The 121,896-nt window shown below is 44.3% G+C and overlaps 3 protein-coding genes across 6 annotated transcripts; 2 read left to right on the top strand and 1 right to left on the bottom strand.

Annotated features, from left to right (window-relative positions):
- Positions 1 to 766: 766 nt before the first annotated feature.
- On the top strand, positions 767 to 60,348 carry ATG10 (autophagy related 10). Of its 3 annotated transcripts, none has more exons than XM_038124274.1 (9): positions 767 to 824; positions 2,859 to 2,984; positions 7,127 to 7,246; positions 38,492 to 38,618; positions 45,019 to 45,116; positions 58,066 to 58,163; positions 58,444 to 58,557; positions 58,681 to 58,811; positions 58,925 to 60,348. In XM_038124274.1, exons 2-9 carry the CDS (start codon positions 2,871 to 2,873, stop codon positions 58,930 to 58,932), a joined length of 810 nt encoding a protein of 269 aa, XP_037980202.1. In that variant the 5' UTR covers positions 767 to 824; positions 2,859 to 2,870; the 3' UTR covers positions 58,933 to 60,348. The 3 variants fall into 3 exon arrangements, with proteins under 3 accessions (XP_037980202.1, XP_037980204.1, XP_037980203.1); XM_038124275.1 differs by lacking the exon at positions 767 to 824 and adding an exon at positions 839 to 2,470; XM_038124276.1 differs by lacking the exon at positions 58,681 to 58,811.
- A 3,392-nt stretch (positions 60,349 to 63,740) lies between these two features.
- Positions 63,741 to 65,578, bottom strand: RPS23 (ribosomal protein S23). The gene is made up of 4 exons (XM_038125735.1): positions 65,426 to 65,578; positions 65,016 to 65,175; positions 64,096 to 64,216; positions 63,741 to 63,937 (listed from the first exon to the last, which is right to left on the bottom strand). Exons 1-4 carry the CDS (start codon positions 65,427 to 65,429, stop codon positions 63,791 to 63,793), a joined length of 432 nt encoding a protein of 143 aa, XP_037981663.1. The 5' UTR covers positions 65,430 to 65,578; the 3' UTR covers positions 63,741 to 63,790.
- Positions 65,579 to 76,884: 11,306 nt separating this feature from the next.
- Positions 76,885 to 91,612, top strand: ATP6AP1L (ATPase H+ transporting accessory protein 1 like). Of its 2 annotated transcripts, none has more exons than XM_038125555.1 (7): positions 76,885 to 77,204; positions 82,208 to 82,248; positions 83,077 to 83,138; positions 84,650 to 84,897; positions 87,377 to 87,427; positions 88,267 to 88,510; positions 90,960 to 91,612. In XM_038125555.1, the coding sequence occupies exons 1-7, from the start codon at positions 76,900 to 76,902 to the stop codon at positions 91,260 to 91,262; spliced, it is 1,254 nt and encodes a 417-aa protein (XP_037981483.1). In that variant the 5' UTR covers positions 76,885 to 76,899; the 3' UTR covers positions 91,263 to 91,612. The 2 variants fall into 2 exon arrangements, with proteins under 2 accessions (XP_037981483.1, XP_037981484.1); XM_038125556.1 differs by having other exon boundaries at positions 76,934 to 77,088.
- The last annotated feature ends 30,284 nt before the right edge of the window (positions 91,613 to 121,896 follow it).

Raw genomic sequence — 121,896 nt, 5'->3', positions numbered from 1 at the left:
CCTCATCGCCCTCAGGACCTTCACACCCCACTGGCACTTCTGCCCCGTCCCTCCCTTGTGGCTTTCAGCCCCTCATTCCTCATTCCCACTGTCCCTCCAGCCCCTCATCCCCTCCAGCCCCGCTCTGCCACCCTCACCATCTCTGCCACCCTCACCCCCCAGACCACACCCCGCTTGTCCCCCTCAACCCTGCAGCCCCCTCAGCCTTCATCCCCTAGCACCCCTCATTCCCTCACCCTGCCTCCTTCCCTTCGTTCATCTCATTCCCTTTATCCCCTCGTATCCCTTACTGCCCTCATCGCTTTCGTTCCCTGCATCCCACCATTCCCTCGTCTTTATCACCCCCCTCGCTCCTTCATTCCCTGATCCCTCTCATCCTCCCCAATTCCTCACTCCTTCATCCCATTCCCTCACTCCTTCATTCCCTCACCCCTCTCATCCCCCCACCCCCTCACTCCTTCATTCCCTCATGCCTTCATCCTTCTCATGCCCCCCATTCCCTTACTCTTCCATTCCCTCACTCTTCCATTCCCTCATTCCCCTATTCCCTTTCACCCCCCTCCCTCCTTCATCCCTCTCATCCCCCCATTCCCTCACTCCTTCATTCCCTCCATTCCCCCTCATCCCCTCAGTGCCCCATTCCCGCCCCCACCGATCCGCGCGCATGCGCAGCCGGGACCCCTCCCCGGCCCCCCCCCCGCCCTGAGCGGCGGAGCCGCGCATGCGCAGCGGGGGCGGGGCCGGCGTGCGCCGGGAGCGGCGGGAGGAGGAGGAGGAGAAGGAGGAAAAAGAGGAGGAAAAGGAAAAAGGAGGAGGAGCGCACGGTACGTGAGGGGCGGTGAGCGGGGCTGGTCCCTCCCGCTCTCCCCGACCCTGTCCGCCGGGGCCGGGAAGACGGTGGAAAGGAGGAAAAGGAAAAGTCTGTGCGGGGCTCGCCTGGCCTCCCGGCAGCCGGCCGGGCCCGTGTCCGAGCGGGTCGGCTCGGGGCTCCTTCACGGGGTCTGGAGAAGGGAACGCTGAGAGGGGATCCCATCCGTCCATGCCAACATCTCCAGGGGCTGCCGGAGCACGGGCCGGGCTCTGCTCGGTGCTGCCGGGGCCAGCGGCAGCAGCGGCGGCCGGCAAATAAAGGGCAGCGAGTGGCAGGCCGGCAGGAGGGAGAGCTTGTGTCCATGGAGGGGCAGAGCCCTGCAACAGCTGCCCAGGGAGGGCCTGGAGTGTCCCTGTCTGGAGCCATGCCAGCCCCAGCTGGACACCTTCCTGTGCCCCGACCAGGGCACCCTGCCTGGGCAGGGCTGGGCTGGGGGAGCTCCAGAGGAGCCTTCCAGCCCCGGGGGTGTGGGATTCGGTGATTCCTCACAGCTGCCGTTTTCCAGAAGCACGCAGCTCTGTTTCAACCCTGTGAGGGAACTGTGCTCTCCTCACGTTTTTCAGTGGGGGTGGTTTGCATCCCTTCGTCAGGGCTGGGGCACTTGGGGAATTGCAGAAACATCTGCCCTGTTTCCTGCTTTTCCCCTTTCCTGCCATCCAAGGGGCACAGAGCCTTGGGTTAACTGCTGTTGAGAGTAATGCGTTTCAAGTGCTAAAATACAATTTTTGTCGTGGGCAGACAGGATGATGGTATGACTCAGGGTCAGATACGGAAAAATAATGAGCATTGTGTGACGTGCTGTGTCACTTGTATTTTTTGTTAAGGAGAGGTGTGATCTGGTTGTAATAGTTACAGGTTATTGTTGCGATCGCCACTGGCAGGACAAGGGGAATGGCTTTAAACTGAAAGAGTAGATTTGGATTCGATAATGGGAAGAAATCCTTCCCTGGCAGGGGGGGCAGGCCCTGGCACAGGGTGCCCAGAGCAGCCCTTGGATCCCAAGGCCAGGCTGGATGCTGGGGCTTGGAGCAGCCTGGGACAGTGGAAAGTGTCCCTGCCATGGAACAAGATGAGTTTTATGGTTCCTTCCATCCAAACCATTCTGTGATTCAGTGGTTTGTTTGTGGTGCTGCAGTGCTGCCTGATGTCCACAAACACATTAAACCAGCTCTGTGTGTGGCACATCCTCATTGAAATGGGCAAGGGGAGATGGGGAGGGCAGGTAAAAGTGACCAAATCATCTGAGACGAATTTTAGCTTCAAAACCCTGTGAGAAAACCCTTTGAGGGACAGGGAAGGTTTTGAAGCCATATTTTTGGGCTGCACTGCACTATTAAGGAAACACATGTTAAAAGTGCAGCTCTGGGCTGCCCAGTACAGGGAAGACACCACAATACTGGAACCAGTCCAGCAAAGAGCCCCAAAGATGATTGAGGGTGTTTGGTGAGGCAAGGCTGAAAGAGCTGGGATGAATCAGCCTGGAGAAGAGAAGGGTCAGTGGGATCTTCTGAATGTCCCTAAATTCGTGCTGGGAGGGAATGAAGATGGAGCCAGACTTCCTTCAGTCGAGGCTACACAAGAGGCAGCAAGCACAAACTGGTAGGTAAATGCTTCCAGTTAAACAGAAGAAGAAATATTCCCTGCTGTGGTGCTTGAGCACTGAAACAGGTTCCCTAGAGAGGCTGTGGTGTCTGCATCCTTGGAGATAGCCACAACCCAAATGGAAACAAACCCGAGCTACCTGCTGCAGCTGACACTGCTGAGAGCGGGGGGAATGGACCAAAGGTCTCCAAAGGTCTCTTCCAGCCTCAGCTGTTCTGCAGATCCATGATTCCCTGATGGAATTGAAGAAAAGTCTTTGTGTTATTTAAAGCAATAGGGTTTTTTCCCCTGTGCTTTGTTATTTTGCTGTTCAGTTGCTGGGATTTAGTGAAATTTCTTGGTGTTTTTCTCGTGTGCCAGCACTAACCTTCGGTTTGCTCTGCAGGTGTCCTGCAGCATGGCAGGTGAAGAAGTTTTCTTTTTGGAGGAGAAAAGATTCAAGCAGTACTGTGAAGACTTCGTTAAGCACTCGCAGCAGATAGGAGATGGCTGGGAGTGGAGAACTAGCAAGGTAAAACAGTCAGAGTGTTGACTTCTAGAAGCTCTTGGTGGGCTTTCTGAGCTGTTGACAGCCACCACAAACTGAAACATCCTTTACCTGCACAGATGTTGAGGTGAGGGCTTAGGCCAGTGCAGGTATTGGACAGGGCTGTGGATCTCTGAATCCTAGCCAGTCTGCCAAAACTCTTTTTCAGCTCTGGGCTGGACTAGACAATGAGTGTGGTGTCACTGTGAAATTCAATCCCTCCTACTCTGGGCAGCTGTGTGTGGTTTTATATCCAAGGTTCACTTTAACCCTTTAGGCTGAAATAGCACTTTGTTCTAGATCCTTGGCTTGGTATTTTCATTGCAGTACCTGTCAGTTGCATACAGCAACCAGAAACATCTGCCACTGTTAATGATCGATTCTCATTATTTGCTGCCTCTCCATAACTTTCAAACCTCTACAATAAAAACTACATATTGTTTCTAGGTCATTAATCAAAATTTTAAATAGCACAGGGCTAAGACTAGTCCCACAGGACCCCATTAGAATCACTTCTTTTATGATGATTTACCCATTTTTAAGTTACACTTTGAGATCTGTGAATTAATACATTTCCATCCTATAGCATGTGTAAGATTAGTGTGGGATTGTTTTAATTTTTTTTTAATTTCCACTTGTGGAATCCACGGATAGCTTAGGGAATTCTGAGCATGTATTGTTCCAACTTGTATGTTTGTCTTCTGAAATTACACTGACAAATTCTGTTTTCTGTAAGAAAAATGCTTTTGCTATACATATTTTTTTCATTTACTGAGTTCTATATGACTTTTGTTACATTACTCAGGATAATGTCCAGCTAATATGCGTATAGGTACACAAATTATCCAGTATATGTATTATAGTATATAAATGTATATTGATACAGTATATAAAAAATTATTGTTACAGTTTATGAAGATGTATTAATACATTCTGGCTTTCTCCAGATCTCCAGCATGTAGCTTTTCATGTTCTCTTTTTTTCTGTATTCTTTCTGTCTTTCTATTGTAGAAAATCTGCTATCCTAGCTTTTTCTTTTTTGTTGAGTTTAATGGCTTCAGTGGTTTCCCATGTTTTCATGAATTGTTTTTTGCAGAAAATTCATGCTTTTTTTTCTATGTGTGCCATCGTTTTTACATGTGTAGTTGTACATTAATATTTGTAACTCTTTCATCACAGGCAATCAGAATTTCAGTAAGAAGGAGCACCTTGGGCTTAAATTTGTTCTATTTAGCAGTTTTTATAAGAGTGCAAATATTAGCCAAGTGTTACAATGCACCCTTTCTTACAGAAAACCATTTGAAACTTTAGATTTCAGTTCAAGGCTATATTTGTGGGGATTTATTCAACAAAGAAAGATGCTCTGAGCCTCTACTGGGAATTTAATACATGGGTCAAAGTCTGAACTTTCTGTGAAATAAGAAGCTTTGCTGGAAATAGCAGAATGAGATAGATTTTTGTTCTCATATAAAAAAATTCTAAGAGGGTTGTTTTCTTTTTTTAATGGGCCAAGTTGGCGACTCTGTGATTTCAGCGTGTGATAAAAACCTGGCCATGGAGACCATCCATTTTACAGTGTGGAGTCTGAGAAGAAAGCTTTCCCTCAACAAGATGTCTCATTGTCTTTTTTTCTTTTTTTTTTTTTTTTTTTTTTTTTTAACCAGTATATGTGCTGTGGGTAGTTTGGGGCACTCTTAATTTTGCTGATGTAATGCACTTGGATCCCATTCCTCATTCCTGACTCACGTGAATAGACCCATTGATGGCAGTGAGACCACACAAGTGAGCCAGGCTGGTAGAACTGTGTTCCCGTGTTTTCTGTGCAGATTAAATTTAGATGATGAAATACTCATTGTTCTCGTGGAGCTGGCTCTTGGTGCATAAGCTCACATGGCCCAGGCAGAACCCTGTATTTATAGCTGTAAGTGAAATGTTCCAAATGATGTTATTTTTATTATGTGTTTTCTTGGTTTGGTTTTCTTTTTTTTTCCTCCCCACCGGAAGAAAGCTGTAAAAAAGCCAAGAGCACCTCTCCTGCAGGAGCTGGTGGAGCTGAACTCGGGTGCTGCTGTTAAGGATGAATGGTTAAATCTTGCTGTGGAGGTCGAGATTTGGCTGAAGCAAACGAGGCCCTGTTTGCTCTCTGCTTTATGTTTTATATTTAGTGAGGTTAATCCAGGTAAGCATACCAAAAGCTGCCTTAGTTCCCTTTGGCTCTTGGTACAGCTGCAGTAGGAAGGGACTCCCTCAGCACATTAGTGGGATCATGGTTCTGGCTACAGCTGTGATTTATGGGGGTATAGAAGAGTACAAAACACCGCGGCGTGCAGCAGGAGGGATGCTGCTCCTTCCTGCCTGCTCTGACACAGCTACAGAGACTGCAGGCTCCAGGTCTCCATCCATCCATGTTTTCTCGTGGCACTCACAGAATGCAAGGGCTGTCAAGTTCGGCTGCGCTCTCTCGGGGGGAAGAACCGCTTCAGGGGGGAGGAGGAGGAGGAGGCTCAGCCCAGCCCTGCTCTGGCGCAGCTCGCTGTGCCGTGGGGCATTTCTCCTCTGCTCTGTGGGTGGCTGCAGCCCTTCCTCTGCTGCTCTCACTGGGACAAATACCTGTGCAGTGTCTTTCCTCCTGCTGGCACTGTTGGGAAGCTCCAGGAGGAGACGCTGGAGAGGAACGAGGAGATGCTTGAGAGGGTGTTGAGAGCGGAAGAAGTGGATTTTCTATCACCATTTTAGGCTTAGTTTTTCTTTCACCATTCTCTGTGCACTGGGTTCTCCCCGCACGGGCTGCACTTGGCCCTGCAGCCAGGACTTGCAGGAAAGTTTGGTGGCTTCATGCTCTTAACGAGATCTGTTGAGAAAATAAGGCGTACAGTAGGAGAATTGAGCAATGTAATGGGCTGCACTGTTATTAATGGTTAAAAATCAGTGGAAAAAGTACACTTGGAGTGTATTATCCTTTCTTTAATGCATGAAACTTGATGAGAACAAAGTAAACAAGTAGCTCATAGTAGATTTTGGAGGTATGTTTAATGTACGGTGTCTTTGGGAAGAGAGAACTAGTGTCAGTATAAAACATGTGATGGTTTAAAGGTAAAAATAAATGGCATAAGCTGTGTCAGCAATGACAAATTAACCAAAGAGTTAAATCATAGTTAAATTTGCAGTCTTGTCAAGAAATTTAGTGCTATGTTAATGAATTTTGTAGTGAGGCTGTTTTGAATGGAATCCTTTTTCATCAGATGTTGTGCATATGCTGTTTGTCTAAAATAAAATGTAATGAAACAGCTAATAAACTCCCAATTTATTTGTTTCCTCTGAGAAGTAAATCCTCGACGTGCAACTACTGTTCTTTGTGTTCTGTACTTGCTTTCTTCCTTTCAGAGTGTACCTGTTATTAAACATTTTCTCTCCTCTTGCTCCCAATTAGGAAAAATAAAATGTGCAGGTAGACAGGCCAGTAATGCAGGAAAACTCCTAAACCTTTCTTCTGCCACTCTGGGATTGTACAAGGGCACTTAACAGCTGTGGGCTGTGTGGCCTGGGAAGCAAAATGATAAAATGGGAACTGGGAGAAGGCACAGCTTCATCTGTTTTTTCTTACGTTTCACCTCAGAGGTGTTCAAGAGAAGGAAACAAGTTGTGACTCTGCATACATAAATTCTGAAGTGGTTTTGTTTTGTTTTGTTTTCAGAACTTTGTCAAGTTAGAGGGGGAAACAGAGCAAAACCAAACCAACCTCGCAAGAGTTGGGAAGTTAATCCTGGCATGAATGCATTGAAATAAGTGAAAATGGTTAATAGCTCCTCATCTCTTCATCACCTTGGTGCACTGCCTTCCCGTTCTTTGGCACTTACCCCGATCCCCAGGGTGCTGTTGTCTTATTCCATTAATAGCTGTATTAAACTTTGTTTTTGCTGTTGGGGTCTTTGACTTCCTTCAACACCAAGAACTGGTGTAAACCATCCGTGAGAAGGTGCTGAGGAGCACTGCAGTCATCGGTGCCTATAAAAAGACTTGGAGCCTGTGCCTAAATACCATGCTCTGTTTATTTTCTAGAACAGTGGAGGCATTTACCATTTTGGTTACAGAAAATGTCTTTTTTCTTTCTCTGTTTCTGAACGCAGGACCTTGGCGATGGTTATCTTAGTAAGACACATTTCCAAGTAAGAAACAGACACATCCCACCAGACCTCAAGGAGAAAAACAATGATAACACTGAACAAATGTTATTTGCACATGTAGAAGTAAGTACAGATTTTTGAACTTACTTTATAAAATAAGTAATAAAAATAAAAACCACTGTGCTAGGAAGTCCTTCCAGCAAGACTTCAGATCTGAGGTTACCAGTTTCTTTTAATTAGTTGTCACAGTTGTCATACAGTTATAGGAAAACTAATTAATACACCTCATTGAGCTGTATTGGTGATGAAAATTGGGAATAAATGAAAAACATTCCAGCATCCTTTATCTAGGTGTTCTTGGCATTTTTATTCACTAACATTAAAGAAACTTTTTTTGTATGTGTGTGTTTGGAAAAAGGTTAATCATCAAGATTTGTTTATCTTAGAGGTAAATGTTAGTTAAAAGAATAAAGGAAACTTTGAGGTTAACACTCACTTGAAGTGATATTTATTGAATAAGACTTTTATACTCAGTGGCTACTTTTCTACTGTGGAACTGACTTAAAGACTGAGCAATTTTTGGAAACTGGTGGTGGGCAATGAGATGTTCCTGAAGGAGAATAAATGTCTTTCTTCCAGAAAATGAAAACTGTTCCTTGTACTCTGGTTGGACTGATCTGAGTAATTATTTGCTTGCTTGAGTCTTCATTAGCGCTCCAGATTATTGATTAATCAGGATATAAATGACAGGGATTCCCTCCCTTCTTATGTTGTTACCATAAAAAAGAAAATAAATCTTGGGTTATGACAGACTGAAAGCCATGCATTGTGTATGCTGTAAGCTGTTGAATAGGTGGATGTGGTAAACTTTCCAGTCACCTTTTTCTGCAATTCCTTTCCTTTTTTCATCAGCACTCTGATTGCATTTTTTTTTTTTCCCCCACTGAGACTGTGGTACATTTAAGGCATTTCTGGTCTGAAATGAGTATTCTTTTGGCCTGGTTTCTGAAGGAAATGGCACTTAAAACAATTGTGCCATTAGTCTGTGATACAGTCATTCCTACTGATTTTTGAGCTCACTCACAGGTTTCAGCTGCATTTTAAAGAGGGATAGATATCCAAGTCACTTAACAAACAGCTGAGGCATTTTCCAAGTTTTTCTTTAAATTGTATTCTACTATTGTGTAAAAAAAAGTGGGTATCAATGCCTCAGAGGTTGTTGTTTAATTGTCATTAACAACAGTGTTTGTATAATTCAGTCCTCACTTATAACAACAGATCACTGTTTATATTGTTTATATTGAAGATTGCTTTTGATTATTGTGACCTTTTTTTTTCCCCTTAAATAATCAAGTCTTCGTTACAGAGTGCATTTTAAAAGAACACCTGTGAAAAGCTACTGAGTCCTCCTTCTGGTGTCAGTTGCAGAAAATATCATAAAACAAAAGAGACTTCAGAGTTCTCTAACACACCGTAATGTTAAATACACTGAAATATTATAGCAAATAATGCACTGAAATAAGATTCCAGGCCAAGTTTTATGATTTATCAAGACACTGAAGTGAGCAGTCCTTGAGAGATTTGGGAAGATTTCTTTGTTTTGAGCCACAGTAATGTGCAGGTTGGAAGGACCCTCTTGGAGAAGGAGCCTTTGTACCTGTCGTGTAGGAGCAGTAAAGTTGAAGAGTGAAACAAGAGGAAGGTCTCAGAAAATTATGGAGGTTGTAAGACCATAAGAAAAATAATTTAATTTCTTCTCCAAAATATTCAATGCCTAATGGAGATGATGTAAAATTTACATTCTGCATTGAGCTGAAGGGTAACCAGACTGTTAAAGTTATTTAATCTATCAAACAGGAAAATGGAATTTGCTTTGGATGTGTAGAGTAAAGCTGTGTGTTTAACACTAAGAAATATGAAAATGGTGACTGTAGAGGGGTTACATTTCTTAGGCAAAGTAGTTCCTGTGTAAGATGCATGTTCTTTTTCACAGATACTGAGTGCTAGAGACCAATTCCACTCTTAATAACAATCTGTTATTTAAATAGGTGTTAGGTTTTGGGTTTTTTTTAGTTTTAATATATGTTGTACCCATAAATCACATGGTGTGATGGCATTACTGCAGTCTGTTTGAGTAAGTTATTGCAATACATTCTGATGAAAAGCAAAAGTTGTGATCTTGGTGGAAATTGGAAGGGTTTCTTCTGGCTATATGCATTGAATATTTACCTTTTTTTTTAGAAAATTAATAAATTTAATTTTAATGTATTTGGAGCTCAAAAAAAGCTCTAAATAGGAAATAAAATTTATTTTGTAAAAAAAAAAAACCAAAAAACCAAAAAACCAGCCATTGACTGATAGTTGCATATTTCAGAATTTTCAGTTGCAGAATTACTGTGATGATCTTCATTTTTCTGTATTGTATCTCTGTTATTTGTATCTTATTGGAATATTTCCATCTGACTAATCTGATCTCCTCCAAGGTGTGGTAGATATGATGCATGTGCATATAATAATATAATTAACCAGGAACAGTAAGAAAGGAAAAATACAGAAATTAAGATCTGAGTAATCAACATTCATTGTTTGCAGCAATCAGTGTTGACACAAATAAAAAAACAATGTGCTGTGGGATATGCCAGGGCATAAGAGGCCAGATTTTCCTCCCCTCATCTTGGAAATCCAGTTCAAAGGTTAGAAATAGAACGTCGGTTTTGGCAGACAAAGTGAAAATTTGGAGGAAAATCAGAAGTCAGATTTTTGAAGTGAAGTTATGGGGAAGTTATTCATAGTGAGGATGTAGCTCCTGTGTAAGGGATTGATCCCAAGAGACATCAGGGAGGAGGTGATGTAGAATAAATGACAAATATATCCTATTGTAGTGGGGTACAGTTGGATGTTAAAGCTGCAGAGGGGCAAAATTATCAGTGTTCTGCTCATTTTTGGTCTGTGAAGAGACACTGGAACCTAATGATATGATAAAGAAAATACACAAATAGCCTGAAGTAACTTTGTTCAAATAGAAAATCAATTATCAGTTATCACAGTTTCAAAAATGTGCTAATCTTATGGGATCTACTGGAAACCTGTCCATTTTACTCGGAGTTTGTTTCACCTCATTGATTAGCTGTTTAATGTTTCCAGCCTTCCATCCCGTTGATTGGTGCCTAAATATCAGGAGCCTTCCTGGTGAAGGAGTGATGAATAACTTTGTATTCTGGTCTTTTCCTCAGAGCAGTCTGTATTATGTGCTGGTTCCTTTTATACAAGTCGTGTTTTCATCTGAAAACCAAGAATAAAATTCTATGTGGGTTTCTTTCTGCTTATTTTAGATATCTGCAATATAGAGCTTGTCACTTAAATCTTTGTTTCAGCCTGAGGAGGTAAAAAAGCATTTTTGGGTATAAATCAGTTGACCTATTTTAGGGTCTCCTCTAAGAGAGGATGAGTCTGAAAGGTGTGTGTTTTTCCTCAGGGGTGATCAAGGTAAAGCTACGTGGCTGTAGATGCCTGCATGTTGTCATGTGAGCCCCCTACAACAAAAGGTGGCTCTGGGCTCCTTCCAGCACTGGGAATTCGTGCTGGTGTCTTCACTGGAGCTGAGATTTCACTTTGATGGTGGAGCTCATACTTAGCTGAGGATTGCATTTTGTAAAGTAGCAACTCAAAGACGGTTTAAGGAAGTTTGTCTTTTTATACTTGGCAGTGTCTCAGTTGTCAAGCTGTTTATCTTAATGAGGAGCCTGGGGATCCTGTCTTAGGCAGACCCTATTTTTTCATTGTTCCATCCTGTTGGAAAAGGATTCACACTGCTCTTCTGGTATGCCATCCTCTGTTTTTTGTGGTTTCAGTTTAATCAAGATGTTTATTTCAACATTCTGATTGGTAAACAGAAACTACTAATGGCATTGTGACTGATGATAAACTTCAGGCCAAGTTGGTGGAGGATGCTCTTCTGACCAGCGAGATGAGATTCAGTCCCTTGGATATGAGCTGAAGAGTCATAAACCTTTTAGAGCCTCTTCCAAAAGAATAAAAATAGCCTGAGATGCAAAGCAAGGGACAGATAGGAACACATGGGCGCCATTTGAAAATTTTTAAGTTGCCATTTTGTTCTGGTTAAATTTTTATTGAATCAGTTGTTGTCTTTCTGAGCTGTTCTGACTTTATGCCAGCTGAGTGTCATGTGTACTTTTCCACAGACAGCATAAATCTTGTGTAACCACCATAAAGCGTTCTGGCTAATTCAACAACAATCTTCAGTATGTATTCTTTCTTGATCCAAATCAAATCTGTCCTCCCAGGACATCTGTCAGGGTCTTTATCAGTGAACATGGGACTGTGTCTTCTTTTCTAGCGAGGACAGAACAGTTACATACATTATTGCATGAATTGTTGATAAGGTGAAAAATAATGTACAAGATTCAAAGTGAAGGTAGTTCTCCTGCCTCAGAGAGCTTATACTCCAAACGAGTAAAATGAGAAAATCTGGATTCACTTTATGCATTCTCTTTGTTTGTTATTCAAATAGCCCAAGGGAAGCAATAACTTGGAGTAATAATTCTCAGTGTGTGGTTTGTCTCAGCTCCTCTGGGTATTGCAGAAGAAGTGAGTCAGCGTGGAACCATTCCTGGGGCTGGAGCCACTGACACTTTATAAAGGAGTGGGCAGGTTGGGAATGCTGAAGGTCTGTTCATACCTGATACTGCCTTTGGAAAAAGAGCACTGAGCCCCTGCAAAAACTGATGAAGTTGTGCATTTGCTGCATTGTGGGCTCCACCTTTGCTGGCAGCTGTTCATGAGTGTTGGTGAGGATCTCCTGATGGGGGATGTGGCAATGAGTCTGACATCTTTCTTAAAGGTTTTAATTCCATAATTTGCTGTTCAGCTGTGCTTTTTTAAGTTTGTAGAAAATAGAAAACTACAGTTTTTAGCAATTATTGATAATTTGTTCTCTAAACAAATCCAGTATTTTTACAATTAGGAATAGCTCCTTTTTGTTTTTTCTGTGCAAAAAATAAATAAGATGAACGCAGTGTAAACATTTGCATAACCACAGTATTTGTTGGATGTTTAAGTGAAAACCCAGCAAAACAGTGCTTTAGGAGAAAAAATGTAAATACATTTAATAGAATCCAGCATTCACTGCAGGAAATAATGGAAGTACCTTAGTAAAGAGGAAGAAAATCAAGTATCGCATACCCACACCCTCAGTTTGTACTAAATGTGTTGGACTCAAGAGCAGTGAAGTTCTCGTGTACCAGCACTGTTTTCAAATGTCACAGAAATGAAACCCAAATGGAGACCTGTGAGAAGTAAATCAAGAAACCACTTATGCAGAAGAGTTCCAAAGCGTATTGCAAATACGCAGTGAAGATCCTCGTGATTTTGCTTAAAAATCTATTAATCTGAAAGTGGAATTAGCCTTTATTAAACCACAGAAAAATATTCCAGTGTGGATTTTATTAACTGTTGTCTGCATGGGAAGGCTTGGCAAAGTAAAGGCATTGTTTAGAAATATCAGGTCTGGAAGGAACTTTGGTGGAGGCGTTGCACCCCTTCCGGGAGCTGGAGAGCCCTCAGAAAAAGCAGAATTCCTCAGACAGAAGCCACCTGAGTCCCAGTCCTGCTTTGGGGCTCCTTCTGTGCTGGGATGCCTGAGTCTTCAAGGAGGAAGTTTAAATGCTTCTGCTCCTGTAGAGTTCTGGAGGCACGGGAGGGTTTTGTCTCCCACACACAGACCTTTGTGCATCATTTTCTGCATGTCACGTTGGAATCCTGGCACATCTTGCTAGCAGTAGTTACATTTAGTTTCCAACAGCTTTGATGACATGCTGTTGGCTTGACTGTCGTTGAGGGTGGTGGGACCCTGATCTGAATTCTCTATTTTGCACATTCTCTGATTGCTGTTCTCTTTTACCCACTAATAACTTTCCACAAATCCTAGGAAATATATCAAAAGCAAGCATATAAGCTAATTACGATGCTTTTGGGAGAGCTGAAGGAGGACTTTGTGTGACCCCCAAAAGTGATTCATTTTCTGTTTAGATGTTAGCATGGAGTGATTTCAACTTTTTATCTGCCATCTTGGTATTCAGAGCTGTCAGTTAATATTAGAAAAAAAATGCTACATCAGACACAGGAAAAGATGCTCTAATTAAGGTTTGGTAACTGAATGTGACAGTTGAGTTGGAGTCAGCCTGGTTGAAGGCATGATGTCATTCCAGCACAATGTCTTTCTTCTGCAGTAAATAAACCTTCATTTCCTGTGGAGCACGCTCTGAGGCTGGGGGGAGTGAAGGTGATTTTCCCAGAATCTGAACTTTGAGAGAGTAGCAATGCCAGAGACAAAACTGTTTATCAGCTCACCCTTTTGTCGTGGTAATCCTGTGTTTTAGGTATCAAGAAGGGGTATTGTTGTTTTGTTTCCATTTAGTGCATTTTCTCATGATGTCTGGAAAGGTGCTTTGAAAAACCCTTACAGTGCTCTTAGATCAAAATCAGAGCGAAGTATTTACACTTTTAAAATTCTTCAAGTTAAAATTTAATTAAATAATTGCAGTTTGATTTAATGTCATAAATGTACATTTTGCTGGGGTTTCTTTGTACAGTAAGTCATTACTATGAGGTTGTAAAAAATAGTTTTTAAAAATTGTGCCAGAGCAGACTTGAACTGTGGTTGTCTTCACACAGTAAATTGTGTTAATTTACCTTAGAACTGTGTGTAATTTCACATACAGCAGCAATATCAGAGATGTGTGGGCCACACAGTCAGAGTCACCTACATGAACTGTGTGCTTCCCCTCTCAACTTGCTGGGTTAATATGATTTTTTACAAGTCTTGGTGACTCTTCCATCAAATGTTTTGATGCTTGGCATGCCTTGGTAGCTGGGCAAAACATCAAGAGATCCCAGCTTCTGCAGTTTTATCAGTGGAAAGGCTTGTGAGGAATTAAAATCTGTTTTTCTGTTTCCAATTTAAAAAATATTACTGCTGTGGTCTTAATAGGAGAGACAGTTTTGAAAAAAAGACATTTTTCCTTTTTTGTATTATTCACCTCCTCTCTCTCCCTCTTTTTTTCTCCTGAAAAAATATTCAAAATGCCATGAATGGAGGAGATACTGAACTGGTGGCCATATCAACAGTGCTTGTGTTGGCACATTTGGCCACACTTTGGCTTCCTTTTATTTCATGCATTGAACTAATGTGTGTTGTAACACGGCACCACTGTGACATTTCCTAAGCAATGCTGTGTGTCTCGGGATAACGGGAATGAAGGCTTTGGGGGGGAATCTAAATTCCCCAACTTTTATGCAGTTTTGATATCAAGACACTTCAGTCTGCAGTGGACACGATTCATGTTGGTCATAGTTGCTCAGAGTTGTTTAATCACTGAAATACACACATTGCAGAAGGATTTGTTCTCCAAGCACATGCATTGGGATGTGATGTTAAATATCACTGAAAGATTAATGTTAACATTCTCTCATTCCTGAAAGGAAATTACCAGTGTGTTTGTAGCAACCTGACCATGCCAGGTGTAGGTAAATTTTCTAGATGAATACACATTTTCAAATACTTAGTGACATTAATTAATAAATGAGCAACACGACACTGTAGTGTTTATCAGTACTGTTTTACCACAATAGAAACAAAATCACAATCTGGTCAATTGTTAGCATTTCACTTTTAATGGTGAACCTCAAAACACTTCATGTTTCCAGCCTTGCATATATACCTGCTTTTGTTTCTCTTAAATTAAGTTGTACTAGTTCAATGTTACGCTCTAATTTTCTGGGGGTGATGATGCTCATCTGTATTGGAACAATGCTTTTATTTTGGCCAAGTGCCTGTGTTTTTAGCAGTGTCATGTGATTATCTTTCAGTGTGTTTGGACTGCTCGCCTGCAGCACACAGGTCGTGTTGGCTCAGAGTGAACATTGCAGATTCAGGGCCTCAGAGTGGCTTCCTGAGAACCAGGCTGAAAGACCAAACTTCCATATGTTGCTGCTTTGTGGAAAATTCATGGTTATTTTCCTTTTAGCTGTGAGGTCCAACTGTGAGTTCTGTTTCCTTCCCAACACCATCTCACTCTCATTGTCTCTCAGCTCTCAAGATACATGAAAAAATGCTTTTCTCCCCTTTGTTACAAAGAATGGTTGTGATTTTCTGCTCTTGAAAAATATGCAGTCTCATACTTCCTTTTCCCCCCTGCATGATAAGATTTCTTTACCATAAATATTTTTGTTAGCCTGATTGATTAAGAAGCAGTGACTGCGGGTTTGTATCAATATTGTAAATAAAGCAATTCAGCTTTTTTCTTGAGGTCAGAACGTGGTGTTTCTCGAGAACATTATAGACTTACCTTGTGTAATCAATGTGTGATTTTTGAGGTCAGGTCCTTTCTAGATATAACTAAAGAGCATTGAAGTTCACTGAAACTTAGGAACTTGTGCAGGAAAATGTGTTCTAGAGTTACAAATTATTTTTCATGAATCATAAAAATATCTTATTTTTCCCCATATAGACCAACACACAGAGAGAAGACACTTCTTTTTTTTCCTTGTAGGAGTCAAGACTTAATATATATACTTTAAAAACATGTCTATATATAAAGTGTGTATATAACATAAGACTTTTTTCATGCTGCACGGATACTCAACATAATACTGCCAATGCAGAGTGCTAAAATTTGGTACTAACATGATTATGAATGCTCCAATTTCAAAATTTCTATTCTAGTATATGGCAGAAATTAATTTGGTTCTGTCAACTTCCATGATACAGGTGTTTTCTTGAATGAGCAAGACAATAGATCTTTAATACAGAGCAGGTTTTTTTTTTTTTTTCCACTTGAATTAGGTTTGTTGATGTTGTGTAATCTTTCTGCCCTGGTTTGCCAGGGACTAGTTCAGGCAGCACTTGGACATGCTCACTGACTTTTTAAATGAGACACTCCCCCTGAGTGCAAGATACTGAGAGCGCATGGGACATTAATGCTTGGGAATGGAAAATACTCTTCTTGGCCTGGATGGATGTAACTGGGAGTATTTTGCTTAATGGGTGGCTTTCTCTCGATGATCTGTGGTGGTAGCAATGAAAATGAGTTATTTGCGTTGACTCAAACGTTTCTTACCACCATTTGTCTCCGAATCCTGAGGAAGATATAATGCCGTACACTAAATAAGATTTAAGTTTGCTGTTTGAAGAGGAAAACAATAAAGTGTAAGAACTCATTGAGATCATGAGATAGACATTTTTCTGGGATTAGTGATCAGTGAAGTTGTGGAAAGGCAGACGTGTCTAGTACGGGAGAGAGAAAGCTGAGAGACAAAAGGCTTGTGCTGTAGGTCATTCTTTATAACATAAGCTTTGTGTCCATCCAGTGATTTTTGTAATATGATCATTAGTGTTTCCATCTGTATTTTGTGTTTTTTCCCTATTTGTTAGCTTGCCAATAAAATTTCTTTCCCAGACAGCTGAACCTAGCTTGCAGACTGACAGGGCACCAAAAAAAACCCCCACCTTCAAAGGAAAGCACATGAAAAAGCTCAGAAATCACCCGAAAGCGTTAACGGCTCCTTTGGCTGTTACACGATGGGATGCAGGAATTGCAGTAATGTTCTCTTCCATCTGGTGCCTGCAAACTTGCTGTTTTCAGAGGCATTCACTGCTGTAGCAAACTGTTCACTTATTCATTCTTGTGTAGTTGCCCGTTATTCTTTGGAAAAGACTTGGGTTGAAAGCAGCTCGGTTCTTTGTTGCAGAAGTGCTCAGTGTCAAACATATTACAAGGAGATGTCAGTCCAAATGCAAATACCATCAGCTCTCAAAGCCTCTCCGCATGTTGTGTATATTTGGAATGTGCTGTGAAGGTGTAGTCCCAGGAGCGAGGATCTTGACTGACAATACTCAAAGGAAAATCATGCAATATCTGTGCCAAAACGTCTATCTCGGGCTGAAATTTCAATTTCCGCTTTAAATTTCCTGGCTTGTGTTAGCTAACATTACAGCCTTGGTTTCCCTTCTTTTCCGGGGATCTTGGGGGTTGTTTTCTTTGTTGCATCTGGACTGGTTAATTTTCAGGCAGGTGAGATAGCAACTGAGTGGAGGGTGGCACTCTGAGAGGGAGGAATGGTTTAAGGCACTAAAGAGAGTGAAGGCACATTTCTCATTGCCAGACCACGAGGTAAAGGAGTTAATATATAATTTCTGAGCACAAACCACTCAGAAAGGTCCAACTCTTGGTCATCCCTGAACATCTAAAGTCACTGTGTTCATACAGCAGTAGTCTTTGGTGATGTGTTTGTAGCAAGATGGGTTAGCCATCCCCTAACATACCTGTCATACATGATCCTATCCCAGAATTTAAATCAGTCTCTTCAGTCCTGCAGTGTTGAGCAGGTAGATTAACTTATTAATAGTTTTCCTGAAGGTATTACAGGAATTCCCAGCATTCTGCCCATTTCAGTTGAATGTCATGTAATGATGTACATTTATGTAAATCTTATGTTGATTTCATAAATTGTGAGCAGTTTTGGGGTGTGTTAAGATGACCTTGGAAATTTATTTCAGTATATGTCAATTTTCAGGTGCTGCACAATGTGCCTTTGTCTTTTTCAGCTTTTTTTATTTTCTGGAAGGGTTTGGTGCTGGCTTATTGTGTGTGGGTTCTGGCTCTGCTGTATTTCCACGTGCTGCAGGTGCAGTGTCTGAAATACCAGCCACCAGGTCTGCTCTTGAGGGCCTCAGGGCTTTTAGGATGAAAGCTTAGCTCTCATAGGCAGGTATGTGGGAGCCAGTGGTTGTGCCTGGATTTGACTCAATTCCTTTGGAAATGCTCTGGGGATTAAGATTCTGTTTGTCACCACAGTGTACTCTTGAGGTTGTTTTGTGCTGTTGAGTATCTCTAAATTAAGATATTATCTGCTTGAGTTCAGGCAGCAGCAGTGCAGATGTGAGTAGATGGTCATGGTGACCTTCAAAACCAGTTATTTCTTCACCAGCTGACTTGGAACTTTAGCCCTGAGTATGATTTAATGATGATTATGATTTAATGATTTAAGTGATTAGCTTAAGCAAACTGAATTCCATCTTCCAGCTTCGTCAGTACTTCAGTTAGTGCTTGTGAAACCTTTGTTTTCCCTCCTGTGCAGTCAGTGAAACCCATACTTTGGGATGTTGGTAGGTAATACTGATCTTTCTGGGAGGGAGGTGTGTCAGAAGAATTGAACATTGTTATCTGGGCCATACAGTTTCCAGCAGCTGTGGAAGCTGAGCTGTGTCTGAGCTGAGCTGGACCTTGGCAGCGCTGGGTCCTTTGCCTGTCTTCAGCAGAAGCTTCTGAGCACAAATGCTTGGGAAAGTCAAGCCACACAGGCAAAGAGAGCAAAGCCAATCCGAATGAGAATCTCTGATTTTGAAGGTGTTGTCCAAGATTTAGAAGCTAAGGCAAAGTTTAGCTGCACAGGTTTACAAGAAAGAGCACAAGAGCTAGAAAAACTTCCTTGATGAAATCCTGAAACCTAGTAGGATGCGTGGAATATATTTAAACATCTCCTTTGCAGGATTCCTGTCTTTCATCAGAGTCACAGCATGTGTTCTAATACATGTAAATGTATATTTAATTAGTCCAGTGTTTAAGATGCTGAAAAGTAGTTAAAAATTGAAGAGAATATTAAATCAAAATTTTGATCCCATGGTCTGGTATAAGCTAGAAGTATTTAGTACTCAGAAAAAAAATATTACCACTGCTGTTATTACTACTGTCTGTTTAAATACAAATGTAAATGGCAGACTCTCATGGGTTTGTAATTTTTAAAATATTTCTAATTGCTGCCCATTGTTAGATGCTTAAATTCCATATTCTCCAGGTTTTGTCCTGTATTTTAGAAGGATAGAAACACATTTGCTGTTTTTAATATCAGATACAGTTTTTGTGTAAACCATAACTGCACTAATTTGAATTCTGAGAAAAATGTTAAACGTTGGAAACATGAGACTGCAAAAGGTCTGCTACACCATGGTTAGCAAGGTATAACACTTTCCTTTGGATTGTGTTAGAAAACCTGTTTTGATCTGTTTTTCTGTGATGTGTGTTTCACTCTCTGCCCTTGCCCCTTCTCAGAAATTCTTCTTTCTGTGGAGCGATGCTAACCCCATTTGAGCAAAGTAAAGGTTTTTAAAGATAATTAAGCTTCTGCAAGTTTTATGGAAGTAAGTGGCTGAGTGGAGGACAGGCCATGAAAGTTCTCTGCCTGAGGTGATTTACTGTGTGCCGGGGAATCCACACGACAAAGGCCTTTGTAAATGTCCCAGCTGGGGCAAGAGCCCTCTCCTTCCCTGGGCCTAACACTTGATGCCGATCTGAAGGATAGAAATATCAGCCACACTAAACATTTCAAAGTAATTCCAGGTAATTCTGGGCTTACAGTACTTAGCAAGCAACTTGATAAGCAATTTCAAAATATTTTGTCATCTGAATTTGAGGCAATACAAAATAATAAATATGAATTGATTAAAGAACTATGTTCTTGCATTAAAAAATAGTGCTTTTTTGCTATTGATTTTTCTGCCCTCTTTCCTCAAGAGCCTGTGCTTTGGGAAGACAGAGAGTGCATTTGATGGGATGTGAGTAAAGGCACCCTTGTGTTCCTGGCACAATATGCAAAGTACATGGATATTAAAAAAATGCATTCTGTGGGGGACCCAGCTTAACTGTAGCTGATACAACATTTGTCCCTGTGAATGGCAGGTTTGGATGCCTATGAACAGTGAGAATACCTTGTCAAGATATTTTTTTCTCCACTGTTAACCAGATTTGTGGTATTGGACTTAATTTCCTGTGCCAGGCTTTTTACCTCCTTTACCTACTCTACTGATTTTCTTTGTCTCTGCATGGAAAGTGCTGCCACAGTAGGGTCTCATTATAGAATTTTATTTGAAACCCATCTCTAGAAATACCTCTAAAAATAACTAGACTTTAATGTCCTTTTTAAAAAAACTTCTTTCTGAAAACTGCTGAGATAATACTGTGACAGAAATCTTGGTAAAAAAAGAAGAAATAGAAAAATGACTTGAGTGGGGTGGTTGGTGATGTTTCTCAGTTAGGGTACTTCATTACTTTAAAATGTAATCCCTGTTCTGGCACACTTAGTTTTCTGGAAGGTGTTCTCACACTGTTTCAATCTGCTGGTACTTTCAGATTTTGTCCATTGGTATTTTAAACTGTTCCTGAGAATTCACTTTTAGCAGTTGTTTTTCAAGGGCAGCTCCTGATCACAGACCTTGTTACCATGTGTAAACAGCTGTAGCAGGTGTTCCATCATCTCTTTTTCCAGTCATGTCTGGGAATCTTGTTGTGATGAGCTGTTCCCTTACACGAGTGAGGCCCTTCATAAAGGACAGCCCACCTCAAAGATGTAAATAACGTGTAATTAAAAAGCATAATCAGTTTTCTTTAGTGATTGAAGAACGTTTAGTGGCCATGCGTGAGTAATACAACAAAGTGCTTAAGCAAACAAAATCGGAGTCAAATGCTTCAAAGTTTTAAAAATAATTATTATTAAGAACTGAACACTTTGAGCTGAACTTATTAATAATTCGTAGTTGTAGAGGGAGGGAGTGAATGGATGAATAGAAAGAAGTGTGGAGAGTAGGAGGGAAGTGAGCTGATGCAATACTGTGATAAGGAAGGGGATCAGCCCATTCTAGTATTTTACAGACTTTTTTTTTAGTTGTTTCATATGCCAGAAATGAAATTGGAAATAGTTTAATTTTCAGCAGCAGGAGAGCACAAGCATGAGTTTTTTCTGCTTTTTTTTTTTTCATTTTCCCTGTGTGTTTTTTGAATTGTCTTTTACTTAAATTTTCCCCTACCAGTATAAAAAAACTAGATATTAAAAAATTCTTTTCTCTGTAGAGTAGATACAGCTGTTTTCAGTTAGTCCTGAAGTGAAATATTCATTCTTAAATAATAAGAAAAAATACAGAAAGCTTCTTCAACACTTCTCTCAAAAAACAGGTTAGGGATACTACTTGTGGGACTGTAAGTCAGTTTGAGAGGATGTACAACTTTTTAGTTTAAAAGAACACTTGAAACAAGGTTTGAGTAGGTCACTAATTGGATTTTAAGTCAGACTTGTAGAATTATTTTTCTCCATTAATCTATTGCGAGTGGCTTGTTGATAACTGTGGCATTATTGAATTTAATTCCTATTCTCGTTATTATTTCTAAACATTGTAAGAGTCTTTGGTATGTAACAGCTGATGGATTTCTGTCAGAGTTGTGTTTCTTAATGAGCAAAACCTGAAACTCCTTCTGACTTGGTTTCAGCATGTGGTAAGAATTACAGAGCAGCTAGCCTGAGAAAACAGGCTCAAAAGGACATACCATTAATTGATTCTGTTTAAAATAAACAGATGGACAACTTGGGTGTTTATGTCTCTTAATTTCCAAAGGGCAAATTTTAAATTCTGGAAGTGGTTTAACGGTTTTGACTGAAGCATGCTTCACCTTTCCTCAATCAAATGTGTAGGATGCTCTGAGAAGCAGCTGTTGTACCAAGATCATTAGGAAAAAATCCCCAACACTTAGGAATGGCACAAAAAGATAGTTTTGGCTTTTTAGATTCAAGAGTTTTCAGAAAGAGAACTGCTTTATATATGGAAAATAGGTCTGAAAAGATGCTGAGACAAATACCAGAAGGTTATTTAACTCTGCATATAGCAGTAGTAAAGAAAGAGAAACAAGCCCAGGGAAAAGATGGCAGACAAAATTATATTTTACTCTGTTCACCAGGTAAATGGAAATAAATTCCTATTTCCAGTAAAGATTACATCAAACGAGGCAGGATGTCTGGTGAGGATGAGTGTGATGAGTAACTGCTGTAGATAGTAGATGCTTCAGTCAAGGGGGAAACAATTTTTGAAAGGAGATCATGCAGAAGAAAAGAGGAGATAACTTCTACCCTAGAATTTCTGTCAGGTGTCAGAAATCTGTTGGGTTTTGGATTTTTTTCTGATTTCAAAAGGCAAAAAGGTATATATTCATTAGTCTGGCATCAGTGGTATTCAAAGTTTTCAAAGAAATCCTTAAAGAAGATTTAAGTAAAGGTTGAATATGGAAATAGGATGGAATGCAATATGATGTCAAGAAGGTAGTGGATGTATTGAACCATTATCTGTGATCTGGCAAAATAACTGAGTGACTGGACAAAGACAATTCAGTGCTTCTGATTCTTGAGGAGTTTAGTAAAACTTTTTATCAAGGGACCACAGGAAGGCAAAGCTGTGTGATAATACCACAAAAATTCACCATCAGACAAATCTCATGTTTTAAGTTGTAATGTTGTAGTTGTAATTAAGTTGTACAATTTAAGTTGTAAAGTCAGAGAGGGTTAATGAAATTTGCTGATGGGAGAATATCTGGATGCATTGTCAACACAGCAGAAGGTGAGAAATTCCTGTGGAGAGAGCCAGAGGAGCTCGAGGACTGGCACAACAGAGCCAGGATGAGATTTAGTGGTGCAAAGTATAAGGTCATGTACTTGGGGAGTAGGGGTAAGGTAATGCTGCTTCAGAAGCTTGAGGCTCATTAGTTGGAAATGACTGAGGAGGAGAAATAAATGGGTGTTTTAGTTGATCATAGGATTACTGGAAACTGCTCATGGGCATGAGTGAAATAAAGACAGGTTTAGGTTCTGCCTGGCTGTTGCTCTCTGATGGAATTGGTATTTAAACAAGGATGTTGAGGTCTTGTCTGTCATGCTGGATGTTTAATTACAGCTACTCCCACTGAAACAAAAAAATAAAGAGAATTAAAATATAATGGATTTTTTATGTTGATTGGGAAAAGAGAAAAGACTGGAAGAATTCTTGTTTAGTGATAAAAAAGAAAGCCTGACAGGAAACATGGTTTATCTCTGTTCTGGGCAAAAAAGGTTTGAAATGCCAAGGAATGAAAAAAAGCTCTTTAAACTAAACTATCGTGTTGGCATGAGAATTTACAGTTATAAACTGAACTTGGATAAACATGCAGTAGAACCAGGGAAGTGGGATGCTGAAATAGCTTTCCAAAAGGAGCAATAGTGTCCTGAAGTCAGTTAGTTTGCAGATAAAAGCATATAAATCTAGAAAAAGGCATTCTGTGATGTTTGATACCTGTGGTAACGAGATGCTGAACTTCATCACCTAGGAGGTTCCTTAGCCTCCAGTTTCATAGATCATTGCTCATTTGTGTAATCTGTGGCTGCAGTGCAGGATGCACATTCAGAGTTAATGCCTTTGTTTATATGTAAAATCAGATTCTGCAGGCTGCTTGGAGAGCAAGGAAATCAAAGCAGAGATTGCACAAGAGCGAATATTTTCTCTGTGTGAAACAGGACCCTCATCTTTACATAGCTCTGTGAGAGAGATTTTTACTTTTGGCCTAGATAAAGGGTCCTGAAAGCCTGGGATCTGATTTTGAGAGTGTGTGATCCTCAAAATCCCTCAGATTTTATTCTTTTAAAAAGCTGTCTCCCAAGTTCTGTTTTCATGTGAAGTTCAGCTAGGAGTTTCTTCTTTTATGTCCTGATGGATTAAAGAAGGAGAATGCTGCAAGGTTAGTCAATTATTTCACCTTTGTAGCCAAGCTTTGTCTTGGAGCAGAGAAACACTCTGGTCTTTAAAAATGCAATTTTTAATGACACACGATTTTAGACTATTCATAGCTTTAGATTTTTACCTTTTTCTTGGTAATATGCTCTTTCTCCCAGCTCTGTTACTGAGAACATAGTATTTTCCTTTCCTGGGTGGAATTTGGTTTCATTTTTCAGTCATTTGGTGTTCAAAAGGAGCAGAAGTGACAGACAGTCTTCTCCAAGCAGGATGTGTAACAGGAAAGCAGCAGGGATGTAGAACTTGAGATAAGTTTGGGATTTTCTGGAGCTCTGCAGGAGTCCTGGAGGGGTCCAGGTGGTAGGAAAATACCCTGGCAGAGTCTGTACAGAGTGCCTTGGTTGAGGTTTATACTGAAAAAAAAAAAGAAGCTAACCCTGATGACAGAATTATAATTTTATGTGATAAAATCTAATATTAATATGCTCTTTTTAGGTTGGTTTTGTCTGAGTGACTCAGACAGTTCCCAGTTGTGATTGGCAGCCAATAGCAATGATATGAACATTGTCATGTTTCCTCATGGAAATGACAGGGCTCGGAGCAGACAGCATAATTGTTTGCTTTTCTGCACAGGTTCAGGTGGGATTGCACTGCTTTTGTTCAAAGGAACAAGCTCATGGGACTAAAGAAGTTATTGTGTAAAATATCAGAGACAAAAGACTTAGGTGGAGGGAAATTTAAATATAAAATAAAATGGACATTAGGTTGTGCTAAACACTGGCGACTCAACAGATTCTAACCTTACCCTTTAAAACCAAGTTAAAATCTGTAATAACTTTTTTTCACTTCCCAACATGGCGTATGCTTTTTCTTCAGGCTTATCCCCATAACTAAGAATTCAATATTCCTTTTTTTTTTTTTTTTTTTTTTTTTTGCTATTTTAGATTAGCAAAGTTACATGTTTTTATCTAGCATCTGATTTTTCCCTTTGCCCATTCCAAATTTGGCTTGTTTCTATGTCTGTTACTTAATATCTGCAGTATCAACAAGTCCTTTAATGCCTGTGTGATTAAGAGATAAACAAAAAAAAAAATTATTTATTTTGAAAGCACCTAATCTCAAAGGGATGAAAGACACAGAAGTTCTGTTGAACCATGGCAAAATGAAGCAAAGCAAATACATCATAGCTGATCAGTTTTGGAAAGCTGTGTAACACACTCATCATCCTTCATAATTTTAAGGAAATATATCTATTTTAAATTTTTGTTGTAGAATTCACGTTTGTTTTTTCTTTCCTGTGTTTGTCTTTCCTCCAAAGATTATATAAAGCGTTGTTATTTTCTTGTGCAGAGGAAAATGTGGGAAAAGAATATGTTCAGATGTGCTTTAAGTATGCTTTTGGCACCTGTTTATGTGATTAATGCTTTTTTTAAAATTTTCAAAAGTACTAATCCTCCTGGTGTTGAAATTACATTTTCAAGTTAAAGACACAAACAAACCTTGCATTTACTGTTGCTTCTCTAGTGTCCTGGGTTTACACTGGAAGTTACTGGCATGGTAATATTATTAACTCTACAGACACAGTTTTAGTGTTTTCCTGGGTTAATTCAGATAAAAGTCTTGCACCACCTGAAGAAATGAATAAATTTTGGTGTTTGCAGCTTTGGATATTACTGCATTCTGTTCCTCAAGGTTGCTGGAAATGGAATTCTTTCTGATGTGAGGGTCTCCGTGCCTTGGAAATATGTCTTAATAGTTCACTGAACTATTGGCAGTGATTTTGTTTTTAAATAAGTGTTTAGCACAGAGAGTCATTGCTCTTCAAAAAGTGATTTGTTAGATTGTTTCAAAGCACGGTTTTTACAGTTGGTGAAGCTGTGAAGGTGGCAGAGTGTGTTCCAAGATTGTCTGAGGCATAATAATGTTGTCCTGATCTCCACAGGTTCTCCTCACCTGTGGTGAAGCATCCAGCATGTTTTTTACCATTTTCAATTGTAAAATTAAACTAAAAGGACTTTTGAAATACATAAGTATTTTACCACTGAATGATTACAGCCTTGGTAATATTTGATTTAAATTTTGGAATGTTTGGATTTGAAAACAAATATATCTAAAGTATTTGTTGAGTACTTTACTGCCATCACTCGTTTTAAAGATTGCTAATGTTCCTGAACAGAACCAATTTTGAAGTTATTTTACTAAAATAGTGAGCTGTAAAGTCACTAATTGGGGGTAGTTTTTTTTTTTTTTATAGGTGTTTCGGTTTTTTTTGTATGTGGTTTTTTTTGGATGTTTGGAAATACTCAGCATTTTGGCAGTAGAGATCAGGATAACTAAATTATACTCTCTGTTCTGTTGTGATTTTGAAATGTACGTTTGATCAAAGCTTTTCACTTTTTTGTCTCTGCTTTCACAGTGTAGCTCTTGCTTGTAGGGGGTAGAAGCAAACAGAAAGAAATAACTTTGTAAAAGTAATCTTGATATAGAATATTCAGTGAGCTTTGTATTGTCACTTTGTATTGGAAAACCTTCTTAAAATAGCCAATGAAACCATTAAGGGAAGAACTTTACCTTGAATTAGTCCATCACTGCATTGCAATATTTACTTTCCTTTCAGCTGTTCCTGTCTTAAACAACCAAAAAGTCTATTTAGGAATTTGCCTTTCCTGTTGTATCTTCGTCTTCTTGGGTTTGTTGCTGAAAATTTTGCCTAACTTTTAAGGGTGGAGCTGTAGGGTCAGCAAACATGGTGCAGCTTAAAAGTCATATCACTAAAGACTGTTTTTAAGGACAAAAAAACCTCAGGACAGAGCTGTTTGATATTTATGATACAGATAAGTCAACTATACTTGAAAGTTGGAACGAGCTTTGGGTCACATCAGAACTGTGTATAATCAGTATTTAGTGTAGTGGTCTGCATTCCTCTGCCACCCTAAAATTGGTTGATAATAAAAACAAGAAAACTGGGGTTAAATTTCTGTCCAGCTTAATGTTACATGTTTTAATGTACTGACATGAAATAAGTGGATTTTCTGTGACTATGAAGTAGCTTTGTTTTTCTCTTTTTTCAGAGTTATGACTGCAGTTTTAATGAACATTCACTTTTCTTTTGCTTAGTGCTGTGTGGATACTGCAGTACAGGTGGAGGTGTCAAGAGAATTTTTGAGTGGAAAATCCATTTTCTACAAACTCAGGTTTTTTTCAGGAACTTAGTTTTCTAATTAGACAAATGAAGTAGTTCATCTAGGATCAGATTAATCCTACTGAAAATGTGACAAGGTTTTAAACTTTTCTGAAAGTTTGGGGTTTTTTTTTAGCAAGTTTAATAATCTGCTGCATTGCCCAGCAGAGCTGTATTTTTAAAATCTTTTCCCACTAATGCCCTAATGCACACTGCCAGGATTACCAAACTGAATGTCCAGCTGATTCCGAGTGAGCCGGTTCAGATTTGTATGGCACACTTTAGTCTGGAAATTCTGACATTTTCTATTTTAATATTTACCATCTCAGACCAGAAGGTTTTTGTCCTGTGAAAAGTGCTCATATTTAACTTCTGTATTGATTAAAGAAAAAAGACAAATGTTAAAGTCCCGGATTTTGTCGTGGAGTGGAAACGGCAGCATTTGGGCGAATCTCAGCACTTCTGGTGCTCTGCTCGGGTGTAAATCACAGCTGAGGCAATGAGCTCTGTGGAGTGCGTGTGGGATCCCTGGTGGCAGCAGGGAATGAGGGGCATTTGTCTTGTGATTTGTTGGCCCTGTCGATACTCGTGTGACAGGGGAGAGCAGAGCTGAGATCAGCTCGTGGGCAGGCTCAGCGTGGCAGTGCTGTGTTATAAACTCCATTTCCTGCCACGGTTTCCATCTCCTGCTCTATTGACTGTGCTGCCCAGCTTTGTGTCATCAGCAGAATTTGTCAACAATCTCCTGCTTTTGTGCTCAGGTTGTGGGGGAATATTGTAACTAAGATTACTTTACAGCCCAGCTGTAGAGGTGCTTTGTTGGTCGACTGTCTCCTGGTCAATAATTCTCTTTTTAGCTTTTCACGTTATTCTCTCCCCTTTTCCACTTTCTTGTGTATTACATTTTGAACATAATCCCCATCTTCTCCACTTTAAAGAACTGCTTCCCATTTGGCCTGATATCAAATATTTTACTGGATCCAGCCAGATTGAATCTCATGCATTTCCTTGTCCACTAATTCAGTTATCTTATCAGGGGAAGGTATCAGGTTCCTTTGGCTTGCTCTTTCTTTGACAAACCAATGTTAAGTTTTAATCCAATTTCTACATAGCTCTGTATGATGAATTATTCTTTCCTTCAGAAATTGTTCTAATCCCTTTTGCCATTTGTAAGTACCACTTGAATTTTGGCAATTCTTACTTTCTTCTTTAAACTTAGGCTTCAAGAAGTAGGGTTTTTTTGCTTGCTGTACCTCTTTTTTGTTCTCTGTAGGGGTTTTCTTTTCACTCTTGGTATCATTTGTGGGTTAATTATTCACTCAGATGTGCAGTTTTATCCTGTATATTGTTTTCAATGTGTAAATTTTAGGAAGATTTTGTATCTCTGATTTAAATAAATTTAAGCCTCTTCTGAATTCCAGTCCTTACCCATTTAAATTTTTCTGCTTTAACTCATGATCTCTTTTATTTCTCAAATATTTAAAAGAATCTAAACATAGATTTAGAAAACTTAATCATGGGCAGTTTCTGAACAGATGCTGAGTTCAGGAGGCCCCATGAAATGCCTGTTCTGTGGTTCTCTGGTCACCTGGACATGGGAGGCCAGATCACATTTCCTTGTCCACCATACAAAGATCTGTTACAATATCCTGACTGCCTCTTCTTGAACTTGTAAAATTCCTGTCTGATCCTAGAAAGCAGAGCACGCTCTTGATTTTCCATTCAAGACATTAAAATTTCAGTAATCTCTGCCAGTCTGATGGCAGACAAGATTCCCACCTGACTTGGTGTCTTGCAGTTGGTTGTTTTTGAGAAATTGAGCAAGACCCAGCAGTCAAATAAACTAAATATCATGTATGCACCTATCTTCATGTATTTTTACTTGTATGTTATTGTAATCTTTGAGTCAGATTTATTTTATGTAAGCAGCTATCCTATAATCATCTTAGAACTTTGGTAATTCAAATAAAACTATTTTTGTTTGTTAATTCAGGAAATTTAGGTGAAGAAATTATACCAACATTGCATCCAAAACCACTAGAAAGATAATTTCCTGCAGTCTGTGTTTGCTTGTTTTTGTGTGGGTTTTTTTGTTTTGTTTTGTTTATTTGTAAAAAATTTTTTTTAAAAAATATTTTATTTCTATTTTGCTGTTTCTTCATCTGTGCTTTTATTCTCTCTTTGGGTTAAAGGCAAATCTCTCGCAACACTTTTTCTAGTTTAAAACTCTTAACTGTACCAGGATCCTGTAAATACGAGTGGCCATGGTATCTTTGTGTTGAGAGAGGTCAGTTTTGTGTGAATGCCTATCAGCAGCTGGACTTGATGGTTTTAGAGGTCTTTGCCATCTTAAAAAAATTCCATGATTCTGCAAAATCCAAAGCTTCTTTCCTCTGGGGAAGAAGTCTGCTGTAAAAAAGAGCTCTGCATACCTGCACTCTGTGCATGGGTGTGTAGACATTTGTAAAAACAAGCAAATTGATATGAAAAGGCATCCTTAGCCTTTTTCCTGTAAATTGGGTGGAGTCCTCTGGAATTCTCTTTGTGAAAGACCCTGGGAGCTGGTTTCTGCAATTCCTGATCCACTCACCTGTTACATCCAGACTCAGCTGAGTCAGAAACTTCTGTTACCGGAATCATGATGGAATAGGGACTCCAGCAGTATTGTTTGAAATATCATATGGACACCAGGCCTTTTTTCCTAAAATTATTTGTTCAGGGATTGCAGTTGAGTTGCAGAAACCTATAAAATGGAAGTTAGGAAAAAAATCCATTAACTTGTCTTTGATTTTGGTGCAACACTACCATTTGTAGCCTCTGCTTTATGAATTAAGCAGTCGTATGGGATGTTAAAAAATATATTAACATATTTTTAATTGCTTTTTCTTCCCCAAATTCCCTGGTTTTGCACTTGGCTGAAGTTTAATATTTAGGGAAGCATGGTCCTGGTTGTCTCCAGTTGATTCCTTTACATTACCAGAGACAATTTAAGTAGTAAATATCTTGCTGTGGGACCCTGTTTAGGGTACAAGCAGCAGCACGCAGTACAATTAAAGGTTCTTGCAGCAAATGTTTAGGAAAATACTTTCCAAGAGATCTGCACATGATTAGAATTACTGAGTGCTCTCCTCTCTGGCTTCCTGTTTTGGAATTGAATGCCTTCAGGACACTTGGAATATCTCAGTTTTGAGAAGCAAGAGCAATTTAACCAAGTCTGTACTTCATTGTCTTAGCTGTGATTTCAGTTAGTTGTAAATAGGGATAAATATATGGAATAGCCCCTGAGATACCTTAATCAAGTGGAAGGAATAAATTTTAGAGCAGCTTTTGAGGGAAATGAGAGCAGATAAAATGTCCCAACAGTCAGAGCCACGTTCTGGCTCTTTCTCTGCACATGTGTACAATTAGTGGCTCTTTCCTTGCTTCTTGTTTCCCATCCTGTGGGATAATGAGTTTGAACATTTTTTGGAACAACTTGCTAATTGCTTGAAGTATTTTATGTAGGTTATTTATAAAGTTTGAAGGGAAAATTTGATATGGCTATTGAACAGTTGTATACGGAACAGTTTCTTGAAGCCCCTCCACCTAGTTATGAGCAATTCAACTACAAGAATAATTCCTTGACATGAGATTAATTTATTTGGCAATTCAGCCATTATGCTGATTTATTTTGTAAGAATCCATGAGGTTGGCCAAGTGCAGTTGTGTACATCTGTACCATTTCTTGGTGTTTTTAACCCTTCTGCCTCAGTGGTGTTGTCTGGCCATTGTGTTTGTGGGTGCTGTTCACCCCACGTTTCCCACCACATACAGCAGTGGAAATACTTGGGTGTTCTTAGTTCTGTACTGGGCTTTCTTGTCAAATAAAACACAGTTTGAATGGAGACTGTTAGAAGAGCCATTCCAGACAAAAACATTGTCAATAATTCATGCAGATTTTCTGCTTGGCTTTAAAGAATTGTAAAGCAAATTCGAAGTGGTTAAGTTTGCATCAAGACTTATTATGTACCACATTTCTGGAAATTGAAAAGACCATGTAACACTCCGTGGCAGTTTTCATTTGAGATCACACTAATAAAGGAAGTATTTCCAGACACTGTGAGTGTCTCCAGTATACATTTGGTGTGTTTGTGATCAGTGACATTTGATAACTTCGTGTTCGGTACTATTTAGAATATTCTTACAGAGTATTTTGTTTGAAAATTAACTTAGGGGCTTTTGACCTGCCCCAGTCTGAGTTCAGAGTTTTGTATTTCCTTTGTAGCAGTGATTACAGAGTTGAAGGTAAATGCATCTTTATTGTATCATCTATGAATACAATGAATAGCTTTTCAGAGCGGGCAAAAGCTGAACGTACTTGACTTGGTAGGGTCTGCCCCTATTCCATTTAAAAATGTAGTTATTATACTTGGATATTTCCAAATGCAAACAATCAGTGGATCCTCAAGTGCTATCATTTTTTGTCTAAGTGTACGAACAAATTCAGATTTTCTTTTGGAGATTTTAGGGGTAACTTCACAACAATTTTGAGTAATTTCATAATTATTTTTAGTTATAGTTAAAATTTTTGAATTCAGGCTACTTTAAATGTGAAATGGATCATTATAATTTAGTATCATCTTCGTGTTTTCTTAATAAGAGAATAACACATGTGCTTTAGCCCTAACATACAGGTAATAGGATTGGATCTCTCACATCCAAATAAGCCAGTTGTAAGTAAGCCACATTCTTTATGATTATTGTTTCTAATGGTTATGCTGATCTAATACAATCTATGGCCAAGCTTAGGTTAGCATCTCAAGTAACTTTCAAGATGCATCATTTTGTCAGATATTAACTTAATCAGGTGCCATTTCCTTTTTCAAGTGGTCAGCATCCAGTTGTTTTATTTCTTGCAGTAAGTCTGTGCCCTGGTGTCACAGCTGTTCCCTTGGAGTGTCCTGGGTGGGCACCAGTGCAGCCACTTCTAATTGCAACCCTTAATTTCAAATGTCTTGTTTTTACAGTGCCAGATTTTGTGATAATTTGAGCATTTCTGTCTGTAACTTTTTCACCAGAATTACTGTTAAACACTGTCTGTCAGTCTTGGCATCGTTTTCATACAGTTTCCCATCTGAGAAATTAATGAGGATTTGAGTTTGTCTTCTAAAAAGTAAAGGTTTGTAGGCATTTGCTGTCAGTCTCCCTGTTGAATTAAGCGTGGCCAAAACTGGGTTGCTGCTGTGATTCACAAAGCAGAAATAATAATCCTTGTTCTAAAAAAATAAAGCTGACCTGAAATACAGCTGAACTGCTGCTGTTGTCTTCTAGTGTAGCCGTTTTTGTTTTTTTCCTTTTTTTGCCTGTTGTAAAGCACAGAGCCCAGTCCTGGAAGCACTTCAGTTCCGAAGAAGCAATAATCTTGTGGAATAGTCCTTAACCTCAAAGCAGAAGCTTACTCCAATTTGTGCAAATGGAAGATAATGACTAAAATGATGGGAAAATCCTTCAAAAGCAGGCTCAGGAGGAACCTTGTGGCTCTGCACAGGTCCTGCCAGGAGGGGACACCCGGGGGGTCGGGCTGTGCTGCCAGGAACAGGGACAGGAGCAGAGGGAACGGCCTGAGCTGGGCCAGGGCAGGCTCAGGGTGGGCACAGCAGGAATTTCCCCATGGAAAGGGGGCTCAGGAACTGCCCAGGGGGGTTTGGAGTGCCCAGCCCTGCAGGTGTCACCTGGAGGTGGCACTCAGAGCTCTGGGCTGGGGACAAGGTGGGCATTGGGCACGGCTGGGACTCAAAGATCTGAGAGGGATTTTCCAACCTCAGTGATCCTGGGATGGTGTGTTGTTCCTGGAAGGCAGGTGGCAAAAATGAGTGGGTACAGGCACTACCATCTCCCACTGCTCCTCATCCCACCATATTTCCATGGGAAAGTAAACTGCTGTGAATTCCTCAGTCTGAGGAATAATGTTGGCATAGAACGTTGGTGGGGGCAGTGGAGATGGTTCCAGGTTGGGCTGCTCTGATCCTCTGTAAGGTCTGTGTCCATAGCTTCAGGGAGACCTTCCTTTCAGGAATTACAGGTGCTTTGGGTTGGTCCCTCTTCCCTCTGCAGATGAGCTGTGTCCCTCTGTCTCCTTGGATTTCTTTGCCTCATTTCCCAGGTTTCCTGTCATTCCCACCAGGAGATTTCCTAACACACCATGCCTCTGTTCGAGCCCTGTGCAGACAGCCTTGTACTGCCTGCATTAAAACAAGAGAAAATGTTTCTTCTGCGGGAGGAGAAAAGCCACCAAATTCTGCATTTGGTATGTGACAGCTCAGGAAGAATGAGGAGTGATTTTGTAACAGCTCCCCACCTTTATATGAAGACAAAATTCACAACTGTGCCGTTTTCACGGTCCGTTGCTTCTTTTGCTTGAAAAGGCTTTGCTTTCACTTCTGATAGTGGTTTCGAAGCAATCAAAAGACAAATCTAATTTCCAGCTGTTGGAAATGATTGTTCATGCATGAGGAACTGCTGCAGTTTTATGTGCCATGTCTTTTTGGGATGGAAGTCTTGGTTTTGGTGTTTTGGTTTGCTGTGAATAACAGAAGGCTTGGGGTTAGGGTGAGGGGGGGAACTTTTTTTGGGAAATAGTTACTTTGAAAATGACTGGATGCTTTCATAGTGTCATGACCAGGGTGCTGAGTTCAGTCAGAAGATTTCCCTTTGGAAAATTACATGTTTCAGGGATCTACTACCTGTTCACCTTGACTCCACTGGTGACAAAGTGGCTTTTCAGGGCAGCTGTGTCTTGCAAAAGAAGGCTCCTTGCACACAGTATTTTGGGCATCACCAAATGATTTAAGAGCCACTTTCTTTCTCTGTTATTGAGTATTTAACCAGATCCTTCACTTGGATGACTAAATTGTAAGAAGTCTTAGACAGTGGGGAGGATTTTGTAGCTGCACACAGGAAATAAATCCGTAAGATAACTTTGTTATGCTTCAGACCACTTCTGCTTTCCTTGTGTTTTCCTCATCTGTCACTAGTGATGTCAGCACTAGAAAGCACCTGGAGGTGGTTGGATTCCCCAGGTGTTCTTCACTTAAGAGAGCAGTTTATCAATTCTCATAAAAATGGTGCAGCTGGTGGTAAAGGGTTTTGTACAACATCCGTATTACACTGAAATTCTTCAGGGAGATGTCTGCATTTTTACAGGCTGTGGTAGAGCGGGCTACTTTTGATTAGAGCCTGTAAATTTGAGCACAGTGTGAGCATTTAGTAGTGATAAAAATAAATGCACTCAGTGTCCCCCTGCCCAGGCAGGGTCACCTCGCTGACCCCGCGCTGTGTGGGCAGTGACCAGTGGTGGCAAAGGCACCACAAGGTCTGGAGGTCTCAGCTGAGTTGAGATCCTGCACAGGAGGGACCAAAACCTGCAGGAAAATGTCCTGCAGAGACTGGACCCATGAGGGCAGCAGCAAGAACTGGATCTGGAAATTTGGATGCTTGGGAGAACAGCCGGGAGGAGAACAGAGATACCATCTCACCACATGGCTACGCCCTGCCCATCAGCCTGCTTTAATTCTCTCTGATGAACACTGTCCTCCCATTCTGTTTCTGCGTTCAAATCTCCCTGTTTGGCAGGGGAGAAGTGTTGGAAGAGCTGCTCCTTAAAGTTCTTGTGTTTCAGTGGTGGCTCTGCACCTCTGAAGAGAGAGGAAGAGTGATACCCTTTCAACTTCAGAGGCTGAAATGAAATTAGATGTAAATGCATTCCAAGCAATGAAGGAAAATTTGCTTACTTATCTGGGTTGCATCTCCTTTTTCCCCTCCTCACACTGAAAGTAGCATTACCAGTACCTCTGCCTGTGTCACCTCTTCCCAGTCCTGCTGTGTTCCTCCAGGAGCATTTCCCATGAGCCTGGACAAGGCAGGAGTAAACAGAGGCCGAGGCAGCAAGAAAGGAGATGTGGAACATGGGAACTGGGAGAAGGGCAACGATATCTGGACATCCAGGAGAAATGTTTATTTGCACCACTTCTCTTACCTTTTCCTCCAAAAGGGGACCTGCTTCTTAATATCTAATGGAATTCAGGCTGAGCAAGAAAGTCTGGCTCAGTGGGCCTCTGCAGGTGAGGTGGAGATAGGAAAATGTTTAGTGTCAGTAGGGAAACCCATTTTTTTTAGGTGATTCTGTCACATTCCCAGTTTACCCTGTCTGCCTTGCCTTTCCTTCATGGTCTCCCTCCAAAGGTACCTTAACCCACACCTCCCTGCTGCCACTAAACTACCCAAAACCACAATTAACTCTCTCCTGCTGTCAAATTATCTTGTTACCACAGATTTTAAACTTGCCTTCCTCATCAGGAGGAATAGAAGTAGTACAAATATGTTATTTTGCCTTCAGAATGACACCTGGCAATGTTTCTTACCTATTGATTTAAATAATTTAGCATTTTAAAAGGAACAAATCGACTTAATTTGTTTTGGGGATACTTAAAGGTTGAGGACAATTTTATATCAATTAAAATCAGTGGTAATTCATTTATGATGGCACTAATGTAATTAATTAGGTAGTTGCTGCTTATCTTCTTTCTAATACATACATTGCTTTTAAACATCTGCTCAATACTCCATTATGATAGCACAGGAGTGATTTTACCTGAGAGCAATAGAGGAGCAGATGCTTCCTGATGACAGCTTCCCAATTTGTTTAGGAAACAGCCAGTCAGTCCTGGATTCACAGTTTTAACTTGAAGCATGGCAGGCATGCAAGTAAATTTGAAAATCAGAAACAAAAAAAAAGAGAAACAAGTTTCTTCATATCATGTGTAATGATTGCAGTTTGGTTAAAATGCCCTTTTTTGGTTAGTGTTGTATATGACATTTTCTAAGGCTGATGTTTGTGTTTTGTCTTTTGTTTTGTGGTGTCTGTGCATGTGAATGCTTTGCAGCAGTTACAAAACCATCCACATTTAAATCTGATTTCAGTGTTGTCCAGTACAGTAACTGAAATTCAGCATTAGCTCAAAAAGAGAACAACAATATAAATAGGAAAATAGGAAAAGGAAACTAGAGCAATTATTCAGAGAAAGAGTTCAAATAGGCTATCATGACTTATGTAAAAATAAAGTGTCAGTTTTGCTTTTTAAAAAATAAGTTACACCTGTGTTTTGTGTTTCTCACTTTATCAGTACTGGTTAAAGAGTGAAAATGAGGTCTCGTGGGCTGGTATAAAACTGTCTGAGGCTCCTTGGTTCTAGTGACCCATTGGTAGATTTTTAGCTGTTTCAAAGATCACCTAAAATGACTGTACTCGTTTTATTCATCTCATCAGCAAAGTTCATCTCATCAGCTACAGAGATACCATCAAAACTTGTAGGCTACAAAATGTACTTTGCCTGCAAAAATACTGTGGGCTGTACTTGCAGAGACTGTAAAGAGCACGATTGCACATCAGTGATGTGTCTTTTTAAATCAGAAAACGTGAAATTGCTGTTTCCTGAGAGGAAGGGGGATTAGAGTAGCCCTGAGAAGGATTCAGCTATTTGCCTTTGTGTGCAGATCCGAAATAGTCACAAATTAGTCATTTTACCATTATATACAGAATGCTGTGTATGCAGACAGTCTTTTTTCTAGAGCAGTGGTAATTAGCACAGGAACAGGTAGTCTTGCCATTTCCAGAAGTATCTCTCAGGGCAGGGTAAGCTGGTGACTAAGCAGGAGGCAAGGCCGTGGTATCTGATGAAACATTAATGCCTGAGGAGCACCATGTAGGCTCAGTTCTGAGCACAGACTCTTTCTCTTCCCCTCCCTGACCGTACCTGGATTTGGTTTTTTTGTTTTCTTTTCCCACAGGCTGCTGATGGTCTCTTTAGCTATTCTTACTGAAGCATTAATCAGTTTTAAAGAGGGTTACATAGAGGAGAATTTTTTTTTGTCTTGTTTCTTTTTTTAAGCTGTATTGTACATCTAACCACTGGGTATCACTTGTGTGAGGAGGAGAAGGACATCCCTTCCTGGTCTGTCACTCATGTATGTGGTAACTGGGCATGTCATACCTGTCTTTATCTGGCCTGTGACATCAGGAACAGCAATCAACACTGTCCTTCTGGCAGGTTGACTTCAGGGTCTCTTCACATACAGTTTTTAAAACTAGGTTAACCCAGAGAACATGTTTTCAAACATTCCCATTCAGTGTTTTAGGCACTTGTTTCCCCATGAGCAAAAATCAATCCTTTTCCTGCAGACATCTGGGATTTACCAGGAAACCTCTGCTCTGTGGCCATCTGTGATCTTCTCACTTTGTGTCCAAAAATGCATGAGCAGTTCCTTGGTCTGCAGCTTCCCAAGGTCTGGGCTTCCATTTGTGGACTTCTGTCCCTCTGCCTCAGCAGCATCTGGGTGCCTAATACACTAAATGTGGGGAAGGTCACATCAGGAAATAAACCTGAAAGTATCTTGGGGTCATTACTGTTAAAGTTTATCAGTTTTTATATTTTTTCATATATCAATTCATCCATTGCTGACTTGATAAAGGATGTGAGATAAACATGCAAAATAGCTTTAAATTTCTGGTGTGTTGTATGAACACAGTGTTCAGAGGATGCTGGTTCTTCTTTTCTGCTCAGTCTTTCTCTGTTTTGCTTGGACAGATACCATAAGCCAATATTCAGAGTTGCTTGGCAATAGCCAAGTCATGAAATGCACACCCAACCTGTGGGGCATTATGGTTGCTTAGTTCATGCATATAAATTTAGGGGTTTGGGCACTGAACAAGTCCACACCCAGACTGTCTTCTTGGAAAGTTTGTTCTTATGTTTAATCTTAATGGCATTATTAATTTAATGGTTCCATATTCAGGGACATTGAGTTATGACAGCTTTTAGAAAAGTCCAAACAACTGCGTGCTTAGCACTGTTGGAATATTAATTTGAAATGTTGTGAAATTTGTGCTGCAGCTGTGGTATATCTCAATGCAATTAGATTCATCTATTTTGATTTGTTTCAAATCTACCATAAACTTTAATACTTTACACCTGGAATATACACTAACAGGGAAAAAAAAAAAACCCTCTCAGTTTTATTAGTACATTTAATGTTATTATTATAATTACATTATATGATATATTTTATATTATTAGCAAAGCAACTCCTGGCAAAAAGCCTTTAAAGAAAGTAGATCAGAGGATTTTTGGTGGATACATTTGATTTGTCTTTTGGCAAGCAGAACCAGATTATTTAAGGATACACTTCTAAAATGGTCTATACTGAATGTAATGAGGACAGGTACAGCTGTAGTCCTCTTGTTGTGCCAGTTACTGCGCCATGAAGATTTTAGAGGGAGCCTTGGTGCAGCTTAGAAAGATCTCAGTTCTGGGAAGGCTTGCAGATAGTTCACAGTTTGTGGAAGGGACTGGGTAAGATGTCTTTGTAGGTTTCAGACTTCTCTGATTTTCTTGCTAGCACTGAAAAATTCCCTTGGGAGTTAGCACGAGTAGTGCTGTGAAAGGGGTGGTTGCCATTATTTCTGTTGTGCGCATTTACTGAGCTCATGTCAGTTTCCCTGGGCACAGGAGCAGGGGCTGACGTGTTGCTGTGGCCACGTGTGTCGTTTCAGGAGCCCTCGGATGACTCCCAGGCCGCTGGGGTGTGCAGCACGGAAGAAGTGGTTCGCTACGAGTACCACGTCCTCTACTCCAGCAGCTACCAAGTGCCTGTGCTGTATTTCAGAGCCTGCTTTTTGGGTAAGGCCAGCACAGACTCCATGTGCTGCGTGCAGTCGATGTTGGAAATTTTGTATTAAGTTGAGGAAGAGATGTAATAAGAAACCAAGAGGTGAGGTTGCTCACCAGAGAATTTTTCGGTGCTCTGGACTCAGAGCTCCAGGACTGTGGAGGAGATGATATCATCTCAGCCTGAGGGAGGCTGATCTTTGGCTCCTGGCGTCTTGCCTGTGGTTGACTGAAACTGCCGGTCATTTTTCTTGTTCTTTTCTTGAAATGACTACAAAAACTTGGTGCTGCAGGTTTAAACTGGGCTGGGCAATCAGTGGACATAACCACAGTGCTTGAGCCACAAGGCTGAGGTCTAAACATGTCTTTTAAAATGTATGCTGTTTTCTGTTTAAATTTGCTGCTTAAGGGAAAATAAAATAATACCAATAGGATATTGACTTTTTTTTTGTACTGAAGCTGGCTCTTGAAACAGTCTGATGCTGTCTCCTCCCTGGTATGTACACCTTGCTACCCACTGCTCTGTGGCTGTAGCCACTGTGATTTCAGCTCCCATCCTGCCAGGGGAGAAAGGAGGAACACTCAGCCTCCCACGGAGGCCACTGTTGGTGTCACTCATTCAGTCAGCAGGCACGGAGTGATCGCACTGCAGCACTGGCTGTGCTCTGTTCCTCACTGCCCCAAGCCTGCGTACTTGTGCTCCAGCGGCCCCTGGCCTGTCCCTGCAGTGGTGTGGCCAGCAGGACCAGCTTGTGGCACTTGGGGACAACGTTGAGTGGTGAGCATGGCTGTGTTGGGTTAAGGCTTGGACTTGATCATTTCAGACCTCTTTTCCAACCTAAATGATTCCATGATCAGCATCTTTGTGTTTTGAATAATATCTTAACTTTATCTAGATGAAGATGTCTGAATGTTGCCAGTGATATCTTTTCCTTTTTAATTAAAAAGTAGCTTAAGCTGCTTTGAATGTGTTTGGTAGATTTAATCACTCTCTGCCTTATATTGTTTAATGGTTTCTAATTTTGCAGTGTTTGCGTTTCAAAAAGCACTTCAGATTCAAAATTGAAGAACAAATTCTCGTAGGCTCCCTGGTGGAAAGATTTTAGTCTGAGGTGCAGTTCCAGGAACGGATAATTTGGGATAAATTTTCAGAGTGGGACATGGGGAGCTGGGGACATTTACTGGGGACACTTTACCACCACCAAAACTCATTTGCACACATCCTGTTGCAGATTTATTTCCAGTATTATTACAGGCATTTATGAACATGCAGTGTTTTGCCTTTGAACTTACTGTGCAGACAGGAAGATGAAGGTAGTTTTGCTGTGAGAGACGAGTTAGCCTATTTGTGGTCCTGAAAAATGTCATCTTCTTGATTTTTGCTGAATTTATAGTGCAGTGTCTACAGAAGAGGACGGAGATGGTGCAGGTAGAGGAAGTAGGACAGTATCTCTACTGTACTGTACTTCCATATAATTAGTATTCACCATAAGCAGTTAATCACCAGAGAAGAGCTCACAGAGACAAAACAAGTTGTTTAGCTTGTCAGCACCAGGGAATCGGAGGTGTTGAAACATGACTCCTTATAGCTGGAAGTGGATATTACAGGAGCCAGTGGATGATCTAATGCACAATCATGGTATTATGTGCCAACAGCTCCCCTTGCAGTACAGAACTGTAATTGCTCCTACAAGCACAATTATCCTTTAAAACACTTCTTGGGAATCTTTCACTATGGAAAACAAGGGCTTTTTTTAGATGCTTCCGAAGGTCACCTGGGTTCTCTTCAGCATTTTGCATTCTCTTTTAAATTATAACAATATCTGACTCTTGAAGGGAGCAGGATACTAAATGCTGGCAGTAAGTGTGTTTCCTGCAGTGTTACCAGCTGGTATTCTCTGATTTTAATTATGGGCAGCTTACTTTTGAAAATGAGGAATTCTGTCTTCCCTGCATGTTGTTGGTCTGCCTGTGCTGGGCTGTCTGAAGGTCCCAGAGTGGGATTTTTGGAAATGTACAGCTGGCATGTACTCACCATGTGCTCAGACATACCTGAGCAGAGTATCCTTTGTGTTGTCCCGAACCTGCAGTGAGGAAAACTCTGGGAAATGCCCTGAGTTTTTTTTCTCTTGAGGTAATAGTCCATGTGATGGGCTCCTCACTTTGTTTGTCAGACAATCAGCAATGCTCACTGCATTCCTCACCTGCACTAATCAAGGAACAATCTCCCCAAGACTTACCTCAGTTTCCCAGTCTAAATTCCTACCATTGTTTGTAGACTCGGCAACAGGAGGGGTTCCTCACAAGTCTCCTGTGAGCTGTTCCTGGTTCCCCTGGGATCCTGCCCATACTGATCCCGGCGCTAATTAGAGCTGGCTTCGGGAGGTAGAGGTGAGCTGTACTCCTTCCAGTGGTTCCACAGCCCTGCCCCGTCTTGCCTTCCCCAGCACAGGGCACAGAGCTGGAATTCAGAGCTCTGCTTCCTCCCTGGCAGTGTCTGCAATGCCCATCACACCTGGGAAACAAAGATTCCTCTGTTCACCCTGGCTGAGGGCTTCTGCAGCATTCACTTCCTCCCTTTGTATAACAGCAGCTGATGCCAGCCTGTCCACATCTGTACTCCAACAGACGCTTTACAAACTTCTCTAGAATGTAGAAATCAATGAAATCCTGCCTTTCTCCTGCTGCATGTGAGTGCAGCTTCCATTTACATGGCCTCTCAGCCCCTCCTAGGACAAAGGCTCCCTGTGGAGTTGCTGGGGGGGATTTTCCTGTGATCTCCAGCTTGGTTGGCATCCTCAGGAGCTTGTGCCAGTGAAGACATCCAGTTCTCGCTCCTCTCTGCTAAAAGTTGTGTTCAAGCATTACAGATCACTTCTTCTGCAGTTGCATCGTATCCTTGCCCTTGCTGCTGTCTAAACTGGATTAAATAACTTACTTTCTTTAACTCATCTTTTGACCTTTTTTTTGTTGTTTGTGAGATAAAGTTTGCTGCGTAAGGTGGTGCAAGGTAAGGTTTGAAATTTTGATTGCGACAGAACTAAAACATTTTGAGAGACATCTAAACTTTCTTGTAATCTCACGGGATGGATTTACAGGGAAGAACTTGTTCTGTACAAGGACAAATACTTCAGTTGAAAACAGTGATTAAGCATGATGAGACTGTCTGGAAAGGTGTTTGGGAACATTATAGGGTACAAGAAGATATTTTTAGGCAGTGTGTATATACATAAGAAACATTTCTCACTGCCTCATGATACTTGCCACGTGGCATTTATTCCTAATTTCAGACCTGCTGAAGTCACAGTCAAGTGTCAGGAGCTCAGGGCAGAGGCTAATTTCTCCAAAATCAGCCCTGTGCCTGCCGTTCCATCCAGAAATGGAGCCCTTCTTTCTTCCCCTGGCTTCTGAGACTACCAAATAGGTATTTGAAGAAATGCATGAACCCCTGCTGATATCTGATGTCAGCAATTAGCCCTCTTGGAGACAGATGGTGTAGGCAATTATCCTTCCCCTTCAATGCTGGCATCAGCCAGATGGGCTGAGCTAGGTCCAGTAAGCTTTCTTTAATCAGCAGAGTATTTTCCTCTTTTCCTACTCTTTAAGATGTCAAGGAGCTTCAGTCTTTTCCTGAACCATCCCCTTCTGAAGCCAGGCATTCAGAACCCTCTTGCCATACATTAGAAAACCCACAGTGAGGTATCAGCAGCACAGGTGAGCCCAGGCACCATTCAGGAGTCACCCCGTGTGTAGAGAAAATGAATGGCTCGTCTCACACTTCTCCTTTTTCCTGCAAAGGCAGAGGGAGTAGCAGGAAAGCTGGCTTAACAGTGAAAAGAAAGAGCAGGACTAATGGGAGTCAACAAGGACTGCACCCTCACTCCTCTAGAGAAGAGAAAAGGAATGAGGTTTTCAGGCTGACCTGCTCAAAATACTCCCTCAGCTCAGTGGCAGCTAAATCCCTGCCAATAAAAACCATGCTAATCAGTGGTTAGAGAGAGGGAGCTTCTGAGATAGGGCAACTTCCTCCAGCCCTGAAGGCATGACTTTCTGTATTCACAACCACACTGGGCCTGGCTGAAGTGCTTTCCAGAATACAGATTTACTTCCTGAGCTCAAACATGTAACCACCATGTCCTTTCTCAGAAACACAGCTGCTCTAAAGACTGTATCCTGTAAGAACTGGTTTTATTGTGGCTTTGGACATAACTGAAATGGAATAATTTCTGTGATCATACATTCTCTTGAGCTGTATGAGTTTTTTTCTCTTTTGGTAGTGGTTTTTAATATTGTTTCTTTATAAAATACGTCAGAATGAAGCCTCAAAACAATTTGTGCACCATTTCACCCAAAGCATCAAGTAACATTTAACTGAAAATCTTATAAATTGTTAAAAGCTTTTAATTGGGACTCTTGGAAATTACTACAGGCCCTCATTACACATGAAGAAAATAGAATACAGCAACTTGGGAAGCCTGAAAATTTTCTCTGAAAGTAAATACGGAATTTTGTCTGCCTAAAGAATTTCTTCTCTTTGCAGAAATTAAGGTCCAGCTGAGAATGCAGCTCCTGTGTGGTCTGACAGCCTCACCTTGCTGCTGTGAGAGGGCACTCAGTATTCTGCCTTTAACTATTTCTTATTTGTGGTGACATGGTTGAGTTAACCCCAGCTGGGCAGTCAAGAAGCTTTTCTCAGAAAAGTTTGTTGTAGTCTAAATGTAAATAATAAAACCTTCCCAGCTGAACTTGGGATAAGGCTTGGGACCCACAGCAAGCCGTGTCCTTGTGGGTGATGGTGACTAAATAAATGCATGGGTGGATTTCACCTTCCTCTCCTGCCCCTTCTTTGGCTGGGTACTGCTGTTTCCTTCAGGTCCTGGCTGAACTTCCCAGCTCAGCTCCATCCCAGGAAAGAAAAGGCATGAAGGCAAGAGGCTGCTTGGCTCAGCAGGTGCCACAGTGGGCCCTTGTTGCCAGCAGCAACAATTACTGACTGCTCTGTCAGACCAGCTGGATGTTTGAGGTCTCAGTGGGCTGTAGGAATGTGTAACAGGGCTGCTAAACGTGTGAGAGTGCTGGAAGAAGGGGGTAAGAGAGCCCAAAGAACACAGATCTGTGTTTAGAGCAAGTCTGGGAGCTTGTGAATAGAATGAATCCACCATGTGGTTAAGACAAGACTTGTTTTTAACTATGACATGGTTAATATTTCAGTAACTTCTGATCATTTCTAAAAATGGGATTAACAGAGTCAGAGCATTCCATTCCACGTGTATGTGAATCTGCCCAGTGCTATTATAAAAATTCTCAGAGAAGGATTTACAGAGCACAATCTAGAGTGGCAAATGATGTTGCACTAAAACACATGTTATTGTAGATTTTACACTTGGACTTTCTCTGCTGAGAACAAAATTGCAGGTATGCATGGCGTTTCATATCACCTGCACACAGGTGATCTGAGTGTAAATACACCCTTCTGAAATAAGTTCATGCTGTTGTAGCAAATTTCTTTGTGAATGTTAGACTGTCCCCAGCACAGCTCTGGTATCTGTCATCACAAGACAGTTGATGTGGTGGTCTGACAAGTCTCACCTTCAAAAGCTGATTAATGTGCTGTTACCCCCTCAGATACTTCATTTGCCACGTGATTCTGCTATATAGTGCTCATGTAAGTTCAGAACTTCCTGGTTTTTTTACAAATATGTGCAGAAAATAAAACAGAGCCTGTAGGCAGCTGGTTTGAACTTGTGTCTGAACATGGCATTCACATAATAATTGTGTGAATAAATCTTTTTCATTTTACACACATACAAATGTCAGTAGAATAAAACTGATTATCAGAGGATGATGGTTTCTGACACCTGATAAATGCCAAGATGAAGCTACTTATTGAAAGTCTATCGAAATACTCTGTTTGCCATAAACAAATATTCATTAAAAATAGACATGCTTATTTTCTAAGCATTTGACACTAATATCTTGGCATAATTCTAGCAAAGCTGAAAACCTGATGCAGAAATGCTTTATAAATGCAGCTCAAGAAAACGTTGTGGACACACCAAAATGCAGTAAACTTTTATCTGCGGAATTTTGTTCCTTAGATTTTCTTCACTCTCTCACTATGAGTCCCATATATTTACAGTGGGTGATTCTTCATGATGTTATTTTGTGGTTTTAAATCCACCTTACCAAACCTTTGTTTTACAAAACCAGTTACAGTTCACACCTTACAATCAGCACAATGAGTTGTTACTCTCAGGTGACAGAGAAGAAAACCAAACAGGGAATTCAGGGTGATTCTGTGTGCACCTTCAGCCAGGATTTGAACAGTTTTCAGTTTTAATTTTGCTGTTCTGTATTAAAAGATACAGCATGCCTAAGAGCTTTGGCTAAAGGTGGTTGTTTCTCCCCCCAGATGGAAGGCCTTTAACTCTGGATGAAATATGGGGAAGTGTTCATGCATCCTACCAGGCTCGTCTGCAGGAGGGTCCCTGGGACACTATTACACAGCAGGTGAGAATCCTCTGGTCCTTCATGAAATTGGGGAATAAAATATATGCCTGGATCCTTAGTGGTCTTATTCCTCTCTTGCACAGAAGGGAAAAAATTAAAATAATAAAAAAATATATATGTCTATATCATGTTGTGCTCAACCATTTACCAGCAATAGTTTCAGTCCTGGATTTTGAAGGATATATAAGTGTTCACCATTTAGGGCTTGCTTTGACAGTATCTCACATTTAAAATACTTCTCCAAAGCCAGTCCTCAAAATTCAGGCAGTTTCTGAGTAATCGTGAATTTGGGTAAATACAAAAGCAGACTTGTTTATGTAAATAAAACATACCAGTGTAACATTTCACGGATTGTCTGGTAATCAAATTACCAAAAACGACTGTGTGTAATTTTCAGTTTTAAATAGACTTGCAGTCTTCGGGATTGAGCAAGGGAAAATTGGTTTCCTATCCTAAAATAAGCTGGTGCTGTCTAATAGCCACATGGCTCAGAGCTGAGCTGGTTGTTCTGGTGTCTTCCCTTTGCTCCAGGTCTCATGAGCAAATCTGACAAAGAATTGAGACTCTCCAGGTAGTGAGTTTTTCCCCATCAGACCAAGATACCAATGTGTCTTCTCTCCCTCCACTTCCTCTCCTTGTTTTTTTGATTTTAGCTGTCTCCAGGCACTCAGGTCTCTCACCACAGCAGCATGACAATGATGTGACATCCACCCGCTCCTACAGGTGCTCCCTTAATTCAAATAACACAGTTTAGTTACAGGATGCCTGTTTGTAGACGGTGCTCAGCCATGGGAACACAAGCAGAATTCTTGTTCTTTGCAGCCACAGACTGTTATTTATCTTGTAACAGCTTCCTGAGAAGCTACCAAGCCATGGGTGTTCTGGTGATTGCTGTGCGTGCCTGAATTCCAGTTGTGAGCTGGCAGGTTCTTACAATACACACTTCTCACATGAAATATTAATTACCTGGCTTGTCTGTGAATGAGGATGAGGAAACTGGGTGTTAATGACATAATGTAATAGTGCAACACTACTGAGAATAAAGCATAAACGGGATGTTTGGAATGTGTGAAATCAGAGTGGTGGAAGCCAAAAGGAAATTCAGGTCGCTCCCACGCGGGGATTATTTTTGCTTCTTAAGGGACAGTAAAGTAAAAACTGTCCTGCATCTAATAAGTGGAGGTGTGTGTGGGATACTTACACACAAATTCCTGCAGAAACAGGAGTTTTGGGTGGCAGAATGTGTGGAGGGATGAATCTGATTCTGGGCCACTCTCCAGAGGTGGTACAGCCAGCTGTGAGTGCACTGACAAACACAGGAAGAACATTTTGGAGAAATTAGCAGAGTTAACAGCTGCAAAATGTGACTTTCTGTGAAATAAGGAGATTATGGAAGATAATGAAAACTAGCCTGCAAGCCTCAGATCAAAGCAAGAGTCAGGTCTACAAGAAAAAAAACTGCTTTTCTCTGTCAAATAATGAATCAGGGTTCTGAACTGAAATACAGAGTTTTGTCTTGCCTTGCTGCTTTTCTGCTGACCCATTTTGTTATGTGGGTTAGGCTTTGCCTGCAGGGACACAGATCCTATAATGCAAGTCACTGGGCAAACTCATCAAATCAGGCTTGAACACTCAGTACACATGAGGAGCAGAGTAAAAAATGGTTTAGGATTTTAATCCAAAAGAGATACAAATTTTAGATGCTACAAGCACTCCACCACTGGGAAGAAAAATGGAGCTTGCCAAGGGTCCAGGCATGTTACTTTTAACTTTTAACTAGAGCTGATCTGCACTGTGATTGGCAGACCAGGAAAAGAAAGGCTTGCTGACTTTTTGGGACTTTTTTCCCCATATATTTTATGAAATGAGGGTGCCAGACCTGTGCACATTTCTGATACAACTATATTTTGGTGTATACTCCCTCTGGTAGAATACATCTATAATGAAATAAATCTCAGGAACTGAGACAAGCTGCAGAGAGTGGTGATATTTGACATTTGCAAATTTTAGGTGAAATTTGGACTTTTATAGTTACTTTTGATTATGGTGGAAAGTTATGCTCATTTCCAGAGAAAGCAACTTGAAATATTTTTCCTGACTAGATTTCCTGACTGCAAAAAGCAGAAGTCAACTAGTTACCTTCTCATAAATAAATTAACATGATAAGGTTGCATAGTATTTTATAATGATAATTGATAAATGGTGATGATTTAATTGCACTTCCTCTAGTAATAATCTTAAAATGCTCAAATGAAGTTCCTGTGATTGGCTTTCTTGTGAGTTAAATCTCCCTGGGGTCTTCAGTCATCCCTTCTCTACATCCGGAGATAACTTGCTTTAGCTGTTTTAAATAATACAAATCAATTAGAACACACAGCTGTTTAACAAAACTTCCAAATGTTGCTACAGGTCTCTGTGGGTATTTCCTGATGACTTATAATGACATCAATTTAGCACACCTGGTAAGATCTGTGTGAGCTGGAAGTGGCTTAATTCTGCAATGACAGGAAAATTAAGGAGTATTTATGGATTACCGTTGCCTTCCAGAAATGCTGCCAACTGTGATTTTCAGCTTCTTTTTAGGAGGATTCAGAAGTGGAATTACAGATATTGCAGCCCCCATCTCCTGAATTGCTTACTTGTAGCTTGGTGGGTGCTTTTTAGTGTTATTTATTTATATTAGTAATTTAAATAGATATAAACATATATTATATGTATGATGTATAACACTTAAATTAGTTATTTATAAGATAGTATACACAAATACCTAGTGGAATTGCCTAAGCAGCTCAAACTTATTGGGCCCTCTGTGTGTAATAAATACAATAAATAGCAGGTGTAATGTCCCAGTTAAGAAGGCAGCAGCCCCAAAGTGTCATGGTCAAATGCTAAATGGTGAGGCAAATTGAGAGAATAAAACTTCACAAGAACAAGAAAAAAGTTTAAAAAAAAAAAAAAAAAAAAGAACAGAGTGTGGAGAACAGAAATGAGACACATGGAGAGATCTTCCCAAATATGAAGGTGAACATATTTTATTACGTGATAGTGCATGGTGTAAGAACCAGGATTTAAAAACTTAGTAATTAAATTAAATTTAAAAATTAACTAATACTGAGTTAATTTGTAGAGGCTGCATTTGACCTTTCATCATTTTGGAAACCTCTCTGAAGATGGGTGGGAGATACGAAGCAGCAGAGAGTGACTCTGTGGTTATAGCCAGAACTTCAGTTATTGCCAGAATTTGGTTGAGTGTTCTCTGTGGAGTTGGAAATGCAAGACTGAAAGGCTTTCATTGTTAGGATGGGTGTGGGATAAGCACTGTCAGGGCATGGATTTTCATCCTGCTGTGCCTGAGGACTCCGCACCTGTTTGGAAGTGCCTTCCTCAAAATCCAGGACACTGGTGTAGCCTTCACATTTTCCAGAATATGTATTTTCCACAGAGTGTGGGATGATGCTGGAGTGATAGATACAGTCACCTGCTAGGAGGTGAACTGAGGCCCACTGATTTCTCAAGCACCTTCTGAAATTTAATAACAGTGGAATAAGGGATTGAAAAAAAAAATGGGCAGAGGCACTACTGAATCTTTGTAATTTTTTTGCCCTGATGGATATTTATAAAAGTGTAGACAAAAGCAGAAGGCCTTCAACAGGGGGAGAGACAACACTGTGACAAGTATGTTTCCAAGACTGTGATGAAGCTGAGTATTAATGTAGTTAATTCTATGAACACAGGTGCCCGAGTCCATTTTTGATTCTTGTTACTTCTGCTAATCCAAGCCTTCCATTATTTTTTTTTTCCTGTGTGGAAGCAAACTAGCAAGAGAATTTTGTAAGCTGATGAATGAAGCTGATCACAGTCAGTAGCATTACCAAGAATTTTGTTTTTAACAGAGTGATGTTGTCATAAAGGCTGACCTTCCCCTGAGGAAACAAAGTTGTAAACACAATCAAGTGTATGTGTTAAGGCTTAATCAATGCTTAGTGATGATGGAATGTAAAACCAAGCTTCCAAGGGTAGAAATCGAATTGCATTATTACAGGAGGCTCAGGGTTTGAAAAACTGCCCCATAAAACAAGAGCAAAACTTGGTGACTTGAAGATCCTGCAGAAGCAGTCTTAAAAATTAATCTGTGAGTCAGGATTCAAAGGGCTCTGGAAGCTGTGGAGTACATGTGTCCATTCATGACTCCCCTCCTTTTTAACCAACACTGTTCAGATGCAATTACTTCTGCTACCAAAGTGCTCCCAGGCATGGGAGGGGACACATTTCATGTGTGACACCTTGCTTCTGGATTTGCCAACAATAAATCAGCATTTTCCTGGTTTAGCCATTTACTGTTGCTGCAGATGAGGTAACTCAGACCATTCTGATACTGACTATATCCCATGTTTCTGAACAGGGAGTGGTCAGGAATTTTGCATCTGTTTCTTCTCAACCATTCATTTCTCAGTTCCATCTAAACAAGGTGGTTTTCTTCTGTCATTTGATACTTAGCAGGTAGTTTTAATATGTCCTTTCTGTCATGTCAGAAGTATTCAACCAAACCTAAACTATGGAAATCACAGCACAGAACTGCACCTACTTCCGAGTTAATCCAGAGTCTTTTCCAGCCAGGAGTTAGGAATCTGGAGGACACATTCTTTATAGTACCTCAATAATCCTGTCCATTACATCACTTAATTTATAGCAGTGTTAACAGAAAAATCAATAAACATTATTTCTAAAATGTCAGGGATGTTAATAGTGTGATTTAAAAAAGGAGAAAGAGTCAAAACTCTGAACAGAACACATTGATAAAGTGTTGTGGAGGCACATCTTGCTGAAAATGTGATAGGGAGGATTTAAATCATTACGGCTCAGTCATTTTGAAAAATGTGGTAAGGTATCTATTCTTAGACACACAAATCTTTCTTGCCATATTGTGGGATTTTGCTAAGTGGGGGAGGCTGTATACGGTATTTCTTAACAGAAGGTTGCTAGGATCGCTCCTAACGAATTTGAGTTGCATCAACAGTTGCTATGGATCCCCTGCTAATATTTTTGGAAAATTATTAGTACAACTTCCTGAGAAAAGGGAGTCTTACCAGCGCAGACTGGAAAGCTGTTTGACAGGGGGAAGATATGAGGATGGCAAAGCTGGGTTGGTATTTATTTCCCACTAAAATCTTCTACGATGTGTTGAACTCCTGGGGATTAAAACAAGCTGTAGTATTGTACAAGCTACCAAGGAGGTTTTATTTTAAAACTAGCTACTGATTATTAATGTTCAGCTGCCCTACAGTTTAGTCATGCTTTCCCCCATAAGACTTCATGGACAATAATCTAGTTCAACTAATTTAATAGAGGAAGAAGACCAAATAATGAACTAATACTAAATGTAGAGTAAATGCAGAAGTTTAATGGATAAGCAGCTGACAGATGTGCAGCTGGTGGAATCTACCAGGACTTGTGCAAGCCATTTGACAATGTCTGACATGACATCCTTGTCTCTGAGTTGGAGAGCCATGGGTTTGGTGGATGAACCCCTGGATGAGTGAGGGATGGGGCTGAGTGGTCACACTTGGGGACTTGGGGTCAATGAGTCAATGGCCAGGTGGAGACCGGGGACGAGTGGTGGCACCATGGGGACCTCCTGGAGCTCAGCAGGACCCAGGTCAGGGCAATCCCAGGCACCAGCACAGGCTGGGGCTGAGCAGAGGGAGCAGCCCTGGAGCAGCCCTGGGGGTGCTGTGGGGCAGGGCTGAGCCTAAAGCCCTGTGCTGGGCTGAGCCTAAAGCCCTGTGCTGGGCTGAGCCAGAGCCCAGAGCCCTGTGCTGGGCTGAGCCCAGCGTGGGCAGCAGGGCAGGGGGGATTCTGCCCCTCTGCCCCTCAGTCAGAGCCCAGCTGCAGAGCTGCCCCAGCCCTGGGCAGCCCAGGAAGGAGCTGGAGCTGCTGCAGCCAGGCCAGAGGAGGCTCCGGGATGGGCGCAGGGATGGAGCAGCTCTGCTGGCAGCAAAGGCTGGCACAGCTGGCATTGCTCACCTGGGCAGCAGAAGCTTTGGGCTGAGCTCAGCGTGGCCTTGCGGGGCCTGGAGGGGCTGCGGGAAAGATGGACACAGACAATTGCCAAGGGCTGCAGGGACAGCAGCCAGGGAATGGCTGCCAGTGCCAGAGGGCAGGGCTGGATGGCATCTTGGCAATGGGGAATTGTTCCCTGGCAGGGTGGGCAGGCCCTGGCACAGGGTGCCCAGAGCAGCTGGGGCTGCCCTTGGATCCCTGGCAGTGCCCAAGGCCAGGCTGGACAGTGGGGCTGGGAGCAGCCTGGGGCAGGGGAAGGTGACCCTGCCATGGCAGGGGTGACACTGGGTGGGCTCTGGGTTCCTTCCAACCCAAACCATTCCAGGACTCTATAATAATTTACATGCAGAGATGAAAGCAGTATGGAGTTTCCTGCCAGTTTCTTGGGCATAATTCAGGACAGACTTTCAAGTCCCAGTACTATTGTTACTTGAGTTACTCTGACATGAAGATTCAGTAATATTTTCCATGCAGATTCGTAATTAATCGAAGAAATTAACAGTGCAGTAGTATTGATTGTCTTGATTATTTTCTACTTCTGTGGAAAAACCTGTTTCAGTGCTGTGCATTGCATTTGCAGATAATTTATCTAGCAGTGGCTCTGCTTCCGAGAGCTTCCCAAGCACAGATTTGTGGAGTAAGTGGTAAGAGCACCCTCCCTGCCTGGTGTGGCATTTCTCCTTGCAGGTGGATTCTGCTCTGCCTTGCCCCCACCTTGACTGCTGGCTGTTCACTTCTGGAATGAATCTGCCTACTGAACATTCCCCCCTTATGGGAAAATCCTAAATTACACAACAGCATTGACTGCACAGCATGAAAGAAGTGAGGATCATACGTGGCACACTCAGGTCCATTTGAAAGGCCACTGGAGTGGCCACGGGGCATTGTAAACTGTATTTTTTTCTTACTTTATTAATTAAAAAAAGCATTTTGAGTGCTGCTGAAATGGGAGTTAGGTATCTGTGCTAACAGAAAGCAGTTTATACCTAAACACCTGCGCTCTGGAGTGGTGGCAGCAGATGGTGTCGGCAGTTCAAAAACATTTAGACAAATTCATGAGGCCACTTGTCCATAAATGGATGCAAAATTACCTGGCAGGAGTGAGTCCTGCAGTGCCTGGGGAGCAGATCTGCTGGAGCAGTGCAGGGGCAATGAGCCACAGAGGGAGCCCATGCTTGTGCTGTCCCAAGTACTGCTGGGCGAGGCAGGAAACACTGCTGGGGCATCCTCTGGAATCTCTGGGATTATGGGATGAACCCTTTCAGGCCACTTTTGTCAAATGCCAGCATGGGTTTGGGGTTTTTTGGTTGTTTTTTTTTTTTTTCCCCCTTATATTTTTTTAATCAGGGTAGGAAATCTGTCTCCAGTGTCTTTTCCATGCTTCCACAGCTTGTTGGATCGTTCAGTTTTGCACCTTCGATGAATCTCATAACTTAAGAACAGATTTTAAATAGTAATTAATTAAGACTATATGCTACATAACTAAAATGGTGACAACTGAATTAATCTACTTTTGGCAAGCATGGAGGAAGAATCATCTGTTTATTTTCTTAGGAAAATGGCTGAGATGCCATTTCTTGACAATGTAACTATGGACCTGCCAATTTTTAAGTATAAAGTTTTCTTGAAAAATCCTAAATGCATAAGTTACGTGCTTGTGAGAAGCTTTAAAGCCTTAAATGAAGCTTGTTAAGCTTTAGAAACATGCCTGAGTGTCACCTACTGCTTTGATTCCTCCTGTTCTTGAAATTAATAATTCAAACATTATTATACATATATAAAACACATAATTATGGACCAGCAGTGTTGGCTGTTCTTGGTTACTGTTTTGCTTGTCCTGCATTACCTCTCCTGCCTTTCAGGCATCTTCTGTTAGCTATTTAATAAATTAATTAAAATAAAAATAATAGCATTTAATAAAATAGTAAAGTTATAAAATGTAAAAAAAAAAATCACCACCTCTTCAAAACTGTAAGTACTCCAGAATCAGGCAGAATTGGGGCATAAAATATGAATTACAGAGTCACAGAATGGTTTGGTTTGGAAGGCACCTTTGCTGGGATCCATGATGGATTTGAAGCAGCAGATGCAGAGTGGTAGGCGTGGTTCCTCTCAGAGGAATGCTGGCTGTGCTAAGTGTCCTTGTATTTCTGTGTTGTAGGATCTGCCAAAGCATCTCTGCTTTCCTCAGGAAAACGTAGCCATTTAATTGCCTTTTCAGCTTGGACTTGGTATTTGATGAAAGAAGGACGGGATCCAGCTTGGTTGGCTGCGTGGTGTTGGAAGTGGGGAAGGTGTTAATAAAAAATCATCGCTGAACTTGGTTGTGGGTCTTTGGGAGCACACAGGAACGGGGACCTTAAATCATGGGGGCAACTGCAGCTGCTGCCTGCAGGGAGCTGGGGTGTAAATCAAACCAGCCTCCCCCACAAAGACAGGCTCAGTAAATACAGAAATCTGCTTTTTGGGGCGAGTTTGCACTTCTCTGTGCTGTCAGGGGCCTTCCCGCTTTCCCCTGCTCGATGCCAGTGCAGATCTGCTTTGATTTGTCTGAGCAAAGCAGGAGAGCAGTGCCCGTGGCACTTGCCAGGTCATTCCTCAGCACTGTCACCTCAGCACTGTCACTGTTGTTCCTCCTCCAGCTCCTGGGTTTGGTGGGGTTTCTGTGTTTTGTTGCAAAGCTGGGGAAACTTGCCTCAGTTATGCCAGTAGGATGAGCTGGCTTCTGGTTGTGAGTTGAAGTCAGTGACCATAAATACTTTTTCTGTCCCAGGTCACAGAATCCCAGACTGGTTTGGATTGGGAAGGACCTGAAATTCATCCCATTCCACTCCCTACCATGGCAGGGACACCTTCCACTGTCCCACGCTGCTCCAAGCCCTGTCCAACCAACTTCCAGGGATCCAGGGGCAGCCTCAGCTGCTCTGGGCACCCCGTGCCAGGGCCTGCCCACCCTCTCAGGGAAGGATTCCTAAATGCCAAAATCCAGCATAACCCTAAGTCAGTAGGATGGAGAAACCCTGGACAATCTCTGCTACCAACAGCTTTATTACTGTGATTTACTCCTTCTGTCAGGATTATAAAAGTTCCCCGTGTCATTACAGTTCCTTAACGTTGTGCTTGCAACATAGTGAGTGATTCCACAGTAATAGATTTTCCATTGTAGTAGTTCCATTATTAGAGGAAAATCCCTTTGACCTCAGGTTGCACACGTTTGAAGTTCCGTGTGTGCAGATGCTGTTCTGGCTGTGGGACTCAGGGCCAGTCTGAAGAGAGAAATCTTCCTGCCTTCTTTCTGAATGTGTAGAGTTGGATTATATCAACAAGGAAGTTACTATTGATGTGTATGAAAATAAGGAATGAAAAAGAAGATAGACCATGAATTCAAGAACGTGAATTACTTATATAATCTTGGGTGAAGAATTTTTACTTAAAACTCAGACGTTTGTTTCAATAAATGTGGTGAGAAATTGGAAGAAAGGGAAAAAGTTATATCCTCTTTATTAATTGCATCACTGTTTCCTTTTCCTAAATGGAAGAAATTATGGGGGGGCATGTTTTATTAATTCTGCTTGCTTTTTCTGACCTGGTGACTGCTGGGAAAATGTCTGGAATCAGTTGGCACTGGCTGTGGTGTTTGCTTGTAGGATCTTGCATGAACTTTTTGACACCCCTGTGTGAATTTATTTTTGCAAAGCAACATCATGCAAACCAGGCTGGGGAAGAGGCAGTTTCAGGCACAAATCCCCTGAACTATCATCAATGGAGAGACCATAAATGTTGTGATGGATGCTTGAAGGCAGTTTAATGTAGCACTGGAGAAAATAGAAGCCATTACCCCTGGAAGAGCTCCAGTTATGACAGAGAAAATAAATGGTGCTGTTACAAGAGATGTACTGACAACAAAATTCCTGCTGGCTGGGGAGGAGAGCAGCAGAGCACGGTACAGAAACCTACAGACAATTACCCCTTATCTGAAGTAATGTTTATTTTTGGTTTAAATCCGACATGGAGACTGCTTGATAAAATGACTTAATCCAATCTGACGGAAGTTTAGTCTTAATTATACTCGTGCTTGGGAGCTGCCCGGTCTTTGCCACTGCTCAGATCAGTGCTGTGACATTTCCCTGCTCGGCCCCTGTGCGTGGAGGGCTGTACCTGCACAGGCAGTGAACAGAGCTGTGCTGCCAGAGGGCAGGGATGCATGGGATATTGGCATTTAGGAATTGTTCCCTGGCAGGGTGCGGAGGGGCTGGGATGGAATTCCCAGAGCAGCTGGGGCTGCCCCTGGATCCCTGGCAGTGCCCAAGGCCAGGCTGGGCCCTGGAGCAGCCTGGGGCAGTGGAAGGTGTCCCTGCCATGGCAGGGAGTGGGATGGGATGAGATTTAAGGCCCCTCCCAACCCAAACCATTCCAGGACTCTGTGATTAATTTTCAGTCTGTCCCACGGAACATTTTGTGTCTTGCATCCATCTCTCTCTCCCAGGTTATTTTAATGGGAGGAGTTGAGGCAGCAGCTACAGCAGCAGGCACAGAACGTCCTCACACATCTTTCCTCTGTCACCTGGGAGAGAGGTCTTTCTGCAGAAAATAAATGAAGCAACATTTTGAGCTTCCCAGTTGAGCAGAGCTGGTGCGTGCCTGTGAAAGTATTCCTTCCCCATCCCAGCTGGGTCAGACTCGCAGGGATATGCAGATGTGTGATGTATTCCAGCATGTGGTGCTGAACAGGCACTGCTGTAAATCAGCCTTATAGCTGGATAGATCCAAAATCATAGCCAGATCCAGGAAAATAATGCTGCTGATTTCAAATAAACTATGTGTCAGAGTATTACTGCCCACAAGAGTTGTGGGCAACCTGCAAATGGGTTCTTGCAGTACAACGCCAGCGAGTGCCTGTGGGAATTGACTTGAAACTCTCACACTGCCCTGGTGCATGACTGACTGGAAAAAGATTAATTGTGAACAAGAAATGGATGATTCTTACATATTGTTTGTAGTGTTTTGGGTTTTTTCTTCATGAAGTCCCAGTAGGACTGTATATTTTTGGTGTAACTGGCACAGGACCAGCCTAGATGAAGGGTAGAATTGCTGCCCTAATATTTTGCTCAGGGTTATATTTCAGTGCATGTGGATTGTCATCATTCTGCCAGGTAAGTGCAGCAGGCAGTGAGCTAATGCTAATGAAGCTGATGCAGCACAAACTTTGATTCATTTTCACCCTTCTGACAGTGTTTGAGAAGGACTTGGGGTCCATCCCACCACAGACACCTCACCCTCTCCCAGGGCAGGCTGGGGGCCTGGCAGTGAGAGGCTCTGTAGCCCATTACCAATTCTGAAATCATCCAGGGCTTTGATAACTCCTGCATTTTTATTGGCAGCATCCCCATGCTTCCTCCTCAGAGCTGCTGTGTCAGTGGTTTAACCTTGAGTGCACATCAGAGCCTCGCAGGATGCCATTGTGTACAGGATTTGGAAGGTAGCATTTGACTGAATCAGAGCTGATGCTCTCGGAATGTTTTCCCTGATGCTCCACAAGCTTCTCATCCCCACCTCAGCCTTCTGCCGTTTTAAAGGCTGCTCCTTAATGGCTCTTGGCTCAGGATTTCTCTTGGTTTCTTGTACTTCTGTGGTTTTCCTGGAAGCATGTGACACATTCCTGTCTTGAGTAGCATGAAATTCCTGCGTTTGGGAATGTTTTCTGTATCACTCTTGTCATGTAAGAGGAAGGACTAAAAGAATGATGCAGACTGTAAAGGTAATCAATTGTTAAAAAAAGTCAAGTCTGGCCTCCATGTGTCACTCACTAGTGGTTTGCTGTAGCAAGGAGTGCAGGGCAAAATGAAACACTGGGGGGGCGGGTCAGGATGGTTTGGAATAACTTTAGGCTGAACATTCAGCTTTGGGAATTGTCTTCATGCCTTGTTAAGAGAGCTGAGTCACTTAAACCTGGATTACTTGTCTTTTCTTTCTGGGTATTTGTGCAGCTTGCTGAAATTTTTTGCACAATTTCCTTTTTTTTAAACTTTGCGTATTAGTTTTGTCAATATTATTAGCTATATACTTTCTTTGCTGTCTTTAAGGTATACCATTGGCGCAGTCCGTGTATTTTCTGAAATTTTTTGGAGGCCTAAGATGATTTGAGCAGATAATGAAAAGGGGGTTTTAATTCAAAGTATTACTGTTTCTCAAAGAAAAACTGCATCAATTCACTTTTGACAACAGCAGATGGTAGCATTCATATGCAAGTTATCTGTTTGCAGTGTGAAACAAAGCTTTCTGAACACCCTTTTTTTTTGTATATTCTGGAGCTTTTGGGAGTTTTTAAAGTTCTCTTAGGCATAAAGGGATTGATCCTCATGAGAACATTTTCAGAGCCAAGTGGAAGTTGAAGCCACCTTGAGAGCACTTCCTTCTCCCTTCTTGCTGCCTCTCCAAAGGGAACCATGTGTATTTCCCAGCACCAGCCTCAGAAGACACCAGGCAGGGCTCAGGGTGGTTGAAGACCTTTTTTCCTAAGGGGAATGGGTTTTCTGTGTTACATTTGCTCAGACTGGTTTGCACAGCAGCTTTGCCTCTCTGCAGCCAGTTAATGCTGAAACATTAATTGAGTTACTTCCACAAACCATTACGTTTTAACTAAAATAGTGGCGTAGCCTGGTTGCTGATCTTATTTCCCTTTCAACAGGGGTGAATATATAGTATCGATGTGCAATATTTACAATATATATTAATTTGTCATGACTGTGATAGGAGGAGCAATGTGATCTGAGATTCTGAAGTGAGAAAAGTTGCATCAGGGCCAGATTGCACCATGCCTTGTCTTTTCCAGATGCATTCCAGTTCTCTGTTTTCCTTCCATGACAAAGCAAATTCTGTTCCCTCTTAGGAGCACCCCATCCTCGGGCAGCCTTTCTTTGTCCTGCACCCCTGTCGAACCAATGAATTCATCTCTGCTGTGCTGAGAGGCTCACAGGATCACCACAGGTGAGGGGCACTGCTGGGCCTTGCAAGGCTTTCTGCAATGCAGGTAAAGTCAGTCAGCTGCAGAGTGGAAATGGACAAAGCTACTGCCTTAGTGCCAGCAGAATAAGATTTCTGTATTGTCACTTCAGGCCTGACAATTAAAATACATTTGTGATAGGAATCGTGAAGGAACAGCCCCATCTGAAGCTGTTTTGTGACTGTTGAGTCTGTCTGTAATTCAGAAAAAGGTGGGATAATATAGTTATTGTGCTTTTTTGTGGTTTTTTTTTTTTCCCAATAGACACACAAATTACATCACTCTGTGGCTCAGTACTGTAGGCCCAGTTGTGGGCCTGAATCTGCCTTTGAGTTATGCAAAACTGGCACCTGAGCAGAGCACAGCTGTGGCTGAAAGGTAAGAGAAAAGGAAATCATCCTTTCCTCTCCCACCCTCCTGTTCCAGAGATCAGATGGATAAATGGCAGAACCATTTCCTCCTCCACTGAAGCTCTTGGTTAATTCAGGACTCGCCTTTCAGTGTTTTGCTTACCTGCCTGCCTTGCTGCCTCACTTGCTTTGCAATGAAAATCTGTGCAGAGAGAGAGAGAGAGGTGCTCAGCCCGTTGCTGACAGCCCAGAGGGCCCCTGAGCTCCTGGGGTCTCTCTCAGGTGTGGAGAAGTGTTTTACATTGGTTCCCCCAGCACAGGGCTGGGGGCCTGGCATAACTGCTGCAAGGGTTTTAATTTAACTCCTTTTTCTGTGTTTGCTGTCGCCTCTCCAGAGCCCTGAGCTGAAGGACTGGGAGTGGTCAGGCTGTGATAAAGCTGCTGCAGACTTCCCTGGGGATGAAGCTGAAGGGTCCTTCCTGGCTGCTCAGCCATGCCAGAGTGGAAATGCTTGCTCATGGCTTTTTCTCTGGCCAGAACTCACCAGTGATGACGGTGGGAATTGGCTGCAGCTGTGGGAGCACCTCCCAGCACCAGCCAGACCTGCCCTCCCCTGAAGTCACTCATCTCCTGCCTCCTGTGCCCTTGCTGAGGCTGCACACAGATGCACAAGCCAGAGCCAGAGTTGCTGGATCTACTGAACTCACCTCTAGAAAATCTGCACCATCTGTGGGGCAGGAAAAGCAATATAAACACAGAGAAATGCTCGTGGGATGTGGTGTGGGCTTGTGGCAGCCAGGCTGTGGGCTGAGGCTGCTTCACCGGGGAGCCACCTTCTCCAGCAGAGCCTGCTGAGGGACCAGCCCGTGTTCCCCAGCACACAGAACATCCTCATCCCAGGAATGTCACACCTCAGGGAGCAGAGGGCATCGGGGCTGTCACAAACAGAGCCCTTGGAGCCCGCTCTGGAGCTCAGGTGCCTGGAGCAGCCGTGTGGGAACATCTGGCTCTGCCGTGCTCCGCTGCCTGCCAGGGAAGCTCTCCGTGCCCCCGGGAGCTGCTGCTGTTCCCAATTAGTGTTTCTCGTTGTAGTTGTGGTTGTTCACAGGTTTGCTCCCTGCACTGCGCTGCTTCTGCAGCCTCCCCTGACAGCTGCTGGGTTTTGGGGATTGCCTGGTGGTGCTGCCACGGAGAGCCAGATTATGAGGAACTCCCCTACCACCCATCCTGGCTTCTCTCCCACTCCCATTTTATTTGCAGTGTAAAACAGAGTCTGAGCAGCTGACACTGGAGCACAGATTTCACTCTGTACATTCAGCAGTTCTAGGGTGTGCCACGTCAGAGCTGGGAGTGTGAAATGCATCCAGATTCTGTTTTTTCAAATCGTGTTTTTACCTTCCATTAGTTGCCATTGGTGGACAGGGAATACAGAGTGCAGTCCTTGAAATCCCATGGGCGCAGAATTTGAGTGCCAGACATTTGGAATTAATAATGAAAGCACATACTTTAATTTGTTCTGTGTCATACCAACCTGAAAAACCATTTTTCCCATGTAAGATTTACAAAATATGGCCCGCAGCTACACTGATTTTTTTTTTAAACACTTTTGGTAACACATGCTTGATAATTGCATCCACAGCCCATTTTTAAAATTAAGTGAGATTTAGATTGGGAGGAAGAGCCAGCAAAAGAGGTAACAGCAGGTTTAAGAGCTGTTAAATGTTCACCCCTCCTCTGTCATCGTCACTTGTCAGCACTCAGCCTTCAAAATGTGGAATTTATATGTGAAGGAAAATAAATATTTTTATTTTACATGGAACAAGTCTCAACAGCCGTTGCTCTTTCTACCTTAATTCACCATTTGCAAAGAAAGAAGAGAATTATTTGACCAGGGCATTACACTGGGCTCAAACAACGAGGTGACAGTGCTGTGTCTCATCAATATCAATATTTCCCTGAAATTTGCCTGGAAAACCAAAATTCAACTTGGTTAGTAGAAATACATGGAGGGTAGACAGAGAAAAAAATACAGGGTAATATAAATATTTGGGACCAAGGAGATAACTAAGTCCATTTGGATATCTCCTTTTTAATGGCTGGGGTGGGAGGTAAGCAACCAATTTCCTGTTTACATTTATGCCTTAATGATTTAGGATATCTTAACTGAATTTTTATGCATGAAAATTATTTATTTATTTATAATCAAGGGAATTGTGGCACTGTTTTGTGATTGTATTTTATGTTGTGATTATTTAGTTAAACTATTGAAGATCCTTAGACCTGAGCTTGGGTTTTGTCTACATGCATTGTCTGAACTCTTGCATCCTGTCAAGGAGAAAATTTCCAGTTTGGATTTGTAAAATTGCTCAGTTGCTCATCTCTGCTAATCTGGGAAGACGATCTCAAGGGAGGTTCTTCACTTCTGGGGAGCTCTTGTAAGAGGGAACAGTCTCATTCCTGCCCTGGGTTGCCAGAATCATCAAGAGGAATTAATTTTATGTGTTCACCTGAGCCAAAAAATGTGTTTTTCTGGGGAGTGCAGTTGGTAGCCACACACATAATCCCTCGTTTGTGTCAGCATGACCAGGTAAGAATTTAACCCCCTGCCAGGAGATCTGAGGTTGCCTGGCTTTGCTTACTAACAGGAACGTTCCTTTCCACGCAGGAAATGTGGAGCTGCTTAATTATAGCTACAGTCAAGTAATCAGTATCAATTCTTGCTGCAACTCCATGAATTTCAGCAAAACTTTCTCAATAACTTTTTTTCCCCCTCCCTCTTTGCCATGATGATGGTTTCATGAGTCTGTTTGGACATCTGTATTTATATTGCACACGTGTAAATTCAGTTCCAGCACAAAGGAGGGACGATTGCTCTTCCCTCTGAATGGTGAAGTTACAATTATTTCCTCAAAAACACTCTCTTCCAGAGAACAGTGTGTGTATGGGTATTTATACCTATTTTTAGCAACATGTGGGCTTTTAAAAGTGTTTCAAGGAATTTAGTGCATTTTTTAGCAATAAATTCTTACCGCCTAGAATAAAAATAAAAAATGCCTGAAGCTGAGAGCTGCAAAAGCAACCCTGTATTGAGTGCTCAGGATTAGGAAGGTGTCACACAGGTTGTTATCTCTTGGATTTCATGAAGATCTTAAAAAACCCTGCACCACGAGGAAGCTTTCAGTTCCCCACTTGAGAGCTTGTTGTAGCTGTCACCTCCTGAAGACAAATTCACCTTAAGGCAGAGGGGATTTCACGGCTGTGTTTGAACAGAGAATGGATTTACAGAGCACCCTCTTAACACCTTCCTCAAGTGTGTTACAAAACAACATCCTCTCCTGTAGCAGCGTTACTGTTCAGTCAGGTGTTGCTGGTGTCAGATGGTTGGCCAGCTGCTTTAATAAGTGAAAATATTAATTCGTGTTGGTGATGAGGTGGAAAATGTGGCCAGCTGTGGATTCTCCTCCGTTTAGGAGGATGTTGGGTTATGTAACACCTATTTTTTAGGCTCTAAACCCCTCTAGTAGTAACTTGGTGATGTTGAGCTCAGGTCATCTTTCTCTGAGTTCTTCCAGCAGTGTCCAGGTAACACAAGGTATTCCTGGGCACTGGCACAACTACAGAATCACAGGATGGCTGGAGTGGGAAGGGACTCGGAGCCCATCCAGTGTCACCCCTGCCATGGCAGGGACACCTCACACTGCCCCAGTGTCCAGCCTGGCCTTGGGCACTGCCAGGGATCCAGGGGCAGCCCCAGCTGCTCCGGGCACCCTGTGCCAGGGCCTGCCCACCCTGCCAGGGAACAATTCCCCATTGCCAAGATGCCATCCAGCCCTGCCCTCTGGCACTGGCAGCCATTCCCTGGCTGCTGTCCCTGCAGCCCTTGGCAATTGTCTGTGTCCATCTTTCCCGCAGCCCCTCCAGGCCCCGCAAGGCCACGCTGAGCTCAGCCCAAAGCTCCTGCTGCCCAGGTGAGCAATGCCAGCTGTGCCAGCCTTTGCTGCCAGCAGAGCTGCTCCATCCCTGCGCCCATCCCGGAGCCTCCTCTGGCCCGGCTGCAGCAGCTCCAGCTCCTTCCTGGGCTGCCCAGGGCTGGGGCAGCTCTGCAGGTGGGGTCTGACTGAGGGGCAGAGGGGCAGAATCCCCCCTGCCCTGCTGCCCACGCTGGGCTCGGCCCAGCACAGGGCTCTGGGCTCTGGCTCAGCCCAGCACAGGGCTCTGGGCTCTGGCTTAGCCCAGCACAGGGTTTTTGGGGTCCCAGCCCTGCCCCACAGCACCCCCAGGGCTGCTGCCTGTGCTCAGCCTGTGCTGGACCCAGCCCCTGCGTGCCCGAATTTCCCCGTTTCCTTTGTCACAACCCACTCGGGTTCTTGTCTCGAGCGTTTCCGTTTCAGCTCTCCCCCTCTCCGCTCCTGTCGCGACATCTGGTGGCGACACGGCCTCACGACAGCAGCGGCCGCGGGAGCCGCTCCAGCGTCTGAATGCTTCCCCTCTGGAATTTGGAGATCCAGAACTGCCACGGGGACAGTCCCCTTCCCTTCTGCGTGCCCCAGGAGCTGGACTACACAAACCTCGGGGCAGATTCTGAAGCGTTCTTAGATTCCTTCTGCATTTCCATACGAATGGCTGCATTCTCACATGAATTCCTGGACAAGTGAATTATTTGAATCAGGGCCTTTCCCTCACCACGCAGACCAACTGTAGCTGTAACAGGGGAATTGTTCACTCTGACTTCAGCCAAGTATTTTGGGGTTTTCCTGCATTAAGGAACCCCTGACCCATGCGTTTTTTATCTGGCTAAGCAGGCAGAAGTTCAGACACCCAAGTCAGTGCACAGTGCTGCTGTACAACAGGTGTCCTCAAACTGGGCAGACTTGCCCCAAAATAACCAGGTAATTTGTATTTAACAGGTCAAACCCTCTGGTGGGTCAATCACCCCTTCAGGGCCTGAACCCAGCGAGCTCTGTGCCTGTGCTCACCATCAACAGCAATTCAGTGAGCATTTTTCATGTGAGAAAGCCTCTTTTTCACAATTATGCCCTAAAATTCATACAGTTGGCCGTGCCCTGACAGGATACTTTGACTCCTGATTAGTAATCCTAAAGGAACATTGGGGTTTGGGCTTTTTCTTCGGCCAGATCCAGGGGAAAAATTTACTTTTTAATGCCAAGGTTTCTGCGACAGCCCCGTACCTCGGAGTAAGAAGCAGAGAACTCCTTTAAAACCAAAGATTTTATTGGTGTTCTTGTCAGACCGGTGAGCCTTTACGACCTGGGTCTCTCCTTCTTGCCCTTGTAGAGGGCCAGCAGGGACACGTTGGCCACCTTGACCACCTTGAAACGCACGCCTGGGATGTCCCCCACGGCGTGGCCCTTGCGCCCAAAGCCGGCCACCAGCACCTCGTCGTTCTCCTGCGACAGGACGGGGACAGTGAGCACCAGAGGCAGCCCCCAACACCCCCCGAGGGAGCTGCACCTGGGTGCTGACCAAACCCCACCCAACCCACCCTGCACAGGTTCAATGCATCAGATTTTCAGGCCCCTCTCCTCGCGGGGTTCCAGGCAATTACCTCGATGAAGTTCAGGCAGCCATCGTTGGGGACGAAAGCTGTGATTTTCTTGCCGTTCTTAATGAGCTGCACCCTGACACATTTCCTGATGGCAGAGTTGGGCTGCTTGGCTTCCACCCCCCTGCAAGGGAAACCAACCAGCCAAGAAATCAGCGCGGCTCATCAGGAGGGGCATTAATCAACACAGAATTAACCTTTTTACCTTGTGTTCAGTGTAAATTGCATCTGTATCACAACACCTGAGAGCTGCTTGGAAGTACTGAATTAATACTCAATTCATATACATTAATCTAGATTTATGCTTGAACCCATAAAATACCACTTCCCAAGCCAAACAGAAACTTAAATGATCTCCAGATAAAGTCAGTAAGATTAAAAAAAAAAAACAAAGAGAAATCTCAAAACCAAAATCATGGAAACAGTGTTTTAAAACCACAGCTGTGGCAGCATCTCAATGAAATTTATAAATTACTGAAGAGGAGAAGAAAAAAGGAAGAAGTAGGTAGGATGTATGACACACAAACACCATTTCCTTTCCATCTGTGCCAAAAAATCCTGATTCTTCCCTATGGAAAAAAAAAAGAAATCGTGCCTTTTCCCTGATTTTTAACTAAAACCCCCTATCTTTTTCTTACTTTAAAAATAAATTTATTTTCTGTAACTCTTACCACATATCTCGATTTGCCCTAATTTTTGAAAAAAACCCCACACGTTTCTAATTTTACTGTCAGTTGTGCCAACCCCCCCCCTATTTTTTTTTTGTGAACTAATTCTGGCCCAAGATGTTTATTCACCTCCCTCCCCTCCCTCCCCGCCATTTTTAGAAAAAAACACCCCGAATCCCTGTTTTTCCCCATCCTTCGCGGGAGCTGCATCCCAGGGGCTCTGGGACGCCCATTCCAGCCGGGAGGATCACCCACACTTTCTCCAGGACGATGCCCTTGGCGTGGGAAGCGCCCCCGAAGGGGTTGGCCTTCAGCGCCGTGCCCAGGTGCGCCTTCTTGTACTGCTTGTCGTGCCACTTCTGGTCCCGGCGGTGGCTGCGCAGCTTGCGAGCGGTGCGGAGGCCTCGGCACTTCCCTGCAGGGCGAGACGGAGCCGGCGTGAGGAGGGGAGGGAGCCGTGAGGGGAAGGCGGCGTGAGGCCATGGCGGGCACGCGGCGGGTAATGGCGGACGCGGCCTCACGGCCTGCAGCGCCGCCCGCACCGCGCCCAGCCGGCTGCGGGCGGGCGGGCAGCGCCTGCGGAGCGCCGCGGGCACCGCCGGGGATCCCCCAGCCCCAGCCCCGGCCCCGCTCCCGCTCCCGGCCCCGAGCGGAGCGGCGCTCACCCATCCTCTCCGCGCGGCTGCCGAGCGAGAAAAGAGGAGGAGGCTCCGCGCCCGCCGCCTATAGCCGCGCCGGCAGGACCCGCGCGGGCTGCCCGCGCCGCGCCTGACCCAATGCCCACCGGCACCGCGAAGGGCGGCCCGGCAGAGAGGCCGCGGGTTCGAGTCCCGGCTGGCGGTGCAGTGAGGACCCCTCGCTGTGGCGGCCGCGGGTTCGAGTCCCACTCCCGCTGGGCCCTCAGGGAATTGGGAAAGAAAAACTTTGGAACCAGAGGTAAATATGGGAAATTTCCATCGACAGTGGGAAACCGGCTTTGATTTATTACCGCACTGTGTGCGTGAGGGGGTGTCGCTCTTCCTGTCACCCACAGTGAGGTGCTCGTTTTTGTGGATCATGTTAGGTGTGAAAGATGCGTATTTTATGATTGGCTTTTCACAGATATTAACATGACTATTATATGTTTTATGTTAGAAAGTTATTCTGTATTTATTTTCTTAAGGAGTGTGTTAAATATAGTTTTAGGTTATAAAGCAATGCTAAAACAGAAACTGTGTATGTAGGATATTTTTTTAAAGAAAGGAATGAGGTACTCGCACCAGACAGCAGCCACAGGACACCTGAATCTTTCAGAGAAAGAGAATTTATTGCTCCATTATCAGAAGAAACTTCTTCCCGCCTGTCAGGTCAGGATTCAGAGGAAGAAGTTGGCACTGCCCAGACAGAATCCTTGGTTTGGATGGAATTTCTGCATCATGGATGAGGTGTATGAATATGCAACAGGCTGTTGCTTTTAAGGGTTAATCCTCTGGTAACTGTGTCCTTTTTCGGGCTTATGTTGCCCAGAAAAGGCACCCGAACCATCCATAACTCTTTGTTCTTTTTGTCTCGTATTGCCCTAATTCCAATTGTCCAGATTTTTATTGATCTAATTATATTAATATTTTTACAACCATTTATTACTATTAAACTTCTAAAATTTTACAGACAAGTGACTGGCGTTCCTTCACATTATACAAGTGTGGTTTTTTTTTCATTCCAAAAGCTTTACACCCGTTTCCAAAAACCCTTGTACACACGCTGATCAACGTCAGAGCTCTTAATGCACACGCACACACGTGCCCCAGCTCTTTTCACCCTCACCTGCCCACAGGGGTGATGCTGATTTATTAAACAATGTGGATGTTGCTCTAGTGCTGATATCCAGCTGTGACTGACGGGAACTCTCTAACAGTTTAAAGTTAGAAAGGGTATGTTTGTTGCAGGATAGCTCCCGAATACACACCGCAATTTACAGGTGATCACAGAGTCCTTTTATCCATGCAAGTGTTGAATACCCAAAATACCAATACATATTCATGGCATTGGTGCATCCCATTCCCCAGCTTCGTATGGTAATTAGTTCAAAAGCCATTAAGCATGCGCAGTGTGTTCAGTGAAATGGGTCGGTGGTCCCTTTGATGGGGAGGCCTCCTGTTACCACATTTCTCCTCATGGAGAAAAGCAAGGTGTGGGGTCTCGTGGCTCACGCTGGGCGTCAGTTGTGGGGTCTCGTGCCCCGGATTGGGGTGACCCCGAAAGATGGAAAAGTCTCTCCTCCAACCCGTGCCTTCAAAGAAAGACTCAGCAGTCCTCTGTTGCCTGGTCTGAAGGTAGTTTATTGTTGGTTATCTTAAAGATTCTTCTCCTGAGCTGCTGTGGCCCGTTCAGCAGCTCAGACAAAGGCACACTGCCCTCCCAGGGGGCTGCTGCCATCTTTTATATCACACGTTACTGTTACATTTTTATACTTTTTCCCCAATACCTACTATCTGTATTGAATGGTGACTTTCTACTCTAAACCAATCTGTGAGTGCCAACATCACCAAACACGTGGAGGTTGGGAAGGAGAAAGAAAGAGGACAGGGCACACCCAAGTCCCTCCATCTTAGATCCCCTGACCCCCATGTACAAAACTTGGACCCCTGCGTACAAGGCTTAAACCCCCCCTGTACAGCACTCAGAAATCCTTCCTTTCACTTCGTGACTACTTCTACTACAATACCTAAACTTGTGTGCGTGGCTTGTAATTCTTCATACAGAGTTGGTGATTTGCTCATTGGGCTAAGATCAAAACCCCACGTGTGTCTTTGGCTGCTGCCAGGGTCTCAGAGCTCCCTGCCAGTGGCTCTGGCCATCCAGGACACCCAGAGGGGTGTCCTGGGTTCCCACAGCAAGGCACAGCTTTTCCCAGGAATATAGCTGGGACTCACGTTCTCTGAACATCAGAGAAAGAGAAACACAGTCCTTGTCACTTGCTGTGCCTGTGTTGTGCCAAAGCAGAATGGAATGGGGAGATTGTTTGCCCAAAGTGAGGATGTTTTCTTCCCTTGGCCAGTCGAGGCCAAGAGCGTGTCTGTGTTGAGATTGTCTGCTGGCAATCTCGGGGCAGACAGCCAGAGTCATGGATGAGTGCAGTTGAACTTGTGAGTGCGTGGCAGATTCAACTGTAGATTTATAGAATAAAGTACTTCCTCAGCCTTCTGGAGATGGAGTCACATGCCTCGTCATTTTTCTCTCCCCTCATTGACGGGGTCGCCTTGTTTTGCAGTAGCCTCCCAAAATGAGGAAGTCAATGTAGCCTTCCTCGTTCTGACCTTTCTACCTTTTCAATGCAAATATGACAAATGAACCCTTGGAGGAACTCCCATTCCTTGTCTTCAGTTGGTTTCAGAACAGAGGAGGCCCACTTATGTTCCTCAAAGCTATTTAGCTATTTGTCAGTTTCTATATTCTTCATTACAAACCCAGCTGACCAAACATTGTGTTGACAAGCAATCAATATTATTAGCCAACTACTAACTCTTAACTTCATCAAGGCCTACCCATTTATTTTAATTAACTCCCATAAAGCTTATCTGTAGCTAAAATCGTAGCCCCTCTAGAATCTCTAAATCCATAATGTTTTTGTCTCAATGCCCAGGGCTGAGGTGACATCCAGCCTGGCTCTGCCTGGTCACCTGTGCCACCAAACCCGAGTGCCCAACCCACTCAGTGGAGCTCCTGGTTGCTGCTGGTGAGCAGAACTGGTGATAAAAAGATCACCTGCTTCTCACCATGACATTTTATGAAAATCCTTTGCTAGGATTTTCTTCTCCTGAAGAAGCTGAGGAGCCTCAGGAAAGAAATGTAACCAATAAGTCTCTGCTGCTGTGGAATGCAATGGGTTTGGTCCATGCTGCTTGTTTCTAATTAACGACCAATCAAAGATGCAGCTGGGTCAACTCTCGGAGAGTCACAAGATTTTATCCTTTTTCCTTTTTCCTTTTTCCCCTTTCCTTTCCTTTCCTTTCCTTTCCTTTCCTTTCCTTTCCTTTCCTTTTCTTTCCTTTCCTTTCCTTTCCTTTCCTTTCCTTTCCTTTTCCTTTCCTTTCCTTTCCTTTCCTTTCCTTTCCTTTCCTTTCCTTTCCTTTCCTTTCCTTTCCTTTCCTTTCCTTTCCTTTCCTTTCCTTTCCTTCTGATGAATCCTTTCTCTCTCTTCTTTTAGTATAGCATTTTTAATATGACATATATCATAATATAATAAATCAGACTTTTGAAAAATGGAGTCCAGATTCTCATCTCTTCCCTTGTTGGAATTGCCTGCAAAATCCCACACCTGATTGTTATTACTGACAGGTAAACCCTCAGGGTTTTGTTGTTTTTTTGGTGGTGTTTTTTTTGTGTGTGTGTTTTTTGTGGGGCTCTTTTTTTGTTTGTTTTGTTTTGTTTTTGCTTTTTGTTTTGTTTTGGTTTTTTTTGTGTGGGCCCTTGTTGTCCCTGGAATGGAGGGTTGGAGTCCCAGAGGTGGCAGATCCCAGTCTTGCAGAGGGTCTGGGATGGACAAGGACCATGCCCAGGGCCTGGTGGGGCTTCAGCCAGAATTTCTGCCTGCAACGAGCCTGTGCTGAGCTGGGATTCCACTCTTCCCCCAGGGAAGAAGCAACAGGATGAGAGAAAATGGCATAAAGCTGCAGCAGGAGAGGTTTAGGTTGGATGCTGGGAGAATTCCTTACTGGAAAGGGCTGTCCAGCCAGGACAGGGTAGGGTCCATGTGGAAACCCAGGGCACAGGGAATATTTCTCTGTCTGCTCTGGGGTGCCCTGACCCCCAGGGCAGCACTGACTGTGACCCTCAGTCATGGAGAAAGTTTCCTAAACTTCAAGATGGACTGGAACCCACGAAAGTGTGAAACAGATTATAGAGAGCAGTGTGGGTGTGTCACCTGGGGAGAAATTGAGCCTTTGGGATTTTTAGTGTGCTGTGGATGTCAGCAAGCTGGAGGGCACAGGGTGTCATCCTGGGTTTCTTCTTCATGCTTCTTCTTCCTCCTTCTCCATGGGTTTGGGTGGTGTTTTGGAATTGGGTGGAACAGTCTGCACTGGGGCTCTGTGGGATCAGCTGTTGGGTTAAAAGGGGAAAATAATCCAGGTGTCAGCTCTTAATTGCATAGTTTACCTTTAAAAGACCTCAGAACGAGAGATTGCTGGCCATTTTGTGGTGCTTTTCCAGCCTGCTGTGGACAGCATGCAAAACTCTAGATAAGATAACAATAAACAAGAACCTGAAGACCGAAAAAATCCAGTGTGTCTCTCTTTCCTGACACAAGACTGCTCCAGGAGGGTCTCCCCAGGCAGGGGAGCCCCCTGGGAGGGCCCAGCCTGAGCCCCAGGAGTCGGGGAATCGGGAACAGGTCGCCCAGCAGATCCCCATCCCAGGGGGGGTTCACAGCCTGTGTTGGGGACATGGGTGGGGTGGCCTTGCCTGTGCTGGGAGATGGTTGGGCTGGCTGGTTTTGTGGGTCTTTTCCAGCTTCCCTGGCTCTGTGGTTCTTACTTGCAGCTTTTCGTGGAACCATGGAGTGGTGTGGGTTGGGAGGGACCCTAAATCCCACCCAGGGTGCTTTCCACCATCCCAGGGTGCTCCAAGCCCATCTCACCTGGCCTGGGACACTGCCAGGGATCCTGAGGCATTGTGATTTAATTTCTGCCCTGCCCCCGAGCAGATCTGCACGGAGCAAAGTCGTGTCGCAGAAACAAGCTTGTATTTCTCATTTCTGAAAGCTGCTTCAGTCCATGCTGCCAAGCTGCATCCATCCAAATCATGAACGTTCCCTTCCCTTTTGGGAATGACTCTGGAGAGGCAGTAATTAGATGTAAACACATCATTTTTAACACAGCCTGTGCTCGTGGCTTAAGTGGAAAATACACATTTTGTGTGTTTACATAGGGCTGGTTTTACATTCAATCTTTCTATAACAACTAATAAAAAAAAATTCTAAATATTATAAAAATACAACCTCTCCCTGCAAAAGAAACCCCAAGCAATCCCGAGCAAAACCACAAACACCATCAACACTTTGAGGAGGAAACATTGCTGTTATAAAAGACAGCTCTTGAAGATGCAGTTCCAGTGCTGGAATGCAGTTGTCACTTGGTAATTTCAAAACCATTTTGTCTTTGTGAAAATGCTGCTGCTTTGCTTTGCAAAGCTGGGAATACCAGGAATACTTAAAAGCTGACTAGGAAGACAATTGCTGAATGCAACATAAATATGCCACAACAAACTGGTATTTATTGGACAAATATTCTTCAAAAGGTCATGATCTGGGAAAGAAATGGTTTGCCGTGGAGCTGCTATGGGGTTTGCTCTTTCTTTTTAAACTACACTAGAACTTTGGGACACTTCTGTTTGAATTTCTTTGTTTTCAGAATTTCTTTCTTTTCAGAATTTCTTTGTTTCACCACATTCTTCAAAATTACTGCCCCCTTTTTTTTTTTTTTTTTTTTTTTTTTTAAATCAAATATGTCATTTTTAAACCCCAGATTGCAGCTAAACACCACACAGCCTCTCCCTCATTCCTCTTCCTCTCCTGGAAGGGAATTGTACCAAAAATGGCTTCAGATAAGAACAGTTTAATGACTGAGATAAATAATAGTTAAGAACACGTGCCTGATTTGAGACAACAAATAAGAATAAAATCAATATTAAGGCTAATGAGGGAGAGGTGTGCAGGCACAGGTGGCCTCCAGGTGTGTCCCTGGAGGGACAGGGGGTTGCAGCAGGATGACCATTCGTGTCCAACCCAAACCATTCTGTGGTTCTGGGATGCACAGAGAGTCTGAGACTCCTTCCTTTTTGCAGAACTCCCCTCCTGGGCACAGCCCTCCGGGCACTGTGGGCAGCTTTGGAGAGTGCTGACAGATAAGCGCTTCTAAAATTAAATGTCTCAGTTGGCCAAGCAGACAAATCCACCCAAAATCCCACCACTTATCCTGAAACTCCTGCTATAATCTGATCTCTGATGCCTGGCGTCCCGTGGTGCTGCACAGCCAGGGACAGCTGGGTTGTGACACACACTGGGATTTTTTTTGTGGGGGGTTTTTTGGGGGGTAATTTCCCCACCCCGACCCTTCCCTGAAGGTGCAGGAAGGCCTGGAGTCTGTATGGGGATTTCTCAGGGATGGGATCCTTTGCGGATGTGGGACCCAAAAAGGTAATCCCGGAATCCCAGACTATTTTGGGTTGGGATGGAACCCTAAATCCCATCCTGCTCCACCCCCTGCCATGGCAGGGACACTTTCCAGGCTGCTCCCAGCCCCAGTGTCCAGCCTGGCCTTGGGCACTGCCCGGGATCCAGGGGCAGCCCCAGCTGGCCTGCCCACCCTCCCAGGGAAGCAGGAAAGGGTTGTAAGAGGATTAATTTTTGCATCCTCTCCCAGAAGGATGCTTTTTTGGCCTGGTTAGTTTCCCAGAGGGAGGATGGTGTTGGAACTGAGACAAGATTTTTGTGTATTTTAAGGCCAGTTTTCTGTCCTTGCCTCTGTATCGTTGTCAGTGCGCTGTGCATCAGAGCAGCCACGATCTGTTAGATTAGAAAGGTGATGTGTTCAGTGCTGATAGCTGCGAAGTAGCCGACGCTTTTGGTTAATTTGGTTAATTTAGGAAGCTTTTTGACCTGAAATGGCACTGGGAGGTAACTGCAAAGAGCTGGAAATGATTTGTGCTGTGTGTGCCCGAGGAGATGCAGCCACGGGGATAAATTATCCATCTCTGTGCCAGGCAAGCCCAGCCTGTGCACAGTTCCTGCAGCACAGCTGTCATCCCAGGGTCTCCATGAGTGTCCATCTGGTCACTCTGTGTGACAGGGGGTGGCTGGACAGCGGTGACACGCGGGGGTGGCCAGGGTGCCACGTCTGACCTGTCACCCTCTGACTGCTTCACGGCCCTGACAGAGCTGGGAGCCTTTGCACTGACTTGAACTGAATAGAATTACCTTTTCTGTGAGGTAGATGAAAAAAAACACCCCAAAAATCGTTGTTGAAAGTACAGCAAGAGCTGCAGCGCCTCCTTCCTGGGGGTGGGAATGTCCGTGCTGCCTTGGTGGGGAACAGACAAGTGGCACCATGGCTGCCTGATCAGCAGAGGAGGAATTCTGCATCAGGAGTAACCACAACCAACACCTCACCTCCAAACGGGGCGGGGAAGGATGACAAACAGCAGTTTGCATGGAATACTGGACACTTTTCAGCCCAGCAGAGCCCATCCTGCAGGCTGCAGACAACAGGAGCAGAGGGAACGGCCTCAGGCCAGGCCAGGGCAGGCTCAGGGTGGGCACAGCAGGAATTTCCCCATGGAAAGGGGGCTCAGGAACTGCCCAGGGAGGTTTGGAGTGCCCAGCCCTGCAGGTGTCACTTGGAGGTGGCACTCAGAGCTCTGGGCTGGGGACAAAGTGGGAATTAGGCACAGCTAGGACTCCATGGGCTGGGAGGGCTTTTCCAGCCTCTGTGATCCTGGGAATCTGCTGACTTCCCACTGACTTTGCCCTACAGGTGGTTCATTTGTGGCCACAAAAAATTCAAGGATTAAGATTTTTCTGGTTGATTTCAACATAAACCAGGCAAAAGCACAACAGCAATTCAAAAAAGGAATCACAAGAGCTCCCCTAACCACGCTCTTGTCAGGACTGCTGCATACAAGACTCTATTCAGAATTTCTTACCATCCCCCATAACTCAGAGATGCTGATTTTGCCATCATTCTTCACCAGAATGAGGATCTAATTTCTCTTCAGGTACCAAGTGTATTTGTTTATGCTTGAGCCTCATAAAAAAGCGGCATTTAAAAAAGAAAAGTTGATTTGTTTTTACTGCCAGCAGGAGTCAAGGGGCGAGGAAAGGCTTTCTTGCTCTTTTCTTCACCAATATTTCAGTGGATTGCTGATTACTGATTTATTATCACTACCCCTAGCATTAACATATAGTGAGAGAGTCAGAATATTTTCACTGATTTATTCTGGTTTAACCAATGCTGGCAGTTTGGTGTTTAGGTGTTTTCTGGGTTGTCTGCAGCCTCCCCATTTTTTTCTGAGCAAATTTGCAATATTTTTTCTGACGTGAAATGGTGGTCCAAGAAAGCAGGTATTGATAAATCAATAAACAGAAACACAGGAGGTGGAAATACAGCTAAAGGTGCATTCAGTTGTCACAGATCATCACCTGGGCTTCAGCCTGTGCTGACTTTACCCACAGCCTGCCATGTATTTTTTATGCCACCTTCTCTGCCCTGAAAGGACACCTTTTTTTTCTTCTTTTGGCCCCTACTGGTTTGTATTTCGGAGTTTTTTATTTCTTAGCTTTTACTCCCAAGTGGATGAGGAGTGCTTTGGGAAATGGATGCACGTGGATCAGGTCTCAAGGCACCACCAGAAAGCTTCTCCGTGCCTTTTCCTCCATTTATTTAGGAGCCAGGAATGCTGAGACATTGGGCAGTGACATTAGTGACCTCGCAGTGCTTAGGAAAGTCTGTGACACTTCTGTCCCTTCCCTGGGCTGCTTAAATTTTTTAAATGAGCCCTGTGTCCATTCTGGTGTAATTGCTCTAACTTTAGCATCACGCATTGCTGGTGCTTCTCAGAAAATGTAGGGGTTATCTTCAAGTGGTTTTTGCTTAATCCTACATTCCCTCATCTCATTTTTCAATCTGGGATTGTGACATAAGCATCTTTACTCCTCCTTAAATTGGATAGAAGCCGCTCAACTGAGGACAAGCTGTTGGGGGATTTCTCAGATGAGCAGATACCCTCTGCATCCCAGAAGGAGAAATGAATTGAGATGGCAAATCCTTTTTAATGATTACAATGCTAAAGCCCCAATCATTCCCTAATATCTGGAATGCCACAGGCAGGAGCTCCTAATCAGCCAAGTGAAGCTTCACTGGTGGTGCCCTCAGCAGGAAGCAGGACAGGACGGGGTGTCTGATGCCTGCAGGTTGCTGTATGCCTGTGTCCTGCCTGATATTTAAGGGTTTTGGAACCAGATGACCTCTCTAAGGTCCCTTCCAGCCCAAGCCGTTCTCTGACTCCACGATTCTTAGGGGTACCAGTGTGTCTGGCCCACAAATCCCTTGAGGATGACCCAGAGCCACCCCCCTGCAGCCACAGTGATGTGTGGGGGCTTTGGTCTCTGGATCTGAAACACCAAACTGTGATTCTGCGGGCATTTCACAGCTGTGGCCTGGCCTAGAGCTTCCCACTGCCAGAGGGCAGGGCTGGATGGGATCTTGGGAATTAGGAATTGTTCCCTGGCAGGGTGGGCAGGCCCTGAGAGCAGCTGGGGCTGCCCCTGGATCCCTGGCAGTGCCCGAGGCCAGGCTGGACACTGGGGCTGGGAGCAGCCTGGGACAGTGGGAGGTGTCCCTGCCATGGCAGGGGTGGCACTGGATCAGTTTTAAGATCCCTCCCAACCCAAACCACTCAGTAATCTCAGAATTCAAAGCACCAAAGCAATTGGTCCAGGAAGCTGGACACGCACGAACTGAATTAGTGCTGAAGAAAGGAAACTGCTTCCAAATATTTGGCTCCAAAGCTTGCAGTGTGTTGCTTTCACATCAGTTGAGATATTTAACATAACATCTATCATTCAACATTAGCATCTGTCTCATCTCTGTAATGTGTAGGTGACATAGGGTATTATAAGACTTCAGAACACAAGCAATTCTTCCTGTGAACAGAAGGAGAAATTCCAGAGCTGCTCGTAAGCAGCACCCTCACCTCCCTTTAAGGCTGGGGTTAAATGCAGATGAGAAGTGAACCTCAGGGTGATTTTAGAGCCCGTCTGATCCTGCTCCTTCTTCCCCCTTAGCCAGCAGCTCTCACCCGGGTACAATCTCTCCAGACCGAGTGATCCTTGCTTCAGGAGATACCTGGGAGGTGCAGGGGGCACACAGAGGGCGGTGTGAGTGGGGCTGGAGCGGGGCTGGAGCGGGGATAGGATGGGATGGAACGGGGATGGGTCAAGGAAGGAGTGGGGTTGGTACCGGGGATGGAGCTGGGATGGAGCCGGGATGGAGCCGGGAAGAGCTGTAGATGGAGCCAGGGATGGAGTGGAGATGGAACCAGGGATGGAGCAGAGATGGAGCTGAGGATGGAGCAGGGATGGTGGCGGAGATGGAGCAGGGACGGAGCCGGGGATGGAGCAGGGGTGGAGCAGGGATGGAGCCGGGTTGGTGCCGGGGATGAAGCCGGGGATGAGGCAGGGATGGAGGGGGGATGGAGCAAGGATGGAGCAGGGATGGAGCCGGGGATGGAGCAGTGGGTGGTGCTGGGCATGGAGCAGGGGATGGAGCGGTGATGAGGCAGGGATGGAGCGGGGATGAGGCAGGGATGGAGGGGGGATGGAGCGGGGATGGAGGGGGGATGGAGCAGAGATGGAGCGGGGATGGAGCTGGGCATGCAGCCGGGCATGGAGCGGGGCATGGAGCGGGGATGGAGCAGAGATGGAGCCGGGGATGGAGCGGGGATAGAGCCGGGGATGGAGCAGGGATGCAGCGGGGGTGGAGGGGGGATGCAGCGGGGATGGAGCCGGGCATGGAGCGGGCATGGAGCGGGGATGGAGCAGAGATGGAGCGGGGATGGAGCGGGGATGGAGCAGAGATGGAGCGGGGATGGAGCGGGGATGGAGCGGGGATGGAGCGGGGATGGAGCCGGGCATGCAGCCAGGCATGGAGCGGGGATGCAGCGGGGGTGGAGGGGGGAATGCAGCGGGGATGGAGCCGGGCATGGAGCGGGGATGGAGGGGGGATGGAGCAGGGATGGAGCAGAGACGGGGCCGGGGATGGAGCAGAGACGGGGCCGGGGATGGAGCGGGGATGGAGCAGAGACGGAGCCGAGGATGGAGCGGGGATGGAGCCGGGCATGCAGCCGGGCATGGAGCAGGGATGCAGCGGGGGTGGAGGGGGGATGCAGCAGGGATGGAGCGGGGATGGAGCGGGGATGGAGCGGGGATGGAGGGGGGATGGAGCAGGGATGGAGCAGAGACGGGGCCGGGGATGGAGCGGGGATGGAGCAGAGATGCAGCGGGAATGGAGCGGGGATGGAGCAGAGATGCAGCGGGGATGGAGCGGGGATGGAGCAGAGATGCAGCGGGGATGGAGCCGGGCATGCAGCCGGGCAGGGAGCGGGGATGGAGCTGCGGCTCCGCCCGCGGCCGCCGCCCCCGCTGCTGTCCCGCCCCCGGAGCACGGCGCTGATGTGCCGGGCGTGGAGGGGCTCCGCGGCTCCCCATGGAGCGGAACGCTGCCCTGCGGCTCCTGCTGCTGCTGGCCTGCGCCGGGCTCGGCGGCTCCGAGGAGAGGAGCCCCGCGGGGAACAGGTCGGTACCCGGGCGCCGCCGCGGAGCGCTGCTGGAGCCGGGCGAGCGCGGGTTTGCAACGCTGTCGTTCCTGCCGCGTTCAGAACGCGAGGACGTGGCTCTGCTTTCCTTTCCAGGTTTGAAAACACGCCGGGCTAATGGAGAAATTAATTATTTTTTAAGCGGGCGGTGCGTTAGAGGTGTAACTTTGAAGCAATTTTGTGAGCGTTGTTTAAAGTCGGGTGTTTTCTGTGCATCCGCCCTAAGTTTCATTGACGTTTTGTTGGCTCCCACGCTGATTTTCCCTGGTCCCTGGGAAAAGGGAGTTATAAATAGCATAACAGCAAGGGTGTGAAAACTACTCCGAGAAACACAGGCACGAAAATATTCTGCTTGCGCGGAGTATTTGAAGTGTGAATGCAATATTGCAAGTGAGTGTTAAACTTAAAAACTTACTGGAGATTTGGGGTTATTATTAGTAGTGCTGCTTCAGTCTCTAATGAACCACAAACAGTGAGCCCAGATCATAGCAGGGGGAAGAGGGGGCTTTGTAGAGCCAAGCACCAAGAGAGTGGAAACAGCCTGAGCTGTGTGAGTTGAATTATGCCCAAAGTCACCAAAAACAGACACAAAAACACAGAACAAACATGCTGGTGAAGGTCGCAGCTGTCAGTAAAATCTGAGCATTTGAGGCAAGAAGGACATGTGGTGATTTGCCTAAGCTTGCATTAAGAGATCTGGTAGCCAGTTACTGATAAATACTACAATATGTTTTCATTAAATAGCTTACTTGCTGCTCTCCTCTGCCAGTTCTCAGATTTCTTACTGCTCTTCTTAGATAATTTCACTTCTTTTTCTTTCAATCAGACCAAAATCTGACAGATAACAGGCAGTGGAGCATTACCTGAGCTTTATTGCAATAAAAATTAACAGATGAAGTCATGATCTTGATGCCAGTGAATCAAATGGGAATTTTGCCTCGTTGGGAGTGGGATGGTACCTGCACAGTGTTAATTTGCTGGAAGTTTTATGAGCTCAATTTCTCTTTTCGTGTTAAAATGGAAGCTTGAGTATCATCTTGCTCTGGTCCAGACCTTGTTGGACATCCATTAAATTGCAAATCAGCCCCAGTAATCAGTGCTTTGTAAAACATTTATGGGAATCTGTCCCCCCGTGTCAAATCACACATTAAAAAAATAGAGGAGTTGTGGGGTTTGTAGATATTTCTAATTGATAGAACTTACACAGAGGCATTTAAAAGTCAGTGATGTTTTCTTGTCAGGCTGTTTCTTAGAAGGAGCCAGGTCTTTCCTTGGATCTGGTCTCTCCAGACTTGCACACTTACAACATTCACTGCAGTTCCTCATGCTGAGTGTCCCTGGGACTACAAGCAGTGCACTGCCCCCAGGCGCTCCCCACCTTTCCTAATTTCGCTTTTAGTGCATTTGAGAGGCCACGTGTTATTTTCATAAATTAGCTGTAACCAGTTCAGCAGCCAGGGAGGAATTCTGCAGCTGGAGATCACCAGTCCCTAAGGAGATGACCCTGAAGTAATGGAAGTACAGAAACCCTGTTTCTGTAGATGCAGAGTGCATTCTCCCATCTGGTGCAGTTTATCAGGGCAGTGATACGAGGAGCAGAAGTGTGGACAAGGCATGAAAACTGCCTGTGGCCTCCACACTCAACCCCTGCTGAGTGCCAGGATTATCCATGTGGTTATTTGAGTGGAGAAAATGCTGTTTACATGGAAGTCCTCAAGAGCTGGAGTGTTTATCAACTTTTGCAGACAAACAAGCCAGACTTGGTTATCTTATGTAGATGGATCATGTCATCTGATAAGAGGAAATTTACACTTCTTTATACTTATAATCCTATTTAATTGGGTTTTACATAGTGATTAGTCATTCCAGTGCTTTGTATTAGGGCTAATCCAATTTCGTGTGGGTTCCTAACATGCTTGGTGTGGGCAATTCAACGCACAACATACGTGCCTGGGTGCATCTGGGAGAGCTGTTTACCAACGGGTAAACATGGGAAAGAAAATATGGTTTTTAATGGGAAAATATGGGTCCTCAAACATACTCCACTTGTGATCAAATGAATTTGACATTTGGGAAGTAAGAGAGGCTGATAAAGGGGTCTCCAGCTCAATGTGCTGGAAATTATTTGCTGTGGAGAATGCTCCAGTGCTGGCTAGTTTCTTTTCTCTTGCACATGTAATTACCATTTTTATAATCAAAAGGGAATACGTATTTTTTAGCACGTAGCTATTTTCCCTTTTCTCACTTCCAATACTTTTATTTCCACGGGACACGCTCCAGCTGAGGACCACAGGGCTCTGCTGCCTGTGGCTTCCCCAGCTGCCCTTTTTGGGTGGAAAAGCTGCTGTTTTGGCAGCAGGGTGGCCGTGGCATGGATCACACCCTGGTGACACCTCAGGGCTGAGTGTCAGAGGCAGGTGACAGAGCTGATAAACCCCAACATCCACCCGTGCCTGCCCCAAATCCAGGACAGCAGGACGGGATCGTCCCCGTGCGCCAGCGCCAGCCCGGCTGTGCCACGGTGACGTGGGGTGATGGATTCCCCTTCGTGCTGGCACTGCATGCCTTCTGCAGGGCGGGAGCAGGCAGCCAGCACTGCTAATTAACGGAGTAATTAGCAGGAGGGCCTGGCTGGAGGAGCTCCCTCACGGTGCCTGGCATGGGGCTGAGCGTTGGCGGTGCCGTGCTGGCTCCCGGGTCACCCTCTGCTCTGCATCCCTCATGAAAACATGAATATTTCACCAGCTGTGCACATTCATCTCCGTTCGAGTGCCTTCATGCTGAAAGCAGAGATGTGGCATCTCTCCCAGAGTGGCTGTGCCTACACGGGAGGCGCAGCCAGGATTATTTTTTCTTAATGGACGGTCACAAAAAACCAGAATTAACCTTTCCTCTTCCACAAACAGCGTGGAAAGCTGTCAGGGAAGGGAGTGAATTGCACAGTTTTACACCAGTCTTCTTCCAACCCCAGTATTTTAGTCCAGGTGCCACAGTGTGATGATTTCCAAGCTGGGGTAAATGACTATGAGTGCTTAATTATGCATATAGTGTTTAATTATGCGTATGGAGAGGAGCTAAAAGTATATAAAGTGTATATATATATATATATGTATATATATATATATATATATAGGAGCTAACTATTATATATAGATATATATATAGATATATAGATATATATAGATATATAGATATTATATATATATATATATATATATATATATATATATATATATATATATATATATATATATATATATATCTGCAACTAAGTGTAGCTACAGTCAGTGTAACTAAATAATGTACATTCATATCGTTTTGGCATGCCCTGATTTCGTAGGTATCATCAGGAAAAAAAATTACCTTTTCCAGCCTGGAGGCACGGTCTGTCATGAAGAAAGACAGGGAAAGATGAAAAAAGCTGCTTCAAATTACAAGACCCAGGTTCCCAACTGTAAAACAGCCTGAGAGAGGGTTTTGTTTAAGGAAGAAAACAAGTTTTAGTCCATTGTAGCCACATCTTTTGTTACCTGCGTGCCAAAATCTGAGTATTTCTACCCATTTCTGTTTGCTTGTTGGCATAAGCAGCCTCAAGCCCTCTGAGGACTCCAGGCTAGCACTAACCCTGGCACCCAAAACGTGCTGGGAGAAAGAAGACCCGCTCTGAAAGTGCTTCTTGAGGGCACTGGGGTTTCAGAGCAGCAACTGAGGACAAAGTCAGCCTCTCCACATGTAAATAAACACTGCCAGATAAAAATTGCTATGTAAATAACCCTGCCAGACAAATGTTGGACAGAGCTGAACTTTTCTGAGTGTAAGGTCTTTATCAATTTCTTTCAGCCTGGCAGCAAGCAGGGTGGGCTCCAGGCTGCCCCGTTTATCTGCCCTGGGGGATGCTGTGATGGAAATTAGGTTGGGATCACTCCTTCTGTGTGTGCCAGTGGGTCACACAGATCCCCCTGCCCAGAACCCACCAGGGGAGGGTTCGCCCTGCTGGCCAAGGAGAGCCAAGCCCTGACTTTGCAATTCCAACAGCCTGTGGTGAAGTTTGCCCATGAACACTGAAAACTGCGCTGGTATCTCATATTTATACACCAGCCTCGGTGTAAATATTTCCACAAATTTTTTTATGCTGTGGTGGTTTGGAAAGATGGTAACAAATGGGGTGAGGGAAGAAGGTGGAAGTGTATTCCCATGAGCAGTGGAGGGTGAGGCAGGTCTGGAGGGCCCCGAGGGCAGGGTGTGCAGGGTCTGTGGGCTGGTGCTCAGCTGGCGGAGTGGGAATTCTGATGGAAGCCTTGGGAAGGGGACAGAGGCCACCACAGGAGCAAATTCATCCACTGAAGGGGGATGCAGTCCCAAGGAAGCTGCTGCAATGTGGAAAGTGTTCATGGGCTCATTGAGAGGATTCTGGTCCTGAGGGAGTCCTGGTGTCTTGGGCTTTGATCTTTGGGGGTTTGTTGGTGTTTGTGAATCCACTGGGCTCGAGTCTCTAGCTCAGGAAAGCTGACTGTGCTGACACCAGCTGAAGATTAAGAAGAAAATCAAATGCTGTGAAATGCGTGAGCCTGGTGGTTGTCACGTGCGATGTGCTTCCCCTGAGCCCAGCCCTGCAGTGACTCCCACGGGATTTGTCATTGCCTGGAACCATCCAGGAGCTGTCTTCACGTGGTGCAAATCTGTGCCTAAGGCATGCCAAGCCCCTGCTTTTGCTCTAAATCCAACGTGTTGCTTCTGATCCTCCCTGGGGAGCGAGGGTGGCCCTGAGCTCTCCTTGGTTCCCCTGCTTGTGCCCTGGAACTGCCTCTGTTCCCACCCCAAAACTGACATCCTGTGGGATGGGACAGCGTGGTAAGGACGTGGGAGTGCCTGTCGGGGCTGGTCCAGCTGAATGATCCCTGAAAACGAGACATTTTTAGCCAGGCTGCAGCAGCATTGGGGTGTTTTGCCCTGTTCCTGTGGCCTTCACCAGCCAAGGACCCGAGTTGCCTTTGGAATGTTTTGTGGAGTGAAGCAGCAACAGGAGCCCTCCCCACTGAACTTGCTGCAGACTTTGAATTCAGATGCTGCACAATAAATATTTTTCTCCTCTCTCCTAGTTCACATGAATTTTCAGATCAAGATTCTCTCCAGACAGCTGGTAAGGCTTTTGGTGGGCTGAATCCCTGGATGCTGGTTCTGTTGGTGTGGCTGTAGATTTCATCCCCAGAAGTTGGAGACTCTTCTGTCCCATGTTTTGTTAAAGCATTACCCTCTTTAAAAATACCCTTTAAAGTGTTTCCCTGCTAAAATAACAATTTACTGTCAAACTGTGAGATGCGGTGAGAACGTCGAAGGAAAAAAGCCTTCCCCCTTTTTTTAACCAAATGAAAACAGAGTTCAGTGCTTGAAGGATGGAGCTGTGAGAGTGCCCACGAAATGATTTGTGCTTGTGAAACTTCATCCTCCTGGCAAGGAGGTGTTGGGATGTCAGGGCATTTGTCACAGCCTCCTGTCTCTGGCAGTGCAGGGAGAAAGTTCCCAGCACACTTTTGTTATCACACTTTTGCCGGGCAGTTCAGCACAAACCCGTTCATGAATTTGCTGTATGAAGAAAAAAACCCCAGCTTTTAATGTGTTTGAGATGAATAAATACAGATACAGACTGAATCCTGTAATTTTGGGGCACTGGAGTTCCTCCCAGTGAGGGTGACAAGGTGTCCAATGAAAACAAGAGGAACTTCGGTGAACAAGAAAGAAATTAGAAATTAGAAAATACACGTAGTGAAGGCAGTGTTTACTGCAAGTCAAGTATTTTCCAAGGCAAAAGCAGGAATTCTGACATACACATTTTGTGCTGAGATAATTATTATTTGCATAGGAACGTGCAAAATTTTATAGATGTGTGTTTTTATAAATGTGTTTATAAATGGATAGTAATAATGGTTTAGAATGTGCTAATAATGAAATAACACTCCTTCTTCTGCAGGTCAGCGTTACAATGGTCGTGTGAAGCCAAAGTTTAATGTCAGTCAAGAGGCAATTGCACAGGTAAGGCCTGGAGGACTGGACCTGTGAGGTCTTTTCACAGCACATTTAGGTCTTCCAATTTAATTACATTGCTGAGTTAAATTGCTTTTTTCTGTGTTTACAAGAAACAGCCAACAAAACCCTGTAAAACATGCTGGTACAGTTCTGCCTCACTACTTGTACAAATATTCTCTGCTTTTCTGAGGACTGCAGTGGCACCTCAGGTGCTGGTGCTGGTGCTGGCTGGCCACGGGTTTGGGACAAAATCCTAATATCCACGTTCTGTACAGTGGGATTTCACCAGTCTTGTTCTCATATCAGCTGGTCCTGAAGAAAGAGCTGGAGCAAAACTTCAGATTTTTAGTGGGAGCTTTTTACCTGAGAGCAGACTGCAGGTCTTGTCAAACACTGAGCATGAAAGGCTCCTTTGCCAAAAGAAGCTGACCAAAAGTGGTGCATTCCAATGTTAGTTACGTGCTGAATAAATCTCTCTCATATGGACTTCTGAGGAGACAGCCCTGTCATTTATATAAATACACTCATGGCCACTCAGCACATTTCCTGACCGTGATCTTGCCTTGCTTTCAGCTTGTTGCTGTCAGTGCTTATTAATTGTAATCCTAAAACATCCTTGTGCCATATGTAAGGTCCAGTATCAAAAGGGATCTTTCAGGGTCTGAGCTGAGAGTTATGATTTGCTAATCTAAACAGCACACACACACACACACACACACACCTACACACTCACAAAAAAATCTCTCTTTAAGCCAAGACAAAACCTTGGGGCTTAACTGTGTCCCTTCTGGAGCCTGGTAGGATGCTGTTTATGACTGGGACTCAGGAAACCTTTCCTGTTTTAAGGTGAAGTTGCAATCATACGACATGGTAAAAACAGTCATGCAGATGTTGTGTGTGTTATGCTATTTGGATAGGGCAGAGGTAGTGACTGGAAAGCTGAGTGTGAGATTTGAGAAGGGCAGTTAAATTCTTTGGTTCTTCCTGAGCCCTAAGTCAGATTGTCCTGCCTGACGGCCAAAATGTCTTTTTGAAAATTGAAATTTGGCTGTGAAATTAGGCTTATAAGGGATGGCAGTTTTCTGGTGTGCGCAGAGGACACGGAAGCTGCAGTCCCTGGGTTTTAGTCCTGATTTTGTAAAGGCAGGGTCTCTAGTTAATCCATCCCATTCTGCAGCAGGTATTTCCCTGATTTAAACAAGCTGCCTGCAGGTAGGTGTAAACTCAGACATCTCTCTCACTGGACCAGTGTGCTTCCAGCATGGTGGGCTGCGTCCTTGGCACACCCTGAGTCCTCTCCAGTGGGCTGAAGCAATTCTTTAAGGTGTCTAGAGAGTCTTCAGCTGAGGGGGGCACCTTCTGTGCTGGGGCTGGGTGTTCTGTGAGGTGCCATCCCTGTGGTGGGAAGGGGAAACAGCCAGGAATCCCTCTGCTTCCTCAGCCCAGGGCTGGCTCGTGATTTCTGGTGACTCCTAAAACCACATCTTCTGACAGAAGTCTCTTGTGTGGTCCCTCAGGTTGTCAGCTACAGCTTGAGCAGGGGAGGACAGTGGCGAGGAGCACCCTGGAGCCACGCTGGGTTCCCCCACAGCCACCTCAGCCCCCTGAATGTCACCATCGGCGGCACCCCCTGCATCCTGTTCTGGGCCAAGAGGATCATGATCAGGTTTGAGAACCACACCCAGCTGGATTTGACAGAGAGGACGTTTGGAGTCCACGCCACCGTGGATGTTGGGGACTCAAACTGCAGCGAGGACAGCGCCATGTAAGGGGAATTCTGCTCTGCTGGGGGAGCTGGGGCCAGACAGCCTCTCTGGGAAGAGCATTTGGGAGTGGAGCCTTGAGGTTTCAGCTTTTATATTTTTCAGATCCTGTGCTGCTTTAGGGTATAACTCTGAACTCCACACACAGTGTTAGTTGCTGTCTTCACATTTGGGTCAGACAAAATCCCTCTGGAAACTCAAGGACACCCTACAGCCTCAGGCCCTGAAAGGATAAACAAAAGTGAATTGGGGGGAACAAACTGGGGGTAAATGACTTCATCACCTGAAGCTGGAATTGGAGGATTAACCCCTGAAATGCAAATGGACCAAACTTACAATTGTCTGAAAATCTCATGACCATTGTCCATCTTGGGTGTAACCTCTGGGAGGCTTCTGACAGCCCAGGATGTGCCTTTTGCAGGCCTCTAATAAATACCCACTTTATTCTCTTGACCTTGTCCAGCCTCTGTTCCAGGCAGCCACTCCAAGGCATCAGGAGAGCAGCCCTTGCAGGGGCCCAGGTTTTTCTGCCAGTGTGGGCAGCAGGGGTTGTGTAGTTTGAGCCCAGCCTGTTGTGGACACTCAAACTCAGTTGTTGCAGGGCTGCAGCCCCTCCTGGGGGCAGCCAGCGTCGCTCTCAGCGCCCGTGGGGCTGAAGCTGTTGTTCTGTTTCACCTCCAGCTGTTTTACACAGCTGCTTGTGGGGTTGGAGAGGGGATCCTGTGCTGAATGTGGGGCTTGAGTGCTGTGCATGACTAATTTTCCCTTCAAGGGGTGTGTGCCAGTGATGAGTTTTTGGGGCTACCTAAAAAGAGGGGCAGAAAAAATGAAGGATATTTAAAGTGATTATATTTATTGAAGGACCCTCAGGTACATTTTGGGCAGACAAAGCCCATCCAGGGGCTACATGAATGATGGGTCACAGGTTTTCACACTTTTGTAATTTTGGTTCATTTGCATATTAGGGGTTAATCTTCCAATTACAGCTTCAGCTAATGAAGGCAGTTACCCCAAGTTTGCTGCCCCCAGCTCACTTTTGTTCACATTTCTGGGCCCTGGGGCTGTGAGGTGCCCTTGACTGCCAGGCCTGGAGAGGAATTGTTGTGTCTGCCCAAAATGGGACAGCAGCAGCTGACACTGTGTGTGGAGTTTGGAGTTATGCACTCAAGAACTGCAGGATCACAAATACATGAAAAATATAAAAGCTAAAATCCCAAGGCATGACCAGCAGTGCTGCACAGGGTGCAGGTCTGTATTTCGATGGTCACACCAAATCCCAGGCTGTGATCCTTGACAAAGAGCGGGTTCATCACAGGTTTGCATGTGGCAATAGAGTGTCTGAAAACCTGAGCTCTGCACTCCAGCCTGTCCTTAACTTCTTCAGGATCAACAGCATTTAGCAGTTTTGCTTAGTGTTTCTCACCCTGAGAGAGAAGCATTCAGCAAAATTTTGCTTTTTGTGCTTTTCACCCTGAGTGAGAGCCAAACATGAACTCCACTGCATCCAAGCTCCTCAGGTGCCTTGGCTGTCCTAGGAAGGCAGGTGATATTTTTTGGTTTCCTTTGCCACGTGCCTGATTGCTTCTCTTCCCCCATGCAGTGTGCTGGCCTTGTGGCTCACACCAGATTCCACTCTGGGAGGCCTAAAAATCCTAATTGGACGTCAGCATTGATTCTACCCCATAAAGGGAGTTTAAATCTCTAATGGCACACACAGCAATAAAAATAACACAACCAAACCCAGCAGTTTCATTTATCTCCCACACGACGTTTTACCTGTACATCTAAATATGTTTTCACTGAAAAGTGGGTGTTACCTTTTTGTGATTGTACAGCACAAGGCGCACAGGCATTTTGGTGAGGCTACCAGAAAGCTAAAAGTTAAATTGGAAAAGAGCCCAGCATCACAATATTCAACAAGGCAGTTTGAATATTACATCATCAGCATGTGAATTTATGCAGCACTCTTTTGACAGGGAGAGGTAGAGAACGGAATTAACTTATGTTAAAAATAAAAGAGTGATAACAAACATTCATCCCTCTCTTCTGGCCTGCAATTTGAAAATAATCTTAGTCTGATTAGTAAATATTTTTAACCTAACAGAAAATAAACTAAGGCAAAATGAAGGGTTTCAAAACACAGAGAATGGTATCAGATATGACAATCCAAGCTGCATTTTTTTTTTAGTTGAATGGCACAATTGCCTGTGCCTAATCCTCAACTATCTCTGACTTCCATTTGTAATAAAGCAGATTTCCATTATTTCTGGGCAGTCTGGGCCTCATTCCAATCAACAGGTGAATGAGTATATTTCACTGGAGGAAGATTTAATCCTTTCAGTTTTTTTTTCCCCACTGACTTTAGGGGTAGACTGAGCAAAAACTGCCATCTATAACTGAGCCTAATCTTTTGTGGTGTTTTTTTCTCTGGAGGTTTCTGATTTTTTTTCCTAGGATGATGTTATTTGCTTTTTGACCTAGGCTTTCCCTAAAGTTTGGTGACATTGGAAATTTAAAGGGACTTGTCATCAGGTAAGTTTAATTAATAAAATCCTTACTATATAATAACATAACATAAATACATTGTTATGCAGTTGTGTGGGGAATTAAAGAGAATTTTGTTTAAGCAAAAATAATGTGAGAGAAACTCTAGTATAACTGGAACACCTGCATTCAGCATGTCTGCCATCTGACTTGTTTTATTAAGACATTTCTTACTCCTACATTGAGTTTTCTACTCATGGAAAAGTTTAGGTCACCTCTTTTGTGTAAAATCTTCCAGCATCTGAGATTTTAGCTGAACATTGATAATTCAGTATGGTGTGGGCATCAGACTGTGACCCACTTTGTGTTTGCCTCTTGGTGATAGAACAGCATTTCTCGACAAGTGACTACCCATACAAGGGGTGAAGGTACAATACCAGTGTTGCCTTCATGCTTTTCCAAGTAATTAGGCAAAATCCCCTGATAGTCTTCTTGCTTTGAGGGAGAAACCAAACTCCTTCAGCCGCCACAGGGAACAACCTCAAACCACAGAATCCCAGGGTGTTTGGGGCTGGAAGGGACCTCTGGGGATGATCTGGTGCAACTCCCCTGCCCTGGCAGGATCCCCCGGAGCAGGGGCACAGAAGCTGGGGCTGGGATGTCTCCAGACAGGGCAGCTGTTCCAGGGCTCTGCCACTCTCTGTGGAAAGCTGTCCCTCCCTTTCCAGGCTCCAAGGAAGGAGCAAGGGCTCATATAATTCTGATTATTGTGATACAAATAAACACACACCGACGAGTCTTACGGAGCCGTTCAACGCGCGAATTTAACGCTTGCAATCCTCTGACTGATTTTCTTCCTCCTCTCTGCTCCAACACGGCCTTCCCAGGCTCTTGTTAACCACCAGCTACTACCAGCTGTCTGTGCAGAACTGGTTCAGCCTGCACAGGCTGCAGCTGCTCTACAACCACTCGGTGCAGGCGACGTTCAACGCCACGGGCATCCACGCGCCCGCCACCCACTCCTTCCACTGCGAGCGCGTCAGCAGCCTGCAGAGATACGATGCTCTGCTGGTCCCCAGCTCCGAAAACGACCTCTCCCAGCTCTGGGAGGTCACCTTCATCGACTTCCAGGTGATGCCACGGATTTCAGGCTGATGGATCCCATGGATAGGTTGAGGTTGAGGAAGGTTTTGCCCTTCTGAGGAAAGGCTGTCACCTTCCGTGCAGAGTTTACACTTGTGCCTCCCCTGTGATGTGTTTTGGGGGTACCTAACAACAGAGGCCAGACAAAAATAAGAAAACCAAAAATGGTTATTTCTATTGAAGGGCCTTCAGGTACATTTTGGGCAGACAAAGCCCATCCAGGGGCTACACCCAAAATGAACAACAGGTCATGAGTTTTTTATACTTTTATAAGTCTGGTCCATTTGCATATTGGGGGTTGTTATAAGTAAGAAGCTTGACTAGGCCAATAGTCAAGCAGCAATCAATTTAATAATTAATGTGGTAAAGTATGAGCAAAACAGCGCTGGGTACAGTGGGGGAAGTTTTCCCTCCAACTGCACACCGATGGTTGGGGCGTACAGATATTTATAGGGGTGCACATAAGCTTTTCTCAGCAGTTTCTATTCCCAATTTTCACGTCACAATTCTATACACTATTGTGAGTTAGTTTTTCTCAGGATGTACCCCAGAAAGGAGTATCCCCAGATGGTGGGGTCCGACTTCCGAAAGAAGAAAGAGGTCTCCCAGCTGGTGTGGTCCAGACTCCAGATGTGGGCCCACCTTTTAATTGCAAAGACTATAAATCTCATAGCAGTGATGTCCAGCTTCCCTTGGTCGAATCCATCAATCCTTGGGTTGATGTTCATCTTCCTTTCTCAAGCTGCTTTTTACTGTTTTGCTAAGGTGTTGAGATAAGCATATTTCCTTTACATATATTCTAAACTTATATTTTCAAAGCTCCTTACTACAAGCAATATTCTAAAATTATACTTCAAAAGGTTATTATTGCAAAGCTGTTCAATGCCTAGCTACGTGCAGAAAGTTCCTGTCCAGCAGCAACATCCTTAAAGCTTTAATTCAGATGCTATAAAAGTCAATTGCAAACAAAGGATAGGTTCAAAGGCCTTCTTCCATGCTTTACTCCCTCAGTTATTTTTTAGAATTCATCCTTTAATTGTCCCATGATCAGTTTCCACACATATCACAATCACGAGTACACACACTGCCTGTATGTACCTGACACCAAACACAGCTTTGTATCTCACAGGGTTAATCTAACAATTACAGCTTCAGCTAATGAAGTCATTTACTCCAGTTTGCCCCTCCAACTCACTTTTGTTCACATTTCTGGGCCCTGAGGCAGTGAGGTGTCCTTGACTGCCAGGCCTGGAGGGGAGTTGTTGTGTCTGCCCAAAATGGGACAGCAGCAGCTGACACTGTGTGTGGAGTTTGGAGTTAAACACTCAAGAACTGCAGGATTAAAAATACATGAAAAATATAAAAGCTAAAATCCTGAGGCATCACATGGAACACAAAATAGAAACTAAGACTTTTCCTATCCAAGTAAATCCAAGGCTGGTTTTTGTACTTTTTCTGCTTGTGTTCCCTCTAGTGGTGAGTGAATTTGATTTCTTGTCATTACATTGTTTTGAGCTGAGCTTTCAGACTCAGCACCAATAACAGCAGCACACAACCAGGCATGGGATTCATCTCACTTCACTTTTGATGCCTAGGAATTTTCACCTTGTGCCCTGATTATAGTCACCCCAGCCTGCCTCTAAAGCCACTGGATAATTCCCCTGACCCATCTTAAGCCCTTATTTTAGGATGAGATTAATAATCTTCTGAAAGTGCCAATTCTTCTGCGTTTGACAATGAGGGAGCCTGAGATGGCAGGACTGGAGTGTCTTGCATTTAGATGCCTAAGTCAGGGGGCATGAGGAGCTGAAAAAGGAATGGAAAAACCTTTTCTCACTGTGTGAAAAATGTCCATGCACTGATTTAGTGGAGCAGACAGTCAACTCCCTGCGTGCTAGAGCGCTAAAATCCATATTAAAACTGAAGACACGAATAAAACCTGCTGGTGTTTTCCATAACTGGGTGCAGCTTTCTGTAGTTTGTCTGGTTTGCTGCCACACGCCACCCATGTGGAGCTGATGGGAGAAATCTTGTCCTAGGGCAGGCACTTGAGAATATTTCCTGGTTTGTCATGTCGCAGTTTGTGCAGTCTGAAGCAAAAACTCTGGAGTCTCTCAGCAAGTGATGCTGGAGATGCACAGTTAACATGAAAGGTACCGTGCCTGCAATTAAACATTGCTGAGCCACCACGAGTGAGCAGGAAGGTTTTGTTTGAAACACAGCTGCAAATCCTTTGGGCAGCAGAGTGGAGGGGATTAGAAGAGTTTCAGGAGACTGGCCTGGACAAACTGAGCATTAGCTCCAGCTGTCAGTGGGAGGCACAAATTTGTGCAGATGTTGAATCAGAAATTCTTACTGCCATCAGGGGCAAGTTAATGAAACACAAATTATCGAATCAGTACTTTATTTAACATGACCCCTCTTGCTCTCTCTGTAGATTCAAGGTTTTAACATCCAAGAAGGACATTTTGCCTACGCCAGAGACTGTGCATCCTTCTTCTCCCCAGCCATCCTGATGGGGTTGGTGATGTCCCTGATTCTGCTGCTGGTCCTGGCCTATGCTCTGCACATGCTCATCCACCTGAAATCCCTGGACAGGCACTACGAGTGCAAAGCTTCCCCTGCCTATTTTGCACAGATGAAGGACAGTGACATGGGAGATGAGAAGGAGCCACTGAGAAACAGTGGGAATGAGTCCTATGAACTCAGGAACCAGCAGTTTGGTAAAATCTATATTTAGCAGCGTGTCTGTGTCTCAATGAAACAAGAGGTGTTTTCTTCTGCTGGCACTGTTGTGTGTAGTCTGTACAGATTTTTTTTTTTTTTTACCAGCTGATGACAGGAAAAGTAGGTAACAGATTGTTTAGCCAGTTACTCACTGATAATCATCTCAAAGATGCCTTGGGAAAGAAGGTGAGAAAAAAAAAAATTTCCATTGTGAGTTAGAGATATTCATGTTGTGGGACTTTGTTCCTGTAGCAAAAAGCCAAAATAGAGGCATAGCTCTTCATTCAGTTTACCAAGTCTTGAAGTGAGAATCTGTAATGGACACTTTGAAATTAAATAAAGGTTAACAAAAAAAACCCCGAACCAAACTCTTTGCTTATTCTTTCAGAAGGCAAGATTTCCTCTCATTTTATATCTGCTCTGTGTCCTGAGAAAACAGCATCAGTTTCTTTCTCAGGATGTGCTTCCCTTTTATTTCCCAAGTCACACCCCCCTCCTTTTTTGTCTCCATAAGCTCCTTTTCCTACTCTGGAATCTTCAGGGCCATTTAAGGTGTGTTTTTATCCACTGCACAGATGAAATGGTGTTTGCAGGACAGCAGCATCATGGTGCTTTCCTGTGTCTAAGCTGGAGGTTTATCCCCAGGATCTGATGGGAAAACACCAGACATCTGCTCACGAAGGCTTACCCCATGGCTCAGCTCTGTGCCAGGAGATGGATTATGAGCATTATATGCTGTAATTCCAGGTAAATTTATTTTCTACCAAATCCCATCAGTCTCCCTCGGGACTTCTACCCGAATGGAGAATGCCAGATGGAAAACATAAATATAAACAGAGAGGTGGAAGCTGCCAGCAAGCAGTGAAAAGGATACTGGGCTATGATTTTCACTGCTGCTTCTGAGAGTTTAGGGTACTGCCATCCCACTCATCCTTTCTTCTCTTAGGGGCAAAGTTTGGGAACTCCAAATGAGCCATAATTTGACCCTGATTTCCAGCAAGTAAGAAGACAGCAATGTTCTTACCACTGTAGTGCTTTTTATGTTACAAATAATGGGAACCACAGCATGAAAGAAAATCAACCCAAACCAGATTTGCAAGCAAATGGATTTTTAAATTTTAGATTACACAATTCATTGGTTGTTCGAAGCCTTTGCAAAGGGTGCTGCAGTGGTCTTTAAACACCTTGAGAGATGTCCACAGGCATTCCTGTTTATTAGTGCAGGTGACACACAGACTAGATGTGCAGTCCTCAGAGATCCGTTCACCTAGGAAGGCACTTCAGAGGGGAAAAAGTACAACTTTGACACATGACCAGGTGTAGTAGACAAGCTTTTGAGGACTTGCCAAGGCTGCCTGTGGCCAGCTGCTGCCAAACTTTTATCTTTTCCATGAAGGGAGCAAGCAGAAGCATGAAGGTCTGAGTGGGGCTGGCAGGACAAGGTGAGAATTAAACCCTGCCCAGGCGGGTCCCCTGTCCTGCACACAGAGCTGGCTGATGCTGGGCTCAGCTCAGGGTGCCAGGGCCAAACAGGAGATGCTCCTTGTGCTCTGGAGAGCTGGGCTGTCCGGCCTGGGGCTGAGGAAATAAAACCTGCAGTGCTCTGAGGCAGCCTTACAAATTTACTGTGAGTCCCTGGTGTGGGATCATCACCCTGCCGAGCTGCCCTTCCCAAACCCTGAGGTTCTTGAGGCACAGGGGAGCCTCTTCCTCCCACAGAGGTCATTCCTCCTCCTGGCTGGTGTTTGGTGGTGCTGCCAGGATAAATCTGACCTGATAATTAATTTCCTTTCATGGTTTAAATGGGGAAATCAACACCTTTGTTGTGAGAGGTTCTACAAGACTGAGACTGGGAATGAGGGAATTTCCCTCTGGCTCTGCCCCTCCTCATCCCCTTTTCCAACTGTCATGGTTTGAAAACCATGACACCAACCCAGCTGTGTTCCCTTTGCTTTTCCTTGGTTTTCAGGGTGGATATCTGCTGGCTTAGTGCTCGAGATGCCCAGCATTACAAATCTCCAGCATGAGCCAGGCCAGATTTTTTTGTTGCAGAATTTCAAGGCTTGTTTGTGTGTCCCTCCCAGCCCCTCCTGAGCAAGAGACAATAATTAGTACCTGATAAGTTAAAAGGAAAACTTTGGAAGGAAAAGAAAACGCAGATAAAAATGAAAAAAAAATTTTCTTTCAGTTTATTAGCTTTTTCTAAACCATGGCATGTCTGGGATATCCTGGGGAAAGGAGTACACATAGTATTTATCTCTGCTGTGGCTTTCTGTGCTGCTGCTCTGCTTGGCAGTGGCAGGTAATTGTCCTCTGCCAGATAGCCCCTGTGCCATCACAGCTCTACTCAGACGACAGAAGGGTTTAGAAAGGATGAATACACTAACTGAATTCGAGAGGAAATACCCTGTTGGTCACAGGACTGCAAGGATGAGGCGTATATTTGTAAAGAGTTAATGATGCTTTGGTGGAAAACGCACCAGGGGAAAAAAAAATCATCTTAATTGCAGTTTCTGTCTCCTGGTGCCATGCATAAAAGCAAGCACCCATGGCTGAAAAACACAAAAATGTGAATTCTTACAATCCCAGTGAACGTGAGCCAAATGATCCTTATCAAAGGCACATTTTGGAACAACAGAGACTTTCCACTGCCTTGGTCCTGAAACAGGAAAATTCAAGTTAAAATTATTTGTGTGCTACAGGAATAAGATGCGGGGGCACTAACAGAGTAGTTTATAAAATACAAGCTTTCTTCCACGTGGATAATTTAATTTCTGCATGAGAACACCTCAGGCTTCCCGATGTGTGTGTGCTCACCCCCACAAAAACCTTACAGCACCTTTTCAAAACTGATTCAATGTTCCAAATTCAGGGTCCCATCCACTGCCACTCAAAGCTAAAAGGAAAAGTCTCACTTCCTTTAACTCAAACAGGATAAATTTCACAGACTGTGATAAAGCTGAATTGAGCAAATGGAAACATTTGTTCTTCACGCACTTCATCTGCAGCAGTTAAAATGTTGTGAAATTGCCCCTGGCCCCAATATTTGGCAATTTCACATCAGTAGGAAAGTGGATTTTCAGGCAGCACATTAAGCACTGCTGCTTGAACTGAAGTGGTGGAGTTTTGGCTTGGCATTAATTAAAAATGCACAGGGAATAATCAGAGCCACTGCCAGTGTAAAAGCAGGGAGACAAGCCATGAGGCCACCAGCTGGCAAGTGACACTGGCTTCTAGGGAGCCAGAAGAAATTGATTCTTTCCTTCAAGGTTTTTCAGTGGTGGCATTTCACTCTCACCCTTGAAGCACTGATTCTTGCCACTTTAGCAGCTTTGGTGTTTTCGCTGTTTTCCTTTTAAATCAAGGATTTCCAAAAAGCTGGGCCCAACCTCTCATTTCAGAAACGTTCCCCAGGAGCTCAGAGGGCATTTTTCAGGGTGAGTCTGTTCTTCACCATCACTGAACACCTCCTGAGGTGTTCTCCACCTCCAGGAAGCCTTGTGACATGGCTTTTAACTGGTGTGTCTGGCCTGAAATCTGATTTAAGGTTCCCAAGTCACCCCTTAATTTGTTCACTGTAACAATACAGTAAATCAATATGAAATTTCATGTTATAGGGCAAAAACCTGTATGAAATCAGAAGTGCTCAATTTTACACACATATATATATATATATTTGCACTTTTTTTTCTCCCTTCAAGCTGATAACTTATCATAAATCAGAAATTGCAACTTGTTTCTCCTGACTCAGTGGTGTAAATTTAATCATGGCTCACATTATGTTTGAAGCCTAACAAAGAGTTTCTGTTCCTCAAATTTGGAACAGCCTTCCTGAACGTTTTGCAGCTATGTCTGAGTGCTTTTTCTGGGTGAGTTTTTTGGTTCTGGTACGTCAGAATGCTCCGTGTTGGCTGCCTAAATACCTGAACTGGTTATTGCAGATAACTGCAGGTTTGTAGGTAACTGCTTGGGAATATGAAGGAATATTCACTTGGGATGGAAGCTGGAAAAGGAGGTTTTCCAGCTAAATGGAGCAACACTTTTTGTTTGGCCCCATGACGTCCCTTACACCATTGAGCTGCCTCTCAGGTGTCCTGGGGCCAGTCTGCAGCTTTTCTGCCATTCCTACATGTCTGCAGTGGAGAGAATTCATTACCATTAAAAGAAAACCAAAAACCAAAACCAACCATAAACCTCAAAAAAAACCCAAAAAAAACCAACCAACCAAACAAACAAAAAACAAAAAACAAAACCAACCACAAAAAAACCCCAACACAACAACAAAAAAACCACCAACCCCAAACCAAAACCACACACACACAAAAAACCCCAGATCTGAGTTTTTCAGCTCTGTTTTCCCCTTGTTTTCTTCAAGCTAAAGCTGGTCTTTCCACTGAAAAGGAATTTGCAGCATTTTGTCTTATCAACAATGAGCAGGTTTTTCACTCCCAGCTGCAGTTTTCTGTCACAAAATATCAATCAAGGCTCTTCAAGAGACTGAAAAGCTCTGTTCCAGTTGTACCATAACTGCACAGATGTGAAGCCTGAGAGAAAGGGACAGTTTTAACTTCACTTCTTGAAAAAACCCTACACTCAACCACTCTGCAAATGCAGCCTGGAAATGAAATGTGGGGTGGTGACAAATCCTGCCCCTGATTGGCAATATTAATTTGGAATTCTTTAAACCTGCTCCCAAATAAGCACAGTTATCATGTTCTTCTTTTTCAGATCTGTTCCAACTGGCTCGAGGTACAGCACAAGGAAAAAAAAAAATCTTAAATCCCTTTTGTATCAGGGCTGTCGCCTGTGGTGCCACCTGGGACTTTTTAAGGGTTGAAATGGTTTGCATAAACACAGTTACAGTGAAATTCATGGTCTGCCAAGGTGCCTTGGGATTGCTGTCCCCAGGATATGCCATGCAGCCCCTGGAATTTTGCAGAACTCTGCAGGGAAAAATCAAAAAGGGGCAGAATTGCACATATAATCCTGCTGCAGAGTTGGGAAGATTAATGGGTCACCAGTAGAGGGGAAATGACAGTGTAAACCTCTCCAAAGGCAGATTCTTCATGTCATTAAAGTGATCAGGAAATCTTCAGTTCTCCTGAAAATCTGCTTAGTGAATTACATAAATCCCTGGTGGCAATCTGTGTGGAAGTAGCTGGAGCATCATTCTCCAGTTCTGCCTGAATATGTTTAGTTCTGCTCCTCTGAAGACATTTCTAGGCCACGTCATAATATTTTCTTTTTTTGTTGTCCTTTGTTCTACAGAACTAATTTCAGGGGAAGCTTTCTCTTTATGTGCAAGCCGTGCAGGATCAAGGCTTGACACTGGGACCTCACAAATTTCTCTTTTATCCTTCCAAACTCTGAAGTGAGTTGCAATTATTAGAGGTCTGTTGGGCTTTTTTGGTGGTCCTCTAAGAGGCCTGAATGATTCTGAATTAGTAAAAAATCTCATAGCTTCCCAGGACACTGGGAAGAATGGCTGGGAATTTTGAAGGAAATGCAGGTAATAACTGAAAGATGAATCATGGAGAATGAAACCCCCCATAAGCAGAACACCCCCAGCCTTACAGAGGAGCTCTGCTGGGCTGTGATTAACTCCTTGTTCTGCTGAATCAGGCCCTCATCTGGTGTGTAAATTATTTTAGATGCTGTATTTGCTGCTTTGCCTTAGTTATTCCTACCACTCCTGGCCACGTTTAAAACACAGGAATCTGACTGAAATACTGGGAAAGCCAGTGGGGATCTCTCCAGTGGGCTTTGGACTTGGCATGGGTGGGTCAGAGCAGAGCTCTGTCTCCCCTCCCAGTGGGGTGGGAGCTGTGGTGACCCCAGCACCCTGTTGCCATCTGGCACCTTCCAGGGGTCCCTCCAGCAGGAACAGGAGCCTCTGGCCCCATGTTTGCTGGGAAAGCTTCATTTTTGTTCTCTCTGCCCATCTCACCCCTCTCTGTTTGGGCTCAGCCTATGATGTCCCCTCCTGGCTGTCACTCAGGAAATTGGCTGGCACCTGCCCTAATTAGCCCTAATTAGCCCCAGGAGCATCCTGCCTGTGGCCTTGTCCCCTCGTGCCACACAGGGCTGGTGACACCCTTCCCTCTGCTGGTTTCTGCTTGTGCCCTTGTCACACCACTCCTTGATGCCTCAGGTTTCAGCTTTTATATTTTTCGGATTCTGTGCTGCTTTAGTGTGTGAGCTTCACATGAGGGGATGGTGAGCTCTCTGCACAGAGCAGGGAGACAAAACAATTCCTTCTCTAGCTGGGGAACAACTGATCCAAATCTCAGGCCCAAGAGAACAAAAAACATGGGCTGAAGAGAGAAAAACAAGCAGGATGGGATTTGATAACCTAAAGCTGGAACTGGACAATTCACTCAGTTAAAAAAACATTAGCAAAACAGAATTGTGGGACCCTGTGACCAGTTATCCATGTTTGTGGCCATTTTTGGTTGTGCTGCCCAAGGTGCAACCATTAAGGCCTCTTAATAAATCCCTGCTTTATCCTTTAGCTCTGTCCAGTCTCTGTTCCAGGTCAGCCTTCACAAGGCATCATCCTGCCCAGCCTTCTCCGTGGCTGCTCCCCAGTTACTCACCAGTTACTCACCAGTTTCTCACCAGTATCAGCTGTGGGCCACCACCTCACAGGACAGCAAGAAATTCTTCCCCCCCTCTTCCTCCTGCTCTTCCCTCTCCCTATTCTCCTCCCAGCCTCTCTTGAACCCTGAGTGGTTTTATCCCTGACAAGCCTCCCCTCCTGCAGATTTATTCCTCGGGGTCTGAGCATCCCCTGCTGGCTCCTTGTGGCTGTCAGACGTGATTTCCCGTGGTCCTGCACACGGCTGAGGTGAGGCAGAGGGGCAGCCACCAGCCCCAGGCACTTCTTTCTCTTCCAGGAGAGGGTTCAGGTCACGGCTGGCTGTGGTGAGCCTTGCCAGTCTGGGGAAGGCAATGTATTTAACAAAGGAATGCTGATGCTTGGGGAGAAGGCAGCTCTCTTACGGTCACAGCTTGATCACAGTTAAAGGCGTGGGAAATGTCCTGAAAACCTCGTGGCAGATGATTGTGTCTCGCCGGAGAAGAGATTAAAGGAGGCTGTTGTGTGGCAGAAAGGGTCTGGAGTGTGTCAGTGGAAACTGCCCACTACCTGGGCAGGGCCAGCCACATGAGGAGAGCTTTAAATACACCAGGAATATTTACCATGGAAATCTGAACAGGAGGAGGAAACACAAGAGCAAGCAGAATTTCATTCAAAGTTGCCAAAACAGCCAAACAAATGGTATTTTCTCAGATAAACACCCTTTGATCTGAGGAGATGGGGTCCCTTTGCAGGGTTGTATCTCTCAGACCAGTCAGCTGAATTTATTTGTGCCTTGCACAGGTGTAGTTCAGGATGGCACAAGGGGTGCAGAGGGATGGGGCTGCTCTACCTGGCCTCACCTGCAGGAACTGGTATTGGTGATGATGAGAGGGACAGGGAGACTGTGAGATGGTCAAAAGAATCCAAATTTATTGTGGGCTACCCAGGCTTATACACTATTTTAGAAATAAGAACTATTTTAGGAAGGGTAGTAATGTTTTACAGCAATGATTGGGTTAATCATCACATAAACAAACTTACACATTTTACAACACCTCTTGCTTGCAGAAGTCTTGATGTAACTTTATTTTCTGATTTAATTCCTGATTTAAGCCCTGATTTAACCTTCAGCTTCGTCTTGATTTAATCCTCAAAGTTCTGTTTGCTCTTGCCAAGGCATCCTTTCATCAAAGGATAAAAGGATGATTTATCAATTCTCTTATGCTAATCAGGTCCAAGGTCCATCATCTGTCTTGTGTGATCCAATAAACTGGGATCCTCCAGCTGCAGGGACTGGGATCCTCCAGCTGCCCTGGGGTTCAGCTCCTCGTGGATGGGCCCGTGCTGAGCTCATGTGCAGCACAAGGACAAGGTGGTCTCTTCCTTCCCGTGATGGGAGCTGTCTCTGTGGGCTGGTGGAGCAGGAGATCTGGCAGGATCAGTGGCTCTGCACCACCTGGAAGGGCCTTTTGCTCCCCTGGCTGCACCTGGTCTGGGTCTGGGTCTGGCTGCAGTGACCTTCTTGTTGTGCTTGGGCAGCTGGAAGGAGAGGAAGGAGATTCTGCTTGTAAGTTTTGCTTCTATCACTGCAAATATCTGAGTTGGGTCCTGTGCCAGACCCCAAGAGGCTCCACAGTGAAAGCTCTCTCTGGGCAGCTGCCCAAATCACAGAATACCTGAGGCTGGAAAAGCCCTCCCAGGCCATGGAGTCCCAGCTGTGCCCAATGCCCACCTTGTCCCCAGCCCAGAGCTCTGAGTGCCACCTCCAGGTGACACCTGCAGGGCTGGGGACTCCTGAGCTCACAGTCTCACAGGCTGACAGACACACACTCCTGCACCTTGTCCCCGCTGTCAGGTCCTGTGCAAACACACCCTGCCCCAGAGCCCAGCCTGCTGCAGGGACACCTTCCCTGAGCTTTGCAAACCACCCATAAACCTTTAGGGTCTGCCAAATCACACTCCTTCAGGGCACAACATGAGAAAACCATTATTTGTTAACAGAGCTGGATTTGCAATCTGCTCTGGAAACGCCCCCCTGCAGGATCCCTTTTCCAGCAGGTTTATGACATATCAAAGGCAGCTCCTGTCAACCCAGGCTCCTGACACCTTTCCTGGAGGGCCAGAGCTGCTGAGTGGTTCAGGAGTGCTCAGCCCTAGGCTGTGGGGCCAGGATGGATGACTCTGTGTCACCTCTACGTGCAGTGTGTGGGGACAGGGACAGCCAGGTGTCCTCCAGGACGTGGGGACAGGAGGGATGTCCTGGTGTGAAAAGCCAGGTGTCTGCTAAGGAAGGCAGGAGCCTTCCCTGAAATGGAAAATGGAAACCCCCTCCTTATGAATTATTGTAATTCTGAAATTAAGGGGCTCTCAGGCAAAGAGATGGGAATAGGAATAAGAGTTCTTTACTAGGAAAAGATAAAAATAAATTAAAAAAAATTGCAGTAATACAAAACAATACTGCCAGAGTCAGAAGAGGAGCTGACCCCCTGTGGGTCAGGGTGGTGGCAGCAGTGCCATTCCATGGTGGCTCAGCCCTCCTGCAGGGCCAGCTGTGCTTCTGCTGGAGCAGGGATCCTGGACAAGGCTGGAGTTTTCCTCTGAAGCTCCAGGGCTGCTGGAGATGGGCCTGGTGTTCCTCTGGGAATGCAGGGCAGCAGAAAGCTGCTCCTCTGGGAATGCAGGGCAGGAGAAAGCTGCTCCTCTGGGAATGCAGGGGAGAAGAAAGCTGCTCCTCTGGGAATGCAGGGGGCAGAGGCTGCTTGCTGTTCCCAAAGCTCAGATTGTATCCAGGTAGGAATGCTTGGCTCCTGCCCTGGGCAGAGCATCTCCCATGGGACACTCACTGGCCATGGACAGAAGATAATTAATAATTAATGGCCCACGAACAGCAGAGATCTCCTGGAGGGAGGATTGGCTGTGGGAGAGATAAAGAAAAAACTGCCCAATGCACAGCAGAGAACTGCCCCAGCTCTGACAGATGGGAATGGAACACACACCCCTGCCACATCTTAATTTTCCAACCCAAGAAAAGGGAGAAGACAGACAGGATGGGAAGACAGGCCTCGGGAGTGGCAAATCCAGACCATTTACCCAGAGGGTATCAGAAGGATCCCAGGAGATGTGGCTGCATTTTCCATCTCAGAGCAGCGTGAAGGTGCCTCCTTCCTTCAGGTCTGTGTCCGGCACTGACTCTGTTTTGCTCTGAGGGATGATTTTTGGAGAAATCTGCAAACTGCAGGTCTGATTCTGCTCCCGTTTGGTGGGAGGCAGGCAGCGTGTTCAGCAGAAGATGCATTATCCCTGGCCCAATTGATACAATTTTATTTTGCTGCTGTGGACCAGCCTTGCCCTTGCTGACACAAGGAGCTGGAATTCAGAAGGTACTGCATCACGGCCATCTGCCATATTTTGCATCAATTCTCCTCTCTGTGTCTTAATTATATTCCCCTGTGACTTTTGCCAGGACTCCAGGGAAGATTGAGGAGAGAAGGGCTGGTTAAGCTTTTCCTGACTGACCCTGCCCCCACCACCAGCTCTGCAGAGTGAAGAGAGCCCCAAAATTAAACAGGTATCTCGTCCTAAGGTGCACTGATGGCAACTTCCCTTGTCAAAATGTCCTTTCAATTTCTTTATTGCTGTGAAACACTGTGGAGTACAGCAACTCCACTCAGGATTTATGGAAAATTGAGTGCACAGAAGTTCTTTCCAGAGGGTGGGTGCACAGAAGTTCTGTGCTACCTTTGTCCACATCAAGAAACCAAGAACTCTGTCAAACTGCAGACACCTGCCAGATAAACTCCTGACTTTTCATTTTGGTCCAGAGAGAAAACGGACCAAAAAATTAATCAAATCTAAATGCTCGAAGAATTTTTATTATGACATCTTCAGGCAGCTGAGAATTCTCATGCTACCTCTACACCAAAGCAAATAAAAAACTCTGTGTTCTGTTGGCCAAATGGAGCTCCTGTTGGAAGCCTCCTACTTGGAATTGAAACGCTGCAGCACCACTGCTAAAAGAGAAGTAACACTGGAAGGCAACAGCTTCACCTGCTGTCTCTTCTCTTTCTGCCTCCCTCTTAGGTACAAATCAATGTTTCTTAAATTTCTCAGGAGGTCACCAATCAGTGCCTCACTGCCCAGATGATTTTGGTGCTTGCTGATCTCAGGGCAAAACTAGACATCAGAAAATGGAATTTTCCTATTAATTCATGGACTTTTCCTGAATCTAAATTAGCCAGTGTTGGGTCTCCAGGGGCAAGCTTGTTTGCATGGGCTTAGCAAAACCAAAGTAACTGCATTTCTGCAGTCCTCTGAACAAGAGAGGTTTTGCTTTAGAGCATGTTTAATTTTCAGTTCTATTATTTTTCAGTTGTATTGATTTTCACCTGGGTAACTTTACCTTTATCTAAATAAATCTGGTTTAAATAATGATGTGCCAGGGTTGTGGAGCCACACTCTTTGTTTTGGAGGTTAGCAGGTTCAGCTGCAGATGTAAAGATGTGAGGTCAAACTTTGTGTCAAGGCCATTTCCAGTTAATTCAACCTCCTCCACACCACAGGCTGCAAAAGCTTTTATATTTTTACTGTGGATTCAGAGAGAACTTTGCTCTCCAAGGCAGCTTCTCTTTGGACCAGATCAAACAGAAAGTTGGCACAGACTTTTTTTTTTTAACCGAGTCCAAGGTCTAAGCAGCTGAATCTTCTTCAATTAGAGAAAAAGTACCAACAGCTGCACAGATGGGTCATCTTAAACTACTAATTCTCATATAATTAATATGTAATATATATTAAGGAGTAATATAATTAATATTACTTCTTATTTAAATTATTTGTGTTTGAAAAAAATAATTAAAATTGTAAATAGTTTGTTTAAGAACTACATACAGAAGGGATTTATCAGCAATAAAGAGGGCTGCAGGATTATTTCCAGAGTACATGGATAGATGGGGAGCACGTGCTCTTTCCTGCATGGCAGGACTTTCCCTAATCCCATCCAGTGCAGGTCAAAATTCACTGCAGGTACCTGAGGCCCCTGGATTCAGGGGGGTTTTGGTTAAAACCTGCAGGACGTGTGAATTCAGGATGACAAGGAGCTTGTTTAAAATGCATCCCAGCTGTTGCAGGACTGTCAGACCGTCCTTTGCTTCCATTTTTGCAATGGACAGTTGCAGTTATTCCTGGAGTGCCAGCAGGACCTGGGGTGGGCTTGGAGAACCCAGCAGGAATGTTGTTCACCCCTCACACCCCTGTGTTCCTGGGAAAAAAGCTGCAGCCTCTCCCAGGTTATTCACAACATTGTTAGGAAAATTAACCCACAAACATCAGAGGTTTATGTCCAAAAAGGAGACAGGGGAGTCCTTTTGCTTTATTCCAATCAAGGGAGAGGCCATGGGGCATTCCCCTGGGGTCTCACATTTTTGGAGGATGCAGCCTCCTTTTTATCCCAATTTCCCAGCCACATTTCCCTCCTCTCTTTCCCCATTGGCTGAGGTACTTGAGAGGTTCAGACTTCCCAGAACACCTGATCCCAGAGATTTCTCTCTAATGTATAACCCTCCCTTTTAATTTCTAATTCTTATGGAATTTAGGGGTTTTCCTTCCCCATTGTTTCTTTCATCTTTCAATGTCCAATTTCATTTACCAGCAAGCCTAAAGTTCATTTGTGAAAGCAAGTATCTTTTTCCATTCATCAATCAGTGGAATCCTTCCCATTGTTTCTTTCATCTCCCAGTGCCAGCAGACCCCACAGCTTGTCTGCAAAGACAAATCTGCCATTCCTCTCAACATTTTCCCTCTTTAAGACAGGCTTCCTGTGCAGAGTATGGATTTTTCATCCTGTTGAAAAGCCAGCTCAGTGCTCCCTGTGTTGAGGGCAGTGGTTTTGGGGTTTGAATGATCTGTTGGAAATCCACAGGGAGCTGATTGTCCCCTGGTGCCAGAGCATGGCTCAGCGCTGCCAGTGCCAGCAGGAGCAGTAATGGCCATAAAATAAACCCCAGCAAATTCCAGGAACCCTGCCTGGACAGGAGGATGGACTGGGTCACCTCCAGACATCCCTTCCAACCCCAAATACCCTGGGGCTCTGTGATATTACCTCTTACAATCTTATCTTTAAATAGATGTATATGAAGAAAAAATACTTTTGGTTTCCTGAAAGTTTTCTGAAGGTAGGAGCTGTTCCTTCAATATGACAGCACTTCTGTGTGCAGATGGCTGCTCTGTGGGCGCTGCGGGAAAAGGGGAAAATGGGGAGTGGGGATGCAAGGAGGGAGGAGTCTTATGGACAACACTCTCTGCTTCATCTGGAAAGGAATGAACAAGAAACTCAGTGAAAATTGCTTATTTCTATGAATTCCTCACTGTGGTTATGAATAGGATTTTTTGGAGGAATTTTGTAGCTGATTCTGGAAACTGTTAAATAAACAAGTACGGTAGAAGGTCCCAGAATGGTTCTCACTGTGTCCTGTCCCTTTTTCCTGTGCCTGGAGCACAGTGAGAGCTCAGGGACTGCTGAGAGGGGGCTGGTGGTAACACAGAATCCCCACAGAATCCTCACAAAATCCCCCCAGAATCACAGAAGTTTGGGTTTGAAGGGCCCATAAAGATTTTCCTATTCTTCATTCAGCGTTCGGGGTCTTTGCAGTTCTGTCCTGTCCTTGCCTCATTGTTTGTTACTGCCCCTGTCCTTCTGCCATCTGCCACCAGCAGTTTTAAACATTTACCCTGGATCATCCACAAAATGTTGTATGGGGTAGACTCAATAAATAATTTCTGTAATTTTGCAGTAAACGCCCGTCTTGTTTTTTGGTTTTCTGTTTACAGTCACACTTAGAAATCTGCCATTTAAAGCGTGCCATGTGTGGGTTATTTTCTTTTCTCTTTGTTTTTTGTTGGAGTGCTGTGTGTCATGTAAAAGTGTTTGTATGTCATTGCATTATTAGATTGACTGAAATGTTTTGCATTATTATTTGACAGCTAAAATTTTCTCTTGACCCGAAGAATTTGTGAACTTATGATTAATTCAATGAAGAGCTTAGGTTCAGGCAAAGTTTGAAATTCCAAAATAAATAATTAAGTCTTTTCAGACCGGAACATTGAAAGTTTGTGTCAAGAAATACTGTGGTAGCAAAATGCCATTTCAGATTTCAAAGAAATTGAGGATTTTCTAAATCATAAAGACATTTCAATATTCAATACTGAAGGATTCAATAAGCTGAGATGCAAAATAATTGCTTTTTTATTTTTTTATTTTGCTTTTTAAGGAGAGTGCTGCTTCATACACTTTTGCCTTGCAGAATTTGCTTCTCAGCCTTCCCAGTTTTATATGGGGTATGAGGATGATGACTGATGTGTAGGAACTTAGAGAATTGTGATGAAATAATGTCCTGTATCACCAGTCAGGTAAAACCATACAGACTTTGCCTGAACAAATTCTGAATAAATGAAAGATTTAGCAACAACGCGACATGGTTGATGGGAGTCAACAAGGTAAAAAAAAAATAAATAGAGGATATGATGGACTACACTGTCAAGGTCAGACCATTATCATGGTCTAATTAGGATTCACTTGCCAAATGCTTATTTAAAAGTCACTAATTTCTGCCTCTTACTGCCTCTGCCTGTTCTGGTGTGTAAGCCATCAGAATTTAAATGGAATGGAATGGAATAGAATAGAATAGAATAGAATAGAATAGAATAGAATAGAATAGAATAGAATGGAATAGGAGTAGAATTGACCAGAATAGAATGTCCTGAGCTGGAAGGGACGCACAGGATCACCCAGTCCCACCCCAGCCCTGCACAAACCCCCAGCAATCCCACCCTGTGCATCCCTGGAGTGCTGTCCAAGCTGTCCTGGAGCTCTGGCAGCCTTGGGGCTCTGCCCATTCCCTGGGGAGCCTGGGCAGTGCCAGCATCCTCTGGGGTATGGGGGTACGAGTTGTGGGTTCCCCTGGGTCTGGATTGAAGGCACTTGAGATGATATTTCATGTTCAGACTCAAGTGCTTACCATTTCTTATCAGTAAAACAGTCTCACTACTGTGAGTCCAGCAGGTTCCATTAGAAGGCACAAAATGGCTAACAGTCTCTTGTTCCAAGGTCTTTTAAAGGTAAACTATGCAATTAAGAGCTGACACCTGGATTATTTCCCCTTTTAACCCAATAACTGATCCCACAGAGCCCACAATGCAGACTTTTCCGCCCAATTCCAAAATGCCACCCAAACCCATGGAGAAGGAGGAAGAAGAAGCATGAAGAAGAAACCCAGGATGACACCCTGTGCCCTCCATCTTGCTGCCATCCACAGCATATTAGAAATCCCAAAGTCTCAATTTCTCCCCAGGTGACACACCCACGCTGCTCTCTCTAATCTATTTCACACTTTTGTGGGTTCCAGTCCATCTTGAAGTCCGGGAAACTTTCTCTATGAGTGAGGGTCAAAGTCAATGCTGCCCTGGGGGTCAGGGCACCCCAGAGCAGACAGAGAAATATTCCCAGAGCCCTGGGTTTCCACACTGAGGGAAGCAGAATCTTTCCCTGATCTCCATCCCAAATCCCCCATCCCAGCCGTGCCCTGCTCCTGTCCCTGTCACAGGGAACAGAGATGGGCGCTGTGCCTGTGCTGCCCTTGGGAGGAAGCTGTGCAGCCCCACCAGGTTTACACCCTTTTTGTCGCCGTGCCAGGGCTGCTCTTTAGCCTGAGAGCCGTTCTTCCTGCACAGGGTTTACCCACTGGTGTATTTTTAGAGATCAATCACGCTCCCTCACTTTGATATGCTAAGCAAGCCTTCCCCATATCCTCTTTGCTGGCCCTGGCTCCTCCCCAGTTGTCCCAGCAATCCAGCTCCACTTCCACTTCCCAGCTCCTCTTGGAACACAGATGGCTCAGCAGCAAAGGCCGTTCCAGATGAGGGTTCATCCCCGTTTAATGAAAGAGCATTAATGGCTTACCTGTCTCCTGGACGCCTCCCCTGCGCAGCCAGAGGATGCGTTTCCCTGGCTTTGATGGTGGGGAGGGTCTGGTGGGCTCATCAGGAATGCCTGAACAAGTGACCCCCATCTGGTGTTCGCTCTGCTCCGGCCAGGCATCACCAGTGCGACTGCACAGCTTTGTTGAAATGTTTTGCTGCTGTGCAGATCAGTGGTGGCATTCTTGGTGCCTTCCTCAACACAACCCCCTGGCCCTTGCTGGTGGTGGCAGCGTGATGGGAGCCACACCACCCGCGTAGCTGGTGCCATTTGGGCTGGAAAATAAGGACTGGAGAGAATTTCGAGGGTAAAAGGAGGAGGAACACCTGCGTCCAACCGGGATAGGCAGAGCACACGAGGAGCTGGCAGCTGCAGAGGCCAGGGTGTGCAGACGAGGTTGCCCAAATAAATGTTTAGGGGGGGGTGTGTGAAAAATGCCAATCACTTGTTTTTGGAATTTTAAAAGTTTAATAGTAAAAAAAAAAAAGGTTATTAAAATAATAATATAATTGGAGTAATAAAAATTTGAACAACTGAGATTAGGACAATAGGAGACAACAAGGATAAAGAGTTACGGACTGTCCACGTGCCTTTTCTGGGCAAAATAAGCCCAAAAAAGAAGACAGTTAACAGAGGATTAACCCTTAAAAGCAACAGCCTGTTGCACATTCATACACCTCATCCATGATGCATCAATTCCATTCAAACAAAGGATTCTGGCTGGTCAGTGTCAGCTTCTTCCTCTGAATCCTGATGGCGTCTTCAGGGCTGAGCTAGGCAGGAAGGAGTCAGTTTCTTCTGATAGTGGAGCAATAAATCCTCTTTCTCTGAAAGATTTTGGTGTCCTGTGGCTGCTATCTCAGTGAGAGTCCTCTCTTAAAAAAAGTTTCTATTTTAACCTTATGTTATAACCTAAAACTATATTTAACACACTGCTTAAGAAAATTAATACAGCATAACTTTCTAACATAACACATATAATATTCATTTCAATATTTGTGAAAAGCCAATCATAAAATACCCATTTTTCACAGGGGCTGTAGTTCAGGTCCTGTGGAAGATGGAGAAATTTTTCCAGTGCCTGGGTCTGGATGTGAATGTCCCTTTGACAGAAATTGTGTGCTGAAGAAGGATTTGAAGTTTCAAAGCACTGGGAGCTGTAAGGCACTCGGAGGTGAGGGGATGAGGTGGAGAACTTGAACAGAAAAAATTCTGGAGATTTAAACCCAGTTTAAATTGCTGCTGCCCAGTGCAGAGCTCCCATCCCTGCAAAGGGTAAGGACTTGCAAGGAAAGGGTTGAGATCTCCCTGGGTGAGCCCTCCCTTTGTGAAGAAATATGGGAAAGCAGAGGTAAATGAGGAATCTAAAAGAGTTGGCAATAATTTTAAGTCCAAATGAATGGGCAGTGTCAGTATTGATTAAACCAGGGTGGTGTTAGAGTTGGCAGAAATAAAGCCTCTGTCCTTAAACTGTAGAAACCAAAAATGAGAAGAAAGTGAATGGGACAAGTTAAAGGGCAGAATTTTATGTGGTGAATTTAAGGGTTAAGCAGATGTGGCCACAGGTGGAACAATTCTGTGTCAGAGTGCAGGGGAGGTGACAAAGCAAAGCCCAGTGGCTGAGGCAGGAGGAGGAGTAGGATGAAGGAGGATGAATGTTACCATGTTTGAACAACACACAAGTGCTGAAATCTGAATTAGGAGGGATTCTTCTTTATACTAGAAAGACTGTCACTCTTATTTTTCTCCAGAAGAGTCCTTTTGCTTCTCCTTCTCCTTTTCTCCTCTTCTTTTCTCCTCCTTTTCTCCTTTCTCCCTTTTCTCTTTTCCCCCTTTTCCCTTTCTCCTTTTCCTTTTCCTCTTTTCCACTTTTCCTCTTTCCCCCATTCCTCCATTTCTTCTTTTCCTCTTTTCCCTTTCTCCTTTTCCCTTTTCCCCTTTCCTCCCTTTCAGTTTCTTTTTTTTTTTTTCCTCATGTACATCCATGCCCAAAGAAATTTCAGGAATTTCAAAGGCACAGATGTAATTTCACAGAAACATAAACTCAGAGCTTAAATCACTACATTGCACCACCAGCTGCGCCAGTTTTAAAATCTGGTTGCCCCTTGGCATCAGTGAGTTGCACCAGCAGATTCAAAGCCTGAGGGCTCTATGAGAGGAGAATATTTGGCTGAAATACACATAATTCAACTCACAAACTCAGCATCATATTCTTCACTTCACTCTGGAATACCCTGAATGCTTTACCTGGTTCCAGCCACAGGTGTGCTTTGCTTGCTTGTTTTTCTCTGTGTTATTTGTGCAACTGGTGAAGGAAAATTTTGGGCAGATTCATCAGCAGATTCACCTTTTTCTTTTTGTTCCCCCGTGACAGCACTGCATTGATAAAAAACATAAATATTTCCTAGTTCTGGGTTCTAGTACTACCATTTTGACAGACGTATTTCCTTTATGTTCTCTTAGAGAGAAAGAAGCTAATGTTATATGCATATAGGGAAGCAAAAAAAAAATTTGGTGTTGTTAAAATTAGTATTTTTCTCAGAGTAAGAATTCTGGATCGTATTTATTCAACAACAACCACAGCAACACCAGAAAACAAAGCAAACAGCCCCACAACAAAAAACCAAACAAAACCCCCTCAAAAAGCCAATTCTCTCCCGCCCCAAAAAAACCCAAAAAACAAAAACAGCTGAAAAAACAACAAAAGAAAGAAAAAACAAATCAAAAAATCAACCACAAAAAGCAGAAAGGATTCTAGGTAAAGCCTGCATGAAAATCACTTTTGATGAAGGATAAGATCTGACAAGTGAACCAGGTCAAGCAGCACAAATTATCTCTTCTGAGTTCTTCTGAGTCATGCTTTTAATTTAATGCTAGCTCTACTTAAAGCTCACTTTCTGATCTTTCTTTTTTTTTCTTTTTTTTTAAATTTAGGAATGTCTTTTCTTTTTTTTAAATTTAGGATGACCATTGGAAAAGTAGTAATTTGCTTTGCAAGAAAAATACCCAACAAAACACAAGGTCCCCTTCATTTGCTCATACTTACAAGAAATTTGCTTTTTGACATATTTAATTATGGATGTATAATCTGATTGTTTATTTTATATTAAAAGAAGCAAAAAGGTGGGCAAATTATTTATGATTTCACACATTTGTTGCTGTGAAGGAGTGGACAGGTGCTGACCCTCTTCTCCCACTGGTAATTTCATGAAGCAGAAATAGTGGTGGGCTTAAAACCAGTGTGATTTTTGGGTTTAAATCTGCACTTAGCTGAACTCCACCCAAGTTAAAGGTAGGTTTGTGTTCTGAGCATTGTGCTGGGCAGGGGTTTGCGCACAAGTGAAGGCAACACGTTTTTTTACAAACCAATTATTTGTTTTGTACGTGCACCCACATTGCTAATACCATCCTTCTTTCCATTCTGGGTAATTGTGTCCTTCTTAAAAATGGCTTTGAGTGTTTGGTTCAGGGAAACTCAGTGAAAACAAGGTGAGTCAGTGGCTCAGAACCAGAATCCTGGCACATGCAGCTCAGCCTCTGGTTGTACGGGCGAGTGAAAAGGATCAGAAAGCTGTAAACCATCCTTGCTGGCTTAATTTTGGCATAGGATTAGCTGAAGGGTTTATGATTTCACAATGAAACCTTCATCTCAGGCTGGTTAAAAGCCGGGGGAGGGAGAGGAGAGGAAATTGTGGTTCCAAGTTCACCTGCGAGCGCGACCCCGGCGCTGTCTGCATCCGGGTTCTAATTGGACAATATTCCTGGTCTAGACTGCAGCCGTGATTAAAACCAGACCTGACGCTCTCGTTTGAAGGAAAATTGAGTTAGCCTTTATTAACTTGCAGTTATTAACTTCACGAGGTACAAAGGAATCATTGAGCTGAAGCTATTTTTGGGCCTCGAGCCGTAAATGCTTTCCAAGACCAAGCTGTACGTGGGACAGCGTGGCCAACGTGGCTGTTTCCTCACTGAGCATTTCATTAGGAGCCTGCCTCCAAACAGAAATAACTATGGCCACCTAGGACTCGCCTCCAGAAGCTTTTTTCTCCAGCTACTGAAGCCCAGCATAGTTTGGCTGGCTGCTCACTGCCCGTGGTGGGCACTGGGGATGTGCTTGGGCCACCACGCTGAAGGACTGCTCACGACAGGGGCACGGCCACCTCCTCCTCTTCTTTGCCCCCAGATGGTGCTTCTGGTTGGTCCTGAAAAAGAAATAGTTTAAAAAAATTAGTGAGTGGATTGTGCCATATCTGTGGATCAGAGCAGAGCCTGGGTGGAGACCAAGCAGCCCTTTCCAGCCTTCTGATCAAAAAATCTGTCACCAGACCAATACTGTTAAAGGGAAGCCACCAAATATTAGAGGATGTTTAAGGGTGAAGGAAGGCACCCTTGAGGAGGAGGGCCCAGCTGATAACTGCAAATTCAGCTGAAGGTATAGCTGGAAAATGGTGACCATTCTAAACATTTGTATTTCAAATAGCTGGTAATTCCCACAGCAGAACTCCACAAACCTCACGGAGCCTAAATCACAACTATTCCCATTTTTTGTTACCAAAGAGCTTAGGAACCTTAGCTGAAGTGCACCTGCTGGTGTTTGGGTAGGTTCACTCCTCAGCTTGTTGTGGTATTATCCATTGGCAGATGGACTCCATGACCTTCTCCAGAAAACACTGGACTTACAGCTGTGTGCAGTGTGCAGAGCTGAGGGAAGATTTATTTATTTTGCTTTGTTGTAAGAGTTTTTAATTTTTTTTTTCCTGCATCAGAAGATTTCTTTACACCTGGAGGGAGAAATCATCTCCCCATGCTGCTTTCTTCACCTGGTTATTCCCCTTTAATTTAGTACCTACTAACAAGAGGAAATCTGTATTTCAAGGACCAAGCACTGGATATCTCTTTTTGTACTTGATTTAGAAGCCTGAGGGTTTTCCTGTCCTCCGGACAGCTGAAGTTCATGGCACTCCTTTGAATTTGTAGCTGGCTCAGGAGCTGACATCCCACGGGACCAGGGCTGCAGAATTCCATGAGGACATTCCTCCTTAGTCAGGTGAGGCTCAGGTTCACCAGGGGAGGTTCAGATTAATTAGGAATTTGGTTTTTTTTACTGCAAGAGTGATCAGGCATTGGAATCAGGTGCCCGGGGAGCTGGCGGGGTCATTGTCTGCAGAGGTGCCCAGATGTGGCAGCTGGGGACACATTTTTGGGGTGGTTATGGTGGTCCTGGGCTGGCAGGGGGATTTGGTGATCCTGAAGGTCTCTTCCAGCCTTGATGACTCTGTAAATATGGGGACATGTGTTTACAAAGAAAAACCAAACCCCAGCCATTTGACAAGTTTTCTTTCTTTTTTTTTTTTCCTAATTAATTCCTCTCACAGCTTGTTGCCACACCTCAAAAACATCCGAAAATGTGAGGAATTTACATTTTCTAAAATTCAAATTATTTAAGTTTTCTAATCAAGCAGGTGTGACAGGACTTGCTTTCTTTTGCAAGGAGGATTAGATAGGGAAGAAATTCAAAGTGATGATATAATTGCTCACTACACAAATGAGATTGTCCATGGAAAATACCTGCAGAGCCATTGTGCTTTGGATAGATTTAGTGTCAGGGGGCAGAGTCTGATTTTTGCCTGGGAGATTTGAGCTGGTGGGAAATTTCAGCAGGCTGCTTTTGTTTTTAAAGCACATAAATGTTAATAAATATAAATGTTAATAAACACACAAGGTTAATAAATTGCACACAACCTTTATTCTCCTAAAAAAATCTTTTTTTTCTGTTAAAAAATGATGGCATTGCCTAGTAGCAGCCTGTGCTAATGGAAAACACTCAAAATCCATCAATATTGTTTGACCTGAGACATTTGCGTGGCAGAGTAAGTGTCAAAACCTGCCTGGAGCCCCATTCTTCAGCATGATTTTGGTGATGAGGAGAAGAGGCTCAGGTGAAATCCTTGTCAGGCTGAATCAGCACAGGGAAAGGGCTCTTGGCTCCTCTGGGTTCAGGGTGGCCTGAAAAACAAAAGAGGGAATAGACCTCTCCTCTGCTGGGGGACTGCCCTGCTGATAAATCTTCTGCTGGGCATTTTACCTGGCCCTTACCTGGTACCCTGTTAAGATCTGGCAATTAAAATTATTAGAGAGATGCCTCGGCTCTAATTAAGGTGCAAATGGGACCATATGTTGAAGTCAATAATATGGATTATTATTTAGCAGTAAATGTGAAGGCGAGAGGGAGATAAGAAAAAGGGGTGGGGTGGGCTGGAAGAGAAAGAAGATGACAGAGAAACAGACCAAGTAGGAAAAACATCACCACTGTGTGGATTCTGATGAAGTCCTGTTGATCCTCTTACTCTAGTCCTCTTGGTGGCTGCAGACTGCATCCCTTCAGAGGTGGAGGGGAGAATCCAGGGAGCACAAGCTCTGCTCAAATAAATGGAAAACACACAATAAATTAAAAAAAAATAAAATACACAATAATAAAAAATAAATAAAAACCTCACAAACCTGGGTTTGAGTTCGCCCAGGTTTGGGGGGAACACCCAGGGATCCCCCCAGGCCAGGGAGTTTCACACTGGACACTGGAGTGGCGTGGGCCATGGGACACCTGGGTGATGGATGGTGGATCCCGGACATTCCCTGAGTCCTTGACACCTTCTGAGAGGTTGCAGCTGTCTCCTAGGTCAGGCTCAGGTGTACCTGGGTCCATGGTGGCCCATCAGAGGTGATGCCCTTCATCCTACCTGTGATGGCCCCGTGCTTCAGAGGGGAGATTCTGCAGTCAGAGCGTAAGGGAGGACTCTGCCAGGATAAAATCAGCCCACCTTGAGTCTTATCAGCCCCTTCCCTTACCTGGGAACCCAGTTTGGAGCCCAGGTTCAGCACCTGGGAGCTGCTCTGTGCATCTCCAGCAGAGCAGAGATTGTTTGAGCCACTGCCACCAAGTCCTGGCTTGTCCAGTGTTTGAGTCATTAATCAGAGTCCAGCCTCTCACATTCACTTCCACACAGGTTGTCTCAGTTGTTTTTCCCCATGGTTCCAGCTCTCCAACTCGCCACTTGTCCCCCTCAGGGGACAAGTGGAGAGTTGTCCTAAATTGAGGGGCCCTTTCCTTCTGCACGTCAGAAAATGAGACACAATCACACAGCCCAAACTGCTGCAGGCTCCCACAGCTCGGAACCCCTCCTGGCTCCCTCCCTGCCTCCTTCCTGTGGGAAAGCAACCTGTGCCCTCACACAGGGCCAAAGTTCCTGAAGAAACACCAAACACCTTGGCTCAGACAGCTGGCACTGGTCGCTGTCCTTTGGGAGGTGATGTGCAGGAATCCTTAGGATCAGAGAGTGTCACTGTCATACTTTCTGAAAAATCCCTTCGCCCAGGATTTCTCTCCTTGGAAGCTGAGAAGCCTCAGAGAAAAAGGAAAACAATAGTTATCTGATTTGCTTCTCCTGTGTTTTGCTGCTTTGGAATGTGGTTTGGAAATTGTTTATCCAACAGGTGATTGTTTCATTGGATTAATGGGAATTGTCTTTGACTTAATGACCAATCACTGTCAAGCTGTGTCAGACTCTGGAGAGAGAGTCACGAGATTCATTTAGTATCTTTTTAGCCTTCTGTCTGGATCCTTTCTATATTCTTTAGAATAGTTTAGTTAACGTTCTCTAATATAATATAGATCATAAAATAATAAATTAACCTTCTAAGAACTTGGAGTCAGATTTATCGCTCCTCCTTCGTCCCGGGGACCCCAGCAAATTCGACAAGAGGGTTTTGGGGAAGCACCCAAAAAAAAAAGCAGGGTGTGGAGCTGGTGATGCAGTCCTCACACTGTCCCTGTGGTGTCCTCTGCAGCAGCAGAGCAGGAAGGAATTGATGATGAAAGCTGAAAGTGTAATAATAATGGAGCTTGGTTGTCACGTATAGAACAAGAGACAAACACAGACTAATGAGAAACAGAGTGGCCTGAGAGGAAGGCAGAAACAATGCCTGTACTATGGGGGGAAACATGAGAAAGGCAAATAAACTGCCAGCTGCAGGAGTTTATTGCCAGGGGAAAAAAAGAACCCCAAACCAAACCATTCTGCAAACAATGACAGAAAAAGACTGGAAGTGTGTGCCAAGTGGAGAGTGACAGTGACATCTCCTTGGACAATATGGATTTCACTGCTTCCCACTGGGATGGGGCTGGAGGAGCAAAGCCAAGAGCTGGCTTGCCCAGCTAGAGGTTTGCATGGAAGCATGCTCCAGCAGGCAAGCTCCACACCTGGCTGACAGCTTAATGGGGTTTGAAAGCAGAATTATTCTGGGAAAGTTCCCTAAGGTGTAGGGGCACGGGACAGACGGGAGTGCCTGGAGTAATTTCAGGTGAGTGGCAGCTGAAGAGGTTGATAACATGAGTATTAAGAGCCACCGTGTGATGGTCAGGGTGTGAAACTGTTGTGCTTTAATGGACAAAAAATCTTGGTGCACTTTTTGCATGTGGCCCCTTCCTCCAGCTCTGAACACAGCACAATATGAAGAGTAATAATAAAAGGGAGTTTTATCATGTCTTTATCAATAAAAGCTCCATCAATTCCTTATTGCTTTCCATAATCTTAACATATTTTGCCAGTTTCCTTAAATATCTGCTTTTCATTTACCTGAAAAGTATCTCCTGAGCTGAATTCTTCCCCATGGCACAGGCTCCACGAGTGCTGCTCCCTCCTCCCTCCCTCTGTCCCTCCCAGTTTTCTGCTCAGAGCTGCAGTTCTCATGACAGCCCTTGTCAAATGCACTTCTTAAGCATCTTTCTTTGTCCAAAAGCCACTGCCAGAAGGGTGCAGTGTCCGAGCTGTTTGTGTGTCCTCAAAGGACACTGCTCTGAGCTGCTCTGGTCACTCTCTGCTTTCATCTTCTGCCCTGTCAGATTGTTTTCACCCGTGATGGCCCTTGTCCATCAAACGTGCTCTCCCTGTAAATACCCTCAGGCAGGAAACCCATTAGCAGATGGACTCCATGACCTTCTCCAGAAAGCACTGAAGTTACAGCTGTGTGTAGTGTGCACGAGTGAGGGAAGGTTTATTTATCCTGCTTTGCTGTAAGATTTTCTTTTTTCTTTTTTTTTTTTTTTTCCCCTGCGGCGGAAGATTTCTTTACACCTGGAGGGAGAAATCATCTCCCCGTGCTGCTTTCTCCACCTGGTTATTGCCTTTTAATTTAGTGCCTGCTAACAGGAGGAAATCTGTATTTCAAGGACCAGGCACTGACAGAAAATGCTTCTTCAGGCCTCCAGCTGGAGCGGGATCTCACACCGAGGAGGGGCAGAGACATCCTTTGTTTGGGGAAAGAGGAAAAAAAAAGCCCCTGAGGGAGCTCTTTTCCATCCAGCTGGTGGAAACAAGGTGCAGGCCAGGTGTGGGGCTGGTCAGGAGCCAGGCAGTGCTGCCTGCACTGGGGGCAGATGCAGAAGGGCAAACTTTGGGATTATCCCACCCAACTGTGTGGGGCTCAGCACCCAGAGCAGTGAGGGTGGAAAAGCCAGGGACAGAGGGGGAACAGAGAGCCAAAGCCGTGTTTTCAAATCATCCATAAGGAAAAGCCTAAGAAACAGTCTTCAGGAAGGGTCCTAGCTGTAAAAAGTGTTGGAGTTCTGAATGGAAAAGTCTCGTCTCCTGCTGTTCAAACACAATCGGGGAAGGGAAATGGGGCTTTGCACATTCACTGCAGAAAAATAGGAGTGCATCGGGCAAGTATCTGATTTCTTCATCAATTACTTCTTCTAATGGAAACAGCATGCCTGCCCCTAAGTTTTGGCTAGCTGCTGGAGCTGCACAGGGCGGCAGTGCTGGGGGATCACCCCACAGAGCCAGCCTCCCCCTGCTGCTGCAGAGGGATGCTCTCCTCACACTTATCCACAGAGAAGACAGAAATTAACTTCTTTAACACTCTCTCCCCGTTGCTGTCCTTCCTTGGGGATCAGACCAGGTTGCTCCTCTGCCTGAGGAACCCGTGGCTGCTGTGGTTTCCCTCTCACTGCCAGAGCACTGACCTGGCTCTTCACTGCTGCCAGCCCACGGCGGTGTGTCTGTAAAAGCTGGTGGAGTTAGAGCTTTTAACGAGTGGTATTTTCATTATAATGCCCTCCTCTCCTTTTCCATGATACTGTAGGGACTGCTGAAATGCCACCACTAGCACGTCATCTTTCCAAAGCAGAAAACCTACAATTTAAACTGTGATGAGCACTTTGTTCTGCTGCCGGTTAATAGATTTCTGATCTGCACAATCCTTGCAGAAGCCTGTTGACAGCACACACGCGTTTGTTAGGAATAAAAATGATACCTGGCAGGTTAATCCTTGCAGGATATCTCCAGAAACAGCAAAAAACCCCTAAAGTGACACCGGTGGAGCAGCAGAGGGCATCCACAGCCTGTGTTTGGAGGCTGGAAAGAGGGGAGTGCTCGCTGGCGGTGCTCAGCAGGACAATGCTGCCTTAACCAGTGCGTGGAAACCCTCAGGGCACCCTGAAACTGATGCCTCATGTTTTAGCTTTTAAGTTTTTCAGATTCTGTGCTGCTTTAGTGTGTGAGCTTCACATGAGGGGATGGTGAGCTCTCTGCACAGAGCAGGGAGACAAAACAATTCCTTCTCTAGCTGGGGAACAAATGATCCAAATCTCAACCCAAGAGTGCAAACAGCGTGGGCTGAAGAGAGAAAAACAAGCAGGATGGGACTGCATGGGCTAAAGCTGGAATGGGACAATTATCCCCAAGATGCAAATGGAGCAGAACTGATCCAAGGGAGAGACCCCGGGAGCGCTCGTGCGTTTTGGGATCATTTTGGTTCATCTTGGGTGCAGCCCTGGCTGGGCTCTTGTGCTGCCCAAGTGGATCCATTGAGGAGATCCTTTGAATAAATCCCTGCTTCATTCTTTAGCTCTGTCTGGTCTCTGCTCTAGGCCTGCCCTCACAAGGCATCATAGCCCTGACAGAGTCAGCACCGAGAAGCATTTCATGCTGCAGCGTCCTCGCAAACAAATTAAACACGGGGCACACAATGTCCTGGTACTGGAAAAGAGTGGGCAATAAGGGCAGAATGAACAGGGCAGGTCACTCTGCTGTGCTGCCCCTCCAGCTGGAGCACCAGGGCTTTGCTGTGGGTTAAACAAAGCCATGTGCTATTTGCAGTGTGGTTTGGGTTTGTGCTCGCGGAGTTTGCAGTGCCCCCGTGGAACAATAGCTCACTGGGCTGGGCAAACGGGGAGCAGCCCCTGAACAATGAGCAAGCAGCAAGAGGGAGCTGGGTTGTTTTAATTCCCATCCAAAATCCCAGCCAGCCGGCTCCTTGATGGAAAATAAAAAAAATTAAAAAAAAGGCTTATGAAGCTGCTGGTACATTGTCACCATTCAGCATCCTGGAAATTGGATTCAGATTTTTGGGAAGGTTCTTGGACCGGAGGATGGAGCAGCACTGGATGGTGCCAACCTTCCCCCACGCTGTGGCCTTTGCTGCTTCCTTTAAAGGATTTTGTCACAAATGGAGGTTTCTAAGATGGCTGCAGACAGAGACATTTAGAAATCTGCCCCACGTGTCCAGCTCTGAGCAGGGAGTCTGGGGAAAACAGAAACAAAGAGCACTGGATCATTCCTGTGCTGTGAACACTTTTTCTTGCATTTCACATCCTCTAAATTAGGATAAAACCAGACTGTTTCAGCATCCCGTGTTCCCCCAGGGTGAATAACAGTGCTCCTGCAGCCTGAGGGCAAGGTTTTTTCATCAATACAGAGATGAAGAACCTTGGCTTGCACAGGAAAGGCAATGAAATTCTTCTTCAAGAAGTGAAAGTGGTGACCATGACCCTTTGTTGTGGTAGATTTATCCCACTCCTAGGGATATGAGGCAGTTTCCTCTTTGCCTTTCCTTCTCCTGCATTTCAGAGAGCAGAGAAAGAGGAGGATTGCCACAATATTGAACCCAGTGCAAAAATATACAAGTTTTAGCATTTTTTTTTTTTGAGATGCTTGCATTTCCTGTGATTCTAAATCCCCCTGAAACTGGTAGTTGAACTACAAGGGTGATGCTCAGCGAGGAAAAGCAAATGAAGACAAAACCACACATGCCAGCGAAATAAATGGTGCCTGAAATGTGAACTAAATGTCTTCACAGTTCAAAGGAGCTCGCAGAGGCACCGGCACTGCCCTTACATTTCCTGTCCCAGGATCTCATTTGTCACCAGCTCCATTTCCAGCCAGGCTGGGGGCTGCTTTCTCAGGAGCTGTGGGTGCCTGGGGAGCAGGGGCTGAGGGCTGTGGGAACCTCAGCTGTCCTGGAGTGCTTCTGCTGCTTGGCTTTTCTCCTTTCTCCTCCTGGCCAGCGCAGACCTCAGCCCCAGCAGCATCCAGGGGCTGCCAGGGGTGTGACACTGAGGCATTGGAGGGGCTGCCTGGAACAGAGGCTGGACAGAGTGAAAAAAATAAAGTAGGCATTTATTAAAGGCCTGCAAAAAGTACACCTTGGGCAGTCAGAAGCCTCCCAGAGGCCACACCCAAGATGGACAATGGACAAGAGCTTTTCACACAATTATAAGTTTGGTCCATTTGCATTTCAGGGGTTAATCTGACGCCTCAGGTTTTAGCTTTTATATTTTTCAGATTCTGTGCTGCTTTAGTGTGTGAGCTTCACATGAGGGGATGGTGAGCTCTCTGCACAGAGCAGGGAGACAAAACAATTCCTTCTCTAGCTGGGGAACAACTGATCCAAATCTCAGGCCCAGGAGCACAAACAGCGTGGGCTGGAGAGAGAAAAACAAGCAGGATGGGACTTGATAACCTAAAGCTGGAACGGGACAATGAACTGCAAGGTGCAAATGGAGCAGAACTGATCCAAGGGAGAGACCCCGGGAGCGCTCGTGCATTTTGGGACCATTTGGGTTCATCTTGGGTGCAGCCCTGGCTGGGCTCTGGTGCTGCCCAAGGTGGAGCCATTGAGGCCTCTTAATAAATCCCTGCTTCATTCTGTAACTCTGTCTGGTCTCTGCTCTAGCCCTGCCTTCACAAGGCATCAAATCCTCCAGTTACAGCTCCAGGTGATGAAGTAATTTACCCCCCATTTGCTCCCCCCACAACTCCCTTTTGTTTATGCTTTTTGGTGTCTCAGGCTGTGATGGTGACCTTGGTTCTCAGGCCTGGAAGGATTGTTCTGTCTGACCAAGATGTGAGACAGTAGCTAACACTCTATATGGAGTTTGGAGTTATATCCTGAAGCAGTACAGGACTTGAGAAATATAAAAGCTAAAAACTTCAGGCATCACCAGCTCAGGATCACCCCAAACAGAAAAAGGAGGGCCTGAGGTGCTGCCCCTGTGCCAAGGCTGCTGCTCTAGTGCTCAGGTAAAACCCAGATTTCTGATTATTTCAGGATTTCTGATGATTTCTGGGGTGTTTCATCAGGCCTGACAGGGTTTGCTCCTAAATTCCAGTAGGACTCCCTTGGACACAAATTGGCTTTTACATCACCAGGGCATGTGAGCACTTGGTTACTCTCCAGACACAAAGAAACCTTCAGTGTTTTTTTGAACACATGGGAAAGATTATGTCAGGGTGAAAATGTGGGAAGGGAAGGAAGTGGAGCCCAGCATATTTTCCAGAGGTGTGGATAAGCGTGAAGATTTCATGCCATTCAGTCAGTCATTATCTTTTATCTCCTCTGGAAAGCAAAACACCAGTAAAATGGAAGTGTTAAGTTTAAACCCTTTTCCAGAAAGCTGAATTTATCCAGAGGGGATTTTTTTTTTCCCCCTGGAAGCAAGGTTCAGCAATAACTTTTGTGGGAATTATCCACCTCCTATTGTTGAGCTGAGTCTTCTTTCTTCCTTTCATATTAACCTTCTCCCAAACACTTTTTTTAAAAAAAACCTCTTGAAAGGTTTTCCCAAATGCAGCTCTTCAAAAGAGAATAATTATTCTTGGCTCATGGGCCCAGTTCCCCAGTGGGCTGGTTAGTTGGATTTGATCTTTTGTGTAAGGTAAGGTACCAAGCAGAAAAAGACAGGTTTTAATATATTTTCCTGATGGCTTTTCATGTTGTAATGTAACTAGCAAACCAGAAGATAACTGGAGGATATGGATACCTCCTAATTTTCAGGGAAAATAGATCTGTCCCCAGGATTTAGGCTCCAATAACTGGGAGGTGATAAGAGTCTGGAACAGAGAAGAAAAAGCAATGCTTACATCCTTAGCTCGGGATGAGGTTGTTCTGCTCTCAGAAGAAGGGCAGTGCTTTTTAGGACTGATGGATATTATCTTTGTTTATTTTGACTACCCATCTTGAGAAGAAAATTGGTCTCATTTCTCAATTATCAGGCCCGAGGCAGGCTTGGAATATTTTGAAGAAGGGGAAAAAAAAAAAAGAAAGAAAAAAGAAAAGAAGTAAAAAGCAAACAGAAGAAAGGAAAAAGAGGAAAAATAAAAAAAATAAGGCAAAGTAGCCTTGGCATTATGCTGGCCTACTATTTTTTTTTTTTCTAGAAGCATCATTGTGGATACAAATGGATTAGCACATAATGTTGAAATATTGTGAATATGCTGACATCTCATTGTTTTGCTCAGGAAGTAGTTTGTCATTGTTACCAAAAAAAAAAAAATTAAAAAAAAATAGACACGACTTTTTCAAAGCTAATTGAGTGTGTTGCAAGAATTTTTAAATTCTCAAGTAAACCCACGGGTCAGTAACCAACTGAAGGTCCTTGGATGGAAAGGGCTTCCCACAGGAGAGTGGGAAAGCCTCCAGGTGACTCTGTAGGAATTTAGGAATTTATTCAGGGTGTGAGATTAACGTCAGGGTCATGCTCAGAAGAGCCAGGAAAGTGAGACAGCAGCCTGGACAGCTTTGCAAGGAAGGAATTTGATGTTAAAAACCCCTTCCTTTTCCAGAGCTCACGATCAGAGAGGTGGAATTGAGGAGGGTGGTTTTGGCAGTCTCCAAATCTGGGTGAGAAGAGCTTTTCACTGTGATGCCTCCTCTCACATCTCTGCAGCAGCACCCAGCCCTCACAGCCCCAAAACTGGCATTTTTCCTGGCAGGTGGAAGGGGTGGTTCTCCCCAGCCTGGCTCAGTGGGGTGAGGAGTTTT

The sequence above is a fragment of the Motacilla alba genome, chromosome Z, assembly GCF_015832195.1.
Source record: "Motacilla alba alba isolate MOTALB_02 chromosome Z, Motacilla_alba_V1.0_pri, whole genome shotgun sequence".
NCBI classification, from domain to species: domain Eukaryota; kingdom Metazoa; phylum Chordata; class Aves; order Passeriformes; family Motacillidae; genus Motacilla; species Motacilla alba.
The sequence above is the reverse complement of the archived record's forward strand: the minus strand, read 5'-3'. Positions and strand labels throughout refer to the sequence as shown.

Excerpts from the sequence above, each read along its gene's own strand:
- ATP6AP1L (XM_038125555.1), top strand. The coding sequence starts at position 76,900 with ATGGAGCTGCGGCTCCGCCCGCGGCCGCCGCCCCCGCTGCTGTCCCGC. Across the intron at positions 77,205-82,207 it reads GGCTCTGCTTTCCTTTCCAG|TTCACATGAATTTTCAGATC; the intron begins GTTTGAAAACAC and ends CCTCTCTCCTAG. Across the intron at positions 88,511-90,959 it reads TCACCTTCATCGACTTCCAG|ATTCAAGGTTTTAACATCCA; the intron begins GTGATGCCACGG and ends CTCTCTCTGTAG.
- RPS23 (XM_038125735.1), bottom strand. Across the intron at positions 64,217-65,015 it reads GGCATCGTCCTGGAGAAAGT|GGGGGTGGAAGCCAAGCAGC; the intron begins GTGGGTGATCCT and ends TTTCCCTTGCAG. Across the intron at positions 63,938-64,095 it reads GCTGCCTGAACTTCATCGAG|GAGAACGACGAGGTGCTGGT; the intron begins GTAATTGCCTGG and ends GTCCTGTCGCAG.
- ATG10 (XM_038124274.1), top strand. The coding sequence starts at position 2,871 with ATGGCAGGTGAAGAAGTTTTCTTTTTGGAGGAGAAAAGATTCAAGCAG. Across the intron at positions 2,985-7,126 it reads GGGAGTGGAGAACTAGCAAG|GACCTTGGCGATGGTTATCT; the intron begins GTAAAACAGTCA and ends TTCTGAACGCAG. Across the intron at positions 58,164-58,443 it reads GGCTCACAGGATCACCACAG|ACACACAAATTACATCACTC; the intron begins GTGAGGGGCACT and ends TTTTCCCAATAG.